The sequence below is a fragment of the Bufo gargarizans genome, chromosome 1 (genome assembly GCF_014858855.1).
Source record: "Bufo gargarizans isolate SCDJY-AF-19 chromosome 1, ASM1485885v1, whole genome shotgun sequence".
In the NCBI taxonomy this organism is placed as follows: Eukaryota; Metazoa; Chordata; class Amphibia; order Anura; family Bufonidae; genus Bufo; species Bufo gargarizans.
Genome location: NC_058080.1, coordinates 713,103,554 through 713,247,732, shown reverse-complemented (window position 1 = coordinate 713,247,732; position 144,179 = coordinate 713,103,554). Strand labels below are relative to the sequence as shown.

The 144,179-nt window shown below is 44.7% G+C and overlaps 1 long non-coding RNA gene across 1 annotated transcript; it reads right to left on the bottom strand.

Moving 5' to 3' along the window:
* Window positions 1-30,642: 30,642 nt before the first annotated feature.
* On the bottom strand, window positions 30,643-102,666 carry LOC122924828. The gene is made up of 4 exons (XR_006387439.1): window positions 102,584-102,666; window positions 99,579-99,703; window positions 43,609-43,724; window positions 30,643-30,722 (listed from the first exon to the last, which is right to left on the bottom strand). It is a non-coding gene; the product is annotated as an uncharacterized LOC122924828 (long non-coding RNA).
* Window positions 102,667-144,179: the final 41,513 nt, after the last annotated feature.

The following is a 144,179-nucleotide window of genomic DNA, read 5'->3' as shown; positions in this document are numbered from 1 at the left end:
GTCCAACAATTCCAGGCACCTTGGGAAGAAGAGGACTGTGGAGCATGCATTTCATACACTGTAAGTAATGGTGGTTATCCTCCACTCTTTTGACCAATTGTGTGCCAGGCTATGCCCCCTTACATTCTGGGCACCATAGTAGCCGCTATAGTGGTAGTTACACCGCTGATACTATGATGAACAGTATTGTTTCTTTTGAAGGCCTTGTGTGGAAGGGCAAAAGCAGACATGGTTTCATGTCTACTGAGGAAGATCAGAAGAGAAGAATGAAGCAGATGAGAGAAACCAACTGGGCTGACTATAACATCTTGTACAAGGCTCAGAAGAAGAAACACCAAAGAAACAGGTAAAATTGCCCATGCTCAGAATACCATATAACTCAGGGAACTGTGACAAAAGTCTTTACGACATAGACATCTGTTCCATCAAGTCCTCCTTTTTAAATTTTCCATCTGGAAGTATGCTAGCAAGTCATTTTGAATTAGGTGTAGCAGTCCTACAGGCTCACCTGAGTCAGAGGACAGCTGGCTGGAGGTAGGAGTGGAGCCAGTGGCAAGGACCGCAGGCAGGTAGTAGGTGCAGGAAGTCTGGCAGAGGCGTAGTCGGTAGGCAGGCGGTGGGTCAGGGCAGGCGGCAGTAAGCGTGGTCAGACAATCCGGATGGCAACGGTGGTAGCAGTTCAGTAGGTAGGGACAAAGCAGAAGAGTAGTCGGTAGGCAGGCGGTGGGTCAGGGCAGGAGGCAGTAAGCGTGGTCAGACAATCAGGATGGCAACGGTGGTAGCAGTTTAGTAGGTAGGGACAAAGCAGAAGAGTAGTCGGTAGGCAATTCCTGGTCAGAAGTGGACTTCCAGTAGTAGCAAGAGCAGCAGATGAGGAGACGCTTGATCAAGGCTCAGGAGCTCAATAATCAGCAAGCTAGAGTGCAAGGGGCTGGACTTATATAGGGAAGTACCAGGTGTGGGGAATCAAGGGTGATGAGCAAGGCTTGGCAAGACTTAGGTTACATAATAGGTTTCAGGGAGGAATGTCCAGAGAGGATGGTAGCCTAGTAAGCAGGGCTACTGCCTGGGATGTGGCTGGTCATGGGTTCGAATCCTGACAGTACTCCCCCCCCCTTCCAAGGTGACCTCCGGGCACTGCAGGGGCAGGCTTACCGGGGTGCCGTTGGTGGAACTCCTTTACCAGTCTGGGGGCGTGGACATTTTCTTCTGGCTGCCAGGAGTTATCCTCGGGAGGGTAACCCTCCCACCCAATTAGGTATTGTAGTCTTCCCCGGTGGATCCTGGAGGATCTTTGCGACAACGTATTCTTCTTCACCCTGTACATCACGGGTGGTGGAGGGGGCGAGTGGCGGCCTGTGAAGGTGTTCTCCACATATGGCTTGAGGAGGGAGCAATGGAAGACAGGGTGCACCCTAATTGAGTCCGGAATTTCGAGCCGGAACGTGACCTCGTTGATTTGTGCGGTGATCGGGAACGGACCCATGTATCTTTGGGCCAACTTTTTGGAGGGGACCTTCAATCTGAGGTTCCTGGTGGACAGCCACACCTTGTCTCCCATATGGAAGCCCGGGGTGGGTTTGCGACGTCTGTCTGCTCCCTGTTTAAAATGCCTCTGGGCGAGCTGGAGGTTGTCTATAATGTTCTTTTGTGCCTCCTGTAGGGTCGTTAGGCGTTCGGCCACTGCTGGGAGGGTGGAGGCGACGGGCAGGTGGGGAATGAACACCGGGTGCGAGCCTGTGTTAGCAAAGAAGGGGCTGTGCTTGGTTTAGCTGTGCTCAGCATTGTTGTAGGCGAAATCGACCGTGGAGAGATGGCCAAGCCAGTCATCCTGCAGGTGGGAGCTGAAACAGCGTAGGTACTGCTCTAGGGTCTGAATAGTTCTCTCAGTCTGCCCGTTTGACTGAGGGTGGAAAGCAGAGGACAGGTTCACTTTAACCCCAAGCGCCAGGCAGAAGTTCTTCCAGAACTTTGAGGCAAATTGTACGCCTCGGTCAGAGACCACGTCGTCCGGGATCCCATGCAGCCTGAAGACCTCTCTGAGAATTAGATCAGCCGTCTGTTTGGCGGTGGGTATGCCTTTGTAGGGGATAAAATGGGCCATCTTGGTGAGACGGTCGACCACGACCAGGATGGTGTTCATCCCTTTTGAAGGAGGAAGGTCTACCACAAAGTCCATGGAGCTCAAGCCCCATTGGCGGGAGGGAATAGGGAGGGGTTGTAACAGACCCATGGGAGAGGAACGAGGAGTCTTATTGCGGGCACAGACCGCGCACGAGGAGATGTACCTCTTGATGTCCTCCTTGTATGTTGGCCACCAGAAGGAGCGGGAGAGAAGCTCCTGGGTCTTTCTTGTGCCAAAATGGCCGGCCAGCTTGGAGTCATGGTTGAGTTTGAGCACCTTGAGCCGTGCGATTTCTGGTACATATAGTTGTAGGTCCTGATGAAACCAATGACCGTTCTTAAACGTAAGGCTGATATTCCCTGTGGGGTGGGCGAGGAAGGGGTCATTTTCATATCCTTCTTTGATTGTGCCCAGGAGTTCTTTAGAGTAGGTGGCCCCTACGACCCTTCTCTCAGGTAAAATGTTATTTTGGCCCTTGTTACTCTGTGAGGGCTCGGAAAACATTCTGGAGAGGGCGTCAGCCTTGCCGTTTTTTGATCCGGGGCGATAGGTGATGAGAAAGTTGAAGCGGGAAAAGAATAGGCTCCATCTGGCCTGTCTGGCTGAGAGTCTCTTAGCGCTGCGGATGAACTCAAGGTTCCTGTGGTCAGTTAGTACGATTATAGGGTTGGTGGCTCCCTCCAGCAGGTGTCTCCACTCAGAGAAGGCATCCTTGATCGCCAGTAGTTCAATAATCTCGCTCTGTTGGCTTTGGACTACGACTTGGAGCTGGGCAAATTTCTCCTGATATGTAGTACCAAATTCTTGAAGTTCAGAGACCTGCTTACGCAGAGTGGCCATTGCGGACTCCATAGTGTGGCTGATTATTCTGTAGCAGTCCTACAGGCTCACCTGAGTCAGAGGACAGCTGGCTGGAGGAAGGAGTGGAGCCAGTGGCAAGGACCGCAGGCAGGTAGTAGGTGCAGGAAGTCTGGCAGAGGCGTAGTCGGTAGGCAGGCGGTGGGTCAGGGCAGGCGGCAGTAAGCGTGGTCAGACAATCCGGATGGTAACGGTGGTAGCAGTTCAGTAGGTAGGGACAAAGCAGAAGAGTAGTCGGTAGGCAGGCGGTGGGTCAGGGCAGGCGAAAGTAAGCGTGGTCAGACAATCCGGATGGCAACGGTGGTAGCAGTTCAGTAGGTAGGGACAAAGCAGAAGAGTAGTCGGTAGGCAATTCCTGGTCAGCAGTGGACTTCCAGTAGTAGCAAGAGCAGCAGATGAGGAGAAGCTTGATCAAGGCTCAGGAGCTCAATAATCAGCAAGCTAGAGTGCAAGGGGCTGGACTTATATAGGGAAGTACCAGGTGTGGGGAATCAAGGGTGATGAGCAAGGCTTGGCAAGACTTAGGTTACATAATAGGTTTCAGGGCAGAATGTCCAGAGGGGATGGTAGCCTAGTAAGCAGGGCTACTGCCTGGCCTGTGGCTGGTCACGGGTTCGAATCCCAACATTAGGAGTTTCACATCAATGAATTGATAATATGCAGATCCTGTGATGCTGTTTTTGCACCTGTCTTCTTTTATTCCCCATTTCACTATTTTCTCCTAAATAATCTGGAAGGAGGATGAATGAAGTGAGTTATAGGATTATCATGATTTGTCATTGACCACAAGGATTCTTTTTCTGAGTAAAGTCAATGGTTGAGATCTCCTTATAGTGTTGGAAACCACTCTGCTGTTTAGTTTTAAAACGGAGATCCTCCAGAAAGTAATGGATTTGATCCAGCAGATAATGTAAAAAGCATCCAAGGCAACTTTATTCACTTGAATGAGAGCTTGTGATGGATGGAGTTGCGGTAGAGGAATCAAAAGCAGCGTTCCTGCCAGTACTTCCTTCCCTGTGATGTTATTAATGGAGTTAAAATTCTAGTGAAGTTTTTTTCCCCTCAGAACCTGAAGTTCAAGTACTTTTTCGGATATATAATAGGGTGATAGAGTAGAAGACCACCCAAAGGCTGTCTTGGCATTTTCTGCTGTGTTTATTTCATAAACTAAAATAGAGAAATATAGTGATATGAATGAGAGATTGGAAAGTAGATAAATTTCTAGACTAATTGATAGATCACAGAACCAAAACAGCCCACACACCTTAGACAGCTGTCGGGTAAATGCTTGACCCATGATTTTTCAGATATGCAGTGTTTTTTAAATCAGATAATTTTTTTTATTAAACATTTTTCTTGAAAAACAATGGAACTCAAGCAATCAGGCCCCTATCCCAACCGCCCCACCTCCCAGCCTCTCCCCATGGCCACCCATCCCCCCCCCCACTGCAGGTCTGCAACATAGAGATTGTCCATAGTAACGTTTCTGTTAAGGGTTCTCCATTAAAGTTTGTATTCCTATCCTAATGTATCTCTTGACTCCGTGTGGTTCTTCGATCCAATTAGACTTTCATCACATTCCCATGCACTCATCGTGTACTATTTCCGGCTAGCAGACCATCCCCTATCTCTCATCCAATCCTGCCTAGCTGCCACCTTTGCTTGACATTTCTACTACAAACCCATCATCTCTAGACAGGTCCTATCAGAGTCTCACTCCTTCACCTCCTCACCCTGCAGACATATCTCCTGTTACTAATTGCCCTAGTAAACTGAAAGGGTGTTAAGTAATATTGTAATGTCATCCATGAGTTCCATATTTCCTCAAACAGATATGTAGTTTTAACGGAAAGTTGTGATACTCCAAACACACTAGACAGCCAACCAATCTGGCCAAAATCAGTGAACTGACTTTCATCTAATCTGTATGGGTATCTGAAAAGTAGATATCCAAGATGTTTACTGATGCATTCAATCTGTGTACACAGTGTAAAATTATACAAGTTTTTATTTTTTAAGCTTTTCATCGAAGACACAACTAATGGATTTGTCAGGTTTGATGTGCTATACTTTAGAGTCAATATTCTCAGGAAAAATCCCATCCAAAAAATGAAAGGTTTTGAAAAAGTATAGTAGAAGAATACAAATGTGCCAGTCAATAAAGCTATTTTTACAAAAAAGCGTTGAGTCCCAGCTAACATTTTCCTCTTCCTAGTGGATGTTTCAATATATACTTTACATTCAGCCTTTTTCCTTGATATCAATAACAGAGGTGCCATGGGTGTGGCGCTTTGTTGCATCATTTTAGACTGCCCTCATGAACCTGTCCCATTTATTTTCAAGTTTCACCAAAAATGTAAGTTCAAATTTAGCTTGAATATGTTCTTTTGACTTTTCGTTTGTGTCAGAATTTTTATAATTTTTTTGTTTGGGCAGTAGGGGGCACTGGAGACAATATCACACTGTAATGTCTTCAATATTCATGGCAAGATTAGAAAAATAGAACAATGGGTTTTCAATGATTGTCCCCTCATCCCCCGATTTTCCCTAGTAGTCATCTAAACATCACCAAGGAAGGCCTGGAGCAGATGGTGAGCTGACACATGGAACTGTTTCCATTTTAGAGTTGTGGGCAGTGGTCTAGCTATGAAGGTAGACAGATTGCAGAAAACTGTGAAGCCTATCACCGAAGTGGCATGTGTTATCAGCATGAGAAAGAGTCAGGTCTGGATACTTGGGCTGTAGATGACATCATCCCGGGAAAAAGATAAGTCAGGTTGGACTCTAGACTTATACCAAGGGGAAGTTACAGTCAAGAATGGGCCATTTTGGACATCACTCTGGGAGGAACTAGGAAACAGTATTTAGAGGAGTTTGGGTTACCCTTATGCCTGTAGTACAGCTGTTAGTTCAGTGCTATGGCTTAGTGAACTAAACAGGATGGTTGACAAAGATGTAAGTTCAGGAAGGGCTCACATGCATAAGGCCAGGAGTAGCAATGACCTGCCTCCTGTTTTCATACAAAAATTTATTTTTTAAAGTTTAACTAGAAAGTATCTGTGGCAGTTCTATAAAGTAGTGGGAGGTTTACATTACCCAGATATCTATGTGAAGTCAACACAGACTTGAGAACCTGTAAAGTCAACAGTGACCTGTGAGAGGAAGTTATAGCTGTTGTACTCTAAAGAATCGTTACGTTCTGGTAGGTCAAGTAATCTCTCCATCTACAATGAACTACAACCACTAAGCTTTGTTGCCTTACATGAGAACTGTAACCATCATGCATGATGTACCACTCTCATGTGAACTAAGTAAAATTAAAACTGTTTTAACCAATACAGTCTGTGACTGCTTCTTTAAAGGGGGGCCACTTGACCAACCTTTTAAAGCCTGATTCATTGTTTTGCATTTCTATCCCGATTATAGCACATGTTAAATAAATTCCACTTTTGTGACTCTGCATTTGTGATCCTGAGGGGATTAAATCTAATGAATGTAAATAAATAATAATTTATGCATTTTGCCATAAAAATATTTCTTATTTATTTTATTTTTATTATTATTATTTTTCCCCCACATTTTCTTCCAGCTGCAGACGCTTAATAAACATTTTATATATCTCTGGTGATTGCATTAGAAGAACCCCAGACTATGTGCTGAAGATTATGTCATCTGCATGTGCATGTAAAGCAGATGTTTCAATCATAAGAGTAAATACATTGTAGGAAGTTGAGGTCCCTCCCTGCACTCCACTTTATGAGGACTCGCATGTGTTTGTGTTAGAAAGAACCGAGATCATCAATGAGCTGTGGGAAAGAGGACATTTATAGAACATCTGCTGTTACAGGCAACTAAAATTTGAAAAGCTGAGGGAATATTATGGGATCCTCCACGTGCTACTCAACGCCAGCTTCACATATACTTACATTCAACGTCCAGATAACTCAATAGCCAAAGTCTACACCAATCCTGAAAGCAAATAACTTTCTAGAATAAGATTTTTAAAAGCGAGTAAGCACACAGATCTTTAAGATTTAACAGAACTGGTCTACTCTTCATATTGTCCAGTGGTCTGATATATGTTGTATGTACCATAAAGAGTATGTTCACACAGGTTGAAATAATGGTGATGATTTCCCTTGAATCCACCCATTTAGTAGTGTATTTTCCATGCTTTTTCAATTTTGCATTTACATTTTAAAACATATTTCTGCCACCCATCAGCCAGAAAATCTGGAAATGAAGCCTCATGGAAAACACAAGAAGAAGTGACATGACACTTCTTTTTTGGCAAAATGCAATAAATCAGCAGCATAAAATGTACGCCTCATCAACCACGACTCTTTTCTCCCATTGCAATTTGTTAATGTATTTCATGCATGCAGATGCAGCCGAGCTAAACTTGATGGTTATCGCATTAAATAAAAAATGGCAAGAAAATATTAACTGACTTTTCAATGGATTTCAATGGCTTTTGTTACGAGATAACACTGTGACAGATCCATGCTACATCTGTATATTACGCTGAAATACGTATAAAAAGATGATCATACCCTAAAATGTTGCAGTTAAAAATATAACTCATTCCTAGCACAGACCCTCGACCAGACTTCCTGACCGTCACCAGCCACAGAGGCGACATTATTGTGAAATACTGTACACATCCCAATTACGCTTAGCAGTTGGCTGCCACCAGACAGCAGAAATTTTTAGGGAACCACCAAATTAAATAAGTAAATTTGAGGTGGGGGAGCCATACCCACATTAAGAAAAAATCCAATACCCTAAAATAATGAGCTGTTCCAGCACTGATGTCATTGGACAGTGCAGCTTCCTGCAAATAAGTGTGCTACAAATGTATTTTTAATGGATAATTTATTTAACGTATATGTAGCTCATTTGTATTGTATGGGGCACAGGAGCTGTCATCCTTACCCCAGTCACCATACAATAATCTAATATACTGTATACAATATTGCTTGTTCATAGCTAAGCTTAGCTGTTGTGAAGGTATCCTTCAACAAACTTACTGATTGTTCCCAAAATCAACCAGCAGAAATGACAATGCAGCTGCCGAGTAAACAAGATTCAACTCTGTAACAGTACAAAGCAAGTAATGTGATATATGTACACAGTGACCTCACCAGCAGAATTGTGAGTTCAGCTCTGGAGTATAATGCAAGATATAACTTAGGATCAGTATAGGATAAGTAATGTAATGCATGTACACAGTGACTCCACCAGCAGAATAGTGAGTGCAGCTCTGGAGTATAATACAGGATGTAACTTAGGATCAGTACAGGATAAGTAATGTAATGTATGTACACAGTGACTCCACCAGCAGAATAGTGAGTTCAGCTCTGGTGTATAATACAGGATGTAACTTAGGATCAGTACAGGATAAGTAATGTAATGTATGTACACAGTGACTCCACCAGCAGAATAGTGAGTTCAGCTCTGGAGTATAATACAGGATGTACCTCAGGATTGGTACAGGATAAATAATATAATGTATGTACATAGTGACACCACCAGCAGAATAGTGAGTGCAGCTCTGGAGTGTAATACAGGATTTAACTCAGGATCAGTACAGTATAAGTAATGTAATGTATGTAAACAGTAACTACATCAGCAGAATAGTGAGTGAAGCTCTGGAGTATAATACAGGATGTAACTCAGGTTTAATACAAGATAAGTAATGAAATGTACACAGTTACTGCACCAGCAGAATAGTGATTACAGCTCTGGCGTATAATACAGGATGTAACTCAGGATCAGTACAGGATAAGTAATGTAATGTATGTAAACAGTAACTACATCAGCAGAATAGTGAGTGAAGCTCTTGAGTATAATACAGGATGTAACTCAGGTTTAATACAAGATAAGTAATGAAATGTACACAGTGACTGCACCAGCAGAATAGTGATTACAGCTCTGGTGTATAATACAGGATGTAACTCAGGATCAGTACAGGATAAGTAATGTAATGTATGTACACAGTGACTCCACCAGCAGAATAGTGATTACAGCTCTGGAGTATAATACAGGATGTAACTCAGGATCAGTACAAGATTAGTAATAAAATGTATGTATGCACGCTAATGATCTTTATGTAGATGAATTCTAAATATGAATTGAAAGTGTGTTTAAACTGAACTTTAAAGTAGTCTTTAAAATATAAAACTACTTTAAGTGGGATATTTACAATGAATGTCCACCAATTTATTACTCAAAATAAGACCACAATTTGTCTCATTTCCTCATAGATCTTGATGTGCACTGATCTCCAAATCTCCTGCTTTCATACAGAAAATGATAACATTTGGACTTCCCAAAGCTGTCATTAGGGAAGCATGCTGCATACTGTTTATATATTGAACAAAACAGTAAAGGTGAATGCATTAAGCTCCTGAGCTCCCCCTAGGGGCGTCTGCAGGCTGGCTGAATTGTATCATTTAACTTCAAAACGATGCAGGTCTCTTGGTGCTCTGACCTCTATAAAGGTATGTTATTGAATGACTTAGTAACACAATATAGGAGCCAAACATGGCACAGTATTAAAAAGGGGACAGTCACCTTCAGCTGAATATCTATATCTTAGATAAAACATGACAGGTGTCATTAGCAGCTTCTGTGTGACCTTACAAAAAAACATATTCCAGAAATAAAAGGAATGATGGCTATTGGCGTAACATCCATATATATAACCACTGAGACATAGAGAAAATCTACTCTGACCATAAACAACATTCTGGGAATTCTGACAAGGGAAATCATTGTGGAGCCATTGCTACAGGCACGAAGCCAGGATAAAGATTTATTCTATATTTGCATTCCTCAGATTTATCTAAGACGAATGTAAGGCATACTGTACATAAAACATACTTCACGTTTTAAACAATGTTGACTTTCACCACTCTGGCTCTAATACTCTCATTATTACACTGGATAAGGTGCATCCGGCCAAGTCTCGCCAATTACCACATTGTATTACAGATTTCACCTTCAGAAAATATTCATCTAAATCACAAAGCTTACTCACTAAAGTACATGTTGTCCACCAACAAAGGCGTATTTACCCAAGACTATCCCAACCGCCTTCTCTTTCCAAATCAAATCCAAGAACTCACAAATCTGTTTTTCTAGGACGGTATCCAATATCTTGAATTTTTCATTTTATTTTGTAACTTTATTATTCTTAATATAGTATTATACTTCATGATGCCATATGCACTCTTATACTAGGGATGAGCGGCATAGGCAATATTCGAATTTGTGCTATTTTGCGAATTTGTGGCCGAATATTCGCCATAAATTTGCAAATTCGAGAATTCGTGATCTCCAGTCATTGTTTAATTGATTGCGAAAATCGGCAATGTAATATATTCGCGATAAATTAGCGATTAGAATAGTCAACACTATTCGCAAATACGAATATATAGCACTATATTCAAAAAATTTGCAAATTCTCGAAGTGGCGATATTCACGATTAAAATTCGCGATTCGAATATTCGTGCTCAACACTATCTTATACTTGTTTCTAAACTATCTTATACTTATTTATAAACATAAGAAATCCAATTTTTCACAATACAATTTGAAGCCATTAAAGTGACATGCTAGTGAAACTTTCCTCAGGCTGCAATACACCTCACAACCACTGGGTGGCCGAATATAGACACATAGTGGCACATTTAGTAAGACCGACGTTTGAGACGCCGGTCTTAATAAGCCCCTGCGCTGGCGGTGGATTGCCGAGGTAGACACATAGTGGCACATTTATTAAGACCGACGTTTGAGAGGCCGGTCTAAATAAGCCCCTGCGCTGGCGTTGGATTGCCAAAGTTATCTAGAGGCGCTGGGCTCTACATAACTTCGGAGTATCCACCATTCTAAATTTCAGACAACTTCCTAGCTGTATTACATTTAGACAATTTTCAATGCCTAAAACAGGCGTCGAAAATGATGAATGAGATGGGCCTGCGATGCCATTCCCCCATTTTTTAGACCTCACGTGAGAGGGGAAGAAGTCGCTGATTCTGCCATAACATAGAGTGCAACAGAATCTTCACCAGATATACGCCATAAAAGTGGCATATATCTGTTTGTAAATGACCCCCATATACTGTAGTATATGACTCCCAACAGAGTGATGCTAATTCATGTTTTTTTGTCATTTTTTTAAGCCTAGTCATCTAGAGTCTCTCTCCATGGCATGAATGGAGTCAGAAAGAAAGGTAAGGATGGAAACATGAGATATTAGGAAAGCCCCAACCTGTCCATTAGTAAGTAAAGAGACATTTTTTCAAACTGTTTGTTGTATACATCTCCTATTTAGGCCTGAAGGCTTCACCTTGATGCAGCTGCCACAATGTTACATGTATAATGCTCTTGCTTTAGTATAAGTTTCCGCCTCAGCATTGTAGAAGCATCTGTGCTCAGGACAGGATAGTAACTATATATCGCCGGGGAGACTACTTTTTCTCAAAAATCAACATCATGTACAATCATATTGTATGAGTAAGGTAAGTAGGAAAAGAAAACACAGTCCAGAACTTTGAGTTAAGGAAAGTGGTTTTATCAGCTTCACAGGGAATTCCCACTGAGCTCTGAACCTGTAGGTTCACAAGCAGACATATCAGAGAAAGCAGGTGTACGGATATCAACCAACAATATACTGAGAAGAAACTGGGCTGGTGTAGAGATACATATCTACACTGATTCTTCCCATGGCAAAGGTGCACATATGCTTTAAAGGGCATCTGTCACTAGGAAATTCACTGTTAAGCCACATGCAAAGTCTGCCTTTAATATTGCAGTGACCCACTGGATCACCGCTAAAGGGGTTAATGTTGTGGTTCTTGGTAAAGGGTTAATACTCAGGTTCACTACTGTAAAATGTCTACTGCTATGCTAACTGTGAACTATGCACAATTTATACTAAAAGGCTGTGTACAGGTAGCGAATAGTTAAACTGGTAGCTCTTAAGTGTAGTTGCTGGGAGACAAGTTGGCCCTACCCCGCTGTTTAGAGGATCTGCTAGTGATAAAGTTAGAGAAAAGCCTGTTTGTTTTTTTAAGAAACTATGTAGGTCTAAAGAGAATCTTTCTCCAGGAAAACACCATTCCTGAGAGTGGAAGGCTGCCAGGAAAGCACCTCTACTAAGGATTATCGTCTGAGAGAAGGAAGCATTGAATTACTGCAGAGGGTGGAGCGCTATAAAGGCCTCATTTGGACAGCGGCAGCAAAGGAAACGCATGCTTCTTGCTTTGAAATTAGCTGCATGTGGTTAGGGTTAAATGCTTCTGGCAGCTGCAACACTACTGAGATGGACTGGCCATCCGATCTAGGACTGCACCCTGCAAATTGGTCATTTCCGGAAATAAAGAATTTTATTGAGAGTTTGCATGCCGGTAGTTATTTTAGAAGATTGCTAGAACTTATAGAAAGAGACTCAAGGAGGAGCATCATTTCAGCCACCTTTTGTATGCAGCGTTTGGGAAAAGAATACCCTGTGAGATACCTCAGAACTGTGTCTACTGCTTGTATTTGCACTGCAACCTTCATCATCTGTTTAGTAAATAGAGAATTGATTTCTTATAGATCAAGATGGCCTGGTCATTGGTCTCCATGTCCAACCACCAGATCTTCCCTTGCTCTCCTGCCTTGCATCCTGCGACCCGTCAGTCTAACATCAAGGGCATCCTAGCCACCACCAGGCATCAGATCAGCCAAAGTTCAGGGTGTGCCCCGAAGGGAAGCAGGGTTCACTGCTTGCGCGGTCTGAGGGACAGTTGGAGTATAATCAGCCAACGGAAGGCAATATGGGGCAATCATCATCTACCTCACAGGGATTTTGGATTCTTCTAGATTATAACTTGAGAATTATAGGTTGGATGTGAAAGTCTTGAAATGTCTTGTCCGTGGTGTTGAGCTCGAATATTCAAATTTTAATTCGCGAATATCGGCACTTTGAGAACTCGCAAATATTTAGAATATAGCGCTATATATTTGTAAATTCAAATATATATTTTATTTTTCCCCCCCACAGTACACATGATCCCTCCCTGCTTCTAGCTTGTGGGCCAATGAGAAGGCTGCAAGAGCTTAGCAACATTCCTAGCAACCAATAAGAAAGTTGCCTACCCCTTACTATATAAGAGAACCTCCCCACAGCCATTTTGTGCTGTTTCATGCAGTTGTGAGAGAGAGAGGAGTGTGATCTTTGTGTTGTGCTGAATTCCTGTGACTTCTGATACCTCATATATATAATCCAGATAGTGTTAGATAGTGTAGGTTAGTGAGTGAATAGTGTAGCTGATAGGTCCCAGTGTAGGGTGTTAGGGAGTCGGGACATTATATAGTTAGCTCATATATATAATCCAGTTAGTGGTAGATAGTCAGTGTAGATTAGTGAGTGAATAGTGTAGCTGATAGGTTCCAGTGCAGGGTTTTAGGTACATTAGTTAGGTAGCTAATATATATTATCCAGATAGTTCGTTTTAGGGTTTTGTGTGGGTAGTGATTAGTGTCATCGTCTTTTATCTTTAAAAAAAAAAGTATTTTTCTGTGTTTTAGGGTTAGTTTTTTAGGGTTTCGTGTGGGTACTGATTAGTGTCGTCGTCTTTTGTCAGTGAAAAAAAAACAATAAACAACCCAAAACAAGTATTTTTCTGTGTTTTAGGGTTTCGTGTGGGTAGTGATTAGTGTCAGCGTCTAATTTCTGTGAAAAAAAAAGGGTTTTCGGTGTTTTAGGGTTAGTGTTTTAGGGTTTCATGTGGGTAGTGATTAGTGTCTGTGTCTTTTTTCTGTGAAAATTTTCTTTTATTTTTCTGTGTTTTAGGTTTTCTTATATATATTCTTTTACCTTTTTTGCTCCATTGTCCCCAACGCAATAAAGTTTGCCTCATTATTTTCCTTATATATATTTTTTGTATATAAAAACAGATCATAAGTGCACGTGGGCGTGCCGATAGCCGTGGTTGTGGTATAAGAGTTGGTTCCAGTACTGGACCGCTGCCAGCATGGGGCCGCTCCTCTACCAACGGAGGGGCGGGCGCAGGTGGCAGGGGCGTATGCCTCATCCGTGTTTTTTTTGGGCGCTCCTCCCCCCGGCTCTGAGCAGCAGCAGCTCTCCACCTCCTGCAGGACCAGCCCTGGAGGTGGTAATGCAGGAGAGTGAGCTAGAGCTTGGTCCGGATGCTCAGGACCTTTTGGAAGGGATGGAGGAGGAGGAGGAGGGGGTGCCGCCTGTCAGTACCCCAGTGACATCCCTTCCAACTGGTGCGGGTCGTTTCAGCCACAGAACCCCCCGCACCTAGTCAGACCCAGGCGTCAGCGAGGGGACAGCGGAGCCAGGTCAGGGTCAGTCCACATCTGCTGTTCCCCACAGTCAACTACTGGTCGACCATGGGTCTGACATTACAGGGGATGAAGAGAAGGGTGACTTAGAATGGGTGCCACCTCCCTTGACAGCAGCACTGATGAGGAAGATAGGCACCCGAGGCAAACGGTGCGCCAGGTCACTAGGGAGCCCAGTGGCAGGGGCTCCACTGGTAATGGCAGCAGGAGGCAGCAGCAGCAGCAGGTGTGGCAGCAGCAGGTGCCGCCTCCACCTGTGCGCACCGAGCCCAAACAGGCCCAAGCCAGCACCACCCCATCTGACAGATTGTTCGTGTGTAGGTCGCCTGTTTGGGCTTACTTCACCCTGGCAGCAGACAATGTGACAATTGCCATCTGTCAGCTGTGCCATGCCAGGGTGAGGAGAGGGAGGTCTGTTGCTCGGCTGGGTACCACTGCCCTTACCCAGCAACTGAGAGTCAACCAATGGTGGGAGTGGGAAGAGATGCAGGGTGGTCGCAGCTCCTGCCACTGTCCTTCAGCCACCCCACCCCCTTCCAACAATGCATTCCCACTCCCTCACTTCCTCTGCTAGAGGTACTGGTCCCGGCAGCCAGACCTCTGCCTCCTCTGAACCCTCCTCTATCACCTCCACTCCCTCCTCTATCACCTCCACTGCGTCCGGCACCAGCATTGGTTGCTGACGCATTTGAACGCACCGCGCCCAATGTCCCTGGGGACCGATGCGTGTGTTCACTCAATGGGCTCCTGGCAAGAGTTATCGCTCAACATCTGCTGCCCTTCATTATTGTGGACTACAATCCCTGGTGCCCTACACCAGCACATTGTGCAGAATGTATCCCTGTTGCTGGATCATGCTGTCAGCAACAGGGTGCATCTGACAATGGATGCCTGGACCAGCAGACATGGGCAGGGATGATACATCAGTTTTACAACCCATTGGGTGTCCCCCCGAGGCGCCGGGGAGGGATCATCAGATGTGGCAGCATCTCAGTTTGTGGTGCTGCCCCGAAGTGTCCAGGGGAGGACTGATGCTCTCCCTCAAGCAAGCGTCCCCATAGCTACGCAATAGTGGGGCACATCCGCTGCCAGGCCATGCTCCAGCTTGTTAGCTTAGAGGAACGGAGACACACTGGACCTGATGTGCTGGACCCTCAAGAAAATTAAGGAGAGGGATGATGTTTGGTTGGCCACCCTTTTAGACCCTCGCTGCAAGTGGAAACTGGAGCAGTTCATCCCAGCCAGCCGGAGGGAGTTAGTGTTGAGCGCAAATATTCAAAAAGCTTATTTTTATCGCGAATATCGGCACTTCAAGAATTCGCAAATATTTTGAATATAGTGATATATATTCGCAATGACGAATATTATTATATTTTTTTTTCACAGTACACATCAGGTGATCATCCCTGCCTTTTTCTAGCTTGTGGGCCAATGAGAAGGCTTTGTCACAGCTTAGCAACATCCCTAGCAACTAATAGAAAAGTTGCCTGGCCCTTACTATACAAGTTGCACATATTGCAAAAAAATATTCACAGGTGCAAATATATTGGAGCACTCTATCTGCTTATAAAGCTATTCTAATGTTCTGCCGTGTCAACCATTTTCTCCAGTCTCAGGAAACTTATACCAGCTTGAAAAATGTAGCATAAGTGACCCATGCCTGTATTTCACAGCATTATGCAAATATTACATTGTCGATTTTCGCCATCAAGAATATAATCTCAAATCCACAAATTCACGAATATATGATGAATATTCTACTAAATATTCACAAAATATTGCAAATTTGAATATTGCCCCTACCGCTCATCACTAATGCTTGTATGAATAACCTGCAGGCCTGTCTGATACTCCAGCTGGAGCAGTCAAACCGTCAGCCTCACACTTGAGTTCTTCCCGCCCATCTCACCCAGCAGGTGGCTGGCCCAAACAGCTCCAGCTGAGTAGATGATCTTATGGGTGAGATGAGGTTGTTCTACCAGTCTGCGCGACCCAGTAGCAGCAGCAGTCTTCACCAATAGCGGCTGGCCCGCATGGTGGCAGACTACATGGGGTCTGTCGGTGCTTCCGACAGCATGAGCACCGACGACCCCATGGAGTACTGGGTTGCCAGGCTGGACACCTGCTGTGAGCTCGCTCAGTATGCGCTGGAAGTACTGTCTTTCCCCCCATCCAGCGTACTGTATGAGCGGACATTCAGTGCGGCAGGTGGGGTGGTTACCGACAAGGGGACCCATCTGTCCACTGACTCTGTGGACAGACTGACATTTATCAGCATCTGCATTCGTTTTGTGAGGTAAGTTTACCGGCTGTTCGATGTAACTCGAGAACACATGGTGCCTTCAAAACAGACTCCAAACTCCAATCTGCTGGATGACAGTGTAGGTGCTCCCAGGAGCCTGTCAGCCCCTTCCTGGTGAAGTCTGCCCCGGGCTGTGTGACACTACCCAGTGTGTAGCCAAGCCTCGCAGCTAAAGGCTTATTCTGCAGCATGACCTGCGATCGATGATCCAGGCTGCGCACTGGAGGCAGCTACTGAGGACCTCGCAAGCAGCCAGGGACCGTGACTGAGTCATCACCGAGGGGAGGGGAACTGATCCCGGTGGCAGAGCCAGGGACACTTCCACACCCAGGCCGAGGCAAGCTGGTTCCTCACTGACTTTTGTGCTCTGACGGGCAGAGGATGGCTGGTTGCTGCCGATGGCTGGAGCACAGCGTGTGTGTGGCGCTGATCATGTATGGGTCGTGTGGTCCGTGGTAACCATGCCTCTTCACAGACAAAAGGAGGATGACAAAGCCGCTGCTAAACCACGCCAGTCCTGCTGCCCTCTGGCTTAAGGAAATCACCACACGGGGAGGCAGGCTGCATTACCGCAGTGTTCTTCTCTAGACTCGATGTGCGCAATATGGAAACTGAGAGTAGACTGGTGCGGGCAGTGTGTGGAGCTAATGTTGTACTAACTTATTGTGGGTTGTACAAACTTAACATACAATCAAAAAATAATAATTTTAAAGGAAAATATTGCTTTTTGAATGCATGGGAGCACATTCCTGCTCTAGACGACAAACCTTCTGCTGTAAGAGGTGTCTAAGTTTATTTTTGTTGTTGCCCAGGTCTGGTGGGGGCCCATTCCTGGGAACACATTCCTGCTGCAAACAAAGAACCTGCTGCTGTCTGTTGCTGCTGAGTTGGCCGAGCTATGTGTAGGCCTTAGACTCGACCATTAAGATGTACCTGCTGCTGCTGTCTGTTCTGATCATGTTAAGTTATGTGTAGGTCTTATACTCCACCGTTGCCTTTATCTGCTGCTGCTGTCTGTCCTGATCTTAATGAGTTATGTGTCGGCCTTGTCCTACGGCATTACCATTTCCCTGCTGCTGTCTGTTCTGTTACTGTTGAGTTAGGGCCAGCTATGTTTATGCCTTATACTACAGCGCTACCATTTGCCTGCTGCTGTCTGTTCTTTTCCTGCTGATTTACGCCCAAATATGTGTACGCCTGACACTACAGCGTTACCATTTTCAAGCTGCTGCTATCTATCCTGATATTACTGAGTTAGGCCTAGCTATGTGTAGCCCTATACTGTAGTGTTACCATTTCTCTGCTGCTGTCTGTTCTATTCCTGCTGATTTATGCCCAAATGTGTATGCTTTACACTATAGCATTACCATTTACCTGCTGCAGTCTGTCCTGCTCCTGCTAAGTTTGGTCTAGCTAGGTGTAGGCCATATACTATACCCTTAACAATTACCTGCTGCTGCTGTCTGTCCTGATCCTGTTGAGGACTACCATCATGGACCACTAATTTGCCCTTTGACTTTATCAACTACCGAGTATTAGAATTCTCTTAAACTGGTGTGCATGCTTCACTTTTTGCACATGTGCTATGTTCAGCATATATTGTCAATATTTACATGCATATATATATATATATATATATATTCTTTTTTATAAAATATAATTATGCGGTGTTACGCTTCATTCACCCAAAAACTTTTTTTTATTTATTTTATTTTTTCTGTTATAATTTTGCTTTACTTAGATTTTGGGTAGCCCTGGTGTGGTTCTTACTAAAACTAGGTGGGGACCGCATGTGGGCTTCCCTTTTCAAAAGGTCTTGTGCAGTTCACATTGTACAGGACTGATTGAGGACCCTAATTACATTTGAATTATTTTCTTGTTTGTTTTAATCAGGATTTAGGTTCGAACATGGTGTTGTCTGTCATCCTGAACAGCATGCCTGACTTCCATGTTGACCTCTCCACATGGTTGGGTGTGACTGGCGTTATACTCATCCGTGTGGTAATCCTTTTTTGGGAATGGAGCGTTATTGCCACATGTATAAATCTACGAATGTAGCAGGGCTAACACACATGCTTTATGAGACATGTTATCTTAACTAAATGCAACTAAATGCATTAAGCAATTGCTTTTCAATGGCTTTTGTTTCAAGATAATGCGATGAGTTAAGAAATTTGAGTTAAGAGTGTGTGTGTTACCCATACTACATCTGTATGTATGCATTTTTATTTCATTTTACTTCTTGACAACTATGAAATGATACTGTGCACATGAGATTTTTATAGAATCAAAGATTTTCATTTTTCAATATAAACTGTGGTATATACAGTGCCTTGAAAAAGTATTTACCCCCCTTGACTTTTTTCGCATTTTGTTACATTACAGCCTTAAATTCAATGTTTTGTTAACCTGAATTTTATGTGATGGATCAGAACACAATAGTCTAAGTTGGTGAAGTAAAATGAGAAAAATATGTAAATAAAACTATTGTTTAGAAATAGAAAACAGAAAACTGGCATGTGTGTATGTATTCACTCCTTTGTTAGGAAGCCCATAAAAAGATCTGGTGCAACCAATTACCTTCAGAAGTCATATAATTAGTGAAATGATGTCTACTTGTGTGCAATCTAAGTGTCACATGATCTGTCATTACATATACACACCTTTTTTTGAAAGGCCCCAGAGGCTGCAACACCTAAACAAGAGGCATCACTAACCAAACACTGCCATGAAGACTAAGGAACTCTCCAAACAATTAAGGGACAATGTTGTTGAGAAGTATAAGTCAGGGTTAGGTTATAAAAAAATATCAAAATCTTTGATGATCCCCAGCAGTACCTTCAAATCTATCATAACCAAATGGAAAGAAGGAAAGAACATGGCACAGCAGCAAACCTGCCAAGAGATGGCCGCCCACCAAAACTCATGGACTGGGCAGAGAGGCAGCACAGAGACCTAAGGTAACTCTGGAGTATCGGTACACAGGACGACAATAAGCCGTACGCTTCATAGAGTTAGGCTTTAAGGCTTTCGGACATCAAAGAAAACACTATGTCTGGTGCAAACCCAACATATCACATCACCCAAAGTGAAAAGTGAAAAAAAACATCCCCACAGTGAAACATGGTAGTGGCAGCATCATACTATGGGGATGTTTTTCAGCAGCCGGGACTGGAAAACTGGTCAGAGTTGAGGCAAAGATGGATGGTGCTAAATATATAGATAATCTTCAGCAAAACCAGTCCCACTCTGTGCGTGATTTAAGGCTAGGACGGAGGTTCTATAAACGAAAAAACAAGTGGAGATAATATATCAAAATATCAATTTATTCTCAAATATAAAGTAGGGGAAAAGACAGGATCGTAAACAGTATACAGAGAAACATAGGGCAATATACACAATTGCGTAACCATGTGTGTCCACACGAGGATAAGCATGGATAGCCTACAGGTAAAAATGATTATGGTGCATGGACAACCAATACTGCATAGCAGATAGTGGGATAAACCCAAGGAAGGGTATATGCTGTAAAGCAGAATGAATGAATCACTGATTGGCCATGGACCTCACATAAAAAAAAAATATATATATATAGACATCCAAGACTAAGACATATATGATAAAATGTCACAAATAGAATCGGTCACTGGATATCAAGATGTAATGATTCCCCACCGGATGGTATCCTGGGCCTAATATGGATGTGATATGAGACCATGTATAGATATACCATAGTACTACACGTGGAACGTACCTGAGGACATGATAAACGCAATAGGTGAGCCCAAAGCACAAGACCTCGACGCGCATTTCACCTCAGCGGCTTCGTTCGGACCTCCTGGCGAAGCCGCTTTGGTATGGTCCATGCTCTCAAAGACGTAGGGGTAGAAGGGGCGAGAGATACTCCTCGGGATTCCGGTCTGATAGGAGTGGATATTATATCCTCATCAGGCACCTCATTCATGTGAGATTTATCTTGCGACATTCTCGAAAATGAATTGAATGAGTTGGATTTAGTAGGGGCGCCTGCGAAAATAACATCAAGTGGTGGGGGGGGGTGGGATTGCTCCTGTGAACTGGACTGTAAGGCTACTGCCAAAGCGAAAAACTTAACTTAGACTAGTGACGGATGAGACCCTGCTAATGCCAAGTGGCGGTGAGAGGCTCTATCTATGATTTGGGCGAGGGAACTACGTGGCCACAGATGTGGTGGCGGGATGTTGGCATCTCGATGACAGTTAAAAGGTTCAAAACGTGTGGCCGTGGAAAGTGGGGCCCTGACTATGGCCCTATAGAAGAGCGAATGAAGCGTTTAACTATGATTTGGGCGTTGGGCCGTACCTCCGTGTTGAGGTGGGAGATGGTTTGTATATGCCTCGGTGAGCTAGGTCTGACGGCCAGACCCTGTGAGCCAGTTCACGTTCCATCTATGAGATAAATTGGCAAAATAATGTGATGGTAGGATACTAACCTTGATAGTGATTATTCCCGGGGATTTCATCTTTGAGTATGTGAAAGACAGGCCCAGCGGTTGTTGATATCGCCGAAGAAGCCTGAGGGGTTTGAGACAGATGTGGATCTGTGAGCGTGGCGTATGAGCGCCTCATAAAAATTACTGGGGGGCATAAATGAGCGATACGAGAAAGTGGCAAATGACAATGAAGGCAGGGTCTGGCTTTTATTTATTTATTTTATTTATTTTTTTAGAGAAGCAAGCTTGTTTGATGTTTATGATAGAAGAACCTAAGGGTTTTAAAACAGATGTAAATCTGAGCGAACGTGACGTATGAGCGTATTGTGTGAAGAAAAATGGAATAAATTAAACTGTACCTGGATTAAGAACCAGAATCGGGGTTTGCCATATGGGATGAGCAAACCGATTGGTGCTATTGTAGAAGTGAACCTGGATTTGGGGGAGACAAACCCCTGATTGTTTTTTTTGTTTTTTTTGATCGTATAACACAGTACGCTCTGTGGAGATAAAAGAAACCTTTTTAACAGGGTTGAGCTTAACTTAGTGCGTAAAGGCATAATATAATATTGTGTGAATAGCTATTACATGGTAACCTCCAAATTAGTATGCTAGTAGCTGCCGCTATGGTTTTGGTGCAGGGGAAATACATTTATGCAGAATAATACCATACAAACCACTAGGTGGCGATGACAGGCCAAACTGGGTATGTGATTTGGTACAATAAACCGTATGAAAAATGAAAATTTGTAGACAGTAGGTTTGCTTTGTAGTAACCTCGCTTTCCCACATGGAATGGTAGAGTTAAAAAAAAATATATATATATATATATTTTTTTTCCTTTACCTTTTTATTATAACCCGCCTGATAAAACCAGCCCCCCCCGGCGGGTACAAGAAAGAGCCGCCTAAATGCAGACATGAGGGGGACGCGGGTGCCTCCAAGAAAAGTTTTTTCCCCAACTGTGCGTTCCGGTCCCTAGATGAGACCACTGTGAGGTGTGGCGGGGACCGGAGTGTAACGTGGTAACTCACGATTAGGCCGGAAGGCCAAGACCGGACAGCCGAGACGGAGGATATCCGCGGTGCAGCTGAACGCCAGATGCCCGGACCGGAAGTGACGCAAACCTGCAGAGACACAGAGACACACGCGATGTAGAACGAGGAACGCTGGAACTCGGACGTCAGAGGTGAGCAGGGGAGCGTGTTTAAGTAGGGGACTAACTCCTCCCACAAATTCAGGCCTAATGGCCTTACTACATATATATATATATATATATATAAAAAAATGACAAAAGAGGGCAGCACTCCATCAAGTAAAAAAATGAAAAATACTTTAATTACCCATATGGGACAAGCGACGTTTCGGCTCAATGTGTGAGCCTTTCTCAAGCAATGTGTACAGATAAAGTGCCAGGCATATATACTAGTGCAAATCAATACAATCAATGTTCAACACAGGTGTGCATAATTCGTACTAAGTGAATTAATTAACTTAAAAATACAATATAGACATCATGTCCATAGATTATTTCATAAAAAATCAGTGCAGAAAATAATCGATTGAATAATCAATTAAAACATACAGACGTTATTCACCAGAGTGTACAGTAATGATCAAAAAGTTCATAATTATTCATTATCATATAATTGGTGCCAGCTGTATACATCAATAAAGTGCTGAGTGCTTACTGTGTGGGTCAGGCAAACGGGGGGTGAAGGAGGACATAGGGTATGGACGGCTAATTCACCACATGCGGTTCGGCGTGCCGGCGACATGACTGCGCATGTCATGATGACGTCTACAGGGTACTTCCTGGTTACGATGTTGATGCGATGCCGTAGCTGTGTATTAACTTCCTGATGTCTCCTACACCATCTTGGATAAGGGCATCGTGCCTATATTGCCAGATACCCAAGATGGTGGCAGCCAGTCTATAACACACACAGGTATGGGCACAATTAAGTGCTCTTTTTAACCTATATAATTGGCAAAGTGAGTCCAGATACGGGAAGCGACCGTGAAGCCGCCACCCACATCCATGAACCCAGTGCAACCGCGAACCCACAGATTAGTGCGGGATCGCAATGCATCTGCGGTCAATGCCCACATACAGCCATCCTATAGGGAGGGATCTCCTCATATAAACCTGCTATGTAGGTACGGGCTGTCACCACCAAGGCACCAATTGCATCTAGAGGCGCGGAATATACTAATAAACAAGAACCGTCATTGCATAGATGTAAATAGAAACCATTATTATGTGGATGTGCCGTCCATTGTAGCCATCTCATATCTCCTCACTCCATTCACCGTGGCCCACCCACTACAGAAAAAAAAAGAAAAAAGAAGAAGAAGAAAAAATTAATAAATATACTGATTATAACGAGAAATTAAACAAGAAAAATATATTCTTTATCTTGTACAAAAAATTGCAATACAGGCAGGTGCGGTTGACAATACACCATACGTACAGAAAGCAAACCACAGTCCTAACCCACCCCAATCTTGTAGTCCACATTTAGACCACAAGGTTTGAGGGAATTGAGGGTGTGTATCCACCTGAGTTCCCGTCTACTAAGAAGATTAGCCCTATTGCCACCTCTTCTGGGCATGGGTAGAAAATCAATGATACAGCACCTAAGATCTTTTTCAGTGTGTTTGAGGTCCGTGAAATGTTTAGCTACTGGCAAGTCAAGCCGTTTTTTTCTTATGCTCAGGCGATGATTATTAAGTCGTGATTTAAAATCGGTGGTGGTTTCGCCTACGTAAATTAAATTACATGGACATATAAGTACATAGATGATGTAACTGGAGTCACAGGTTAGATAATGTTGTATTGGATATGTTACCCCAGTTTGTGGATGTACAAAATTTCTGCCTTTCACAATGTATCTGCAGTTTACACAAGATAAGCATGGGAAACATCCTGTGCTGGTTGCTGTCAATGTTGTCTGTCTTGATTTTTTAGAGGTTCCTACATCAGCCCTGACTAGCTGATCTTTAAGGCTTTTGGACCTACGGTAGGACAACAGAGGGGGGGAATGAAATTATTTTATGTTACTGTGGCATCCACCCAGTATACCCCAGTGACGTCGGATGATGTTCCCTATCATTGTGCTTTGTTCTGAGTGCATGGAGATAAATGGAATTCTAGCTGGCTTTGTCTGGTGTACCTTACTTTTAAGCGTGTCATTCCTATTTAGTTTCTTGACCAATTCTTTTTTATCATAAAGTAATTGAGAGGGATATCCTCGTTTTCTAAATTTGTTAGTCAACACCTCGAGTGTGGTGTCCAACATATCCTGATCTGAGACTATACGTCTTGCTCTCAAAAATTGAGAATATGGCAAAGATCTAATCATCTTTTTAGGATGGTTACTGCTGTATGTCAAAAGTGTGTTCCTGTCGGTCGGTTTTGTGAAAAGTTTGGTCTGCAGCTTACCGCCCGACACGAACACACATGTGTCAAGAAACTGCATATCAGTATGGGAGTGCACTAAGGTGAATTGTAGTGCTTTATCGAACCCATTCAGAAAGATGTGAAAATCAAGTAGTTGTTCAATAGTGCCAGTCCAGATGAGGAAGATGTCGTCTATGTACCGCCACCACGCCATAGCATGCTTGAAGTGGTGGCTTCCATAGACGACATCTTCCTCAAACCGCCGCATAAATATATTGGCGTAAGTTGGGGCCACGTTGGACCCCATCGCCACGCCCTGTTCCTGTACGTAATAACAATCTTGAAAAAGAAAATAATTGGATCTCAAAACAATTTCAAGAAGAGATAATATGAAGTGTTGAGCTTGGCTGGTTAAAGAAGATTCATTCAACATGTATGCAACTGCTGTTAAACCCTTGCAGTGATCAATTGAGGTGTAGAGGGATGTGACGTCAAAAGATGCTAACGTCACACTCTCAACACCTAACAAATTGATCGACTGAAGCTTCAATAAAAAATCAGTGGTATCTTGTACATAAGAACTTCCTCCACATGCGAAGCTGTGAAGTATCTTGTCTAAAAAAATGGCAACATGGCTAAAGATTGAATCAGATCCTGATACAATAGGGCGACCAGGGGGATCGATGAGAGACTTGTGGATCTTAGGCAACACATACAGTACCGGAGTAACTGGATGCGTTACTGTAAGGTAATCCACAAGTCCCTCATCTATGATCCCCGCATCTAAAGCAGTGGTCAATACATTTTTGATTGATTCAGCAACCTTGAATTTAGGGTCAGTATCAATGGGTCTGTAGATGGTGTTGTCACTCAACTGTCTCAATACCTCCGCAATATATTTGCTGGTATCTAGTACGACCACCGCTCCGCCTTTATCGGCGGCTTTGATGGTGAGTGCGGGGTCGCATTTTAGTTCTTTAAGAGCAACAACTTCATCAACAGTTACATTGGGATGACTAAAAGGTTGTCGAGAGTGTGTCTCTCTTAATGCCTGTATATCAGACTTAACCGCAGCCATGTATGCCTCTATGGCAGGATCATGAATAACAGGGTTAAAGTTGCTTCCAAGTGAGAGATCGAACATGCCAAGAGATAACTCACTCATCTTGGCATGCCCGATCCGCTCCTTGTTCTGAAACCAGACCTTAAGTCTGATAGCCCGGAAAAAAACATGTAAATCATAGTCAAGTTCAAACCAATTAACGACAGTTTTTGGGCAAAAGGAAAGTCCTTTACTAAGAACACTCACTTGAGAGTCAGTCAAGACCTTTGATGAAAGATTTATCACAGTTGTTTCCTCCTGGGTGGAAGGTTCCTGCCTGGTGTTGGCCGTGTCTTGTTGCCGCGAAGCCTTTTGGTGCCTTCGATGTCTGTGGCCTCCACGTCTGATACGTTGTTTCCGGACGCTTCCGGTTCCTTCACAGCTAAAAAAGATTGATCTGTAGAGGGAATTTGTACATTCCTTTTCTTTTTCTTCCATGTGTCTTTATTGGATTGTATATTTTTGTCATCCGATTGAGTGACAACACCATCTACAGACCCATTGATACTGACCCTAAATTCAAGGTTGCTGAATCAATCAAAAATGTATTGACCACTGCTTTAGATGCGGGGATCATAGATGAGGGACTTGTGGATTACCTTACAGTAACGCATCCAGTTACTCCGGTACTGTATGTGTTGCCTAAGATCCACAAGTCTCTCATCGATCCCCCTGGTCGCCCTATTGTATCAGGATCTGATTCAATCTTTAGCCATGTTGCCATTTTTTTAGACAAGATACTTCACAGCTTCGCATGTGGAGGAAGTTCTTATGTACAAGATACCACTGATTTTTTATTGAAGCTTCAGTCGATCAATTTGTTAGGTGTTGAGAGTGTGACGTTAGCATCTTTTGACGTCACATCCCTCTACACCTCAATTGATCACTGCAAGGGTTTAACAGCAGTTGCATACATGTTGAATGAATCTTCTTTAACCAGCCAAGCTCAACACTTCATATTATCTCTTCTTGAAATTGTTTTGAGATCCAATTATTTTCTTTTTCAAGATTGTTATTACGTACAGGAACAGGGCGTGGCGATGGGGTCCAACGTGGCCCCAACTTACGCCAATATATTTATGCGGCGGTTTGAGGAAGATGTCGTCTATGGAAGCCACCACTTCAAGCATGCTATGGCGTGGTGGCGGTACATAGACGACATCTTCCTCATCTGGACTGGCACTATTGAACAACTACTTGATTTTCACATCTTTCTGAATGGGTTCGATAAAGCACTACAATTCACCTTAGTGCACTCCCATACTGATATGCAGTTTCTTGACACATGTGTGTTCGTGTCGGGCGGTAAGCTGCAGACCAAACTTTTCACAAAACCGACCGACAGGAACACACTTTTGACATACAGCAGTAACCATCCTAAAAAGATGATTAGATCTTTGCCATATTCTCAATTTTTGAGAGCAAGACGTATAGTCTCAGATCAGGATATGTTGGACACCACACTCGAGGTGTTGACTAACAAATTTAGAAAACGAGGATATCCCTCTCAATTACTTTATGATAAAAAAGAATTGGTCAAGAAACTAAATAGGAATGACACGCTTAAAAGTAAGGTACACCAGACAAAGCCAGCTAGAATTCCATTTATCTCCATGCACTCAGAACAAAGCACAATGATAGGGAACATCATCCAACGTCACTGGGGTATACTGGGTGGATGCCACAGTAACATAAAAGAATTTCATTCCCCCCCTCTGTTGTCCTACCGTAGGTCCAAAAGCCCTAAAGATCAGCTAGTCAGGGCTGATGTAGGAACCTCTAAAAAATCAAGACAGACAACATTGACAGCAACCAGCACAGGATGTTTCCCATGCTTATCTTGTGTAAACTGCAGATACATTGTGAAAGGCAGAAATTTTGTACATCCACAAACTGGGGTAACATATCCAATACAACATTATCTAACCTGTGACTCCAGTTACATCATCTATGTACTTATATGTCCATGTAATTTAATTTACGTAGGCGAAACCACCACCGATTTTAAATCACGACTTAATAATCATCGCCTGAGCATAAGAAAAAAACGGCTTGACTTGCCAGTAGCTAAACATTTCACGGACCTCAAACACACTGAAAAAGATCTTAGGTGCTGTATCATTGATTTTCTACCCATGCCCAGAAGAGGTGGCAATAGGGCTAATCTTCTTAGTAGACGGGAACTCAGGTGGATACACACCCTCAATTCCCTCAAACCTTGTGGTCTAAATGTGGACTACAAGATTGGGGTGGGTTAGGACTGTGGTTTGCTTTCTGTACGTATGGTGTATTGTCAACCGCACCTGCCTGTATTGCAATTTTTTGTACAAGATAAAGAATATATTTTTCTTGTTTAATTTCTCGTTATAATCAGTATATTTATAAATTTTTTCTTCTTCTTCTTTTTTCTTTTTTCTGTAGTGGGTGGGCCACGGTGAATGGAGTGAGGAGATATGAGATGGCTACAATGGACGGCACATCCACATAATAATGGTTTCTATTTACATCTATGCAATGACGGTTCTTGTTTATTAGTATATTCCGCGCCTCTAGATGCAATTGGTGCCTTGGTGGTGACAGCCCGTACCTACATAGCAGGTTTATATGAGGAGATCCCTCCCTATAGGATGGCTGTATGTGGGCATTGACCGCAGATGCATTGCGATCCCGCACTAATCTGTGGGTTCGCGGTTGCACTGGGTTCATGGATGTGGGTGGCGGCTTCACGGTCGCTTCCCGTATCTGGACTCACTTTGCCAATTATATAGGTTAAAAAGAGCACTTAATTGTGCCCATACCTGTGTGTGTTATAGACTGGCTGCCACCATCTTGGGTATCTGGCAATATAGGCACGATGCCCTTATCCAAGATGGTGTAGGAGACATCAGGAAGTTAATACACAGCTACGGCATCGCATCAACATCGTAACCAGGAAGTACCCTGTAGACGTCATCATGACATGCGCAGTCATGTCGCCGGCACGCCGAACCGCATGTGGTGAATTAGCCGTCCATACCCTATGTCCTCCTTCACCCCCCGTTTGCCTGACCCACACAGTAAGCACTCAGCACTTTATTGATGTATACAGCTGGCACCAATTATATGATAATGAATAATTATGAACTTTTTGATCATTACTGTACACTCTGGTGAATAACGTCTGTATGTTTTAATTGATTATTCAATCGATTATTTTTTGCACTGATTTTTTATGAAATAATCTATGGACATGATGTCTATATTGTATTTTTAAGTTAATTAATTCACTTAGTACGAATTATGCACACCTGTGTTGAACATTGATTGTATTGATTTGCACTAGTATATATGCCTGGCACTTTATCTGTACACATTGCTTGAGAAAGGCTCACACATTGAGCCGAAACGTCGCTTGTCCCATATGGGTAATTAAAGTATTTTTCATTTTTTTACTTGATGGAGTGCTGCCCTCTTTTGTCATTTTGTCTATTTGGATTGGCTTTTATCCGTATTTGGGCCAGCTGCACCCACATCTCTCATTGACGGTGCTGCCACTGAATCTTTTTTCTGTATATATATATATATATATATATATCTAAAAGTTTTTTCTTTATTTCTTGTAGGCTTTACAATCTTAAAAATCCTTTGAAATACAAAAATTGCAAAGGAATATATTGCAATTTGTATGCATGGGAACACATTCCTGCTGCAACAAAGAACATACTGCAGTCAGAGGTGTATATGTTTTATTTTGGGGTTGCCCTGGTCTGGCATGGGCCCATTCCTGGGAACATGTTCTTTCTACAAACAAAGAACTGGCTCCAGTCTGTTCTGACTGAGTTTGTCCCAGCTATGTGTAGGCCTTATACTACACCATTACCATTTACCTACTGATGTCTGTCCAGATACGTTTGGGCGAGCTATGTGTAGGCCTTATACTACACCTTTTACCATGTACCTGCTGCTGCTACTGTCTGTCCTGATCCTGTTGAGTTTTGTGTAGTCCGTTTACTCCACCATTACCTTTACCTGCTGCTGCTGCTGTCTGTCGTTATCCATATGAGTTTTCCCCAGGACTAAAGGGGCCTTCCTGCAACCTTATAGGTTGAAGTGATTGAAAAACATAACAATATCTAAAAATGAAAGCACACGTTAGAACGTAAAGAAATATTTATTTACAATGTTGATGAACAAATATGCCTTTAAGGCAATTTTTTTTTGTTGTTTATGGAGGTCCAGCAACTCCTGGAAGCCCTTACGGTGCAGCTCCTCCAGCTGATGCACCTTCTTATCCAGATGCCGCTGCTGCTGATGTAACCTCCTTTGCTGCTTCCGTATTATCTTTTGCTGGGTGCTGATTTCTAGCATTGCCCTTTGGGCGGCCTGCTGCAGCTGCATAATTTATTTTATTTTATTTACCGAATACTTTTAGGAGTAAACATTTTTTTTCAATTACTTTCAATTAAGATTAAGAGGCAATTAGTGCATTGTGTGTAGTTTTTGTTAAAGAACTGACGATTTACATTACAATTTGTTGTTTAATGATATTTATGATGATTATATAGTTTGTTAGATAGTGATAGTTCAGTATAGTATAATGTTATTCAGTTGGTTAGTTAGCGATAGTTCAGTACAGTATAATTGTATTTAGTTGGTTAGTTTGTGATAGTTATGTAGAGTATAATGTAATTTAGTTGTTTAGGTAATGGTTTTTATGTAGATTACATAGTTAGTGTCCAGTATTGTTGTTTTCTATTACTGTAGTGTGTGTTGTCCCCTAATTTTTGGCCCTTTGTTTCTGTACATGTTATGGATACAGAATTATATTGCTGTGTGCGCATATTTACCCTCTTGGCAGGGGCTAGTGACAACCTTCTCCTCCTCCTCTTCTTTATCATCAGGAGCTGGGGGAGGGGAATGCGGCTGCAAAGAGGGACCAGCCTCTTCGGCCTTCACCCTTACCGTTTTGACAACATCAAGTGGTGGTGGAGCATCTGCATGCTGGGAGGGTCCAGCATGCTCTCCTTCCTCCTCCTCCTCCTCCTCCTCCAATGCTGAGACCACAACCACCACCATATCCTCTGTAGAAGGCTTGCGCTGTACAGAGTGAACTACAACCCCTATAATCACACAATGTTTAGAATTTAGACAAACAACTCAGAACTCATAACAAATGCAAATTCACCCCTTAATGACCAAGCCATTTTTCTTCTTTCTGCCCAGGCCATTTTGAGCAAATCTAACATGTATCACTTTAAAACACTTTTACTTATCCAGGCCATTATGAGATTGTTTTCTTGTCACATATTGTATTTCATGACAATGGAAAAATTCTGTCACAAAATTTCATTAGTATTTTTTAATAAAATACAAAATTTGCCAAATATTTGATCACTTGGTTATACGCTTTTTCTGATGTAAGGTGTCAAATTTTTTTATTTTTTAACACAGTTTTTTTTTTTTTTACGGTGTTCATCTGAGGGGTTAGGTCATGTGTAGAGTTGAGCGAACACCTGGATGTTCGGGTTCGAGAAGTTCGGCCGAACATCCCGGAAATGTTCGGGTTCGGGATCCGAACCCGATCCGAACTTCGTCCCGAACCCGAACCCCATTGAAGTCAATGGGGACCCGAACTTTTCGGCACTAAAAAGGCTGTAAAACAGCCCAGGAAAGAGCTAGAGGGCTGCAAAAGGCAGCAACATGTAGGTAAATCCCCTGCAAACAAATGTGGATAGGGAAATGAATTAAAATAAAAATTAAATAAATAAAAATTAACCAAAATCAATTGGAGAGAGGTTCCATAGCAGAGAATCTGGCTTCCCGTCACCCACCACTGGAACAGTCCATTCTCAGATATTTAGGCCCCGGCACCCAGGCAGAGGAGAGAGGTCCCGTAACAGAGAATCTGTCTTCATGTCAGCAGAGAATTAGTCTGCATGTCATAGCAGAGAATGAGGCTTCACGTCAGCCACCACTGCAACAGTCCATTGGCATATATTTAGGCCCAGCACCCAGGCAGAGGAGAGAGGTCCCGTAACAGACAATCTGGCTTCATGTCAGCAGAGAATCAGTCTGCATGTCATAGCAGAGAATCAGGCTTCACGTCACCCACCACTGCAACAGTCCATTGTCATAAATTTAGGCCCAGCACTAGTGTTGAGCGGCATGTCCCATATTCGAATTCGCGAAATTTTGTGAATATTCGAAAGAATATTCATAAAATATTCGCGATTATTCAAATTCGTTATTATTTCGCATATGCGATAATTCGAATTTTCGCATCGCATAATACATATGCTATGCAAAATTCACATGTGCGCTAATGAAATCGCCTTACGAAGATTCGCAACTCAATTCAATCACTAATGTATGAATGCAATGCCCTTTGCCTCTGTTCTGGGACAAGTGTAGATATTCGCATGTGCGCTAATAAAATCGCCTTACGAAGATTCGCACCTCAATCACTTTCTAGGGAATGTGAGACTTTTGGGAATCAATCGAGATACAGTGGGGGGTGATGACAGTAGTTGACAGAGTACAGATCAATGTAATCTGTAAGGTGGAAAGTAAAATAAAAAATACGAATTTTCGTTAATCGAATTTTACGAAGTTCTACGTATTCGCGAATATGGTGCTATACTATATGAATGCACAGGCCTTTGCCTCTCTGTTCTGGGGACAAGTGTAGATATTTGCATTTGCGTTAATAAAATCGCCTTACGAAGATTCGCAGCTCAATTCAATCACTAATGTATGAATGCAAAGCCCTTTGCCTCTGTTCTGGGACAAGTGTAGATATTCGCATGTGCGCTAATAAAATCGCCTTACGAAGATTCGCAACTCAATTCACTAATGTATGAATGCAAAGCCCTTTGCCTCTGTTCTGGGACGTGCCGATATTCGCATGTGCGCTAATAAAATCGCCTTACGAAGATTCGCGCCTCAATCACTTTCTAGGCAATGTGAGTAAGATCTGAGCTGTTGGACCTTTGGGAAACAATCAATTATATGTGTACTGTAATTTTGTGGGGGGGGGGGAAAAAACAAAAAACGAATATTCGTTTTTACGAATATATAGCACTATATTCGAAATATTCGCGAAATCACGAAGTTGCGATATTCGCGAAAAAAATTTGCTTTTCGAATATTCGCGCTCAACACTACCCAGCACCCAGGCAGAGGAGAGAGGTCCCGTAACAGACAATCTGGCTTCATGTCAGCAGAGAATCAGTCTGCATGTCATAGCAGAGAATGAGGCTTCACGTCAGCCACCACTGCAACAGTCCATTGGCATATATTTAGGCCCAGCACCCAGGCAGAGGAGGGAGGTCCCGTAACAGAGAATCTGTCTTCATGTCAGCAGAGAATTAGTCTGCATGTCATAGCAGAGAATGAGGCTTCACGTCAGCCACCACTGCAACAGTCCATTGGCATATATTTAGGCCCAGCACACACACAGGCAGAGGAGAGAGGTCCCGTAACAGAGAATCTGGCTTCATGTCAGCAGAGAATTAGTCTGCATGTCATAGCAGAGAATGAGGCTTCACGTCAGCCACCACTGCAACAGTCCATTGGCATATATTTAGGCCCAGCACCCAGGCAGAGGAGGGAGGTCCCGTAACAGAGAATCTGTCTTCATGTCAGCAGAGAATTAGTCTGCATGTCATAGCAGAGAATGAGGCTTCACGTCAGCCACCACTGCAACAGTCCATTGGCATATATTTAGGCCCAGCACACACACAGGCAGAGGAGAGAGGTCCCGTAACAGAGAATCTGGCTTCATGTCAGCAGAGAATTAGTCTGCATGTCATAGCAGAGAATGAGGCTTCACGTCAGCCACCACTGCAACAGTCCATTGGCATATATTTAGGCCCAGCACACACACAGGCAGAGGAGAGAGGTCCCGTAACAGAGAATCTGGCTTCATGTCAGCAGAGAATCAGTCTGCATGTCATAGCAGAGAATGAGGCTTCACGTCAGCCACCACTGCCACAGTCCATTGGCATATATTTAGGCCCAGCACCCAGGCAGAGGAGGGAGGTCCCGTAACAGAGAATCTGTCTTCATGTCAGCAGAGAATTAGTCTGCATGTCATAGCAGAGAATGAGGCTTCACGTCAGCCACCACTGCAACAGTCCATTGGCATATATTTAGGCCCAGCACCCAGGCAGAGGAGGGAGGTCCCGTAACAGAGAATCTGTCTTCATGTCAGCAGAGAATTAGTCTGCATGTCATAGCAGAGAATGAGGCTTCACGTCAGCCACCACTGCAACAGTCCATTGGCATATATTTAGGCCCAGCACACACACAGGCAGAGGAGAGAGGTCCCGTAACAGAGAATCTGGCTTCATGTCAGCAGAGAATCAGTCTGCATGTCATAGCAGAGAATGAGGCTTCACGTCAGCCACCACTGCAACAGTCCATTGGCATATATTTAGGCCCAGCACACACACAGGCAGAGGAGAGAGGTCCCGTAACAGAGGATCTGGCTTCATGTCAGCAGAGAATCAGTCTGCATGTCATAGCAGAGAATCAGGCTTCACGTCAGCCACCACTGCAACAGTCCATTGTCATAAATTTAGGCCCAGCACCCAGGCAGAGGAGAGAGGTCCCGTAACAGAGAATCTGGCTTCATGTCAGCAGAGAATCAGTCTTCATATCATAGCAGAGAATCAGGCTTCACGTCACCCACCACTGTAAGAGTCAATTTTCATAAATTTAGGCCCAGAACCCAGGCAGAGGAGAAAGGTCCCGTAACAGACAATCTGGCTTCATGTCAGCAGAGAATCAGTCTTCATATCATAGCAGAGAATCAGGCTTCACGTCACCCACCACTGTAAGAGTCAATTTTCATAAATTTAGGCCCAGAACCCAGGCAGAGGAGAAAGGTCCCGTAACAGACAATCTGGCTTCATGTCAGCAGAGAATCAGTCTTCATATCATAGCAGAGAATCAGGCTTCACGTCACCCACCACTGCAACAGTCCATTGGCATATATTTAGGCCTAGCACACAGGCAGAGCAGAGAGGTCCCGTAACAGACAATCTGGCTTCATGACAGCAGAGAATCAGTCTGCATGTCATAGCAGAGAATCAGGCTTCACGTCAGCCACCACTGCAACAGTCCATTGTCATAAATTTAGGCCCAGCACCCAGGCAGAGGAGAGAGGTCCCGTAACAGAGGATCTGGCTTCATGTCAGCAGAGAATCAGTCTGCATGTCATAGCAGAGAATGAGGCTTCATGTCACCCACCACTGCAACAGTCCATTGGCATATATTTAGGCCTAGCACACAGGCAGAGCAGAGAGGTCCCGTAACAGACAATCTGGCTTCATGACAGCAGAGAATCAGTCTGCATGTCATAGCAGAGAATCAGGCTTCACGTCAGCCACCACTGCAACAGTCCATTGGCATATATTTAGGCCTAGCACACAGGCAGAGGAGAGAGGTCCCGTAACAGACAATCTGGCTTCATGTCAGCAGAGAATCAGTCTGCATGTCATAGCAGAGAATGAGGCTTCACGTCAGCCACCACTGCAACAGTCCATTGTCATAAATTTAGGCCCAGCACCCAGGCAGAGGAGAGAGGTCCCGTAACAGACAATCTGGCTTCATGTCAGCAGAGAATCAGTCTGCATGTCATAGCATAGAATCAGGCTTCATGTCAGCCACCACTGCAACAGTCCATTGGCATATATTTAGGCCTAGCACACAGGCAGAGGAGAGGTTCATTCAACTTTGGGTAGCATCGCAATATAATGGTAAAATGAAAATAAAAATAGGATTGAATGAGGAAGTGCCCTGGAGTCCAATAATATATGGTTATGGGGAGGTAGTTAATGTCTAATCTGGACAAGGGACGGACAGGTCCTGTGGGATCCATGCCTGGTTCATTTTTATGAACGTCAGCTTGTCCACATTGGCTGTAGACAGGCGGCTGCGTTTGTCTGTAATGACGCCCCCTGCCGTGCTGAATACACGTTCAGACAAAACGCTGGCTGCCGGGCAGGCCAGCACCTCCAAGGCATAAAAGGCTAGCTCTGGCCACGTGGACAATTTAGAGACCCAGAAGTTGAATGGGGCCGAACCATCAGTCAGTACGTGGAGGGGTGTGCACACGTACTGTTCCACCATGTTAGTGAAATGTTGCCTCCTGCTAACACGTTGCGTATCAGGTGGTGGTGCAGTTAGCTGTGGCGTGTTGACAAAAGTTTTCCACATCTCTGCCATGCTAACCCTGCCCTCAGAGGAGCTGGCCGTGACACAGCTGCCTTGGCGACCTCTTGCTCCTCCTCTGCCTTGGCCTTGGGCTTCCACTTGTTCCCCTGTGACATTTGGGAATGCTCTCAGTAGCGCGTCTACCAACGTGCGCTTGTACTCGCGCATCTTCCTATCACGCTCCAGTGCAGGAAGTAAGGTGGGCACATTGTCTTTGTAGCGTGGATCCAGCAGGGTGGCAACCCAGTTGTCCGCACAGGTTAAAATGTGGGCAACTCTGCTGTCGTTGCGCAGGCACTGCAGCATGTAGTCGCTCATGTGTGCCAGGCTGCCCAGGGATAAGGACAAGCTGTCCTCTGTGGGAGGCGTATCGTTATCGTCCTGCCTTTCCCCCCAGCCACGCACCAGTGATGGACCCGAGCTGCGTTGGGTGCCACCCCGCTGTGACCATGCTTCATCCTCATCCTCCTCCACCTCCTCCTCATCCTCGTCCTCCTCGTCCTCCAGTAGTGGGCCCTGGCTGGCCACATTTGTACCTGGCCTCTGCTGTTGCCAAAAACCTCCCTCTGAGTCACTTCGAAGAGACTGGCCTGAAAGTGCTAAAAATGACCCCTCTTCCTCCTCCTCCTCCTCCTCCTCCTGGGCCACCTCCTCTTCCATCATCGCCCTAAGTGTTTTCTCAAGGAGACATAGAAGTGGTATTGTAACGCTGATAACGGTGTCATCGCCACTGGCCATGTTGGTGGAGTACTCGAAACAGCGCAACAGGGCACACAGGTCTCGCATGGAGGCCCAGTCATTGGTGGTGAAGTGGTGCTGTTCTGTAGTGCGACTGACCCGTGCGTGCTGCAGCTGAAACTCCACTATGGCCTGCTGCTGCTCGCACAGTCTGTCCAGCATGTGCAAGGTGGAGTTCCACCTGGTGGGCACGTCGCATATGAGGCGGTGAGCGGGAAGGCCGAAGTTACGCTGTAGCGCAGACAGGCGAGCAGCAGCAGGATGTGAATGCCGGAAGCGCGAACAGACGGCCCGCACTTTATGCAGCAGCTCTGACATGTCGGGGTAGTTGTGAATGAACTTCTGCACCACCAAATTCAGCACATGCGCCAAGCAAGGGATGTGCGTCAAATTGGCTAGTCCCAGAGCTGCAACGAGATTTCGCCCATTATCACACACCACCAGGCCGGGCTTGAGGCTCACCGGCAGCAACCACTCGTCGGTCTGTTGTTCTATACCCCGCCACAACTCCTGTGCGGTGTGGGGCCTGTCCCCCAAACATATGAGTTTCAGAATGGCCTGCTGACGTTTACCCCGGGCTGTGCTGAAGTTGGTGGTGAAGGTGTGTGGCTGACTGGATGAGCAGGTGGAAGAAGAGGAGGAGGAAGCCGAGAAGGAGGAGGTGGCAACAGGAGGCAAAGAATGTTGCCCTGCGATCCTTGGCGGCGGAAGGACGTGCGCCAAACAGCTCTCCGCCTGGGGCCCAGCTGCCACTACATTTACCCAGTGTGCAGTTAGGGAGATATAGCGTCCCTGGCCGTGCTTACTGGTCCACGTATCTGTGGTTAGGTGGACCTTGCCACAGATGGCGTTGCGCAGTGCACACTTGATTTTATCGGATACTTGGTTGTGCAGGGAAGGCACGGCTCTCTTGGAGAAGTAGTGCCGGCTGGGAACAACATACTGTGGGACAGCAAGCGACATGAGCTGTTTGAAGCTGTCTGTGTCCACCAGCCTAAATGACAGCATTTCATAGGCCAGTAGTTTAGAAATGCTGGCATTCAGGGCCAGGGATCGAGGGTGGCTAGGTGGGAATTTACGCTTTCTATCAAATGTTTGTGAGATGGAGAGCTGAACGCTGGCGTGTGACATGGTTGAGACGCTTGGTGACGGAGGTGGTGGTGGTGGTGTTGGTGGTACATCCCCTGTTTGCTGGGCGGCAGGTGCCAACGTTCCTCCAGAGGCGGAGGAAGAGGCCGAGGCGGCAGCAGCAGAATAGGCCGAGGCGGCAGCAGCAGAAGAGGTAGCAGGGGGAGCCTGAGTGACTTCCTTGGTTTTAAGGTGTTTACTCCACTGCAGTTCATGCTTTGCATGCAGGTGCCTGGTCATGCAGGTTGTGCTCAGGTTCAGAACGTTAATGCCTCGCTTCAGGCTCTGATGGCACAGCGTGCAAACCACTCGGGTCTTGTCGTCAGCACATTGTTTGAAGAAGTGCCATGCCAGGGAACTCCTTGAAGCTGCCTTTGGGGTGCTCGGTCCCAGATGGCGGCGGTCAGTAGCAGGCGGAGTCTCTTGGCGGCGGGTGTTCTGCTTTTGCCCACTGCTCCCTCTTTTGCTACGCTGTTGGCTCGGTCTCACCACTGCCTCTTCCTCCGAACTGTGAAAGTCAGTGGCACGACCTTCATTCCATGTGGGGTCTAGGACCTCATCGTCCCCTGCATCGTCTTCCACCCAGTCTTGATCCCTGACCTCCTGTTCAGTCTGCACACTGCAGAAAGACGCAGCAGTTGGCACCTGTGTTTCGTCATCATCAGAGACATGCTGAGGTGGTATTCCCATGTCCTCATCATCAGGAAACATAAGTGGTTGTGCGTCAGTGCATTCTATGTCTTTCACCGCTGGGGAAGGGCTAGGTGGATGCCCTTGGGAAACCCTGCCAGCGGAGTCTTCAAACAGCATAAGAGACTGCTGCATAACTTGAGGCTGAGACAGTTTCCCTGGTATGCATGGGGGTGATGTGACAGACTGATGGGGTTGGTTTTCAGGCGCCATCTGTGCGCTTTCTGCAGAAGACTGGGTGGGAGATAATGTGAACGTGCTGGATCCACTGTCGGCCACCCAATTGACTAATGCCTGTACCTGCTCAGGCCTTACCATCCTTAGAACGGCATTGGGCCCCACCATATATCGCTGTAAATTCTGGCGGCTACTGGGACCTGAGGTAGTTGGTACACTAGGACGTGTGGATGTGGCAGAACGGCCACGTCCTCTCCCAGCACCAGAGGGTCCACTAACACCACCACGACCATGTCCACGTCCGCGTCCCTTACTAGATGTTTTTCTCATTGTTATGGTTCACCACAACAACAAATATATTATTTGGCCCAATGTATTGTATTCAAATTCAGCGGGATATAAATTTGAGGCCTAGTATTTAGGCGCTGGGTGACCGGTATGGATTTAGTGACAGAATTAGACTTGGAAATTCACAGAAGCGTGTGTGTGTGAAGTTATTCTGAATGACCCAATGTGCACCTTGAATATTATATACCCTTTTAGGGATAGATTTCAAATAGCTCTGATATAGCAGAAACCACTAAATTATGAAATTGCTAAATTGGGAATTGTATTTCAACCCAGAACAAGAAATGTGCTTGAACGGACACTAAATAACTCGCCCAGCTACAGCACTAAGGACAGATTTAGCTGGATATAAATTTGAGGCCTAGTATTTAGGCGCTGCGTGACAGGTATGGGTTTAGTGACAGAATTAGACTTGGAAATACACAGTAGCGGGTGTGTGTGAAGTTATTCTGAATGACCCAATGTGCACCTTGAATATTATATACCCTTTTAGGGATAGATTTCAAATAGCTCTGATATAGCAGAAACCACTAAATTATGAAATTGCTAAATTGGGAATTGTATTTCAACCCAGAACAAGAAATGTGCTTGAACGGACACTAAATAACTCGCCCAGCTACAGCACTAAGGACAGATTTAGCTGGATATAAATTTGAGGCCTAGTATTTAGGCGCTGGGTGACAGGTATGGGTTTAGTGACAGAATTAGACTTGGAAATACACAGTAGCGGGTGTGTGTGAAGTTATTCTGAATGACCCAATGTGCACCTTGAATATTATATACCCTTTTAGGGATAGATTTCAAATAGCTCTGATATAGCAGAAACCACTAAATTATGAAATTGCTAAATTGGGAATTGTATTTCAACCCAGAACAAGAAATGTGCTTGAACGGACACTAAATAACTCGCCCAGCTACAGCACTAGGGACAGATTTAGCTGGATATAAATTTGAGGCCTAGTATTTAGGCGCTGGGTGACAGGTATGGGTTTAGTGACAGAATTAGACTTGGAAATACACAGTAGCGGGTGTGTGTGAAGTTATTCTGAATGACCCAATGTGCACCTTGAATATTATATACCCTTTTAGGGATAGATTTCAAATAGCTCTGATATAGCAGAAACCACTAAATTATGAAATTGCTAAATTGGGAATTGTATTTCAACCCAGAACAAGAAATGTGCTTGAACGGACACTAAATAACTCGCCCAGCTACAGCACTAGGGACAGATTTAGCTGGATATAAATTTGAGGCCTAGTATTTAGGCGCTGCGTGACAGGTATGGGTTTAGTGACAGAATTAGACTTGGAAATACACAGTAGCGGGTGTGTGTGAAGTTATTCTGAATGACCCAATGTGCACCTTGAATATTATATACCCTTTTAGGGATAGATTTCAAATAGCTCTGATATAGCAGAAACCACTAAATTATGAAATTGCTAAATTGGGAATTGTATTTCAACCCAGAACAAGAAATGTGCTTGAACGGACACTAAATAACTCGCCCAGCTACAGCACTAGGGACAGATTTAGCTGGATATAAATTTGAGGCCTAGTATTTAGGCGCTGGGTGACAGGTATGGGTTTAGTGACAGAATTAGACTTGGAAATACACAGTAGCGGGTGTGTGTGAAGTTATTCTGAATGACCCAATGTGCACCTTGAATATTATATACCCTTTTAGGGATAGATTTCAAATAGCTCTGATATAGCAGAAACCACTAAATTATGAAATTGCTAAATTGGGAATTGTATTTCAACCCAGAACAAGAAATGTGCTTGAACGGACACTAAATAACTCGCCCAGCTACAGCACTAAGGACAGATTTAGCGGGATATAAATTTGAGGCCTAGTATTTAGGCGCTGGGTGACCGGTATGGATTTAGTGACAGAATTAGACTGGGATATGGCCAAAAAATAAACAGACTATTGCTGGTTAAATGCACTTGGTGTGACAGCTTCACCCTGATGTAGGCTTTAGCCAAAAAACAACCACACCATTGAGGGTTAAATGCACTTGGTGACAGGCGCAGCTTGCCCCTGATTTAGTATATGGCCAAAAAATGAACAGACTATTGCTGGTTAAATGCACTTGGTGTGACAGCTTCACCCTGATGTAGGCTTTAGCCAAAAAACAACCACACCATTGAGGGTTAAATGCACTTGGTCGCAGCTTGTGCTGGCGCACCACAAGACACAAAATGGCCGCCGATCACCCCAGAAAAATGTGACTGACAAACGGTCTGTGCAGCCTAAAAACAGTGAGCAATTGAGGATCAGCAGCTCAATGATCCACAGCTGCAGATCGATCAGTTAATCAAGTCCTTTGGAGGAGTTAATCTGCCTAATCTCGCCCTACTGTCGCAGCCGCAACCTCTCCCTACGCTAATCAGAGCAGAGTGACGGGCGGCGCTATGTGACTCCAGCTTAAATAGAGGCTGGGTCACATGGTGCTCTGGCCAATCACAGCCATGCCAATAGTAGGCATGGCTGTGATGGCCTCTTGGGGCAAGTAGTATGACGCTTGTTGATTGGCTGCTTTGCAGCCTTTCAAAAAGCGCCAAGAAAGCGTCACAAAAGCGCGAAGAAAGCGACGAACACCGAACCCGAACCCGGACTTTTACGAAAATGTCCGGGTTCGGGTCCGTGTCACGGACACCCCAAAATTCGGTACGAACCCGAACTATACAGTTCGAGTTCGCTCATCCCTAGTCATGTGATATTTTGATACTGCTAGTTATTACGGACGTGGCGATACCGAATATGTATATTTTTTTTGTATTTTATTATTATACTATAATAGCATTATTGAACCAAAATAAATCATGTTTTGATGTCTCCATATTCTGAGAGCCATATTGGTTTTATTTTTTTAGGTAGTGGCTCATTTTTTGCTGGATGAGGTGACGGTTAAATTGGTACTATTTTGGGGGTCATACACCATTTTAATTGCTTTGTGTTTCACTTTTAGTGATGTAAAAAAATGGTTTATTTAGCACAGTTTTTAAACCTATATATTTTTAACTTTTGGGGGTCTGATCCCCTTTACAATGCATTACAATACTTCTGTATTGTAATGCATTGTCTGTAAGTGTATTACCAGTGCAATACAGGGGGCTGGATCTCACAGGCCCTACCAGAAGGCAGCCACAATGCCTAAGGAAGGCTTAGGGCTACCTTCCCTGCCATCGGGTCCCTATCACAGCAGGGCGGGGACCCGATGGACACCCCGCACATGTCTGAAGCTGACCGCAGCCTTGCAGGGGTTAATGCCCATACAGCAGGGGTCCGGCTATCAGTGACTGCCAGACCCCTGCCCCCCATCGGGCGGCCACAGCTCCTGCAACCGCCCGGTCACCATGCAGTACATTTACATCATTGGGCTTTAAGTCACGTCCAGATCTGACGTACATGTATGTCATCGGGAGTTATGGAGTTAAGTGGGGGATGTATCAAATGTAATGATGTACTGGGCCTTTTACTGGAATACAGTATGATGATTGCAATTTATGTATATACTGTATATACACACACACATATATATATATATATATTTCTGTGTATGTAAAACGCACAAAATCAGCCGGTTACATCATACATCTGTACCTCGCTGTGTGTATAAATATATATATATATATATATATATATATACACTCATGGCGAGGTAGAGATGTATGATGTAACCGGCTGATTTTCTACATGTCACACCAGTTAATAAGTAATCATTTGTAAAGGGATAAAATACTTATTTTCATAACTGTATATATACATTACAAAGTGTTGGCGAGAGATACAAAAGTAATGTAAGCATTGCACCTGGGCATTTTCGGTCACGGATATCTCTGATCTGCTCCGAATTCCTCCTATTCAAATCCGACTATTTTTTTATATGGCCATCCTAGGGTGATTGCCCTTAAACTTCCTTAGGAGCTCAGAATGGATCTCCCTCACAATGGCCTGCTTCTCAGCGTGAACCCGGGTTTGGTCATAGCCCCGCTCCAACATGCACTTCAGGATAAAGATGCAAGCATATAATCCCAATTTATTTATTTTTTATACAAGTATTGTAAATAATGTCCTCAGCAAAACATCAAAAAGTATGTCTTTAAAGGGGAAATATTAGATTTAATGTTACCGTTATTAGATGGGATTGTATTGTGATTGTATGTGTGTGGGGTCTGAGCAATTGGATATTGGCCAGCTGAGCAGAGATGTACTTGTCTAGTGAAGTGACAGTACGGTATGGGGTGTATAGCTGGTTCGCCTCCCCATGGTGCATCCTGGGTAACTCTAAATGAACCAGTAAATACTGGGGGTAAGACAAAGAAAGCTTCTCCTGAGTCCTTAGCAACAGGACACAAACTCTAATCTATAGACTGTGTTTGTGTGTGTGTGTGGGGTATATAGTGTGCGGCAGGAAAATGGATGTGCAATGTGCATGTAAGAGATATTTCTATGCTGTCAATTTGTACATTCTACAGACATAGTGCCGTGATGTTACAACAATACTTAGTGCACCAATCAGTAATATCTACTTTAATATCTAAAAAGTAAAGTTATATGTATTGCGGAAAAAAATTGGATCGTATGTGGCAATTTTCGCAATCAAGAATATTTTATAACACTCTATCTGCATATAAAGCGATTGGTCTGACATGCATGTGAAATGTAATCAAAAACACTGGTGTAATGTAAAATTACTTACAGTGATCAGGAGTTCTTCCTCACTGTCTCGAAAACTGCTTTAAACCATCTTTTCCAATCGCCTTAAACTTCGGGTAGTTCGAAAACAGTTCCTAGGCCACGCCCCTTTTCCGCATGCTTTTAAGTAAATTTTACATTGCGATTTTATTAAGGAAAAAAAAAAGTGAACTAAGATAGCGAATTCGCGAATTCACGAATATATGACGAATATAGCATTTCAGTAGCATTTTTTATTGCAATTCAGCATGTTCTAGGTATGATATTTTATCTTTTTTTCCATAATTGTTTAGAATTTCAAAAAGGGACTTTTAAAAATTGTCACCAAAAATCATGTGAAAGAACTCAATAAATACCCTTGAGATGCATGCCAAGTCAGTCACGCATATCTAAAACAAAAGGTGGCGCAGAGTGAAGCAGCAGGAAACCCAGAGCAAAACGATGGAACACCCAAGTGAAGACAAAGAGCTGACATGGAATTCAGGAAATAAACTTCTGGTCCCTTCTGATGAAGGCATACCTACCAACATTTACATACCAAATCATGGGGCAATTTAAAAGGATTTTCCAGGTTCTTCAGGATATCATATCAGTGGGGATCCATGACCCATATTCCTGCCGATCAGCTGTTTTGAGCAGCTGCTGGTGCCAGAAACGATACAGTGGATGTAGCAGGAAGCAGATGGCTTCATCCACTGTAGGGGCTATGCTGGGGTACTGCACCTCAACTCCAATTCAAGTGCAGCTGCTGTATGCCAATACCCGAAATCTAGACAAAGCATTCTACTTTCAGCTCTATGAACTGGTGCCAGTGGATGCCCAAAACAGCTGATCGTGGGGATGCTGGGTGTCAGTACCCTACTTATCAGATATTGATGATCCATCATGAAGATAGGTCATCAGTATCTAAGTCCCAGAAACCATTTAAGCTCTACCTCGAATTCAATCATAAAAACCTAAAAAATTCTGTATTTACCCATTTTACAGTAATAAAGATACAACGTTTTATAGAGAGAATACACTGCTGGACACTCTGCATTGTAACTACATTGTAACTCTCATTGTGCATATTATTTTTTTAATCAATGTTTCCTATCTGTCATGCCAGCTTATATAACTTTTCCCCTCTTTGATCCATTTAAGAACAGCTCTCCGCTCTTTGCAGGCATGTTTAACGTTGTTTCAAATACTTGCAAAGATTGATTTTCCAGATGTGCATCAGCACAGGAAATAATTACACTCCTGATCACTTCCAGCTGCCCAAAAGCCTTGCCAGCGTATTCCCAGGAATGAGAGATTGTTTTGTGTTGCAAGAGCGCGGAGAACACTGTAAACCAATAAAGTGTGACTATACATGCTGTAGAAGGTCCGAAAAAATAAAATTTACTCATTAACTAAAATGAAGCGACGATGAAGCCAATGGCTGTGGTCAAAACTGTGCCAAAAGTCTTTAATGGAAAAAAATATAAAAATATATATATATATATATATATATATATATATATATATATATATAACAAATTTCAAACAATGTTTCTATTTTTTATTAATTATTTTAAATAAATTAAATAATAGTATTTTCCCACACTATGGCAATAATAGCTTTTATAAAATATGTAAATAAATCACTAAATATAATATATAATATAACAAATATAAATAATTTACAATTAATTATTTTGTTACTTTTTGTATTTTTTTTCATTTTCTACCCATAATAGTTTTAATAAAACAAGTAAAATAAAGTTAAATAAAATTACAGTTTTTCTAAAGAAACTGACCTGAGAAATGCATTTTGAGATATAACAGCATAAATTATTTCTCAAGATGTAAAACATCTGGTGCTTCGTTCTAAGTTTCCATTCCACTCGCCCTCAAACTCTAATTCTCACCTAGTCTATGTGTACTAAATTATGGACAGCCAGCTAGACAGATACTACACAAGCATGACAGGTTTTCAATTTCTGTAGCTAATGGCTTTTGTCCAAGGAAAATTATTAAATGTAAATGTAGAAAAGTTTACCCCCAGACAATCAGTCTTAGGAAAAATCTATAACATTTTTTTTGTATGAATTGTAAACATTAACATGAAAATTGGCCTGAATATAATTAAATTCATATGTCCATTAAGTTGTCTTGGCCTGCTCTTAACATCTGTATTTGCTTGAATAAACCTGGGGATTTAAAAGTATTTTGGAATTGAGTCAAGCTGAGGCCTTTATGTGAGAACATAGTAGATTTTAGAGATAGGCAATTATACATGGAATGAATTTTGTCTAGAATGGTTATTTGTTTAGCTGCCAATAGCAACCAATGATGCACTATAGCCAAAAGCATTTACTGCTAAATACCAATACAAAAAAATAGATATAAATAAAAGTTTTATAAAACATTCTCAATTACGCAAAGGCTATCATTACCTCTTCTACTCCTTTACATCAGTTGTTCCATTTTAATGTTTCATTGGTGGCCCATTCTAGTGATAGTGGCATGTAGAGCTCTGTATGCCGTGTCCATGACCAGATTATCCACACAGTCATCATCTGGTATACTGGACATGTCTCTCTTCTGATCCTGTAGAGAAGATTATCTACTTCCACCATTCCTGATGAAAACCACTCAACCACTGCAAAGTTAGGGTTTGTACTAAACTTTGCGAGTTTGGGTACATGCACTCGCACCCAGACTTTTTCACTGAAGTCCGGGTTCGCGTTCAGTGTTTCAGGTGATTTTATTATTTTTTGTTATAATGTAATATTAAGACAGAATGCAAAACAAGTTGGATATTTAGGGGTTAAAAAAAAAAAACTCAGCTCATCCACTTGATTGCGCTGCAGCAGCTTCTTCTATCTTCCCTGAACAGGACCTGCCAAAGGACCTGCGATGTGCGCGATGATGTCCTCGCCTTCTCCCACATGGTGACGTCATTGCGCATATCGCAGGTCCTTTGGCAGGTCCTGTTCAGTGAAGATAGAAGAAGCTGCTGCAGCGCGATCAAGTGGATGAGCTGAGTTTTTTTTTTAACCCCTAAATGGCCATATTGTTTTGCAGTCTTAAGAATCCTATTATTTTCGGATATAAACATGCTATAATAAAAAATAATAAAGTGAAGATCGGGCCCACGATTGGTTCAGTTCAGAGTCAAGTTCGGGTCCCAAACCCAAACTTTGACCGAATCCGGCAAACCCGAACTTCCACGGGTTCACTCATCCCTAGGTTCTGCTTTTCCAAGGCATTGCCTCAGTTATCTATTAGTGAGGTAATAAATGTTCCTCCTTGTAGTCTGTCAAGTAGCAAGCGCAGTAATTTTATGACTTATGAGTGAAGGAATTCTGTTAATTTTACTTTATACTTTGTTAGAAACAGGCAGACAAGTCAATCCTCTCATGGGACTAGAAAGGCAGCTGCAATTCCCAACATCAAGAGGAATCTGAGAAACTTGTTGGAAATGTACATTAATGCAATCATTTATTCAACATATTGAGGATAATATTTACAATGTTTGCTCTCGGTTCTAGTAAATGAACTCAATATTAAGCCATCGTCAACATGCAGGAAAAAAATAAATACCATTTTGTGCCGGGTCTGCACCAGTTTCCCACCGTGGGACTGCATCAGAAAATGTCATTGAACTGTTTTTGGTTTTTATACAAGTAAAAATAATTCTATGTTCAGGAAGATAGGGTTCTAGGGGGTACTGGTTCTCTTTGCAGACTCAGTGGGTGTATGGAAACTTATTGTCAAGGCAATACTCTATGGGGAAAAAAACCAAAGACCCCTCCGAGTAAAGGGCCTTCCATCCGTAGATGTGGTTTTAGGCTTTTTTCCTATAGTTGTAGTGTCGCTCTTCCTTTTCCAAGAGATAATTTGCAGAGGGGAAAGAATGAAGATGGATTTACTGTTGCCATACATCTGTATCATAAAGCATACTTCACACAGAGATACATACAAATATGATTCTTAACAAATATATGTCTCCAGTGTTGCAGTGGGGTTTAGGAATAATGGAAATGGTCCAGCCTCCATCTATACAGCAATACATTTTCACTTTTAATTAGATCTGAATCTTTATTGCTATCATGGTGAACACAGGATATATCATTAGTAAAAATCTTATAGGCTATTTGTGAATTCTATAGAAAGCAGTCGCTGGTCACAAGTGATAGCTTCCAAAGTCAGCTTCAAATTGGGCCCGTTACAGTTTAAAACTCTGGGTATCCTCTTGTACTCTGCTAGGCTAGGTTAACCCTTCAGGTCTAATCATGGCAAATAGCCTGAATGCTTCATACCATGGCATAAATAAATATTTACCTTAACCCCTTAGTGACCAGCCTGTTTGAGCCTTACTGACCAAGCGATTTAACATAGTAACATAGTACATAAGGCCGAAAAAAGACATTTGTCCATCCAGTTCGCCCTGTCATCCTGCAAGTTGATCCAGAGGAAGGCAAAAAAAAACTAAAACTGTGAGGTAGAAGCCAATTTTCCCCACTTTAGGGGAATAAAAAATTCCTTCCCGACTCTAATCAGGCAATCAGAATAACTCCCTGGATCAACGATTCCTCTCTAGTAGCTATAGCCTGTAATATTATTACACTCCAAAAATACATCCAGGCCCCTCTTGAATTCCTTTATTGTACTCACCACCAACACCTCCTCAGGCAGAGAGTTCCATAGACTCACTGCTCTTACCGTAAAGAATCCTCTTATATGTTTGTGTACAAACCTTCTTTCCTCCAGATGCAGAGGATGTCCCCTCGTCACAGTCACAGTCCTGGGAATAAATAGATGATGGGATAGATCTCTGTACTGACCCCTGATATATTTATACATATTAATTAGATCTCCCCTCAGTCGTCTTTTTTCTAAAGTGAATAACCCTAATTTTGATAATCTTTCAGGGTACTGTAGTTGAACCATTCCAGTTATTACTTTAGTTGCCCTCCTCTGGACCCTCTCCAGCTCTGCTATGTCTGCCTTGTTCACAGGAGCCCAGAACTGTACACAGTACTCCATGTGTGGTCTGACTAGCGATTTGTAAAGTAGTAGGACTATGTTCTTATCACGGGCATCTATGCCCCTTTTGATGCAACCCATTATCTTATTGGCCTTGGCAGCAGCTGCCTGACACTGGTTTTTGCAGCTTAGTTTGCTGTTTATTAAAATTCCTAGATCCTTTTCCATGTCAGTGTTACAGAATGTTTCACCATTTAGTATGTACGGGTGACTTGCATTATTCCTTCCCATGTGCATAACTTTACATTTGTCAGTGTTAAACCTCATATGCCACTTATCTGCCCAAGCCTCCGATCTATCCAGTGTAGTAGTATACTGTCCTCTTCAATGTTAATTACTTTACACAGTTTAGTGTCATCTGCGAAAATTGATATTTTACTATGCAGCAAGCCTTCTACAAGATCATCAATAAATATATTGAAGAGAATAGGGCCCAATACTGACCCCTGAGGTACCCGACTGGTGACAGTGACCCAATCTGAGTGTATACCATTAATAACCACCCTCTGTTTTCTATCATTTAGCCAGTTACTTACCCACATACAGACGTTTTCTCCCAGTCCGAGCATTCTCATTTTATATACTAACCTTTATGTGGTACGGTGTCAAATGCTTTGGAGAAGTCCAGATATACGACATCCATTGATTCACCACTGTCAAGTCTAGAACTTACCTCTTCATAGAAACTGATTAAATTAGTTTGCCATGCATACCATGCGGATATGGCATAATTTTCCTATTTCCGTTGAGATGCTCTAAGATAGCATCTCTTAGAAAACCTTCAAACAGTTTACCGACAACAGATGTTAAACTTACCGACCTATAGTTTCCAAGCTCTGTTTTTGGACCCTTTTTGAATAATGGCACCACATTTGCAATCCTGTGGGACATTCCCTGTCAGTATAGAGTCTGCAAATATCAGAAATAAGGGTCTAGCTATGACATTACTCAATCCCCTTAGCATACGGGGGTGTATCCGGTCCCGGCGATTTGTCTATTTTAATCTTTTTAAGTCGCTGTTGTACTTCTTCCTGGGTCAGACAGAACACTTTTAATGGGGAATTCATTTTTACATTCAGCATTTCATCTGACGGTTTATTTTCCTCAGTGAATACATTGTAGAAAAAAATATTTAACAGCTTTGCTTTCTCCTCATTGAAGAACATATAATTGAAGAACATTTTAGGGTTAGTTTTACTCTCTTTGGCAATTAATCTCTGGGTCTCTAGTTTGCCCGCTTTATTAGTTTTACATGTTCTATTTTTTCCTTATAGTTTTTCAGTGCTTCCGTGCTACCCTCCTGTTTTAGTGATTTTTTTCTTTACAGTTCTATTTATCCACATATTATTTTTTTTGTTCCTTAACCTTTTATTCCCATACGGTATGTACCTCTCACAATGAGATTTTATGATGCTTTTAAACATATCCCATTCTGTGCCTGTATTTTTATTTTTGAGGACTTTGTCCCAGTTAGTTAAGCCTATGGCCTCTTTTAGTTGGCTAAATTTAGCTTTTTTGAAGTTTGGTATTTTTGTTCCTCCCTGTAGAAACGCTCTTTTGAATCATAATTGGAAGGTTATTACTTTATGGTCACTATTTCCCAGGTGTCCCCCATCCTGCACATCTGAACTGTTCTAGTCCCTCCTTCCATTCCTCCCCCAGTCCCACTACCTTGCCCCCGGTCTCTATCTGCACTATCTTCCCCTCCCAGTCCCTAGTTTAAACATTCCTCCAACCTTCTAGCCATCTTTTTCCCCAACACAGCTGCCCCTTCCCCATTGAGGTGCAGCCCGTCCCTATGATAGAGCCGCTAGCCGATAGAGAAGTTGGCCCAGTTCTCCAGGAACCCAAACCCCTCCTTCCTACACCAGTTCTTGAGCCACTTGTTAATCTCCCGCTGCCTTTCTTGTGTGGTACAGGCAGCATTTCGGAAAATACTACCTTTGAGGTCCTTGCCCTAAGCTTTTGGCCTAAATCCCTGAAATCATTTTTAAGGACTCTCCACCTACCTCTAACTTTGTTATTGGTTCCGATATGGACCATGACCGCTGGATCTTCTCCAGCCCCTCCCAGTAATCCATCAACCCGATCCGCGATGTGTCGAACTCTAGCACCAGGAAGACAGCACACTATTCGGCAATCACGGTCTTTGTGACAGATTGCCCTATCTGTTTATCTGTTCCCCTAATAATGGAGTCTCCCACTACCAGCACCTGTCTGCATTGCCCTGCTCTACTGGTTCCCTGCTTACTGGAGCTGACATTCCCCTGACTGGCAGAGGAAGTGTTCTGTACCTGGACTGACATCCCCCTCATCTGCCAAATGTGCAAATTTGTTGGGGTGTGTCAGATCAGGGCTAGCCTCCCTGGCACTCTTCCCTCTACCCTCTTTCTAACTGTTACCCAGCTAGCTATCTGACTTTCCTCAGCCTCCTCTCTGTCCCCCTCCCCCTTATCTACCCCAAAGAGTGCTTGCTCGGTGAGAAGCAAACTATTTTGCAAATTGTCAATGCCTCTCAGTGTTGCAACTTGCCAATTCCAAACAGGTAATTTGCTCACATCTTGAACAAAGATATACACCCTTGAACGGCCTTTCCAGGACTGCATACATCATGCAAGATGTACACTGGACTGCATTGTCAATTGTGCAACACATACTAAATGGGGATTACACCACAAAAGCGAAAAATACTATATAATGTAGTAATAAGAAACTCGCTAATTGCAGTCCCCCACTGAAGTCCCTGAATCTAAAGTCGCTTAATCTTAAGTCACACACTTACACAACCACACACCTAATCAACCACACGTCGCGATCAAACTCGCGTTATATATCTGCTTATATAAATATAAATTAAGCTCACTACACCAGCCTGTTTTGTTTTCCCTCTGGATTCCCTCTTTAAAGGTTCCATTTTGGGGTACACATAACTTACTGATTAATTTTTATTAACTCTTTCTGGGAGGGGGATAGGAAAAAAACAGCAATACTGCTACTAAGCTTTTACATTATAAATTTTGCAAAGTTCATTTTTCGGCTTAATGAAAGAAAATTTTTTTTTTGCTCTACAAAAAACTAGAACCCTTTAAATTTATTTTTCACCTTCCTCCAGTTACTACTAAAGCTCTTTTTATTTTATTTTAGTGAATAGAAAGAGGAAATTCTAAATAAACACAGCTGGTGAAAGGCAAAGGTGAAAAAGTTTATGGTCAATAAGACAAGAAAACCACAAGCCTTCAAACAAAATGAGTAAAATGCCATATTTACATTTGCTATATACAAGTCAATGACTTGAAATCCAACAGGCGTAATTACGTGTGAATGGCAAACCAGCAGAAAATTTAATTTCTTAGGTCTCATGCACATGACCGTTGTTTTGTGGTCTGCTTTTCACGGATCCGTTGTTCCGCATCTGAGTTTTTTTTCTCTCTGATTTAAGTCCTCTTTCCGTTCCGTTATTCCACAAATCATATCTGTATGGTTTCCGTATGCGATCCATTTTTTTGCGGATTGGAAACGGAAACAGTAAATTATTAATCACCAAACACATGAGCAATATGGGCTGGGCATAGCATTTCTACAGTATGGATCCACAAAATACAGATGAAATACGGATGACATACGGATGTGTTCCGTGTGCGTTTTGTCTTTTTTGCGGACCCATTGACTTGAATAGGGCCTCGGACCATGATTTGCGGACAATAATAGGACATGTACTACTTTTTTGCGGAATGGAAATTTGGAAACGGAATGCACACGGAGTACCTTTCGTTGTTTTTGCGGACCCATTAAAGTGAATGGTTCCGCATACGGTCCGCAGAAAAAATGGAACGGAGCGGATATAAAATACGTTTGTGTGCATGAGCCCTTATAGTAATTTCAGTAACATTTTGTATATTTCACAATAAAAACACTGTGATGTTTTTGTTTTCATTTTGATATTTAGGTTTAATTTTTCAATCTTTGAAAAATAGGATACAGTATATTCGAAAAATTTATTTTGTGAAATAGCTTATTTGTTATTGTAAAAAAGTTAAGATTCCTCTTATTTAATATTCCAAATATTTTTTAAAGTTTTAGAATAACTGAGTATTTCATAATTACGATTTCAAAAACATAAGGGAATTTCAAAGATGAAAATTGCAAATTTAGATCATATAGACTAAGGAATTTAGATCATATAGATTACCCGTAGTATTTGACATTTATCAAATATGTAGATATCATTAATAGGGATGAGTGGACCGGTAGATGTTCAGATTCAACAGCTTTGGCCGAACTTTGGTTCAAAGTTCTGTTCGGGTCCCGAACTGGACTCAAGCTTGATCCGGAACACCGAACCCCATTGAAGTCAATGGGAACCCGAACTTTGGTGCTGTAAAATGGCTGTAAAATAGTCATAGAAAGGTCTAGAGGGCTGCAAAAGGAAGCAAAATGGGGGTAGGAACAGTACAATTTCTCTGCACACAAATGTGGATAGGGGAATTACTTAAAATAACATAGAGTACATCAAAATAAAAAATAATATTGAACCAGGAGGTGGAGGTCCAAGTGGAGAAGGAAGTTGAGGAGGCTGTGGACGTTGCAATGTAGGTGGAATAAGCGGAGGAGGCTGAAGCAGTAGCCAACACTGCTTTTGTTTGTTTTTTAGTTTTTTTCTTTAATTCTTTTTTTATTTGTCTGTTAATTCCGTGTGTGACCTATAGCCATTTTTTGGGATGTAGCTGGTATTCTTCTCTACTCTGCCAATATAACAAAAAATGATCTTGAATCACGAGGTGGAGGTCCGAATGTAGAAGAAGGTGGACATGGCGGTGTAGGTAGAAGAGGCGGAGGAGGTAGCCAACACTGTTTTTGTGTTAGTTTTTTAAATAATTTTATTTTTTATTTTTTTTATTTGGGAGGCCCCAAAACATTGGGAAATGGCAAACAGAACAAACTGCTCTGGAGTATAACAATGGCTGAGTGCGACCAGTGTACTTTTCTATAAAATTTAACAGTTTGAAGGTAATCAATATTTCTGAGCATGTATTGTCACCGACTGATATATCAGTCTTGGAAAAGGGTTTGATATTCTCTCCATGTGCCTCCTTTGATCACTTCACAGCAATAAAAGATTTGCACATCTTCGCCTGCTCACTACTTTTAAAAATATGGCATCACAGGGAGAAGGACCTGGGTACTTTTGCCACTATAGAGGAACAGCAGGCGGTGCAGACTCTGGAGGATTTGTAAGATAGTGAACAGTCCAATTTTGAGGAGACACCATGGTCTATTAAATGGATTATGGCCCTGATTCTGGATAAAAATCCTTGACAAATTATGTAATATCTAAGACCCTCCACGATTCTTTTTATCGTAAAAGAACCTCCAATACCGACACTTTACCTTCTACCGAAGTTTCACAAGAACTCCAAAGTACCTCCAGATAATCAATTCAATTCCGATCGGACAGTTTCTATGCACTCATAGGATATGCTCCACAGATCAGATGTTTGAGCGACAGGCAGATGACTTAAAGCAGCAGTACACAAGTCGTGGGTATGGCCAACGCTTTATCAAGAAAGCACATAGTAGAGCACACTTCTTTTCTACGAGGAAGCTGGACTGCGCCCTCGATACGCGTTGGGTGTTTCTCATTTCTTCAGGTCCACTGCACCAGCTGTTCATACAGGTTTTGGCTCTTGTTATTTGACTCCATTTTGGTCTGTTTTTATTCATTAGTGGCCTTACCTTATCCGATATTTTCCTTATGTTGTTTACAGGTACATATTGCATATAGCTGGTTTATATTGCATGTCCCCATTTAGTGGATGTTCAGTGGACTCTGTATGTGTCGGTTACACATATTTAGTTGTATATCGACATGCTGTTTATTTTGTATACAATTTTAAATGTGTTTTTGTTGGTGTGTCTAATAGTCTTTATACATTTTATCATTTGGTTATTGTTGCAAGTGCATTGATAGGGTGGTTCTTGTGACTCTCTCTTGGGTCAGGCAGTATCTCGTATCATTTTTTCACCACCCTTTTGCACTCTAAGGATTATTGCTGTGCCCCCTGTTCCTTTAAATTATGATATTCTTTTCTCTGATAAACAAAAGTCAAGTGATAATAAAGTGAGATTTATCATTACGGATATATCGCTTCAGTGCGTTCGGTGGTGGCTAAGAGGTCGAAAAATCTAAAAGATCATTTGGTTCGGAGCTGTTACATCATACAGACCCCTCCTATTTTTCCAGGACTTGGAAAACCAAAATGGGGTTTTGTACCTTGTGGAGGATGCATGGAGTGTTCTAACATGGAAAGGGACAGTTTTTTCCATGACTTGACTGGTAAGAAGACCTCCCAAATAACGCATCACTTGGCATGCTCTAGTACAGCAGTTGTTTATTACGCTACATGCCCTTGCTCAAAAATCTATGTGGGCCTTACTACCAGAGAGCTGAAAGTCAGAGTACGTGAACATGTTCGGGATATATTATCCGCTGCTGAGGAAAGAGATATGGCAAATTTGAAGACTGTTGCTAGACATTTTAAACTCCATCATGCTTGTGATTCTAAAGCTTTGAAGGTTCGAGGTATAGGCTGTGTCTTGAAAAACATTCATGGTGGAGATACTTCCAAAAAATTAGCACAGTTGTAGTGCAAATGGGTCTGGAAGCTAAACACCTTACATCCACAGTTTTTTTTAATCTTTCTTGTAGACCACCTCTGTATTTTGACTTTTCCCGGGTCAACACATGTCAGGTGGTTTTTATTATGGTTTTATTTTTATCATTCTCTTTCATTTTATTTTTATCGCACAACCACATTTGTTATTATTTTTTAGGCTATCACTTTAGACTTTTCACTATTTACACACTTTATTGTGTAATTTAATTAGATTTATGCTCCGTTGATATCATCATGAACTTTTTCTTATATCAATAGCAAGTAAAGGAAGGGAAAGGAGAAAAATAAAAAGGAAAAGAAGTAGGAAAAGGGGAAGGGCGAAGGAGGGTAAGGGAAAAGAGAAAAAGGGAGAAAGAATAATAGCACAGTAATAAGATATAAGTCTTTCACATTTATGGTTTTATTATGCAATTTTTTAATTCATTAGGTTATTTTCACATTTGTTTTCACTTCGCATTAGGTTATGATTTTTCAACTTTCATTTACTTAGTGATGGTGTCTAGTATAATTTATTTTTTACACTTCTATTCACTTAGATGTTACTGCACACCCACTAAATATATATATATATATATATATATATATATATATATATTAAATTAAAAAAATATATATATATTTTACACACATTTTTACATAATTATCATGTTTTGATTGTATTTTATCAATTTGCACAAAAACATGTCACTATTGTTAGTTTTTATCACTGGCTCTATAATTATGCCCTCCTCTCCCCCTCCCCCCTCCTCTCCACCCCTTTCCTTTCAATCATGTAATTGTATCTGTTAATATGATTTGTACAATTAATTTTCCTTATTGGTCTGAATTATTTGTGGTTTTTGCTGTTTGCTATTCTTCTATGTAAAATCATGCAATTTATCATAATTTATTATTATTTACTCGTATTCTCTTTTCCAGACTATATATTTTTTAATAATGTATTTAATAATCATGAATTTACTGTTATTATCATTATTATTCCAATTGGTTACAATACAACGGGTATTCGCCAGGCCTGCACATGCGCATATTTATCTGATGCGGCCGGCATATCATGTGACACGTAATGTGGTCACGTGACAGATGTCACGTAAAGCCTTCCATCACATTCGTGCGGCCCAGAAGAACCTAAATCAGGTGCTAATAATATATTTATAATTTGGTTGGAGTCACAGGATTGGAGTTTGTGGGTGTATAGTGTGTGTCCTCCAGTGATGACGCCACCCCCAGACAAAAGTTCGCTGAAACGTGCGTCAGGTTTTAGCGCAATCCTGGAGGAGACACAGTATGGGTAACTGCTTCTTGTCCTATATAATTTACTGCTGACTGGCTTTTTGCACTTGCACTTTAGTTTTCTCCTTGTTTTTGTGGACATATATGAACTGTTTCCACTGTGTTTCTCCTCCAATAGATGTCGCCTTTTTCCCTGTACCTTACCTGTTTTTAATTATGTATTGGTCTAATTGATTAATAAAACTTGTATTGATTATAAGCGGTCTGGCATCCATTTTCTAGGTAGTTTATGCTATTATATCTATGCCATAGGATTTAACCCATTAGTCCATATGTGATTAGTGATTAATTATAATTTAATTTTCTTTGGTTGATATTTGTCTCATTTTTGGTTTTTACTTTTCTACTCTGCCCAAGGTACGGACAAGTCCTGTGGGATCCAAGCCTGGTTCATTTTAATGAATGTAAGCTTGTCTACGTTGGCTGTGGACAGGTGGATGCACCTGTCCGTGATCACTCCCCCTGTCATGCTAAACACACGTTTAGACACATACACTTGCTGCAGGACAGGCCAGCAACTCATAAAGGGCAAGCTCAGGCCATGTGTCCAATTTGGAAACCCAGAAGTTAAATTCGGCAGACCCATCAGTCAGTACGTGCAGAAGTGTGCAAACGTACTGTTCCACCATGTTGCTAAAACATTGGCTCCTGCTAAGACGGTCTGTATCATCTGGTGGTGCTGGATGTTGTGGCGTGCTGACAAAGCTTTTATACATTTCAGCAATGCTAACCCTCCTTTCTGAGGAGGTGCCGTTGCCTCAGCTGCCGTTGGCGACTTCCTCCTCCTCGTTTGCCTCGTGCTTTCACAAAGCCCCCACTGTCAGGTGGGAATGCCCTCAGTAGCGCATCTACCAGCGCCTCACGTATCTTCCGATCATGTTCCAGTGCCGGAAGTAAGATAGGCATGTTGTCCTTGTAGCGGGAATCCAGAAGAGTGGCCACCGAGTAATCACCATTGGTAAGAATAAGGGCAATGTAATCACTCATGTGGGCTGCCCATAGAGGCAACGACAAGCTGTCCTCAGTGGGAGAACAGTTGCTCATAGGCTGCCTAGAGGCAACGACAAGCTGTCCTCTGTGAGAGGTGTATTGTCTGTGTCCTCTGTATCCCCCCAGCAACACTCCATTGTTGCCCATGAGCTGATATGGGTGCCACCCTGCTGTGAACACAGTTCCTAATCATCATCATCCTCCTCATCTTCCAAAACTGTGCCTTGGTTGGAAAGTTGTGTACCTGGCCACTGTTGGTGCAGGAACCCACCTTCCGAGCCACGTGTGGATGACTGGCCTGGTAATAATGGGAATGATCCTTGTTCCTTCTCCTTTTTCTTCAGTACCACATCCTCATCCATCAGCGCCTTAAGCGTTTTTTCAAGAATGGGATAGTAACGCTGACAGCATCATCAGCGCTGACCATGTTGGTGGAGTACTCTAAACAGCGCAACACGGCACACATGTCCCGCATGGAGGCTCACTTGTTGGTGATGAAGTGTTGCTGTTCTGCAGAGCGACTCATTTGTGCGTGCTGCAGCTGAAACTCCACTATCGCTTGCTGCTTCTCACACAGTCTTTCCAGAATGTGCAAGGTGGAGTTCCACCTTCTTGGTACTTAACATATGAGGCGGTGAGTGAGAAGGCAGACAAGGGAGCAGCAGCAGGGTGAGAATGCCAAAATGTGCACAGACGGCCCGCACTATCTGCAGCACCATTTTGCACATGTGCCACGCAAGGAATATACGTCAAATGCTACTTTCACACTGGCTTTTTGGCTTTCCGTTTGTGAGATCTGTTCAGGGCTCTCACAAGCGGTCCAAAACGGATCAGTTTTGCTCTAATGCATTCTAAATGGAAAAGAATGCATCAGTTTGCCTCTGTTTCGTCTCCATTCTGCTTTGGAGGCGGACACCAAAACTATGCTTGCAGCGTTTTTTGTGTCCGTCTGACGAAACTGAGCCAAACGAATCCGTTCTGACACACATTGTAAGTCAATGGTTCATGGACGGGCATCATCTGTCTCTTTTTGATGCCCGTCCATGGCTCCTGCTCGTTGTGGGTTTTTTCCCCCAAACAGAGGAGTTTCAGTACACCCTGCTGGTGTTTCCCCCTGGCTGTGCTGTTGGTGGTGCAGGTGTTGTGCTAACAAGATGAGGAGACGGTAGACTAGGAACAGGAGGAGGAAGCTGAGGAGGAGGCAACAGGAGGCATCGAGAAATGTCTAGCAATTTTTGGTGGCGGTAGGACATGCGCCATACTGCAATCCGCCTCAGGCCCAGCCGCCACTGCATTTACTCGGTGTGCAGTTAGGGAGATATAACGTCCCTGCCCGTGCTTGTCCACATATTGGTGGTTATGTGGACCTTGCACAGTGCACACCTGATTTTGTCTGCCACTTGGTTGTGCAGGGCAGGGATGGCTGGAAAAGTAGTGGCAGCTGGGAACCACGTACTGTCTCCACCAGACAGAATGACAGCATTTCAAAGGCCAGGAATTTTGAAATGCTGGCATTCAGGACCAGGGATCGCAGGTGGGTAGGGGGGTACTTCCTCTCTCTCAAGTGTTTGTGGGATGAACAGCTAAATGCTTCCATAGGACAGTGTGGACATGCTGGGTGACGGTGGTGGAGGTGGTGGTGTTGCTGGCACATCCTCTGTTTCTGGGTGGCAGGTGCCACTGTCACTCCATAGGGGGAGGAAGAGGCCGAGACCGCAGCAGAAGAGGGAGCAAAAGGAGCCTGAGACTTTTTGTAGTTTATTCAGGTGTATACTCCACTGCAGCTCGTGCTTTGCATTTAGATGCCTGGTCAGGCAGGTGGTGCTCAGGTTTAGAACATTTATGCCTCATCCACTCTTCCACTTCTGGGTCAGTGCCAGGTGGATGGCCCAAGGAACCACCCCTCTACCCCCAGCAAAGTCATCAAAAAGCATAAGTGATTGCTGCATGACTTGGTAAGACAGATGCTCATGGTCTGCCGGTGCCAACTCTGCACTTTCAGCAGGGGACCAGGTGGTAAACAATATGCAGAAACTGGAGGCACTGTCAGCCATCCAATCTAATACGCCTCTACTTGTTCTGGCCTCACCATTTGTATATATATCGGTATTCGTGCCTACAAAGTGACGCAGAACATCCTGTTGCCTGCATGCACCAGAGGAAGGTGTTTCATTTGGGTGCGTAGCTGGCACAGATCAACAACGAGCTCTCCCTGCAGCAGGAGTTTCACCACCACCAACACCAGCAGCACCACGACCTCGGCCACATCCCTTATTTGATGCTCTCCTCATTCTTTGAGGGCACCAACAAAATTAACAGACTGATTACCTATTCTATTACAGTGTCATGGATGCAAAAATAGCCGCTGGGGAGTTTCTTATATAGTAAGGGGTAGACAACTTTCCTATTGGTTGCTAGGGATGCTGCTAAGCCCTGACAAAGATATTGAAGCCTTCTCATTAGCCCACAAGCAAGAAGCAGTAGTACTGATAGAAAAAAAAAACTTGAAAATTCGCAATTACGAATATATAGAAGTATATTCTAGATTTTCGCGAAATCTCGAAGTGCCGATATTCGCAATAAAAATTCTTAATCAACACTAATTTACTATACTATTACAGTGTTACGGATGCAATGGAGGTGCTTTGTGCCCAAAAAATGGGTTTATGTCACCCACAAAATTAACAGAATGATTAACTATTCTATTTCTGTGTGATGGATTCAAAGAAGGTGTTTTGCACCCCAAAAAATGCTTTTATGGCAGCCACAATATTAAAGGGCGGCTTTTTAAACTTAGACAAAGCTGATCTACTTTTCTCCTCATGCTCCATAACATACTGGCAATAAATAGGTCTCATATTTTATTGCTATACATTTTTATTAAATATACATACAGTTGGCTAAGTGAAGATTTTTTTTAGGTTTTTAAAATTTGGCAAACATGATGTGATTAAAAACATTAGTAGTGAAGTAGACAAAATTTCACTCGAAGATCTATTAGTCAGAAAAGAAAAAAAGGCCAAGGATAATCGCTGCATGTATATAGGGACCTATGATAGACATGCGACTGAAAATATGGCAATTTATTTAAAGAAAAACCTTGTTTTTCATATCGGAGAGGTAGAACTATAGAGAATACAGTTATCAGAGGTGACATCAGAACAAAAAAGAAAAACAAACAGACTTTTTTAGCTGCAAGGAAGAAAGGAACCTTCCTATGTTTATCCTGTATTAACTGCAATGCCATTTTAAAAGGAGATTCAATACATCACCCAAGACAGGGATATAAGATCCCAATGCGCTATTTTTCTACATGTATGACAAAAAATTTCGTTTGCGGCATTCGATGTCCATGTAGTTTATGGTACATGAATTGGAAGTAAGACGGCACTACTCACTGACTTGTAGCAGTCATTCCATTCGGTGGCGGTGCCTGCAGTGATGAGTTCTGGCCTTGAACCCCTTGGTAGCTAGGACAATAGAAGAGAACTGCGGCACTCCAATTCCTTAGTAATATTCTTTCTTTATTTCACCGAAATCACGACGATGGGGATTCGGATAATTAGAGATAAGATGTTGTATATGAAGGGAAGGCACTAATTGTAATAGGAGGAGCTAAGTTGAACCAATAGTAGCACCTTGAACACTATATATGTTCACAAATGCTGTATAAGATTGAGCTTGATAAAGACCAGAAGGTTGAAACATCTTGATTTTGGTGAAATAAAGAAAGAATATTACTAAGGAATTGGAGTGCCGCAGTTCTCTTCTATTGTCCTATCGTCACAAAGCACATTTTTTTGTAAGTAGTGGGTGCAATGACAGGGAGCTGCGATAGCGGTGCCCCCCGTCATTGTACCCCTCAGATGCCACGTTCATACAGGATTGCGGCATCTGAGTGTAAAATTAGCAAGCAAGCTGGCCGCTGCCATCTTGCTTGAAGATCTCAGCCGACAGTCGGTGGATTCAGACACAACCCTTAGTTGGCATGGCTCAGGAGCAGGTCCTGTGTCCTCACCTGTCTTCAACCTGCTTCTGTCCTTTTCTGTTCCCTCACAGCGAGAAGTACTATATGCTGTGGGCATAGCTGGGAGTCAGCAGGGTGGCAACATTTACAGGTGCAGGATTTCATGGAGGCAGCAGAGGTAGCAGTAAGTCAGTGCGGACTGTTACGGGGAAAATCACCTACTTTGCGATGTGGAAGTTTTTTATTAAGCTGCCAGAGGAGGTTAACGTGGCCATATGTAGAATCTGTGGTCAGAAGGTGAAGCGCGGCCAGGGTGCCAATGTTGGCATTACGGCCCTGCGTCAACATATGCAGCGTCAACAAAGTGGCCTGGGAGAACCGTGGCTCCGATGTGGTGGTCCAGCCTGCTACAGCTACTGCTGCATCACCCAGTGGCATGCACACGGTTTCAGCCATTCAAGGCTCCACCACCTCAGCTGAAGGGAGCTGTCTGTCATTCCCATCTTCTGCTGGTCAAGATGCTCCTGCTCCTACTCCTCGTCAGTCATTCCATCAGCAATCGATCACTGAAGTGATTGCCAAGAGACAGCAGTATGCGTGCACGCATCCAACGGCGCAGAAGCTGAATGTGCTCCTGTCCAAGTTGCTGGTGCTGCAGTCCCTCCCTTTACAAGTGGTGCTTATGCCGAGCCGAGGTGGAGAGTCACAAGTCGTCATTTCTTTGCCAAAAAGGCAGTACCAGCCCTGCACAAATATGTAGAACAGAAGGTGGCCCAGTCCTTGAGCCTGTCAGTGTCTGCCAAACTGTACGGCAGCACCAACATGTTGAGCTGTAACTACAGTCAGGGACAGTAAATGTCCTTTACGGCCCACTGGGTGAATGTGGTTCCTGCACAGCCACACCAGCAACTTGGCCAGGTCACGCCGCTTCCGCCTCCACGTTGTCACGCCATTGGTCCTGCGACAATGTCCGCCTCTGCCTTCTCATCCTCCACCATGTCCTCAGCCTCCACTGCAGGCACAAGTCACGGTGCCCCTCCAGCATACCACATGTGCAGGGCATGGCGGTGTCACGCTGTTCTGCACCTCGTTTCCCTGGACGAACAGAGTCACACAGGAGAGGAACTGCTCCGTCTCCTTTGTCAAGAAATCAAATCCTGGCTTTCTCCGCTACAAATGAAAATTGGAACCATGGTGAACGGCAACAGGAAGAACATAGTGTTGGTGCTGCGTCAAGGAAGGCTGAGCCATGAGCCCTGCATGGCACACATGTTCAATCTGGTTGTCAAGCGGTTCCTGAAGTCTTCCACTGATCTGCAAGACATCCTAAAAATGGCCAGGAAACTTTGCATGCACTTCAGCCACTCGTACACCGCAAAGCACACCCTCTTTGAGCTGCGGCGGCAGAACGGCATCCCCAAACATAGGCAGATATGCGACGTTTCCACTTGTTGGACCGACTATACGAACAGAGAAAGGCCATCAACGATTTCTTGATGATGCAAGCGGATAGGAGTACGCCTCTGTGTAACTTCGATGTAAGCCAGTGGCAGCTCATGCGTGACACCTGTCATTTGCTCAGGCGCTTTGAGGAGGTCACGTTATTTGTCAGTCGCCAGGACTATGGGTTGAATGACATCATTCCACTGCTTTATGTCCTGGAACAGATGCTGGTAGCAATGGCTGGTCAGGGAACTGGAGATGTGGAGCCTAGATCCCACGTTCACATGAGCCCTGTGGGGGCTGTACTGGAAGAGGAGGAGGAGGGGGAGGAGGACATTGTGCAATGAGCAGGACACTGGTACAGTGGGTCAGCTATGCAGTGGGTCAGGATATATGTGTAGTAGTTCGTGACGCCAATTGCAGCTTGCGTGGGTACTGTTGCAGGGCCCTTTAAGATGTTATAACTCACGTACCAGGTGAGGAATGCCAGAGGGGGATAGTGTCTCTGTGTAGTAGATATGGTAGTGTCAACGGTGTCTCCTACCTTGGTACGGCTGAACTCCTGGATCCTGGCTCACTTGCAATAAAATGAGCGTTGTTAATAGGAGTAATTGAGGAATGAATGAGATCCAGACTTGAAGTATAATGCAACTTGTCCTTACTGGATGGCAACAGAAATCCATACGAGTTACAGCAGTAGTCTTTAGGTCCCAGCAGATATTGGCAATGTATGGCAGGAATCAATATATCTTCTGCTTCTTATCATATGCTTAGTGAATCTGGCAGGTATCTATCTTTTGCTCTGTCTGTCTTCTGCTTGGTATAGGCCTGACTAGCTGAGGAGGAATTTGACTTCTCCTGGAGTCTGGATAAGTACTCACAGGACTGCTCGCAGGGAATGATTCTTCGTGGAGATCTGTAGTTCTGGAGGTGTTGCTTGATTGTCCACAGTAGAGGCTGAAGGGCTCAGACTGGGAGGATTGATCCTTGGCCTCAGCCGAGGCTGGATCCTAGGTTGGGATCCCTGTTTCTGGTAGCTCCTACTAACACAGCCTTCCCCAAGCAGGGGTGGCTGGTACACTACCTTAACTTCCTTCTCCTCCTCATGAGACAGGACATGGGAACAGCCCACTTTTGCTCACACAGGGGAGACTAGACTGGAATGAACTATTCCAGTCTAGATATACTAAACTGGCTAAGGTCTGCTGAATACATTGCTGCCACCTGCTGGTGTACATGGAAATTGCAGCAAAATACATAAAAGAGGAAAATGCTAAGTTAGATTACACAAGATGACAATACATATACACCTGACATGTTGTAGCAGGGAAAAAGAGTTTAGTAACATACTCTGGGGTGTTACAATTGGAGCACAGGCAATGTGTAGCCAAATGGTTGGTTTTTCTACTCAGGTGACAGGAGAGGAGGAGCAGGAGCAGCCAGAGTAGCTCTATGGCGATCAGGAAGACGAGACAGAGGACCCAGACACACCGTGGCAGTATGCAGTAGAGATGGAGGCAGGGAGTCTCTTTGAGTTACTTGCGCAAATGGTAGTGGCAGTCGAATTGTCACCATTCGGCAGAGGGATGACTTCTGGCTCTCTACCTTGTTGGACCCTTGCTACCGGTCCAGAATGGGGTCCTTTTATACACCCACTGAGATGGAGGACAAACTGAACTACTACAGAGACATCCTATGTAGTTGGCCGCTGCCTATCTGCGCCATCGTCCATCCTCTCGCAGGTCTGACCGGGGGGGGGGCCCTCTTTGCTCACGTTCCACTGCCATGGCTGCTGGGGAGGGGTGGGGTGGCAAGAGCAATACCAGCTCCATCAGCAGCAGCCTGAGCCTACAGTCGCTGATGAGTAGCTTTCTTCACCCGCATAGTGAAGAAACTAGTCACCAGAAGTAGGTAGACCTGGAGCAGGACCTGAACCAGCAGGTGATGGCATACTTGGACAGCACCCTACCAACCCACATTGAAGATCTGCTGGACTACTGGGCAGCCAAACTGGATTTGTGGCCGCAACTAGCAGAGTTTGTCCTGGAACAGCTGTCCTGCCCGGCCAGTAAGTGTGGCATCGGAGCGGGTGTTTAGTGTGGCAGGGGCCATAGTTACCCCAAGGAGAACTCGCCTGTCCACCCAAAATGTGGAGAGACTGACCTTTGTCAAGATGAATCAGGCGTGGATCAGCCAGGATTTCGAGTTATTTTTGTGAATAGGGATTGTTAATACATAACGTAAACTGGATCAATTAAAAAATAGATACCACTGGGTGAGAGACAACAAATTACATGTACCTCCACTGATATATATCTCACGTTTAGGTAGATAAACGGGTGGGTCTTACCACGTCTTGTGGATTCCATGGCCTGTGGAAGGCGGTCCTGGTAATTGGTGGTGACCGGAACCTGCGTGACCAAGGGGCTGGTGTCTGATGGCAGTGTTGGCACTCCTATTAAACCCTATTGTGTCTTTCCTACCTATAAGAGGGCTGGGGACTACTCTGAACACCTGCCTAGCACACATGGAGCACCCACCCCGACAGGGGCGACCCCATACCGAACCTTTCTCTCAGTATGGGCCTAGTACTGTACTTAACCCTAATTACAAAGCCCTACATGCCATGTTTCAGTGCCCGCCGCTGATTCCCCTGTCTGTTATGCTGCCGCCACCCGCCGCACTGTAAATTAATTTACAATACCTGGCTGTGGGCGGGCGATGGCTAGTATTCACATAGGGGGTGGAGTCCTGGACCCAGCGGAGGCAGAGAGAGAGCCGTACAGTGCGTGCTGTGCGGCGCAGGCTGAGTTGACGTGACGTGACGTAACGTCACGTCACGCTGCTGCATCTGTGTGTACCTAGCGCGCCGGTAAGTGGCTGAGGGCTGATTTGTAACCCACAGTGCTACGCCTCCTCTGTTGTCCCCTGATACCCCTCAGTTATATAATATATCTGAGGGGTAATATAACTGAGGAGGGATAGGCTACTATCATACATTATACAGGGGTAATATAACTTATCTTACCCCTCACCCCTGTATTATGTCCCTGATAGCACTCCTCAGTTATATTACCCCTGTATAATGTACCCTGATACCCCTCAGTTATATAATATAACTGAGGGGTATCAGGTTAAATTATACAGGGCAGGGTAATATGACTAAGGGGTATCAGTGTACATTATTATACAGGGTAATATAACTTAGGGGTATCAGGGGACATTATTATACAGGGGTAACATAACTGAGGAGGGCTATCAGGGGACATTATTATACAGGGGTAATATAACTTATATTACCCCTGTATAATGTCCTTGATAGCCCTCCTCAGTTATATTACCCCATGTATAATTTACCCTGATACCCCTCAGTTATATTACCCCCTGTATAATATCCACTGATAGCCCTCCTAAGTCATATGTAATCCACAGGTCCCCCATAACAGTGTGTCATCCACAGATCCCCCATAACAGTGTGTCATCCACAGATCCCCCATAACAGTGTGTCATCCACAGATCCCCCATAACAGTGCACCCGCGCACTGAGGAGAGACTGAAAGCAGGGGAAGATCCACGGAAGCAAGCAGAGGACGGCACAGCAGACGACTGAACAGCTTCTTTTGTAAGTAAATTATTTTATTATAGTGCTGAAACTGCTTTAAACTCTAATGAAAAGTTTTGGAGAGTGTTTCTCTCTTTCTCAGGTCTGAAGCAAAACCGAGGAAGAAAGGAAAACTCTTGCAAGCTTTTTAAGTATTAGGATAGTACAATAAAAAGATATCCCTGCATACCGCTATACTCTCGTATTTTGTAATCTTATTTATATATACTTATTTAGTTTTTTTTCAGTAGTATGATTAAGTGGTGAAAATTATTAGTGACCCCTTCATTTTTGACTGTGGTATCTTATGTGCCCCCCTATATATTGTTCCTAGGCGCAGAGGCAGAGTCACGACAACGCAAGGGTGAGACCCGGCCTGTGTGTGTATGTATATAATATATATTTATACATACACACACACACGTGCGCGGGGCATGTGTGTTTGTGCTTTAGGGTGCACACCCTAATGCAATAGGCTGCGCACGCCTATGGACTTCACAGAAGTATTCAGGGATAATGAAAGAAGAAGGTCATTTTTAGCACCTTGGTCACGCAGGTTCCGGTCACCACCAATTACCAGGACCGCCCTCCACAGGCCGTGGAATCCACAAGACGTGGTAAGACCCACCCATTTATCTCCCTAAACGTGAGATATATATCAGTGGAGGTACATGTAATTTGTTGTCTCTCACCCAGTGGTATCTATATTTTAATTGATCCAGTAAACGTTATGTTTTAACAATCCCTATTCACAAAAATAACTCTGCTTCAATTTGGGTGTGACTATATACCGCTATTAATCCAGCACCTACTCATGTACCTAATACTTAACTTTTATTAATATGCTTCTAATAGTATTCATTGTAACTTAACTACATATTAAAATTCCAGTGCATCGCAGTCCTTACTCATCTGTTCAATTTACTATTGGGTTTTACACCACCACATTCGTAATGCAGGGAACAGATCACTACTACTTAGCTGGCTGCGCGCTGCCAGTATAGTGTGAGTTCAGTGTTGCAATTCCCCTTGTACTGATTAGGGCTGCAACATGCACTGTATTAAAATTGAAGCTTCATGCTGCCGCCCGACATGTTTCGCCGTGAACCGGCGTCTTCAGGGGTTAGGGCAGAGTGTGAACGTGTCTCCTCCCGACTGGCTTATAAGACCTTAGTTTGTGATGTCATCAGTATGTGTTCCGCCTGTGGGCGTGATTGAGATCCTCTGATGGGGACTGATAGGCGGCGTGCCACAACTACTCCCTCCCACTGGCTCTGCCCACCTACATTCAAACTGCCACTTCTCATGACATCATAGAGTCGCGCCGCGCATGTACTGTGGACTCCGGTTTTTTCCAAAGTCCATCCTACTGCGCATGCCTGTGGACTTTGTTCCCAGCGCTTGGATTCATGGTGCAGTGCTTCACATAGCGCATGCTCTGGAACTTAGACGTTTTCCGGTCAAGTCCATCTTCCTGCGCATGCTTCTCGACTCTGTTACCAGCACTCCGATTCCCGATGCTGCGCTTCTAGCAGCGCATGCGCTGGGACTTAGTTTCTGGCACTGCCGATCCAATACTTCACGCATGTGTCCTGGTTAGGGATGAGTGAACCCGAACTGTATAGTTCGTACCGAATTTTGGGGTGTCCGTGACACGGACCCGAACCCGGACATTTTCGTAAAAGTCCGGGTTCGGGTTCGGTGTTCGTCGCTTTCTTGGCGCTTTTTGAAAGGCTGCAAAGCAGCCAATCAACAAGAGTCATACTACTTGCCCCAAGAGGCCATCACAGCCATGCCTACTATTGGCATAGCTGTGATTGGCCAGTGCAGCATGTGACCCAGCCTCTATTTAAGCTGGAGTCACATAGCGCCGCCCGTCACTCTGCTCTGATCAGTGTAGGGAGAGGTTGCAGCTGCGACGTTAGGGCGAGATTAGGCAGTGATTAACTCCTCCAAAAGACTTCATTCAGAGATCGATCTGCAGCTGTGGATGATTGAACTGCTGCTATTGAATTGCTCACTGTTTTTAGGCTGCCCAGAGCGTTTTTCAGTCACTTTTTTCTGGGGTGATCGGCGGCCATTTCGTGTCTTGTGGTGCGCCAGCACAAGCTGCCACCAAGTGCATTTAACCCTCAATAGTGTGGTTGTTTTTTGGCTAAATCCTACATCAGGGTCAAGCTGTCACACAAAGTGCATTTAACCATTAATAGTGTGGTTATTTTTTGGCCATATACTACATCAGGGGCAAGCTGCGCCTGTCACCAAGTGCATTTAACCCTCAATAGTGTGGTTGGTCAAGCTGTCACACCAAGTGCATTTAACCATCAATAGTGTGGTTATTTTTTGGCCATATACTACATCAGGGGCAAGCTGAGCCTGTCACCAAGTGCATTTAACCCTCAATAGTGTGGTTGGTCAAGCTGTCACACCAAGTGCATTTAACCATCAATAGTGTGGTTATTTTTTGGCCATATCCCAGTCTAATTCTGTCTGTAAACGTATACCTGTCAACAAGAGCCTAAATAATAGGCCTCAAATTTACATCCATCTAAATCTGCGGTTATTGCTGTGGCTGGTCAAGTTATTTAGTGTCCGTCAAAGCACAGTTTTTGTTCTGGGTTGAAATACAATTCCCAATTTAGCAATTTCCTAATTTAGTGGTTTCTGCTGTATCAGAGCTACTTTAAATCTATCCCTAAAAGGGTATATAAGATTCAAGGTGCACATAGGGTCATTCTGAATAACTTCACACACACGCTACTGTGCATTTTCAAGTCCAATTCTGTCAGTAAACCTATACCTGTCACCCAGCGCCTAAATACTAGGCCTCAAATTTATATTCAGCTAAATCTGTAGTTACTGCTGTGCCTGTATTAGTGTAATACGGTACCTAAATAGATAGCCAGATAGTGTTAGTTGTCTTAAAAAAAAGGCCTGAATTTGAATTTAATACATTGGGCCAAATAATATTTTTCTTATTGTGGTGAACGGTAACAATGAGGAAAACATCTAGTAAGGGACGCGGACATGGTCGTGGTGGTGTTAGTGGACCCTCTGGTGCTGGGAGAGGACATGGCCGTTCTGCCACAGCCACACGTCCTAGTGTACCAACTACCTCAGGTCCCAGTAGCCGCCATAATTTACAGCGATATTTGGTGGGGCCCAATGCCGTTCTAAGGATGGTAAGGCCTGAGCAGGTACAGGCATTAGTCAATTGGGTGGCCGACAGTGGATCCAGCACGTTCACATTATCTCCCACCCAGTCTTCTGCAGAAAGCGCACAGATGGCGCCTGAAAACCAAGCCCATCAGTCTGTCACATCACCCCCATGCATACCAGGGAAACTGTCTGAGCCTCAAGTTATGCAGCAGTCTCTTATGCTGTTTGAAGACTCCGCTGCATGACCAGGCACCTGCATGCAAAGCATAAACTGCAGTGGAGTAAACACCTTAAAACCAAGGAAGTCACTCAGGCTCCCCCTGCTAACTCTTCTGCTGCTGCCGCCTCGGCCTCTTCTGCTGCTGCCGCCTCGGCCTCTTCCTCCGCCTCTGGAGGAACGTTGGCACCTGCCGCCCAGCAAACAGGGGATGCACCACCAACACCACCACCACCTCCGTCACCAAGCATCTCAACCATGTCACACGGCAGCGTTCAGCTCTCCATCTCATAAACATTTGAGAGAAAGCGTAAATTCCCACCTAGCCACCCTCGATCCCTGGCCCTGAATGCCAGCATTTCTAAACTACTGGCCTATGAAATGCTGTCATTTAGGCTGGTGGACACAGACAGCTTCAAACAGCTCATGTCGCTTGCTGTCCCACAGTATGTTGTTCCCAGCCGGCACTACTTCTCCAAGAGAGCCGTGCCTTCCCTGCACAACCAAGTATCCGATACAATCAAGTGTGCACTGCGCAACGCCATCTGTGGCAAGGTCCACCTAACCACAGATACGTGGACCAGTAAGCACGGCCAGGGACGCTATATCTCCCTAACTGCACACTGGGTAAATGTAGTGGCAGCTGGGCCCCAGGCGGAGAGCTGTTTGGCGCACGTCCTTCCGCCGCCAAGGATCGCAGGGCAACATTCTTTGCCTCCTGTTGCCACCTCCTCCTTCTCGGCTTCCTCCTCCTCTTCTTCCACCTGCTCATCCAGTCAGCCACACACCTTCACCACCAACTTCAGCACAGCCCGGGGTAAACGTCAGCAGGCCATTCTGAAACTCATATGTTTGGGGGACAGGCCCCACACCGCACAGGAGTTGTGGCGTGGTATAGAACAACAGCCCGGCCTGGTGGTGTGCGATAATGGGCGAAATCTCGTTGCAGCTCTGGGACTAGCCGGTTTGACGCACATCCCTTGCTTGGCGCATTTTCTTGAATTTGGACATGTCAGAGCTGCTGCATAAAGTGCGGGCCGTCTGTTCACACTTCCGGCGTTCACATCCTGCCGCTGCTCGCCTGTCTGCGCTACAGCGTAACTTTGGCCTTCCCCTTCACCGCCTCATATGCGACGTGCCCACCAGGTGGAACTCCACCTTGCACAGACTGTGCAAGCAGCAGCAGGCCATAGTGGAGTTTCAGCTGCAGCACGCACGGGTCAGTCGCACTGCGGAACAGCACCACTTCACCACCAATGACTGGGCCTCCATGCGAGACCTGTGTGCCCTGTTGTGCTGTTTCGAGTACTCCACCAACATGGCCAGTGGCGATGACGCCGTTATCAGCGTTACAATACCACTTCTATGTCTCCTTGAGAAAACACTTAGGGCAATGATGGAAGAGGAGGTGGCCCAGAAGGAGGAGGAGGAGGAGGAAGAGGGGTCATTTTTAGCACTTTCAGGCCAGTCTCTTCGAAGTGACTCAGAGGAAGGTTTTTTTGCAACAGCAGAGGCCAGGTACAAGTGTGGCCAGCCAGGGCCCACTACTGGAGGACGAGGAGGACGAGGATGAGGAGGAGGTGGAGGAGGATGAGGATGAAGCATGGTCACAGCGGGGTGGCACCCAACGCAGCTCGGGCCCATCACTGGTGCGTGGCTGGGGGGAAAGGCAGGACGATGACGATACGCCTCCCACAGAGGACAGCTTGTCCTTACCCCTGGGCAGCCTGGCACACATGAGCGACTACATGCTGCAGTGCCTGCGCAACGACAGCAGAGTTGCCCACATTTTAACCTGTGCGGACTACTGGGTTGCCACCCTGCTGGATCCACGCTACAAAGACAATGTGCCCACCTTACTTCCTGCACTGGAGCGTGATAGGAAGATGCACGAGTACAAGCGCACGTTGGTAGACGCGCTACTGAGAGCATTCCCAAATGTCACAGGGAAACAAGTGGAAGCCCATGGCCAAGGCAGAGGAGGAGCAAGAGGTCGCCAAGGCAGCTGTGTCACGGCCAGCTCCTCTGAGGGCAGGGTTAGCATGGCAGAGATGTGGAAAAGTTTTGTCAACACGCCACAGCTAACTGCACCACCACCTGATACGCAACGTGTTAGCAGGAGGCAACATTTCACTAACATGGTGGAACAGTACGTGTGCACACCCCTCTACGTACTGACTGATGGTTCGGCCCCATTCAACTTCTGGGTCTCTAAATTGTCCACGTGGCCAGAGCTAGCCTTTTATGCCTTGGAGGTGCTGGCCTGCCCGGCGGCCAGCGTTTTGTCTGAACGTGTATTCAGCACGGCAGGGGGCGTCATTACAGACAAACGCAGCCGCCTGTCTACAGCCAATGTGAACAAGCTGACGTTCATAAAAATGAACCAGGCATGGATCCCACAGGACCTGTCCGTCCCTTGTGCAGATTAGACATTAACTACCTCCCCTTAACCATATATTATTGTACTCCAGGGCACTTCCTCATTCAATCCTATTTTTATTTTCATTTTACCATTATATTGCGAGGCTACCCAAAGTTGAATGAACCTCTCCTCTGTCTGGGTGCTGGGCCTAAATATATGCCAATGGACTGTTGCAGTGGTGGCTAAAGTGAAGCCTGATTCTCTGCTATGACATGCAGACTAATTCTCTGCTGACATGAAGCCAGATCCTCTGTTACGGGACCTCTCTCCTCTGCCTGTGTGCTGGGCCTAAATATATGACAATGGACTGTTGCAGTGGTGGCTGACGTGAAGCCTGATTCTCTGCTATGACATGCAGACTGATTCTCTACTGACATGAAGCCAGATCCTCTGTTACGGGACCTCTCTCCTCTGCCTGTGTGCTGGGCCTAAATATATGCCAATGGACTGTTGCAGTGGTGGCTGACGTGAAGCCTGATTCTCTGCTATGACATGCAGACTAATTCTCTGCTGACATGAAGACAGATTCTCTGTTACGGGACCTCTCTCCTCTGCCTGTGTGCTGGGCCTAAATATATGAAAATGGACTGTTGCAGTGGTGGCTGACGTGAAGCCTGATTCTCTGCTATGACATGCAGACTGATTCTCTGCTGACATGAAGCCAGATCCTCTGTTACGGGACCTCTCTCCTCTGCCTGGGTGCTGGGCCTAAATATATGACAATGGACTGTTGCAGTGGTGGCTGACGTGAAGCCTGATTCTCTGCTATGACATGAAGACTGATTCTCTGGTGACATGAAGCCAGATTCTGTGTTATGGGACCTCTCTCCTCTGCCTGGGTGCCGGGGCCTACATTTATGACAATGGACTGTTACAGTGGTGGGTGACGTGAAGCCTGATTCTCTGCTATGATATGAAGACTGATTCTCTGCTGACATGAAGCCAGATTCTGTGTTATGGGACCTCTCTCCTCTGCCTTGGTGCCAGGGCCTACATTTATGACAATGGACTGTTACAGTGGTGGGTGACGTGAAGCCTGATTCTCTGCTATGATATGAAGACTGATTCTCTGCTGACATGAAGCCAGATTCTGTGTTATGGGACCTCTCTCCTCTGACTGGGTGCTGGGCCTAAATTTATGACAATGGACTGTTACAGTGGTGGGTGACGTGAAGCCTGATTCTCTGCTATGACATGCAGATTGATTCTCTGCTGACATGAAGCCAGATCCTCTGTTACGGGACCTCTCTCCTCTGCCTGGGTGCTGGGCCTAAATATCTGACAATGGACTGTTGCAGTGGTGGGTGACGTGAAGCCTGATTCTCTGCTATGACATGCAGACTGATTCTCTGGTGACATGAAGCCAGATTCTGTGTTATGGGACCTCTCTCCTCTGCCTGGGTGCCGGGGCCTAAATATATGCCAATGGACTGTTGCAGTGGTGGCTGACGTGAAGCCTGATTCTCTGCTATGACATGCAGACTGATTCTCTGGTGACATGAAGCCAGATTCTGTGTTATGGGACCTCTCTCCTCTGCCTGGGTGCCGGGGCCTAAATTTATGATAATGGACTGTTACAGTGGTGGGTGACGTGAAGCCTGATTCTCTGCTATGATATGAAGACTGATTATCTGCTGACATGAAGCAAGATTCTGTGTTATGGGACCTCTCTCCTCTGCCTGGGTGCCGGGGCCTAAATTTATGATAATGGACTGTTACAGTGGTGGGTGACGTGAAGCCTGATTCTCTGCTATGATATGAAGACTGATTATCTGCTGACATGAAGCCAGATTCTGTGTTATGGGACCTCTCTCCTCTGCCTGGGTGCCGGGGCCTAAATTTATGATAATGGACTGCTACAGTGGTGGGTGACGTGAAGCCTTATTCTGTGTTATGGGACCTCTCTCCTCTGCCTGGGTGCTGGGCCTAAATATCTGACAATGGACTGTTGCAGTGGTGGCTGACGTGAAGCCTGATTCTCTGCTATGACATGCAGACTGATTCTCTGCTGACATGAAGCCAGATTCTGTGTTATGGGACCTCTCTCCTCTGACTGGGTGCCCGGGCCTAAATTTATGCCAATGGACTGTTATAGTGGTGGGTGACGTGAAGCCTGATTCTCTGCTATGATATGAAGACTGATTATCTGCTGACATGAAGCCAGATTCTGTGTTATGGGACCTCTCTCCTCTGCCTGGGTTCCAGGGCCTAAATTTATGACAATGGACTGTTACAGTGGTGGGTGACGTGAAGCCTGATTCTCTGCTATGACATGCAGACTGATTCTCTGCTGACATGAAGACAGATTCTCTGTTACGGGACCCCTCTCCTCTGCCTGGCTGCCGGGGCCTAAATATCTGAGAATGGACTGTTCCAGTGGTGGGTGACGTGAAGCCAGATTCTCTGCTATGGGACCTCTCTCCAATTGATATTGGCTAATTTTTATTTATTTTATTTTTATTTTTATTCATTTCCCTATCCACATTTGTTTGCAGGGGATTTACCTACATGTTGCTTCCTTTTGCAGCCCTCTAGCCCTTTCCTAGGCTGTTTTACAGCCTTTTTAGTGCCGAAAAGTTCGGGTCCCCATTGACTTCAATGGGGTTCGGGTTCAGGACGAAGTTCGGATCGGGTTCGGATCCCGAACACGAACATTTCCGGGAAGTTCGGCCGAACTTCTCGAACCCGAACATCCAGGTGTCCGCTCAACTCTAATTATGACCTTTCCTCAGGATGGGGGATAGCGATGGCGTACAAAGTTCGGGTAATCTAAGAATCCCGTTATGGATTATGCTACAACGGACCATAACTTATTACAGTATTATAGTAGTTATTCTTTTACATAGGGGGCAGTATTATAGTAGTTGTATTCTTGTATATAGGAGACAGTATTATAGAAGTTATATTCTTGTACATAGAAGCAGTATTATAGTAGTTATATTCTTTTACATAGGGGGCAGTATTATAGTAGTTGTATTCTTGTACATAGGAGACAGTATTATAGAAGTTATATTCTTGTACTTAGAAGCAGTATTATAGTAGTTATATTCTTGTACATAGGAGGCAGTATTATAGTAGTTATATTCTTGTACATAGGATCAGTATTATAGTAGTTATATTCTTGTACAGAGGAGCAGTATTATAGTAGTTATATTCTTGTACATAGTATAAGTATTATAGTAGTTATATTCTTGTACATAAGAGGCAGTATTATAGTAGTTATATTCTTGTACATAGGAGGTAGTATTGTAGTAGTTATATTCTTGCACATAGGAGGCAGTATTATAGTAATTATAATATTTTACATAGGGCAGTATTATAGTAGTTATATCTTTGTACATAGGAGCAGTATTATAGCAGTTATATTCTTGTACATAGGAGGCAGTATTATAGTAGTTATATTCTTGTGCATAGGAGCAGTATTATAGTAGTTATATTCTTCTACATAGGAGCAGTATTATAGTAGTTATATTCTTGTACATAGAAGCAGTATTATAGTATATTCTCATACAAATGAGACGGTATGATTGTAGTTATATTCTTGTACATAGGAGGCAGTATTATCATAGTTATATTCATATACATAGTAGGCAGTATTATAGTAATTATATTCTTATGCATAGGTGGCAGTATTATAATAGTTATATTCTTGTACATAGGAGCAGTATTATTGTAGTTATATTCTTGTACATAGGAACAGCATTATAGTAGTTATATTCGTGTACATAGGAGCAGTATTATAGTAGTTATATTCGTGTACATAGGAGCAGTATTATAGTGGTTATATTCTTGTACATACTGTAGGTGCAGTATTATAGTAGTTATATTCTTAAAACGCTGCAAAAGGTTCTTTATATGTATGGAATGTGTCATTGCGCAATGCTGGTAAAATTCTAGTGCACCTGGTAGCCTGTGTCACATGGCCTGTTATAGGTGGGGCTTGCAGCCCGATTCCTTCTTCCACTGCATGAGTTATCTGACTTTGGAGGTATGTGGGAGCTTGGCTGTGAGTTAGATCTTAGCACCAATCAGACCGTGTTCACACACCATAGGTAGTCTAGTGGTAGGACCCATGCCACACTGAGAAACCTTGACAGTGGTGCAATACGGCTCTGCTGTGTTCCTGACTGGAAAACATTGGCTAAAGTCTCAGTTCTTAACATCATCCTGAGGGATTAGCCAGTATTGTCAGTTGCATATTATTGTGGTGCACCTTTTGCAGTGATTTATGTATTTGTATATTTTCATCCACACACTACTCCATCTTGTGTAGGATGCCTTTGTGGTGCATGTGGTCCGTGGTCTACATCCTCCATTGTATGCATTTTTTGCTGGGGATTGCCGCTAGCAACGGATCACATGCGGAGGAATTTCTCCCCCTGTTATAAACACGCTACATTGTTTGCTGTTTTTGAGCATTTCCTCCCATATAGGCCACTTTATTTCAGTGATTTGTAGTTATATTCTTATACATAAGAGGCAGTATTATAGTGGTTATATTTTTCTTTATCGAAGGCAGTGTTATAGCTTTATTTTGTACATAGGAGGTAATTGTAAAGTAGTTCATGTAACTAGTAGGCACTATGGTAACAGTTATGTTCTTTTACATAACAGCAGTTTTATAGAAGTTATACTCTCGTACATATGAACAATAACTCAGTACTTAAATTTTATTACATATGGACAGTATTATAGTAGTTATATATAGAGTTGAGCGAACACCTGGATGTTCGGGTTCGAGAAGTTCGGCCGAACTTCCCGAAAATGTTCGGGTTCGGGATCCGAACCCGATCCGAACTTCGTCCCGAACCCGAACCCCATTGAAGTCAATGGGGACCCGAACTTTTCGGCACTAAAACGGCTGTAAAACAGCCCGGGAAAGGGCTAGAGGGCTGCAAAAGGCAGCAACATGTAGGTAAATCCCCTGCAAACAAATGTGGATAGGGAAATGAATTAAAATAAAAATTAAATAAATAAAATTTAACCAAAATCAATTGGAGAGAGGTCCCATAGCAGAGAATCTGGCTTCCCGTCACCCACCACTGGAACAGTCCATTCTCAGATATTTAGTCCCCGGCACCCAGGCAGAGGAGAGAGGTCCCGTAACAGAGGATCTGGCTTCATGTCAGCAGAGAATCAGTCTTCATATCATAGCAGAGAATCAGGCTTCACGTCAGCCACCACTGCAACAGTCCATTGGCATATATTTAGGTCCAGCACCCAGGCAGAGGAGAGAGGTCCCGTAACAGAGAATCTGGCTTCATGTCAGCAGAGAATTAGTCTGCATGTCATAGCAGAGAATCAGGCTTCACGTCACCCAACATTGGAACAGTCCATTGGCATATATTTAGGCCCCGGCACCCAGACAGAGGAGAGGTTCATTCAACTTTGGGTAGCCTCGCAATATAATGGTAAAATGAAAATAAAAATAGGATTGAATGAGGAAGTGCCCTGGAGTCCAATAATATATGGTTAAGGGGAGGTAGTTAATGTCTAATCTGGACAAGGGACGGACAGGTCCTGTGGGATCCATGCCTGGTTCATTTTTATGAACGTCAGCTTGTCCACATTGGCTGTAGACAGGCGGCTGCGTTTGTCTGTAATGACGCCCCCTGCCGTGCTGAATACACGTTCAGACAAAACGCTGGCCGCCGGGCAGGCCAGCACCTCCAAGGCATAAAAGGCTAGCTCTGGCCACGTGGACAATTTAGAGACCCAGAAGTTGAATGGGGCCGAACCATCAGTCAGTACGTGGAGGGGTGTGCACACCTACTGTTCCACCATGTTAGTGAAATGTTGCCTCCTGCTAACACGTTGCGTATCAGGTGGTGGTGCAGTTAGCTGTGGCGTGTTGACAAAAGTTTTCCACATCTCTGCCATGCTAACCCTGCCCTCAGAGGAGCTGGCTGTGACACAGCTGCCTTGGCGACCTCTTGCTCCTCCTCTGCCTTGGCCTTGGACTTCCACTTGTTTCCCTGTGACATTTGGGAATGCTCTCAGTAGCGCGTCTACCAATGTGCGTTTGTACTCGCGCATCTTCCTATCACGCTCCAGTGCAGGAAGTAAGGTGGGCACATTGTCTTTGTAGCGTGGATCCAGCAGGGTGGCAACCCAGTAGTCCGCACAGGTTAAAATGTGGGCAACTCTGCTGTCGTTGCGCAGGCACTGCAGCATGTAGTCGCTCATGTGTGCCAGGCTGCCCAGGGGTAAGGACAAGCTGTCCTCTGTGGGAGGCGTATCGTCATTGTCCTGCCTTTCCCCCCAGCCACGCACCAGTGATGGACCCGAGCTGCGTTGGGTGCCACCCCGCTGTGACCATGCTTCATCCTCATCCTCCTCCACCTCCTCCTCATCCTCGTCCTCCTCGTCCTCCAGTAGTGGGCCCTGGCTGGCCACATTTGTACCTGGCCTCTGCTGTTGCCAAAAACCTCCCTCTGAGTCACTTCGAAGAGACTGGCCTGAAAGTGCTAAAAATGACCCCTCTTCCTCCTCCTCCTCCTCCTCCTCCTGGGCCACCTCCTCTTGCATCATCGCCCTAAGTGTTTTCTCAAGGAGACATAGAAGTGGTATTGTAACGCTGATAACGGCGTCATCGCCACTGGCCATGTTGGTGGAGTACTCGAAACAGCGCAACAGGGCACACAGGTCTCGCATGGAGGCCCAGTCATTGGTGGTGAAGTGGTGCTGTTCTGTAGTGCGACTGACCCGTGCGTGCTGCAGCTGAAACTCCACTATGGACTGCTGCTGCTCGCACAGTCTGTCCAGCATGTGCAAGGTGGAGTTCCACCTGGTGGGCACGTCGCATATGAGGCGGTGAGCGGGAAGGCCGAAGTTACGCTGTAGCTCAGACAGGCGAGCAGCAGCAGGATGTGAACGCCGGAAGCGCGAACAGACGGCCCGCACTTTATGCAGCAGCTCTGACATGTTGGGGTAGTTGTGAATGAACTTCTGCACCACCAAATTCAGCACATGCGCCAAGCAAGGGATGTGCGTCAAATTGGCTAGTCCCAGAGCTGCAACGAGATTTCGCCCATTATCACACACCACCAGGCCGGGCTTAAGGCTCACCGGCAGCAACCACTCGTCGGTCTGTTGTTCTATACCACGCCACAACTCCTGTGCGGTGTGGGGCCTGTCCCCCAAACATATGAGTTTAAGAATGGCCTGCTGACGTTTACCCCGGGCTGTGCTGAAGTTGGTGGTGAAGGTGTGTGGCTGACTGGATGAGCAGGTGGAAGAAGAGGAGGAGGAAGCCGAGAAGGAGGAGGTGGCAACAGTAGGCAAAGAATGTTGCCCTGCGATCCTTGGCGGCGGAAGGACGTGCGCTAAACAGCTCTCCGCCTGGGGCCAAGCTGCCACTACATTTACCCAGTGTGCAGTTAGGGAGATATAGCGTCCCTGGCCGTGCTTACTGGTCCACGTATCTGTGGTTAGGTGGACCTTGCTACAGATGGCGTTGCGCAGTGCACACTTGATTTTATCGGATACTTGGTTGTGCAGGGAAGGCACGGCTCTCTTGGAGAAGTAGTGGCGGCTGGGAACAACATACTGTGGGACAGCAAGCGACATGAGCTGTTTGAAGCTGTCTGTGTCCACCAGCCTAAATGACAGCATTTCATAGGCCAGTAGTTTAGAAATGCTGGCATTCAGGGCCAGGTATTGAGGTTGGCTAGGTGGGAATTTACGCTTTCTCTCAAATGTTTGTGAGATGGAGAGCTGAACGCTGCCGTGTGACATGGTTGAGACGCTTGGTGACGGAGGTGGTGGTGGTGTTGGTGGTACATCCCCTGTTTGCTGGGCGGCAGGTGCCAACGTTCCTCCAGAGGCAGAGGAAGAGGCCGAGGCGGCAGCAGCAGAAGAGGTAGCAGGGGGAGCCTGAGTGACTTCCTTGGTTTTAAGGTGTTTACTCCACTGCAGTTCATGCTTTGCATGCAGGTGCCTGGTCATGCAGGTTGTGCTAAGGTTCAGTACGTTAATGCCTCGCTTCAGGCTCTGATGGCACAGCGTGCAAACCACTCGGGTCTTGTCGTCAGCACATTGTTTGAAGAAGTGCCATGCCAGGGAACTCCTTGAAGCTGCCTTTGGGGTGCTCGGTCCCAGATGGCGGCGGTCAGTAGCAGGCGGAGTCTCTTGGCGGCGGGTGTTCTGCTTTTGCCCACTGCTCCCTCTTTTGCTACGCTGTTGGCTCGGTCTCACCACTGCCTCTTCCTCCGAACTGTGAAAGTCAGTGGCACGACCTTCATTCCATGTGGGGTCTAGGACCTCATCGTCCCCTGCATCGTCTTCCACCCAGTCTTGATCCCTGACCTCCTGTTCAGTCTGCACACTGCAGAAAGACGCAGCAGTTGGCACCTGTGTTTCGTCATCATCAGAGACATGCTGAGGTGGTATTCCCATGTCCTCATCATCAGGAAACATAAGTGGTTGTGCGTCAGTGCATTCTATGTCTTTCACCGCTGGGGAAGGGCTAGGTGGATGCCCTTGGGAAACCCTGCCAGCGGAGTCTTCAAACAGCATAAGAGACTGCTGCATAACTTGAGGCTGAGACAGTTTCCCTGGTATGCATGGGGGTGATGTGACAGACTGATGGGGTTGGTTTTCAGGCGCCATCTGTGCGCTTTCTGCAGAAGACTGGGTGGGAGATAATGTGAACGTGCTGGATCCACTGTCGGCCACCCAATTGACTAATGCCTGTACCTGCTCAGGCCTTACCATCCTTAGAACGGCATTGGGCCCCACCATATATCGCTGTAAATTCTGGCGGCTACTGGGACCTGAGGTAGTTGGTACACTAGGACGTGTGGATGTGGCAGAACGGCCACGTCCTCTCCCAGCACCAGAGGGTCCACTAACACCACCACGACCATGTCCACGTCCGCGTCCCTTACTAGATGTTTTTCTCATTGTTATGGTTCACCACAACAACAAATATATTATTTGGCCCAATGTATTGTATTCAAATTCAGCGGGATATAAATTTGAGGCCTAGTATTTAGGCGCTGGGTGACCGGTATGGATTTAGTGACAGAATTAGACTGGGATATGCACAGTAGTGTGTGTGTGTGAAGTTATTCTGAATGACCCTATGTGCACCTTGAATATTATATACCCTTTTAGGGATAGATTTCAAATAGCTCTGATATAGCAGAAACCACTAAATTATGAAATTGCTAAATTGGGAATTGTATTTCAACCCAGAACAAAAAATGTGCTTTGGCGGACACTAAATAACTTTCCCAGCCACAACAGTACAGCGGTTACGAGAGATTTAGCGGGATATAAATTTGAGGCCTAGTATTTAGGCGCTGGGTGACCGGTATGGATTTACTAACAGAATTGGACTTGGAAATGCACAGTAGCGGGTGTGTGTGAAGTTATTCTGAATGACCCTATGTGCACCTTGAATATTATATACCCTTTTAGGGATAGATTTCAAATAGCTCTGATATAGCAGGAACCACTAAATTATGAAATTGCTAAATTGGGAATTGTATTTCAACCCAGAACAAAAAATGTGCTTTGACGGACACTAAATAACTTTCCCAGCCACAACAGGACAGCGGTAACGAGAGATTTAGCGGGATATAAATTTGAGGCCTAGTATTTAGGCGCTGGGTGACCGGTATGGATTTAGTGACAGAATTAGACTGGGATATGGCCAAAAAATAACCACACTATTGCTGGTTAAATGCACTTGGTGACGGGCGCAGCTTGCCCCTGATGTAGTATATGGCCAAAAAATGAACAGACTATTGCTGGTTAAATGCACTTGGTGTCACAGCTTGACCAACCACACTACTGAGGGTTAAATGCACTTGGTGACGGGCGCAGCTTGCCCCTGATCAGGGCCGGCCTTTGGGCTGTGCGGCCGCACAGGGCGCCATAGCAACAGGGGCGCCGGGCGGCCGACAGCCCGCAATGTAATATGGGCAGGCGAGGCGGCACTTATGTTTTCCCACGGGGCGGGCCCCCGCCCCCTCCATCTCCCCCTCCCCTGTATTCAGCAGGGGGCGCACGTTGCGGTTTAAAAAAAAAAAAACTTGCTTATATAAGTTCGGGCGGCTGGCGGCGCCCCTCATTCTGCGCCGCCTGAGTGGCTGAGGCTGAGCGCCTGCCTGCGCCTGCTGTGTGCTGTTAATGTAGCGTGGCCGAGCTCTGTTCGATCCGCGGTACAGGAGCTTTTGTTTCCTGTACCCGGCCGGACTGACAGGAAGTGCTCACTTAGTGTGCACTTCCTGTCAGTCCGGCCGGGTACAGGAAACAAATGCTCCTGTACCGCGGATCGAACAGAGCTCGGCCACGCTACACTAGAGGTGGAAAAGAGAGTGAAAAGGGGGAGGGGGGGAGGAAATAATGAGAGTGATGGGGGGGGGAAATAATAATGAGAGTGATGGGGGGGAGAATAATGAGAGTGATGGGGGGGGAGAGAATAATGAGAGTGATGGGGGGGAGAATAATGAGAGTGATGGGGGGGAGAATAATGAGAGTGATGGGGGGGGAGAATAATGAGAGTGATGGGGGGGGAAATAATGAGAGTGATGGCGGGGGGGGAAATAATGAGAGTGATGGCGGGGGGGGGAAATAATGAGAGTGATTGGGGGGGGGAAATAATGAGAGTGATTGGGGGGGGGGGAATAATGAGAGTGATTGGGGGGGGGAAATAATGAGAGTGACGGGGGGAGAGAGAGTGACAATGGAGTCCCCAGAGCCAGAGTCCAGATCATCTTATTGTCCTGGTGGTAAGTAGACAATGCAATATGTTTATTATTTAATTGTTTAGTTATTAATACTACATTGGAAACTAATTTTCTCAGCTGGACACCGGCCGACATGCGCTGGGGGCCTCACCAGCGGTTAGGGTAGGGAAAAAGCACTGGCCCGTACGTAAATTTTTCCCTTCCCTAACCGCTGGTGAGGCTCCCGATGCATGCGCAGTGTCGGCCGGTGTTCAGCTGAAAACATCCATCCGATCACTGCGCATTGGCCCATAGTTTTTCCCTACCCTAACCGCCGGCGAGGCTCCTGGCGCATGCGCATTCTGCTGTGAAATTTCCCTAACCTGTCGTTGTGCGCCTGCGCGATGCTTCACACCTCCTCACGTCATGTCCGGTGCGACTGGAAGTGACGAGGGTAGGGAAATCTCACGAACTAGGGAAGTATAACATTACACCGGCCTTTGGGGTGTGAGGGCTGGTAACTACTTGGTTGGATAGTCAGCCAGCCTATGCCATGATGCCAGCAACAAGGTTAGCTCGCAAGGGGGGCGCCACAAGGTTAGCTCGCACAGGGCGCCTGAACACCTAAGGCCGGCCCTGCCCCTGATGTAGTATATGGCCAAAAAATGAACAGACTATTGCTGGTTAAATGCACTTGGTGTCACAGCTTGACCAACCACACTACTGAGGGTTAAATGCACTTGGTGACGGGCGCAGCTTGCCCCTGATGTAGTATATGGCCAAAAAATGAACAGACTATTGCTGGTTAAATGCACTTGGTGACGGGCGCAGCTTGCCCCTGATTTAGTATATGGCCAAAAAATGAACAGACTATTGCTGGTTAAATGCACTTGGTGTGATAGCTTGACCAACCACACTACTGAGGGTTAAATGCACTTGGTGACGGGCGCAGCTTGCCCCTGATGTAGTATATGGCCAAAAAATAAACAGACTATTGCTGGTTAAATGCACTTGGTGTGACAGCTTCACCCTGATGTAGGCTTTAGCCAAAAAACAACCACACCATTGAGGGTTAAATGCACTTGGTCGCAGCTTGTGCTGGCGCACCACAAGACACAAAATGGCCGCCGATCACCCCAGAAAAATGTGACTGACAAACGGTCTGGGCAGCCTAAAAACAGTGAGCAATTGAGGATCAGCAGCTCAATGATCCACAGCTGCAGATCGATCAGTTAATCAAGTCCTTTGGAGGAGTTAATCTGCCTAATCTCGCCCTACTGTCGCAGCCGCAACCTCTCCCTACGCTATGTGACTCCAGCTTAAATAGAGGCTGGGTCACATGGTGCTCTGGCCAATCACAGCCATGCCAATAGTAGGCATGGCTGTGATGGCCTCTTGGGGCAAGTAGTATGACGCTTGTTGATTGGCTGCTTTGCAGCCTTTCAAAAAGCGCCAAGAAAGCGTCACAAAAGCGCCAAGAAAGCGACGAACACCGAACCCGGACATTTACGAAAATGTCCGGGTTCGGGTCCGTGTCACGGACACCCCAAAATTCGGTACGAACCCGAACTATACAGTTCGAGTTCGCTCATCCCTAGTTGTGATGTGTATTATGAAAGTCATGTCCCTTTATATTATTTTTCTTTTCTATGATTTTATTGTAAGTGTATTGTAATATTTTGTTGCCTGTTTTTAAATAAAAAGATCATTATAGTAGTTATATTCTTGTACATAGGAGGCAGTATTATAGTAGTTATATTCTTGTACATAGGAGGCAGTATTATAGTAGTTATATTCTTGTACATAGGAGCAGTATTATAGTAGTTATATTCTTGTACATAAGGAGCGGTATTATTTGGAAACTATATTTCATTGGCTTAGTTTTAAGTAAAAACATCTTGGCAAGAATTTGTAATTTTTTAAATATCCTCCAAGTTGCCACCTTTTACTAGTGAATGATTATCTAGATGTAGCTTGTTCTACTCTGTATCACTGATAAAATCATTTTACAACAAATTGCAAATTTTATCTCAAGACACGGAGGCTCATATTGCTTAACCCTTTCTTTACTACACACAAATAGCAGCAAAGAATTCAACAACAAAATCCACCAATGGGCATACAGCCCTCCTCCTTAGTCACAGTATAAAGGGAGCACCCCTCAAGTTCTTCCTCCTCTTTCTTTGCTGCTGCAGCGCAAGTTAACTATTCCACCCTCCTGCTTGCAGGGGTTGGTGGTATTTGTATTTTATATTATATTGCTGTTCTTCCATCATAATAGGATTCTCGTTTCCCCTGGTTATTATAGTCCGTGTGAACTGTTCGGACTGCTCTCTATACGTTTGTTTTTTTTCCTCTTTTCTTACAGGTATCCTGTCGGTTCCCCCCCTCGCCGCCCCCGCTTCTTATATCCTACTTTTCTGTGGATCGGGGGTTTATATGGTGGTTTTTCTCTTAGTTGGTGCGGCCCTCTTACCTTATGCTCCGCCGCGCCGTTGCGCCCTAGATCTCACGATTTTAAGCGGGATCTCGGGCGCCATCTCTCTTTCCCCTGCCGCTCGTTCCCGCCATCCCTGCTGGTACGTCCGAGATCTCGCGTTGCTTCGCGGGATTTCGGACGTCATCTTAGTGAGCCGCATCGCTGTACCCACTCGGTGAGCGGTCTTCCCAGCAGCACTTCGGAACGGCGGCTCCTCTTACTGCAGGGTGACTAACTCTGCTTGGCTCCGATTCAGCATTAGGGTTAATTGCATTTGGGGTTAGCCTAGTGTCAGGTAGCTTCCCGGCCATTATTATTTTTCACTCGGACAATCCTGCCTATATATTCAGCAGGATCATGTCCGCTCAGAAGGCTCCTCCTGCAGCTCATGGGACCCCCTCTCTTGGGGACTCTCCCTGTCCCCCACATAATATGGGGATTATCCCATCTACAAGGGGGGCTTCTCCTGTACGGGCTGATCCTCAAGCCCTGACCCTGCAGAGGTCTATTTCTGAGGCCATTATCTCTGCCATGGGGTCCATGTCCTCAGTGTTAACGCAATCCATATCCCAGGTGATAGTTGCTAACACTTCATCTATGGTGGCCCCTAACCCCAGTCCTATACCAGCCCCTATTGCCTCCAGAAATGATATGAATGATGGCCTTGTTCCATCCAATGACGGCGCGCTTCGGCCGCGCAAAAGAGCCTGTCCGCGCCAGGCAGAAAGAGCACGGCATTGGAAATCTGCTCGGTCCCATCCCGAGCTAGATTCTGATTCTAATGGCGAATCTGAGGAGGAGGCTTTGATTGAATCCTATAATGATTCAGTGGAATTGGACGATGATGTGTCACCTGCCCAGGGGACTTCTGTCTCCTTTTCATCGTTTCCACGGCGACCGATAGAGGTCGACCCGGCGGACCCGGGACCGTCTGCTTCCCTTATGGATCCAGCAGGGGAGGCACTTTTTGATCCGGACTCTCTGCATCACCCTAGGTCCGCGGAGTGGCTTCCGGCACCCCACATTGCCAATTATCTGGAGTCCATGGTCCGTAAGCCCCTTAGCAAGGAGGCACGGAACAAACTCCTGGCAGAATGCCCTCGCCGGGCAGTACCTAATAAGGTATGCGAGACACCGGTCGTGGACCCAAAGATGGCCCAGTTCCTGTCCAAAACAGGATTTAGCCCAAAGAGAGGCCTAGACTCGGCCCTTAAAGCTTGTCAGGACAAGTTGCTGGATATTTTAGGGCCCCTAACAAAGATTTTTGATTTGGCGGAATCCGCCAAGGCTGAAGGCCAAATGGTCGACCCGGTGGAGCTCCGTGGTTGGGCCCAAAAAGCCATTTGCATGGCAGGTAATGCAAACACCTCCCTGAGTATTGAACGGCGCAAAGCCATTTTGTTAAAAATCGAGCCTAAACTGACTAATATGGCTCTGTCAGAATCCGGTAAGGATGCCCAAGGTTTCCTCTTCGGGGATCCCTTCATTAAAGAGCTGGGGAAGTTTGTAGGGACCTTTACCGCATTGGATAAAGCCCAAACGTTGATGCGTAAGGTGTTAAGTAGTAGGGTTTCCACTAGGACCGGCAGTACCAGGGGCCGTCTGTCCGGCCGCTCCTCTTTCCAGACCCGAGGTTCGGGTCGAGGCTCCTTCTCATCTTACCGCCCGCCTACCCACGATCAGAGACACCAACCGTCCTTCTTCCCTACCCGTGGCGCTTCCGGACGGGGAAGACCTTACAGAGGAAACCCGAACCTTAGACGCCCATTTGGTAAGTCTACCTCCTCTTCTCCCTTTTTCGGAAAGCTATGTAGGGGGCAGACTCCAACATTTTATTCATGCTTGGGAGCTCATTACCAACGACCCCTGGGTGTTATCCACGGTTCGGGGTTTCCACATTGAGCTAGTCGCCCCTCCAGTGATTCCCTCCCCACTTCCGACCACGTTCCGTTCTCTGGAATCTCAGAACCTCATAGACGTGGAATTACGAGCCTTGTATCTCAAGGGAGCTGTAGAACCGGCCCCTCTCGACCACGAAGGGGTGATCAGCAGTATTTTCCTGGTGGAGAAGAAGGGAGGCCAGTTCCGTCCCGTCATCAATCTCAGGGCTCTTAATGCATTCGTCAGGTACAGGCATTTCAAGATGGAGGGCATCCATCTTCTAAGGGACATGCTACTGCCCGGGGACTGGCTGGCCAAGTTAGACCTCAAGGATGCATACTTGACTGTTCCGATAGCACCTCCTTCCAGTGATCTTCTGCGCTTCCGTTTGCAGGGGACGGTTTGGCGCTTCTCGTGTCTCCCCTTCGGTCTCTCGTCGGCCCCCTGGTGCTTCACCAAACTGATGCGTCCGGTGGTGGCATGGCTCTGCTATTGGGGGGTGAGACTCATAATCTATCTAGACGATATTCTGATTATGGCGGAGGACCGTGCCTCTCTGTTGTCCCACCTGCAGATGTCGATTCATCTTCTTTCAGCTCTGGGCTTCATAATCAACCGCGAGAAGTCTTGTCTAGTTCCTTCTCAGTCCATGGAGTTTCTCGGATTCCAGTTGGACTCTCTGTCCTTGACACTCAGTCTCCCTCCTATGAAGGTGCGGTCGTTCCGCAAGGAGTTACGTCGCACTCTATCTCTACCGCAGATTTCCCTGCGTCATTTGGCCAGAGTGATAGGTCTCTTGTCATCTTCCATTCAGGCCATCTTTCCGGCTCCCCTACATTATCGGGCCCTTCAGCGTCTCAAAATCGCACACCTGCATGCCGGTGCTTCTTATGCGGACCTTATCTCCCTAGATCCGGAGACGAGAGACGAGTTGGAGTGGTGGATTGCCAACCTCTCTGCCTGGAATGGCAGGGCTCTGTTCGGCCCACGCCCGGATATAGTGATAGAGTCGGACGCCAGCCTTCACAGTTGGGGCGCCCATTGCGAGGGTGTTTCCACGGGAGGGCCTTGGTCCTCGGTAGAGTCCCACTTACACATCAATGCTCTGGAGCTTCTGGCGGGTTCCTTTGCTATCCGCAGCTTCACCAGCGGGAGGGCCCAGGCTTGTATTCGCCTTCGGATGGACAATGTCTCAGCCGTCCGCTACATCAATTCCATGGGAGGTACCCGTTCGAGGATGTTGACACACCTGGCCAAAGATTTCTGGGATTATTGCCTGGCCAATGGCGTATCGGTAGTGGCGGAATACCTACCAGGATTACACAACACGCTGGCCGATTGAAACTCTCGCTACATCTCGGACGCCAGCGACTGGAGGTTAGACGTGGAGGTATTTGCTACCATCGAATCTCGGTGGGGCCCGTTCTTGATCGACCTTTTCGCCTCACGCTGGAACGCCCAACTTCCCAGGTACTTCAGTTGGAGGCCGGACCCAGCTGCGGAGGCGGTGGATGCTTTTCTCCAACATTGGTCGGAGGACGTGATGTATGCCTTCCCACCGTTCTCGATAATTCCTCGGATTTTGGCCAAGATACGCCTGCAAGTTTCATAGCTGGTGCTGATACTTCCCTTTTGGAGCGCTCAGTCGTGGTTTCCTCAACTGTTGGAGCTTCTGGTGGAGACCCCCCTTTTGCTTCCTCTCCGGACATCGCTACTTCTGGATCCGCTGAACCATCCTCATCCGATGGTGCTGGAGGGGTCCCTACGCCTTCTGGCCTGCAGAGTGTCGGGTTGTCCTGGCAGACCGAGGGACTTTCGGAGACGGCTATCTTCCTACTGGAGAGCGCGTGGCCCCCGGGGACCAGAAGAGCCTATAGGGCGGCTTGGCGATCTTGGGCTGGCTGGTGCAGCCTTCGGGACCTGGATCCCACTACGGCCGCTGTAGGCAACGTGGTTCAGTTTCTCAGTTCTCTTTATGAAGAAGGTAAAGCCTATCGTACCATAAATGTTTTTCGATCGGCAATTTCCTCTGGACATAGGGGATTTGATGGCTGTTCTGCTGGACGTCATCTGCTGGTGTGCCGGTTGCTTAAAGGCTCCCGCTTTGCGCGACCTCCCAGACCTCGGTTTTCTAGCTCTTGGGACGTTTCATCCGTTTTATCTTTCCTGCTAGCTTGGCATTCTAATGAAGAATTATCCCTTCGCCAGTTATCGGCCAAGTTGGTTACCCTCTTTTGCCTAATCTCTTGTAAGAGGGTCTCCGACGTCCGGGCGTTAGATCATGACGCCCGGTCATTTACTCCAGAGGGTGTGACATTCAATATTTCCCGGCGTACCAAGACTAATATCACGTCGGTGTCTTATCCCTCTTTTCCTTCTGCCGTGGCGCTCTGTCCTGTCGCATGTCTGAGGGAGTACGAGTCCAGAACTCGGTCCTTGAGGTCCTCCTCTGCGTCTCAGTTGTTAATTTCTTTCCGTCGGCCTTTTGCTCCGGTTGCCGCTGTAACTCTGTCGCGTTAGGTGAAGTGGGTCTTGTCTCTCTCTGGTATCGACACTTCAATTTTTACGGCACATTCTGTTCGCGGCGCTTCTGCGACTTCCTTGACCCTGTCTGGTGCGCGCCTGGAGGACGTCATGAAATTGGCTGACTGGTCGCGTGCCTCCACGTTTAGGGAGTTTTACTTTAGGCCGGATCCACATATTTTCTCCTCTATTGTGAATCGACTTTGAACTAGCAATATGAGCCTCCGTGTCTTGAGATAAAATTGAATGATTTTCCTAAAATATGACGCCCACTATTTATCCCTCCCTGATTTTGTATGATCGATTTATTGTATTTTGTATGTTTCTTTTGTCATTATTGTTATTTATGACTATTGTGTATATGGTTAACTTATCTAACTTATTGCTGTTTTCTTGCCTTCTCTGGTACGGCCTGTCGTGCATTGGTTTCTACGCTTTTGCGTTGCTGGAAGTTATCTGTTTGTTTCTTTTTAAGGTTGACCTCATCGACTTCGGTGATGTGTGGAGAGGATCTTCTGCAGTTCCGTTTGCTGTTTTTCCTTCGAGTCGGTGTTTCAGGACGCGTTGGACTTTCCGTTGGAGTTCTCCTGGTTCCGGTTGTTCCAGTTGGGTTTCGTTGGTGGACTTATGAAGACAAAGAAAGAGGAGGAAGGACTTGAGGGGTGCTCCCTTTATACTGTGACTAAGGGGGAGGGCTGTATGCCCATTGGTGGATTTTGTTGTTGAATTCTTTGCTGCTATATTTTAGGAAAATCATTCAATTGTACCATAGAGCTAGTTCATGGAGACCAGCAGACCATGCAGTTTCTTTAACCATCTGCCGTCACACTAACGCCTATTTGCGTCAATGCGGCGGCTCTGCCAGGTCACACTAACGCCGATAGGCGTCATCTCGCGAGACGCGAGATTTCCTGTGAACGCGTGCACACAGGAGCGTGCGTTCACAGGATTGGAAGGAAAACGAGTGGATCTACAGCCTGCCAGCGGCGATCATTCGCTGGCAGACTGTAGATGTGATTTTATTTAACCCTTGAAAGGTATATCAGACGCTGTTTTGTTAACAGCGTCTAATATACCTGCTACCTGGTCCTCTGGTGGTCCCTTTTGCTTGGATCGACCACCAGAGGACACAGGCAGCTCTGTAAGTAGCACCAAACACCACTACACTACACATCACTTATTAACCTTTTATTAACCCCTGATCACCCCATATAGACTTCCTGATCACCCCCCTGTCATTGATCACCCCCCTTTAAGGCTCCATTCAGACGTCCGTATGTGTTTTGCGGATCCGCAAAACGCGGACACCACGGATCCGCAAAACACGGACACTGGCAATGTGCTTTTCGCATTTTGCGGATCCGCACATTGCCAGAACTATATAGAAAATGCCTTTTCTTGTCCGCAATTGCGGACAAGAATAGGACATGTTCTATAGGCTCTACAAAAAAACGCAGTGTTCGCCCGATCAGGCCTGATCTTGTGCGCACACTTGCGTTCAGTCGGCCCCACCGCAGTGACAGAATATTTTTTTCTGATCACTGCAAAAACACCGTAAAATCGCTGCGGCGCTATAAAGATCACTTTTGAGGGGCATGGCAAGTTCATAGAAGATTTTTATTTTTTTGGCACAAGTTAGCGGAAATTGATTTTGTTAGGTATTTTTGTTTTTTCTTACAAAGTCTCATATTCCACTAACTTGTGACAAAAAATAAAATCTCACATGAACTCACCATACCCCTCACGGAATCCAAATGCGTAAAAATCTTTAGACATTTATATTCCAGACTTCTTCTCACGCTTTAGGACCCCTAAAATGCCAGGGCAGTATTAATACCCCACAAGTGACCCCATTTTGAAAAGAATACACCCCAAAGTATTCCGTGAGGGGTATGGGGAGTTCATGTAAAATGTTATTTTTTGTCACAAGTTAGTGAAATATGAGACTTTGTAAGAAAAAATAAAGAAAAAAGAAAATAATCATTTTCCGCTAACTTATGCCAAAAAACAAAATATTCTAAGAACTCGCCATGCCCCTCACGGAATACCTTGGGACGTCTTCTTTCCAAAATGGGATCACATGTGGGGTATTTATACTGCCCTGGCATTTTAGGCGCCCTAAAGCGTGAGAAGAAGTCTGGAATCCAAATGTCTAAAAATGGCCTCCTAAAAGGTACTCATTGGAATTTGGGCCCCTTTGCGCACCTAGGCTGCAAAAAAGTTTCACACATGTGGTATCGCCGTACTCAGGAGATGTAGGGCAATGTGTTTTGGGGTGTATTTTTACATATACCCATGCTGGGTGAGAGAAATATCTCTCTATAATGACAACTTTGTATCAAAAAATGGGAAAAGTTGTCTTTTACAGAGATATTTATCTCACCCAGCATGGGTATATGTAAAAATACACCCCAAAACACATTGCCCTACTTCTCCTGAGTACGGCAATACCACATTTGTGACACTTTTTTGCAGCCTAGGTGCGCAAAGGCTTTATTTACAATTGACCCACTAACACGTGTTGAGACATATTAATGTGATTATTTACAATTGGTCAGTGAGACCAGTAATTGTCTCTAGGTTGACACGTATTATTAAGTACTAACATTTAACATTTATTGCTTGTCCTTAAAATTACTAACTTAGAACTAACGTGATTTAAAATTATCAGCCATATATGCAGGGGCGTTGCTAGGGTCTCAAAAGATCCGGGGCACAAGCCCCAATAAATATGTTGCCCCCCGCACTTTGCTGTACTTGCTATACAGCAGCACTTACCTGTCACATCCAGGGCCTCCAGGTGACGTCTCCTTTCTGTCAACATCTTCTCTGTAGATCTTCTCCACTCGGTCCGGACACTTCTCTCAGCCGCCTCGTCTCTGCAGAGTGTGACACACAGACATCTTAGCTTCCTCACATTCTATCATTATCCCCCAACTGGAGTCCCCACAGTCTTATCCTGCTGCTTGCTGTGCCCCCCCCCCCAGGGGTGTAGCTATAGGGGGTGCCGAGCTAGCAGTCGCTACAGGGGCCAGGAGCCTGAGGGGGCCCAAAGACACTTGTGCCGCATAAGAAGACACACAAAGCACTCATGGAAGGGGAGCCCAAGCTGAACTCTTGCACCGGGGCCCATGAGCCTTTAGTTACGCCCCTGCCCCCCCCAATACCCCCAAATACTATCCTGAAGAAACATTACTGCCCCCCATAGTAATAGTGCTCCTCATAGTCCCACCAATAGTAATTCCCTTCTACAATGTCCTCATTAGTAACACTGCCCCAACCGTGATAATGCTCCTTAACAATTCCCCCATTATTCGACGACCCCTCCCATATTAATAATACCCTCACAGAGTCCCCAGTAGAAATAAGGCCCCCTATTGTTCCCCCAGTGGTAATAAAGCTCCCTACAGACCCCTCAGTAGTAATAAGACCCCCATAGTGCACTTAGTAGAAATAAGGCGGATCTATAAGACCCTCCTATAGAGCCCCCAGTAGTAATAAGACCGCCTATAATGTCCCCTGGATCTGCAGTGCCCCCTGCAGTTATAATCCTCCCTCTACCATACAGTCCCATGTAAATAACATCACGTCCTCCCCAGCCGCCTCCAACGCACAATCCCTTGTAAACATCCCCCCCCAAGGCTACTTTTACACTTGCGTTCGTGCGGATCTGTCCTGTACTTGTACAGGACGGATCTGCACCGATAATACAAACAAATGCATCCGTTCAGGACCGATTCGTTTGTATTAGATTTGAATTTACAAGTCTCAATACGGATCCGTCCTGACTTACATTGAAAGTCAATGGGGGATGGATCTGCTTACAATAGCACAATTTTGTGTCAATGCAAAGGGATCCGTCACCATTGACTTGCATTGTAAGTCTGGACGGATCCGTTTGGCTCCGCAAGGCCATGCGGACACAAAAACGCTGCGTGCAGCATTGCCCATACCCCTGAAGACGCCAAGTGTTTGGCGAAACATGTCGGGGGGCAGAGAGTGATAGAAGTTATATTTTAGCCAGCCAAGTCATGATAGTGTTGATATACTAACAAGCAGCAAGTGAACACTAGGAGGGCATTCGGTATCAGTGGGTAGCACACTGTGCAACAAACAGTGTGTACTAAACCAAGCACGGCAGGAGCTGTGTGGAGATAGCGCAGATAGCTAGGCAGCCACTAGTGACGACTGCCCCCTAGTGGTTTAACAATAACACTCAGATCACTATGAGTAATAAGACATATATGGCTGATAATTTTAAATCACGTTAGTTCTAAGTTAGTAATTTTAAGGACAAGCAATAGGTGCGCAAAGGGGCCCAAATTCCAAAGAGTATCTTTACGATTTCACAGGGCATTTTTTACGCATTTGGATTCCAGACTTCTTCTCACGCTTTAGGTCCCCTAAAATGCCAGGGCAGTATAAATACCCCACAAGTGACCCCATTTTGGAAAGAAGACACCCCAAGGTATTCCGTGAGGGGTATGGTGAGTTCATGTAAAATTATATTTTTGTTACAAGTTAGTGGAATATGAGACTTTGTAAGAAAAAAAAAAGAAATCATTTTCCGCTAACTTGTGACAAAAAATAAAAACTTCCATGAACTCACTATGCCCATCAGCGAATACCTTAGGGTGTCTACTTTCTGAAATGGGGTAATTTGTGGGGTGTTTCTACTGTCTGGGCATTGTAGAACCTCAGGAAACATGACAGGTGCTCAGAAAGTCAGAGCTGCTTCAAAATGCGGAAATTCACATCTTTGTACCATAGTTTGTAAACGCTATAACTTTTACGCAAACCAATAAATATACACTTATTGCATTTTTTTATCAAAGACATGTAGAACAATACATTTAGAGAAAAATTTATATAGAAATTTAGTTTTATTTGAAAAATGTTACAACTGAAAATGAAAAATGTCATTTTTTTGCAAAAATTTCGGTCAATTTCGATTAATAACAAAAAAAGTAAAAATATCAGCAGCAATAAAATACCACCAAATGAAAGCTCTATTAGTAAGAAGAAAAGGAGGTAAAATTTATTTGGGTGCCAAGTTGCATGACCGAGCAATAAACCGTTAAAGTTGTGAAGTGCCGATTTGTAAAAAAGGGCCTGGTCACTAGGGGGGTATAAACTTGTGGTCCTTAAGTGGTTGAAGCAACTACCTCGGTTGATTCTGTCCCTTTACTACTGACAACAATCTGTACAGTAAAAGCTTTATTACTATCAAACAATAAGGGAAACTAGCTCATTGTTATGTTGGTGGTCCTCTGCACCATGTCTCTGAATCCTGTCTGGTGGAGAGCTGATGGGACTTCTGCCTGAGTCTCCTCTAGACCAGTGTGACTTGTATGTTCTGCTTGCAACCTTTTCTCTCCCTAGGGCATGCTCACACACTTTAAGATGCCCCCAACCTATGGAAGCCTTCCTATTGGTGCCTGAGCAATATATTTAAGTTGCTAGTTTCCTACAAAAGTGCACGATTCTTCTGTTTGTTCAATTCCGCTAAGTGGTTTTGACCCCAGGTAAAAAATTTTCATTTGTACAGCAGATTCATATCTTCTTCTGTAACAGTCATGAGGGGAAAAAACACCAAAACTATTCTAGGTTGCAAATTCAGCCGGGCCCATTTTTATCTTAACTATGAGGCCCCTTCACTTCTATGTACACCACTGTATTATTATAACATTTTCCCAATATTATGTCATTTCCTAAGAATATGATAATCTACCTTTCTTAATTCTTCTTTTTATGTAATTTTAGCCACATTAGAAATGTTTTACACATGACATGGATAAGAATGTGTTTTGCAACCACCATCCAAAAATTCCATCCTTCCAAGAATACATATGTTTTCATTTTGTGCTTGTCCCGTGTTGTTGGGTTACGAACAACCTTGGTTACATTATATGTTGCATAAAATCTACAGTCACAAAAACATTTTAATACAAATTGTCTTAAGATCATTCAATATGGATTTTGAGCCGTAAATATTTGCATATGTACCAATCGATATTTTATGAACATAAACTTAATGTTCTATGTCTAATAAAGCTTTATAACACAAAGTATATACAGTATTATTGGAAAATTGTCATTTACAGTTACAATTATGTCATTTTTTAATTACAATTCATGAGGTGGAATTTTTTAAGTTGGATTATCATTTACTATAGCCCACAATGAATGCATGCAACCTGGTCCTTACACATATTATATTGAGAAAATGCAAATGAAAATATTTAGGATGGTATTATTACCATTCTCCATGGCTTTATTTAGTGTTAGATGTTACTTTAAGCAGTCTTGTTTCACACAACTATACATACTTTACAAGTCAATAGTACAGGTGAATTATAAGAAATTTTGTAATATATCTTATCAAAGAAAAACTTCTTCTTTTCCAGTTATTAGCTTTCCCTCTTTCCTAAATTTTCATTCAGTATGAATTCTGTCATAAATTTTATTTGTGAAAAACAAGACAGGCTGCCTTCTAACTGAAGGATCAGATTACAGTGTAGGGAGAAGGGAGGGGAGGAACAGTAAGCTTTAGAGTGAGACACACAACAGAGACATGTTTTAACAACAAATACAAAGAGTCCCCCCAAAGCGTAATTCACATCTATACTGCTCTGTATTTCTTTATAATGTCCTACATGCTGCTTTTGAGTGAGAGGGAGTTACAGAATGGAATCTCCTGTTTTGATGTGTGATCTATGGGGAGGCATCATAGCAGCTCAGAATCAACTTAAATTTATAGATTCAGGTAAAAAATGCATCACATATAATAGTCAGATAACAATTATCAGGGGGAGAAAAACAGAACTGGATCGCACATCCACAGTGCTATGCTTTGATCTAAACTCGCTTCTCAGCGCCATTTTAAAGTGTACAGCCCCCCATACTGCATGCTGTACCAGAGGCATTAGTGTATATTTTGATCAAAAGGCATAATCCCACTCACCACGCCAAGGTCGCCTCTTTGAGTGGGACCAACTCTGACAAAAAGGCGCAGCACAATGCGGTGACAAAGCAGCACTGTCCTAGTAGGCGGCGGGACCCAGGAGTCAAACAGCACCCCTGCTGTCCGACATGCCAGCCATGGCACTGGGTCCCACCAACCCACCAGCACAGCACAACATAAAAAAAGGCCGCACCGTGTGAACAGTTGTCTAACACAACATGTCCACTCCTCTCATTCGGCACAGGTGGTTTTAATCACAGAAGTCTACATATAGTGGTCATTGACCTGTAGCTTCTGATAGCTATGGACATGTTGTGTTAGACAACTGTTCACATGGTGCAGTACTGCGTGGTGGCCTTTGTTTACGTGGTGCTGCACTGGTGGGTTGGTAGGACCCAGTGCCAAGGGTGGCATTGTCAGACAGCAGGGTTGCTGTTTGACTCCTGGGTCCTGCCACCTACTAGGGCAGTGCCACTTTGTCACCACATTGCGCTGTGCCTTTTTGTCAGAGTAGGTCCCACTCAAAGAGGCGACCTTGGCGAGGTGAGTGGGCTTATGCCTTTTGATCAAAATGTACACTAATGCCTCTTGTACAGCATGCAGTATGGGGGGCTGTACACTTCAACATGGCGCTGAGAAGCGAGTTTGATTAGATCAAAGCATAGCATTGTGGATGTGCGATCCAGTTCTGTTTTCTCCCCCTGGCATATAATAGTCCGATATAGTGCTGCCTATCACTCATGTATACACACTTCGAAGTATGTTTTTAAAAGTTATCTGAAACAGATATTTTTTTTGCATCATTTTTTTATGCAGCATGCTCTTGTCATGTTTTTCACCGTTTCATATATCTAAATCGTTAAAGAAAAAAATGCATTCAAAATGAAAAAAATGTGTGAAAAAGCCTTATACCAGTCCTGGGTATTTTACTATATATTTATATATTTATGTACATAGATATTTTAGAATTTCTTTATGTTAAAAAAGAACACAGTCCAGAATGTCTGGCATGTTCAACCATGGAAGGGAAAAGCATGTGGATGAAAAAATATAGTGCATTTAGAGCCATATTCCCTTCCATAGTTGTGCATTTTAAGCCAGGCTTCTTTCCCAAGTGGTGCATCTTAAACTGTTCCCCCTTCCCTGGTTGTGCATCTTAAGCTATTTGTTGAGAGAGAAACCAAAAGTTTCTAAAACCCTTACTAAACACATAAGCCAACTACATTTACCCCTACCCTTCCTCCCTTTATTTCTTCCTATTGATCCAGAGGAAGAAAATAAACTCCACCATAACAGATGAGCGTATCTGCCCTAAAAAATAATAAATTACTTCTTAATCCCTGGATCAACATTCAAACAAAAATTCTATACATATGTGATGATGTAATTTTTTTCTCTAACACTGGCCTTCTGAAGTGGACCCTCTTAGTCACCAATGGATTTAACTAAGGGCTAAAACAGGGAGCAGAGGCTTGTGTATTCTTCACCCATAACCTTTGTAAAGTGTTATGACATTTCCCACAAGGAATACTCAGGCTACAAGGATGATTTGAAGAGTCTCAGTAGTGATACCAGAAAAGAGTGCATGAATTAAAGTTTGGCGGAATATAGGTCAAGGCAGATTTGGGTCAATTATTAGTGGAGAACAGAACATTGTCAAGCTTTGGATCACTTGCACAAAACGGCACCCAACATTTTACTGTTAAAATGTGAGGGGAACAGGGCAGGGAGGATGAAGACTAAGGATCGCATGACCCTGGCAGGGGCCCTGGCTGGCGGATTGCCCACAATGCTTAGCAGAATATAGTACAGCCTACCCCTTTGCAAAAATATCTGCGACAAAAATATGCCAAAAAGTGGCGTAAAAACAATTATAAATGACCCCCTAAGTATTTCTGGGCAGAAAGGGGTATTATAGAGAGAATGGCAATCAGGGAGTCGTAGTCAATCAGATATACTGTACGCTTAAATGTACAGTATATCTAATATACAAAGCTGAGTATGTCTGTGTGTGTGTGTGCATGTCCACTAAAGGAATCCGCACCGTCGCATTTACAATCACGAAATTTGGCACACAAGTACATCAGGTGTCCGGGTTTTAAGGAGACGTCCCATTTTAAGGAGACGTGAAACTGTGGGGGGGTCAGTGTTAAGGGGTGGGAGGCTGTGGAGGTTACTGTTAAGGGGGTGGACTGTCCTGCTTAAAACCGGACCTCTGGCCACCCTAGGGGTAGGCTGCTGTGGAGATCACAATTAAGAGGACGGTCCGCTATGGAGGTCACTGTTAAGGGGGTAGGGTACTGAAGATGTCACAGTTATAGTGGATACTGTCGATATTTTTTAACGGCACAAACATACATTTAATAGATGAAATATACCCGTGCGAAGCCGGGTCCTTCAGCAGGTACTAATATATCATTCATACAAGTAGTACTATATACAGTACAGTGTATATATATATATATATATATATATATATATATATGTATATATACTGTACCTGTGGGCACATCCACTGGTAATAAGAATCAGCTGCACTGAAAAAATTAACTGGCAGATGCTGCACATGGCGGCAATGACCTTTTTCATTGATGTGCCTGATGAACTGTAGCGTCTCACATGATTAACCTTCAGTGACGAGCATAACAAATGTAAATCCAGTGACTCACAGGTGATGTCTCCACTGAGTTGTTCACTTTCCTTTTCTTCATCATTTAGTCCAGACCATCATGACAATTTCTCCTGAAGACTGCCAAGTTAACTGTTGTCTTGAGTCAGTGGTATGCAGCCCCCTCTGTCATATAAAAAGACACTAGTATTAATGAATGGTAGATGGGACCTGTACCAGATTTTGCATTAGGGACCAGTAGATTCAGGTTACCCCTCTGACTTTAACTCATTGCTTCTGCAGTATATCTTTAGTACTCCAGAGCAAGCACTACTATTCCTACAACCTGCTACTGTCTCTAATGACTAACTAATGTATGACACCACTATGCTTTTTTTTTCCAGGTCTGTTCAGAAGGTGTTTTTTAACAGTTTTTATTACATTGCATGCACTGTGACTGGTTTACCAGCAGGAGGCAGTGTGTCTGGCACTAAGCTATGGGTAGAATGGAACTAACTATTCCATTCCCTCACCCTCCTTGGAGAAGTGGGCTTGCCCAGATCTTACAACTGGAAGGTTGTCTTGCCTGTTCAGAGTTAGTTGGAGAGTTGGAAGGAGATGAGACAACATGGCGCAGTGAGGGGAGAGTTCTCCCCTCTTGCAGCAGGAGCCTTCCAGGGGAAGCAGCTTGCAGAGCACCTTAGCTCCAGGCAGTTCACAGATGGAGTATTACGAGGGGGGTCAGCTGCCAAAGGAACCCTACTCAAAGCCACCAGAACTGTCAGAAATTCCAGTAATCAGACTGAAGCCAGACATTACTTTAGTAAAGCAGAGAAAGCAATGTATCCAAGTTCACTTGCAAGTGCACCCTAAAACCTGCTGGAGCCAAGATGCAAGTTTATTCAAGTAAAACTGTTGAACTTTACCAAGTCTGGACTCGACTTATTCCTCCAACTACAGCTCCTTTGAATCCTATGGAGCCTAACCTTGGGGAGCGATGGTATCCAGGTAGGAGCACCATGACACACAAAACTATTCCTAAAAACCTGTGACACGATCGGCCTTGGGGGACAGCGCGTTTCACATCCCCACCCTTTGCAGTATAGAAACCTCATATTTAGCTGCCCCCTTTAACACTGCTATCCTATAGCTTCCACCAATACTGTGCCTGCTGCTCCCTCATGTACTCATATTACTTTACTGACAGTACTGTCGACCCCAAATACTGTGCTGCCAAAATAAAAGTACCAAAGGAGCATATACAGAAATAGAAAATGATGGGCACCAAAGCAAACGTTAGACACCAAACTCCAGACCAGACCCCAAAATAGAGTCAAACCTGTTAGAGCACAATGTTATTGGGGATGTCCAGTCATGTAGTGTTTTATAAACTGCTTAAAATGTTATAAAATAATAAAAATAGTGATAATTTAGTGATCCCCTGCTGCCCTTTTCCCAATAACAGGCTGCAGCGTCATATGACCTACTCAAGAGGGACTTGGAAGTACAGACACCAGCGAGGACATGGTGAGCAGTGGAGGGATCAGAAAGGTACCACCTCTTTTATTATTTTATTACATTCTAATCACTTTTCAAAAATAATTTTTTTATGGCTGGACAACCCCTTCTTAACACAGGGCCTAGATGACCCCAAAATTAATACAGACCTCCAGACAGACCCCACAATTAACAAACACCCAAACTAGACCCAAACATTATTACAGACCTCCAGATAGACCCAAAAATTAACACAGACCCCTTGACCCCAAAATTAATAAAGACCTCCAGATCGAACCCCAAAATAAATACAAATTCATACAGACCCCAAATAAGTCCTTAGATCAGATCCCAAATTTAAACAGATCTGAAATACATACAGACCCAGATCAGCCCCCCAAATGTATACATAATAGTATGTAGTGGATGGCACTCCTTATATAACCGTCGGTGCTCAGTGGTAGTGATCAATATGAAATAGGAAAAGACCACGGCACTTGTATTTAAAGTGATCAGAAATGGTTCATTTATTGTCCATCCAAAAATTTAATCTTATAACACTGGCCAGTGTTATAAGATTCAATTTTTGGATGGACAATACATGAACCATTTCTGATCACTTTAAATATGAGTGCCGTGGTTTTTTCCTACCCCAAATTTATACAGACCCCAGTTGATCCTCCTCCAAATTCATACAGAATGCAGATTAGCTCCCAACATTTTACAGACCCAAGATTAGCCTTCCCAATTCATAAAGACCCCAGAGATGCCACCCACTAATTTATACAGACCCCATAGCCAACCCTCTAATTCGTACAGACAGCAAATAAGCCCCTCTAATTCATACAGACCTTAGATCAGCCCCCCCCAATTCATACAGATCCCAGATCCAACCTCAAATTCATTTAAACCCCTGATATGACCCCAAATTTAGGACCCTCAGTTCCCCCTATAACCCCCACCCTACCATCCACTAAATGCAGACCTCAGACCAGACTAAAAATGAAATATCTCTCGCCCTGTTCTCAAGGTGCCGCCACTCATGGTCCACTGCACGCTTACTCCAGGTGCGTCAGGACACAGTGCAGCATCAGCACCTGGAGAAGAGGACCACGGGGCGGAGAGGAACGCCAATGCAGTGCTATACTCACTTCTCTGCAGTGCTATACTCCTAGGCCTCCTGTACTAGCTCTTCCATTTTTTTTCACTAAACTAAGTGCACCTCATTATCCTAGCCCTGGTCTGGGGCCCCTTTAGGGTTGGGTACCCCAGGCAATTGTCCAGTTGTTTCTCATCCACCCCTTAACGTTGGCCCTCAGTCAAGGTACATGTGGTGAGAACATAGAGGTATTCTTTAAGAAATAAATTATTTGATGCATAAATACATACAATACTGTACCTAGACCAGTAGTCTTCAATAGTTTTCCTGGTGTTGTGGAACGGCAGTATAATTTGCAGCATGCCCTGACACCTGCTGTGGATTGTACTTATGGAACTCCCAAAAAGCCACACGTTGGAGACATTCATCAATACCATATGGAACAGACAGAGTAGCCATAGTTCTCCTACCTGAAGTTATAGCATGATGTATGTATTTCAATTTCAGCTGCCGAGTTTAGATCTGTCTTCGCTCTTCACCTTTTAAAAAAAAAAATACTAGCTAGAAACAACAGGATCCTTATCATATGAGTGGAGATGGCTCTGATCATGTGCTACCAGTGCTTTCAGTATTGTTCCACCACGAGAATCAAACATGATAATTACCCCTGCAGGCAAGGTAGATATATAGATGGAACCTTATACCAGTTTGCGAGCAAACAAACAATGTTTTGTTTCACATAAATTAAAGGAGTTCTCCAAGCTTTTGACAAAATTTTATTTTTCAGACAACCTGTGGAAGGAAAAATTGTTTCACCACTACACACCATTCTGGCTCTGGCTGTGGTTTCTTCCACTGATTTCATAACCAGACATGCTCCAGAGTAAATCTGACATGTTAGAGACCAGACTTAGGCAGTCATGTGAGCACAGCCCAGATTATAGAATCGGTGGTGTCACGCAATGATAAGTAGTGGTGGAGAAACAATCAATTTCCACAGGTTGTCTGAAAGTTAGGATTTAGTGAAAGCCCCGAAGGACCCCTTTAAGGCTTATGCAACTGTATGAAATTCATGTTTTTCACACCCATTCCTGCCATCTACATTACCTCCCACCCCCTGGTTGAACTGAATGGACATATGTTTATTTTCTATGAGATTATGTAACTATGGTTTAGTACGGGTTAAATCATCTGTCTGTATGTATAACAATATACATAACTAAAATTTTTAGAAAAAGCAGGCAAATTTCAGATGACAAAACTTTACAGTGAATTTGTATACACTAAAGGGGAGGTTTATCAAACTGGTGTAAAGTAGAACTGACTTAGTTCCCCATAGCAACCATTCAGATTCCACCTTTTCAACGGATGACAACTGAGTCCGTTTTATTTTACACAAGTTTGATAAATCCCCCTTTATAGCTATGCCCTGAATTAAAATAAATATAAACCCCATGAATTTCGACCTTTGAAGACTTTTTTCTTCAGGTCCAAAGGCAGTGCACATCAGTTTTATAGTACATTAGGGTACTTTCACACTTGCGTTTTTCTTTTCCGGGTATAGAGTTCCGTCACAGGGGCTCTATACCGGAAAATAACTGATCAGGCATATCCCCATGCATTCTGAATGGAGAGTAATCCGTTCAGTTTGCATCAGGATGTCTTCAGTTCAGTCGTTTTGACTGATCAGGCAAAAGAGAAAACCGTAGCATGCTACGGTTTTATCTCCGGCGAAAAAAACGGAAGACTTGCCTGAATGCCGGATCCGGCATTTTTTTCCATAGGAATGTATTAGTGCCGGATCCGGCATTCAAAATACCGAATGCCGGATCCGTCCTTCCGGTCTGCGCATGCGCAGACCTTTAAAAATGAAAAAAAAAAACGGATCCGTTTTGCCTGATTACACCGGAAAAACGGATCCGGTATTGCAATGCATTTTTCTGACTGATCAGGCATTTTTCTGACTGATCAGGATCCTGATCAGTCAGAAAAATGCCTGATCAGTCAGAAAAAATGACATCCGTTTGCATACAGTTTGCCTGATCAGGCAGTCAGTTCAGGCAACGGAACTGCCTGCCGGAATCAAACAACGCAAGTGTGAAAGTACACTTAGATATAAAGCCTGATTCTCAGCCACCACTAGAGGGAGCTCAATGTAGAGGATTTTTATTTATTTTTTTACATTGAAACTACTGTCTTCAGTAAACTGTTATGCCACCCTCTAGTGGTGGCTGCAGGTAGACAGAATTTGACTGCAGTTATGTAAAGGGATTCAGAGGACTTTGAAAAAGCCAACAACATGGTGCTCGTTTAAGGGTTAACATTAAAAGTATTTTTTCCATCACAGAAATTAAACGTGATTGTGAAGGATCCTAAAAAATGAAATTTAATTGCATAAACCTCATCTATCACCTACAGAGGATAATAGTGTACCTGTACCAGCCTTCACATCAACCATGCTCCTGCTGCGCTCAATTGTTATGACAAGCAGTGGACTACCCTGCTTGTAGATTGAGGGTATTGACCAGCCCATTCCAAGATCACATGGGTCTGACATCACAACCATTTGAGCAGGGATCCTGGCAGAGGGGAACATGGGAGTCCTGGTCATGATGTCAGAGGAAATAAAGTCTCCACAGAGGATGCAGTCATGTGACCGCTCTCCCAGTCTCCGAAGTGAGATAGAAAAAGTAGCTCAAGGATATTAATAAGTTCCAGAGGAAGCACAAGGAAAAGGAAAGATTCATACATGGTTAACCCCTTTAATGTAGAAAGTAGGGATGAGGGTATTAATTCTAAATGAATCAGACTTGTTACCAAGTTCCCAAAAATTGATCCACCAAATGTATCAAAAACTTTAGCAATTTGTTTTGGACAAATCGCATAAAAATGGCACCTAACACCATTTTACTGCAAATATTGTCAGGAAAAAAACATATCTTGTAGATTTGCCATAAATGAGTGCTTACATCATTCATTTATTTTTTGAGTTTGAACAGAACTTTGCTATAAGCTACATTCATTATATTCTATTAATATCGTTTCTATTTTCAGTCAACCTGAATGTTTCAAAAATTTCTGATTATCCCGAATTCAAATTTGGAAGAATGTGAGAGAGAGAAGTAAACCACCTTATGGCGCCTGATTTCTCCATCACTCAAGAAAATGCAGAGTAACCACCATATTTAATGGCTACAACCTGCTTTATAAAGGAATAGGAAAATAAACAAAATCATAATTACAATCATTTGTAAAAAAAAAATCACTAAAATTATATTGTTCATGGAACTTTTTGACTCCAAGAAATGTCAAATTAGCCAAATCCAGTGTTTGGCACTATGTTGTTAACTTCAGGCATAGTGTATAGAATTATACCTGGATAACCCATTTCATTTAGAGAGTAGGAATGAGGGAATCAATACTAAATCAAATTTGTTCCGAAGTTCACAAAAATTCGTCCAACAAACGTATTCAAAGCTTTTGCGATTCATTTTGGGCGAATCATATAAAAAGCTGCTTGCTGCTGGCAGTTCTGTATATGAACATAGAGACAGATATTTTTTTAAAACCTCTAATTTCTACATATTGTAGGCTTATTGTCAGCACCCCAATAGCATTCTGCTGCAAACAATGAACAATTGCATATTTTTTACAGTGGATTATACCTGTGTTATTAAAGGTGTTTTCCCAAAAATTTTAACTGATGACCTATCTTTTGGATAGGTCAACAGTAGTGTTGAGCGAATCAAAGTCAAACAAATTGACTTCAATATCCAAAGTTCAGGAAAAATTAGATTCGCCATGAAAGCGAATTTCCTTCCACTTCATGGTAACAAATCTATCTTTCCCTAAATGGCGGTAAAAAAAAAAAAAAAACATACCTCCATTTGCTCTCGGAGAGGCCGTCGTGGCCATCGTGACTGAAGAAACCGTGCAAAATCTCATGCAGGGTGACATCCCTCATCAGCACACTGGCTGGGCACCGTGACATCATCAGTGATGACGTAATCTTGCCTAGCCAGCGTGATGACATGATGATGTAATCATGTCACTGCGTGAGAATTTGTGTGGTTTTGTGAATCAAGATGGCCATGACTTCCTCTCCACGAGCAAATGTATAAGTTGAGTCGGGCCCCTCACCAATCAAATGCTGGTGACCTATCCAGAGGATAAGTTATCAGTTGAAAAATCTCAGAAAACCCCTTTAAACAGGGTTCTCTATAGAAAAAAATTTTTACACAGTAACACCATTTTTATACCCATGTTATTGAATGTACAGTTCAAAGATATTTCACTGCAAACAATGTTGTCATATCCGTGTTAGCGGATGAATTAGTGCATCAGACAGTGTGTTTAAAAAAAAATGTACTACTAAAATTTTATTGTGGAACCAGTCATATTAACTGCTTAGTACAAAAGCATTTTACTGCAAACACCACATTATTCCCAAAGTAAATTGTCAATACCAGTGTGCAGAGTGTGAAATACAAGTCACTAAAATTTGATTTATTCGTGGAACTTTTTGACTTCAAGAAATATTAATTTGGCCAAATCTAGTGTTTGGCAATATGATGGTTTTATATATATATATATATATATAGTGCATTTTTTCCCATTATGTTCATTTTTGACTACATGAGAAATGCCTAAAGAGAATTAAAAAGGAATCTTAAAATCCACTTATAAAGAAACCTCTCTCTCTGTTAAATAATTTATTGCTTAAGTCAAAGAAACCTGGCAAACATCTCGGAGTATATTAAAACTTGGCAGAACCCTTACATTAAATGGGGACATCAAAAGGAACATGTTTTTGGTGTTTTTCCCATGTGTCCCCCATCATAACAAAAATATTTTATGGATGAAGAAGTAAACTATATGCAGCTGGATTAGAGACAAACAATGACTTACATTATCTACGTGGAAGCATAAACCAGAAATCAGTTAAATTGCTTTTGTCATTTTGTTAGGCAGAAAGAAAATCTCAGCTGTGTTTTCCAAAGTAGGTGTTGCCACATGGAGTCAATGACCGCTCAAAAAATGGCACAGCAGCTTTTTCCATTTCATAAAAAAACGATTTTACAAAATAAATATCAGACAAGCTCAGTTTTTGTGTCTGAAAAATTTTGTTTGCAAAATGAATACGACCAAAAGCCAAAAAGTTAAAACATTTGCTTAATGGAAATTTCCTGGATTGTGTTTCTGTTAACCAGGCTTCTCTGTGCCATATGCCGTGGTGTTACAACAAGCGTATTGATGAGCCCCGGGTTTTTTTTTTGTTTTTCTTTAATGTTTCATTAAGCTGGATTTTCGGGGATAGGCTTTCAGCCTTCATCAGCACAGCAGTACTGTGAGTTGTGTTACATGGCATAGGCTGGAGTTGAGTAAACTGAACTATATAAGTTGGCTCCGTGCCTGTAGACCTCCACTGACCTAGACAATAGTCACGTTTTGTTTAGCATTTTGTATGTCTTGATTATAAATGCTGCCAAGAAATGTATCCCCAGAAGTAGACAAGTTTAACCAGAACCAGTTATTGAAAAGAATAATATTGCAGATTAAATATTTTTTGTAGGCATTTACTGTAGTAATCATACTTTGCTCTGAGACAATTAAAGGGAGCCTGTCACCAGGAAATTTACTGAAAAACCGGGCACAATGCCTTGTAGGGCTAGCTTAGTTGAATATAATAATACTAGTAGAGATGAATAGATTTTTTGAAATTTGTCCGATTTGGTGAAAATTCAAGTTGCGTCCAAATCAATTTTACCGGACTCAAATATACTCCAACTGTCCTAAAAATTGGTATATAATAGTCCCTGGTCTAGGAAAAGAATCTACACTGCGTTATTACCCAGCTTTTCCAGTGTCAGATATTATCACTGACTTACTACATATGTATTATTAAATATAATTCGCTATATTGCTATATATTCATTTTTTTGAATATTCGTAATATTCAAAAAAACTAATATATAGCAAAATAGCGAATATTATGTAATAATTATGTAGTAAGTCAGTGATAATAGCTGACACTGGAAAAGCTGGGTAATTGCTACATCAGGAGAGCAAGTGCCATGGTTGTGTGTCATGGACTGTGCAGAAATCCTATTATTTCTTCCCCTATGCAGAATGAGGGCTGTAACTGTGTCCACCATCCCCTGCGGAGACTCTGCCCGGCAACAACAGATTAACGTGATAATGTCATGTGACCTTCCATGAGAGAGGGGGGATTCGAAACTGTTGTTATCCCTCACATCTTGGGGAGGGGGATATGAAAACTGTTGTTTTACCTCAATAAATCAGTTTATGTTCTGAGTTCACATGAACCAGAGGGTGTGGTGTCTTCTCTGAGGAAAAAGGGACATTATGATCGCGAGTGCAGGATCTCAGTGTAGGATTAGGAACTCGGTGTAGATCACAAGTTATTATCCAGCTTTCCTAGTATCAGATATCATCCTAGTGTAGATAGCGAATATTCTAATAGCGAATATTCTAATCACAAATTTTTCATGCAAAAGGCTACACTATTAAGCTTGTCATAAGAATCAGTCTAATATTCTTGTCAGAAGACTATGAAACCAATAGGGGGTGCTATTAAGTTATGAACAGCGCCCTCTACTGGTTTAATAGTCTTCTGACAAGAATATTTGTCTTGTCATAAGACTGTGAAACCAATAGAGGGCGCTGTTCATAACTTAATAGCACCCCCTATTGGTTTCATAGTCTTCTGACAAGAATATTTGTCTTGTCATAACACTGTGAAACCAAAAGAGGGCGCTATTCATAACTCAATAGCGCCATCTATTGGTTTTCATGGTCTTATGACAGCTGAAAAACAGATTCTGCTCATTTGCATGTCTTTCCCATATATCCATGTTTATGCACATGAGTTTTTACATGACAAAACTGTATAGAAAGGTTATTTAATATTATATTAGGACAATCTGAAAACTTTTTGTCGCCCTAATGATATTGATCTAGGTGTGCAGGTCCACCCAAGCTATCCAACAGATGCAAAATAACTTTGAGATTTACTGGTTCTTAGTCAAATGAGAGCTGGTTTGGAATATCTCATAGTGCACAAGGCTGCCATTGTAAGGTATGCTGGCTTTTATCTGTCTCATGGAGAGATGGATGGCTTGTACATACTTGGCTTTTGGCATATAGCTTTTGTGTGGTTGTCTATTGTATGTTGTACATAATAGGAGTCTAAGACACATCCAGCCATCCTCTTAATGCTGTTGCCAAACCATTTTGATGGGGTTTCCATCAATTTCTAACAGTTTTTTATGAACCAGACACCCTCTTCTCTTCCGAGCAAGGTGTGCCTGGGGTTCTCCCATTGACTTCCATTGTATTTGAGCACCCAAATTATTCGACCGAGCACTCGGATCTGCCAAGCATAGCGATGCTCAAGTCGAACAGGTTTTCGGCTGAGCATGCTCGCTCATCACTAATGTTAATACATTGATGTCCAAATGCTAGATCTTAGATGTATATTAACCTCTTGATTGCCGGAGGATTTCTCATTTTTGCGTTTTCATTTTTGTTGCCTGTCTTCACAGAGCCATAAAATTTTTACTTTTCTGTTCACATAGCTGTATGAGGGCTTGTTTTTTGTGGGACAAGTTGTACTTTGTAATGCCATCATTTAGTATGGCATGAAATGTAGTGGGAAATAAATTCCAAATAGAGTGGAATTGGAAAAAAATGCAATTCTGCCACAGCTTTACGGGTTTTGTCTCTACAGCATTCACTATGTGGCGAAACTGACCTGTGCTCATCATTCTCTGGGTCAATATAATTACAAAGATACTACATTTGCATTTTTTTGCATCCTCATATTCTGAGCCCCATAATTTTTTTTATAGTTATGTCTACCAAGCTGTGTGGGGGCTCATTTTTGGGGGGACAATCTTTATTTTTTATTGATACCATTCAGCTGTGTATGTAATTTTTTTAAATCACATTCAATTTATTTTTAGGGGGTAAGTGAAGGAATGAAAAATGGCAGATTGGCCATTTAGATTTTTTATTTCCATTCCCCCCACTCACCGTATTTTTATATGTTGATAGTATAGGTGTTTTTTAACATTGTGATGTGCCCCACAGCAAATTATGTGACTGGCCCCCTTTTACCCAAACAACTTCCTCCTCGCGTGAAACCCTGTTCAGGTCCTAAAAGAGTTGGCATGGCTGTAGAGTTCAAATTTGATGCTGTAGCACTGTTTTCTTGGCTTCCCATTTTTGCAGCAAGAAACTCAGCTAATACAGTAGGTTGGTAGTGTGCTGTGGATCAACTCCATAAAGCGCCATGTCTGCGTAGAAGTAGTGTGGTCTAATTTGAATGCTTTTTATAGGTACAGAGTGGGAAAGTCTCAGGTCTATATTTCCAACAAATTTATCAATAAGGTGCGACTTTTGGTAAATCTAACACAAAATAGTCCATCTGCTCCAAATTAGACATGTCTTAAATCCTGTCTTAAATGATAAATGTGCCCCTGTGTAGAGATGGCCTTGCGGTTCGCCCGGCGGTCGTTTCGCGGCAAACTTTGCATGTTCGCAGTTGAACATGTGAACATATGGCGATATTCGCGCCCGACATATTCTTTTACATTGTGAAGAACTTTGACCCATGACACATCCATCAGGTGGTACAGGACAGCTAATTGAGACGTCTCAGCACATGGACATACCCCTTGCCTTATGAATAAACCTGATCTGGCCGCCATTTTACATTCAGTCTTTTGCCAGTGTAGGGAAAGTTTGTTGTGTGGAGCAGGGACAGGCTGTTAGGGACACCAAACGCTAGCTAATAAGGGCCACAAAAGTCCTTTTAAGGACTGGTATAGGTGTGCTATCTATAGGTGTGATACAAAGAGGGGTGCGATATACTTATAATATACTTTTATAATGAGTCAAAAACACATAGATCTATATAGTGATCAACTAGAAGTCGGGGCCTAGGGGCTAGGGGCTTACTACTGCCATTATTATATAGGGTAAGGTTCCGGACGGGGTCGCTCTTTTCAGGGCGGGTGGTCTGTGGTTAGGCTATCAGGGCCAAAATAGCACCCCCTGTAGGGCAATATCAGAGACAGTTCTTTGCCCACCCTGTCCTTCAATACCACATCATCATCTAGCCCAGGGATAGATGTTTTTTTGCTTTCCCTCCGGGATTTATGGATGTGAACTGGAACCCCCCGGATTGTGGTAGGACATCTGGTTTCTGATTTGGTGCCGCCGAGCACTTGTTATTGCCTACCACATCTATGCTTTTTGCTTAACTTTAATAATTACATTTATTTTCATTTTGAGGGATATCCTTTAGGGTCCATTCACACATCCGCAAAATGGGTCCACATCCGTTCCGCAATTTAGCGGAACGGGTGCAGACCCATTTGTTTTCAATTGGGCCAGAATGTGCTGTCCACATTCTTGCGGATCAGCACTTTCATATCCGTGCTTTCGTTTCCACACCAAAAAATTGAACATGTCCTATTCTTGTCTGCAATTGCGGACAAGATTAGGCATTTTCTATTATAGTGCCGGCGATGTGCGGTCCGCAAATTGCGGAATGCACATTGCCAGTGTCCATGTTTTGCGGATCCGCAATTTGCAGATCTGCAGAACACTTACAGACGTGTGAATGGACCCTTAGGCCTCATTCAAACGGCCGATTGCTGTCCACAAAAATGCGGATCAGTTTTTTTGCGGACAGTTCAGCAAGTCCATAAAAAAACTGATAGCATTTAGTATTTTTGCGGACCCATAGACTTCAATGGGGCCATGTCCTGATTTTCACAGACACGTATAAGACATGTTTAATTTGTTTTGCGGAACCGTGGAATTGAAAAGGGCCCCATAGAAGTGAATGGGTCACTATCTAATCCGCAAAAAAACAGATCTGCATTTTTGCGGATAGCCTACGGCCGTCTGAATGAGCCCTTAAGTCAAATGGACTTCTATTACTATAACTAATAAGCATCTATATCTATAGAGCCTCCATATATAATAAGCCTCTACTTTATATTTAATGAACCTCTAGATCTAATGGACCTCTATATCTAATGGCCTCTATATCTAAAGGGTCTCCATAAATGATGCCTATATTTAAAGGGGTTATCCAATTTCTCAAAACCCCCCACATGTGCTGGGCCACATACCGGTAATATACTTACTCCACTCCCCGCTCCCAGTGCCACTCATGGTCCCCGCACCGCTGCTGCTGCTTCTCCTTGCACACGGATGAAAACATCCGGTGTCGGGTGACAGGTGGGGACGGGGACGAGCCTCTGTAGCATTGCGGGTGATGGCCGGGAGCGGGGTAAGTATATTACCGGTGAGGGGCCGGGCACATGTGGGGTTTTTGATAAATTGGATAACCCCTTTAATGGACTTTTATATTTATTAAACCTTTATTGTATATTTAACAGACCTCTAAATTCACTAAGTCTCTATATCTAATGGGCCTCTGTATCTAGTTAGACTGTGGTCCACCAAGGGTTATTTATGCTGCCATTTATACCTGATCTTCCAAGTCTTCCTAATCTGGTGGCTTGTTATAGTAAAAAGTAACACAGTATTTTTCTCTACTCCCTCCAGCTTCTTTGGATTTTGTGATAAGGGCGAATGTCACCTCATCTCGGCCACACATACCGCCTGTTACGAAGCAAAGAGTAAATCTCATCCTTTTGTAGAAAGTTGTAATGAAGGTGATGTATATGGGAGCGCATGTTTGATCTCTGTCTCTTCGGGAGGTCTTATCACACGACATGAATGCTCTGTGATCTGTCTATGTAGGTAGGAGAAAAATAGCATTTTAGAAATCTGTTACTGGCTGCAAGGAAATCCTTTCATCTCTTCAGCTAAGGTGATACCGGCATCATTCCTTAGAAGTAAGACCGGAAAAAAGACTTTATAAAGTTTCTTCTGTTATAGTTTACGTCTGGATCTCTCGTCTACTCACCCAAAATGTCCTGAAGAGATAAAAATCTGAAGAGAGGGAAGGGAAGCATTTGGCAGAACTGGAAATCTGCCCAGCCAGGGCACACTGTTATAGACTGATGGCCATCTTCTGGTGGTGGTCTCATCTTATAGAATTTACATAGTTATTGAATGTTATATATATTATATCCATGGACCCGTTATAATAATTTAATGTACCTTAGTACCTTACAGCTAGGACCTGTTTCAGCTCTTGATACAAGCAGTTAGATACTGGGGCCCACTAGACTCCAGAGGCCCACTGCTGCCCTACTCATTAAACAGTCCATATAGTAGCTCCACAAGTGCTAGCAGCTGAATACACTGAATGTTTTGGGCTTCCCACTACATTACCACATTCACTACTGTATCCCACCCTCCTCTTAGTGTTAGTCTGAAGCTTCCACCTTCTCTAGACATGAGGAGGTGGCAACACTGACTACTTGCTCCCTGCTGGCTCAGTAGCTGCCCCTGCCAACCCCAACCCTGGCCATTGCAGACCTGGCACAGAAGCAAAGAGGGTCATAAAAAAGTGTGTGTGTGTGGGGGGGCTGCGCAAACATAGTCTCACATGCCGGGGACTCTGGGTATGCCTCCGGGACATCTGGAAAACAGGCACAGGTGAAGCAGACCAAGGTACAACAGGACTTTAATATACAAGTAATAAAGGCAAAAGACGAACCACAAGTACCACAACAGACATCCTACACAAGATAGCAATTGGATGTGATAATCAATATAACAATATAACAAAATAATAGCAAATACTGATTTTAAAATTGAGAGATTAGCCAACATGTCCTACGGTGTAGGACATGTCTGAGCCCGGGCACCGCGCCAAGGTTTCTCAAGTAGCCCGGGACCTAACACTCTCCTACCTGAGCCGTATGGGCAATACCAGGAGCCAGTGGGCAAATTACAGGAGTATGAGGCCGACTCACAAACAACTCACCAGTTACCTCCAGCATGTAACCATACTAGCAATGGGAGGAGGGAGGAGTCTGCGATTTTAAAATCAGTTTGAGGGTTTAGTAAGACCGCAGAGTGCACCTGTCTTTGCTATTATTTTGTTATATTGTTATATTGATTATCACATCCACATAATTTCTATCTTGTGTAGGATGTCTATTGTGGTACTTGTGGTTCGCTGCGGGCATCCTCCACCGTATGTATTTTTGCTGGGGATAGTCATTAGCAAGGGGCCACAAGTGCAGGATTTGTTCCCCTATATATATGCACGACTGCATGTGGGTCTGAGCACCTCCTGCTAATACCACGCCATTCTTTTCAGTTTGTATATATAGAGATTCCTGGAGGTGTATAAACTCCAATTTAAATGTGCCAGTTTTCCATCTACAGGCCACATTTAGGTGCCCGAGCTCTGACATGTCCTACACCGTAGGACATGTTGGCTAATCTCTCAATTTTAAAATCAGTTTGAGGGTTTAGTAAGACCGCAGAGTGCACCTGTCTCTGCTATTATTTTGTTATATTGTTCACTAAAATTCCTATGTCCTTTTCCATGTCAGTGTTACCCAGTGTTTTGCCATTTAGTATGTATTGGTGACTTGCATTATTCCTTCCCATGTGCATAATTTTACATTTGTCAGTGTTAGGCCTCATGCACATGACCGTATGCCCTCCGAGACATACAGTCCATGAGCGGGCCATATGTCCCGGAGTGGCATACATCGTGCGCACGGGAGTGCCCAGCATCCCGCCCACGGGACTATTCAGTGCGGGACAATAGCCTCGTGGGCGGCCCAATGCGCACAGCATCATAGAAACCTACGATGCTGTGCGCTCCCGTGCGCATGATGTATGCCGCTCTGGGACATATGGCCCGCTCACAGACCGTATGTCTCAGAGGGCATACGGTTGTGTGCATGAGCCCGTAAACCTCATGTGCCACTTCTCTGCCCAAGCCTCCAATCTATACAGATCCATCTGTAGCAGTATACTGTATGCTGTAGTATATACAGTTGCAAGAAAAAGTATATGAACCCTTTGAAAAGATATGGATTTCTGCACAAATTGATCATAAAATATGATCTGATCTTCATCTAAGTCACAACAATAGACAATCACAGTCTGCTTAAACTAATAACACACAAAGAATAAAATGGTACCATGTTTTATTGAACACACCATGTAAACATTCACAGTGCAGGTGGAAAAAGTATGTGAACCCCTAGACTAATGACTAGGGATGAGCGAACCCGAACTGTATAGTTCGGGTTCGTACCGAATTTTGGGGTGTCCGTGACACGGACCTGAACCCGAACATTTTCGTAAAAGTCCGGGTTCGGGTTCAGTGTTCGGCGCTTTCTTGGCGCTTTTTGAAAGGCTGCAAAGCAGCCAATCAACAAGCGTCATACTACTTGCCTCAAGAGGCCATCACAGCCATGCCTACTATTGGCATGGCTGTGATTGGCCAGTGCAGCATGTGACCCAGCCTCTATTTAAGCTGGAGTCACGTAGCGCCGCACGTCACTCTGCTCTGATCAGTGTAGGGAGAGGTTGCAGCTGCTGTTAGGGCGAGATTAGGCACTAGACAGGGATTTACTCAGCAAAAGCACTTAATGAAGTGATCCATCTACAGCTGTGAATCATTAATCTTCTGCTATTCAATTGCTCACTGTTTTTAGGCTGCCCAGTGCGTTTTTCAGTCACTTTTTTCTGGGGTGATCGGCGGCCATTTTGTGTCTTGTGTTGTGCGCCATCACAAGCTGCCACCAAGTCCATTTAACCATCAATAGTGTGTTGTTTTTTTGCTATATCCTACATCAGGGGCTTGGCTGTGCTTGCTATTTTATTGAGGGGTGAAATACAATTGCCAAAATAGCAGTACCCTAAGTCTGGTGTTTCAGCTGTGGCTAGCCAATTGTAATACTGTCTGCTGTCTGGCAAAGGATATATTTTTGTTCTGGGTTGAAATACAATTCCCAACTTAGCAATTCCCTAAATCAGTGGTTTCTGCTATATCAGGCCAACTTTAAATCTATCCATAAAAGGGTATATTAGATTGAACACTTATTTACAAATGCCTATGAAGGCAATAGAAACCTATCTTGGCCCAAGTTGAACTAATACTTCACTTTTATTAAACAAATCATTAAAAAGTGTCACTAATAATTGTGATTCACATCTGAAGGGACACAGACAGACAACCAAAATAACCTGCTAAGGTATTAAAAACACAGTTTATGGCCCATTGTGAGAGATGGTATATGTCATCAATTGGAGGCGATATATGTGATCACTCACTTCAACAAGAATGAGAACAGCAAAAAAGCTGCCGCATGCCCGCAAGTGTTATGCTAGCTAGGTGCCGGCTAGAATTGATTGATGTTACCAAATGTCAATAGTGGGAGACTGATGCCATCATCCCACTATATGAATAGAAGGACTGTTTGACAGCCTACTATTTGCCAACACACAGGGCACTTATCATATGTGCCGTAGACTAGGATGTATGAGCTACTGCTAGTGCCAATGAGATGCCAGTGAACGAACCCTGCCACTATTTTTTACTGACTGGGTGCGTTATCACGTCTCTGAAAGCTGTTACCAACACAGACTGGTTGGCAACAAGAGGCAACAGATCATGCAAATTGTTGCCCTTTATTTGTGTGGGGGGATTTATGGCATCCACCCTCTACACAATTAGACGTGCTCTAGAGCAACTGACCCTTAGATGATGGCAATGGCTACACTGTTAGTAACCTGAGTGTGCGAGCTGCTGGTAAATACCAGACAGTTCATGTCAGCACAATCAGGACTAGCTACTAATGCCAGTGAGATGCCAGTGAGCGAGCCCAGCCACTATTTGTTACTGACTGGGTGCGTTATCACTAGAGTTGAGCGAACACCTGGATGTTCGGGTTCGAGAAGTTCGGCCGAACATCCCGGAAATGTTCGGGTTCGGGATCCGAACCCGATCCGAACTTCGTCCCGAACCCGAACCCCATTGAAGTCAATGGGGACCCGAACTTTTCGGCACTAAAAAGGCTGTAAAACAGCCCAGGAAAGAGCTAGAGGGCTGCAAAAGGCAGCAACATGTAGGTAAATCCCCTGCAAACAAATGTGGATAGGGAAATGAATTAAAATAAAAATTAAATAAATAAAAATTAACCAAAATCAATTGGAGAGAGGTTCCATAGCAGAGAATCTGGCTTCCCGTCACCCACCACTGGAACAGTCCATTCTCAGATATTTAGGCCCCGGCACCCAGGCAGAGGAGAGAGGTCCCGTAACAGAGAATCTGTCTTCATGTCAGCAGAGAATTAGTCTGCATGTCATAGCAGAGAATGAGGCTTCACGTCAGCCACCACTGCAACAGTCCATTGGCATATATTTAGGCCGAGCACCCAGGCAGAGGAGAGAGGTCCCGTAACAGACAATCTGGCTTCATGTCAGCAGAGAATCAGTCTGCATGTCATAGCAGAGAATGAGGCTTCACGTCAGCCACCACTGCAACAGTCCATTGGCATATATTTAGGCCCAGCACCCAGGCAGAGGAGAGAGGTCCCGTAACAGACAATCTGGCTTCATGTCAGCAGAGAATCAGTCTGCATGTCATAGCAGAGAATCAGGCTTCACGTCACCCACCACTGCAACAGTCCATTGTCATAAATTTAGGCCCAGCACTAGTGTTGAGCGGCATGTCCCATATTCGAATTCGCGAAATTTTGTGAATATTCGAAAGAATATTCGTAAAATATTCGCGATTATTCAAATTCGTTATTATTTCGCATATGCGATAATTCGAATTTTCGCATCGCATAATACATATGCTATGCAAAATTCACATGTGCGCTAATGAAATCGCCTTACGAAGATTCGCAACTCAATTCAATCACTAATGTATGAATGCAATGCCCTTTGCCTCTGTTCTGGGACAAGTGTAGATATTCGCATGTGCGCTAATAAAATCGCCTTACGAAGATTCGCACCTCAATCACTTTCTAGGGAATGTGAGACTTTTGGGAATCAATCGAGATACAGTGGGGGGTGATGACAGTAGTTGACAGAGTACAGATCAATGTAATCTGTAAGGTGGAAAGTAAAATAAAAAATACGAATTTTCGTTAATCGAATTTTACGAAGTTCTACGTATTCGCGAATATGGTGCTATACTATATGAATGCACAGGCCTTTGCCTCTCTGTTCTAGGGACAAGTGTAGATATTTGCATTTGCGTTAATAAAATCGCCTTACGAAGATTCGCAGCTCAATTCAATCACTAATGTATGAATGCAAAGCCCTTTGCCTCTGTTCTGGGACAAGTGTAGATATTCGCATGTGCGCTAATAAAATCGCCTTACGAAGATTCGCAACTCAATTCACTAATGTATGAATGCAAAGCCCTTTGCCTCTGTTCTGGGACGTGCCGATATTCGCATGTGCGCTAATAAAATCGCCTTACGAAGATTCGCGCCTCAATCACTTTCTAGGCAATGTGAGTAAGATCTGAGCTGTTGGACCTTTGGGAAACAATCAATTATATGTGTACTGTAATTTTGTGGGGGGGGGGAAAAAAACAAAAAACGAATATTCGTTTTTACGAATATATAGCACTATATTCGAAATATTCGCGAAATCGCGAAGTTGCGATATTCGCAAAAAAAATTTGCTTTTCGAATATTCGCGCTCAACACTACCCAGCACCCAGGCAGAGGAGAGAGGTCCCGTAACAGACAATCTGGCTTCATGTCAGCAGAGAATCAGTCTGCATGTCATAGCAGAGAATGAGGCTTCACGTCAGCCACCACTGCAACAGTCCATTGGCATATATTTAGGCCCAGCACCCAGGCAGAGGAGGGAGGTCCCGTAACAGAGAATCTGTCTTCATGTCAGCAGAGAATTAGTCTGCATGTCATAGCAGAGAATGAGGCTTCACGTCAGCCACCACTGCAACAGTCCATTGGCATATATTTAGGCCCAGCACCCAGGCAGAGGAGGGAGGTCCCGTAACAGAGAATCTGTCTTCATGTCAGCAGAGAATTAGTCTGCATGTCATAGCAGAGAATGAGGCTTCACGTCAGCCACCACTGCAACAGTCCATTGGCATATATTTAGGCCCAGCACACACACAGGCAGAGGAGAGAGGTCCCGTAACAGAGAATCTGGCTTCATGTCAGCAGAGAATCAGTCTGCATGTCATAGCAGAGAATGAGGCTTCACGTCAGCCACCACTGCAACAGTCCATTGTCATAAATTTAGGCCCAGCACCCAGGCAGAGGAGAGAGGTCCCGTAACAGAGGATCTGGCTTCATGTCAGCAGAGAATCAGTCTGCATGTCATAGCAGAGAATGAGGCTTCACGTCAGCCACCACTGCAACAGTCCATTGTCATAAATTTAGGCCCAGCACCCAGGCAGAGGAGAGAGGTCCCGTAAAAGAGGATCTGGCTTCATGTCAGCAGAGAATCAGTCTGCATGTCATAGCAGAGAATGAGGCTTCACGTCACCCACCACTGCAACAGTCCATTGGCATATATTTAGGCCTAGCACACAGGCAGAGCAGAGAGGTCCCGTAACAGACAATCTGGCTTCATGTCAGCAGAGAATCAGTCTGCATGTCATAGCAGAGAATGAGGCTTCACGTCAGCCACCACTGCAACAGTCCATTGTCATAAATTTAGGCCCAGCACCCAGGCAGAGGAGAGAGGTCCCGTAACAGACAATCTGGCTTCATGTCAGCAGAGAATTAGTCTGCATGTCATAGCAGAGAATCAGGCTTCATGTCAGCCACCACTGCAACAGTCCATTGGCATATATTTAGGCCTAGCACACAGGCAGAGGAGAGGTTCATTCAACTTTGGGTAGCATCGCAATATAATGGTAAAATGAAAATAAAAATAGGATTGAATGAGGAAGTGCCCTGGAGTCCAATAATATATGGTTATGGGGAGGTAGTTAATGTCTAATCTGGACAAGGGACGGACAGGTCCTGTGGGATCCATGCCTGGTTCATTTTTATGAACGTCAGCTTGTCCACATTGGCTGTAGACAGGCGGCTGCGTTTGTCTGTAATGACGCCCCCTGCCGTGCTGAATACACGTTCAGACAAAACGCTGGCTGCCGGGCAGGCCAGCACCTCCAAGGCATAAAAGGCTAGCTCTGGCCACGTGGACAATTTAGAGACCCAGAAGTTGAATGGGGCCGAACCATCAGTCAGTACGTGGAGGGGTGTGCACACGTACTGTTCCACCATGTTAGTGAAATGTTGCCTCCTGCTAACACGTTGCGTATCAGGTGGTGGTGCAGTTAGCTGTGGCGTGTTGACAAAAGTTTTCCACATCTCTGCCATGCTAACCCTGCCCTCAGAGGAGCTGGCCGTGACACAGCTGCCTTGGCGACCTCTTGCTCCTCCTCTGCCTTGGCCTTGGGCTTCCACTTGTTCCCCTGTGACATTTGGGAATGCTCTCAGTAGCGCGTCTACCAACGTGCGCTTGTACTCGCGCATCTTCCTATCACGCTCCAGTGCAGGAAGTAAGGTGGGCACATTGTCTTTGTAGCGTGGATCCAGCAGGGTGGCAACCCAGTAGTCCGCACAGGTTAAAATGTGGGCAACTCTGCTGTCGTTGCGCAGGCACTGCAGCATGTAGTCGCTCATGTGTGCCAGGCTGCCCAGGGATAAGGACAAGCTGTCCTCTGTGGGAGGCGTATCGTCATCGTCCTGCCTTTCCCCCCAGCCACGCACCAGTGATGGACCCGAGCTGCGTTGGGTGCCACCCCGCTGTGACCATGCTTCATCCTCATCCTCCTCCACCTCCTCCTCATCCTCGTCCTCCTCGTCCTCCAGTAGTGGGCCCTGGCTGGCCACATTTGTACCTGGCCTCTGCTGTTGCCAAAAACCTCCCTCTGAGTCACTTCGAAGAGACTGGCCTGAAAGTGCTAAAAATGACCCCTCTTCCTCCTCCTCCTCCTCCTCCTCCTGGGCCACCTCCTCTTCCATCATCGCCCTAAGTGTTTTCTCAAGGAGACATAGAAGTGGTATTGTAACGCTGATAACGGTGTCATCGCCACTGGCCATGTTGGTGGAGTACTCGAAACAGCGCAACAGGGCACACAGGTCTCGCATGGAGGCCCAGTCATTGGTGGTGAAGTGGTGCTGTTCTGTAGTGCGACTGACCCGTGCGTGCTGCAGCTGAAACTCCACTATGGCCTGCTGCTGCTCGCACAGTCTGTCCAGCATGTGCAAGGTGGAGTTCCACCTGGTGGGCACGTCGCATATGAGGCGGTGAGCGGGAAGGCCGAAGTTACGCTGTAGCGCAGACAGGCGAGCAGCAGCAGGATGTGAACGCCGGAAGCGCGAACAGACGGCCCGCACTTTATGCAGCAGCTCTGACATGTCGGGGTAGTTGTGAATGAACTTCTGCACCACCAAATTCAGCACATGCGCCAAGCAAGGGATGTGCGTCAAATTGGCTAGTCCCAGAGCTGCAACGAGATTTCGCCCATTATCACACACCACCAGGCCGGGCTTGAGGCTCACCGGCAGCAACCACTCGTCGGTCTGTTGTTCTATACCCCGCCACAACTCCTGTGCGGTGTGGGGCCTGTCCCCCAAACATATGAGTTTCAGAATGGCCTGCTGACGTTTACCCCGGGCTGTGCTGAAGTTGGTGGTGAAGGTGTGTGGCTGACTGGATGAGCAGGTGGAAGAAGAGGAGGAGGAAGCCGAGAAGGAGGAGGTGGCAACAGGAGGCAAAGAATGTTGCCCTGCGATCCTTGGCGGCGGAAGGACGTGCGCCAAACAGCTCTCCGCCTGGGGCCCAGCTGCCACTACATTTACCCAGTGTGCAGTTAGGGAGATATAGCGTCCCTGGCCGTGCTTACTGGTCCACGTATCTGTGGTTAGGTGGACCTTGCCACAGATGGCGTTGCGCAGTGCACACTTGATTTTATCGGATACTTGGTTGTGCAGGGAAGGCACGGCTCTCTTGGAGAAGTAGTGCCGGCTGGGAACAACATACTGTGGGACAGCAAGCGACATGAGCTGTTTGAAGCTGTCTGTGTCCACCAGCCTAAATGACAGCATTTCATAGGCCAGTAGTTTAGAAATGCTGGCATTCAGGGCCAGGGATCGAGGGTGGCTAGGTGGGAATTTACGCTTTCTATCAAATGTTTGTGAGATGGAGAGCTGAACGCTGGCGTGTGACATGGTTGAGACGCTTGGTGATGGAGGTGGTGGTGGTGGTGTTGGTGGTACATCCCCTGTTTGCTGGGCGGCAGGTGCCAACGTTCCTCCAGAGGCGGAGGAAGAGGCCGAGGCGGCAGCAGCAGAATAGGCCGAGGCGGCAGCAGCAGAAGAGGTAGCAGGGGGAGCCTGAGTGACTTCCTTGTTTTTAAGGTGTTTACTCCACTGCAGTTCATGCTTTGCATGCAGGTGCCTGGTCATGCAGGTTGTGCTCAGGTTCAGAACGTTAATGCCTCGCTTCAGGCTCTGATGGCACAGCGTGCAAACCACTCGGGTCTTGTCGTCAGCACATTGTTTGAAGAAGTGCCATGCCAGGGAACTCCTTGAAGCTGCCTTTGGGGTGCTCGGTCCCAGATGGCGGCGGTCAGTAGCAGGCGGAGTCTCTTGGCGGCGGGTGTTCTGCTTTTGCCCACTGCTCCCTCTTTTGCTACGCTGTTGGCTCGGTCTCACCACTGCCTCTTCCTCCGAACTGTGAAAGTCAGTGGCACGACCTTCATTCCATGTGGGGTCTAGGACCTCATCGTCCCCTGCATCGTCTTCCACCCAGTCTTGATCCCTGACCTCCTGTTCAGTCTGCACACTGCAGAAAGACGCAGCAGTTGGCACCTGTGTTTCGTCATCATCAGAGACATGCTGAGGTGGTATTCCCATGTCCTCATCATCAGGAAACATAAGTGGTTGTGCGTCAGTGCATTCTATGTCTTTCACCGCTGGGGAAGGGCTAGGTGGATGCCCTTGGGAAACCCTGCCAGCGGAGTCTTCAAACAGCATAAGAGACTGCTGCATAACTTGAGGCTGAGACAGTTTCCCTGGTATGCATGGGGGTGATGTGACAGACTGATGGGGTTGGTTTTCAGGCGCCATCTGTGCGCTTTCTGCAGAAGACTGGGTGGGAGATAATGTGAACGTGCTGGATCCACTGTCGGCCACCCAATTGACTAATGCCTGTACCTGCTCAGGCCTTACCATCCTTAGAACGGCATTGGGCCCCACCATATATCGCTGTAAATTCTGGCGGCTACTGGGACCTGAGGTAGTTGGTACACTAGGACGTGTGGATGTGGCAGAACGGCCACGTCCTCTCCCAGCACCAGAGGGTCCACTAACACCACCACGACCATGTCCACGTCCGCGTCCCTTACTAGATGTTTTTCTCATTGTTATGGTTCACCACAACAACAAATATATTATTTGGCCCAATGTATTGTATTCAAATTCAGCGGGATATAAATTTGAGGCCTAGTATTTAGGCGCTGGGTGACCGGTATGGATTTAGTGACAGAATTAGACTTGGAAATGCACAGAAGCGTGTGTGTGAAGTTATTCTGAATGACCCTATGTGCACCTTCAATATGATCTACCCTTTTAGGGATAGATTTCAAATAGCTCTGATATAGCAGAAACGACTAAATTATGAAATTGCTAAATTGGGAATTGTATTTCAACCCAGAACAAAAAATGTGCTTTGACGGACACTAAATAACTTTCCCAGCCACAACAGGACAGCGGTAACGAGAGATTTAGCGGGATATAAATTTGAGGCCTAGTATTTAGGCGCTGGGTGACAGGTATGGGTTTAGTGACAGAATTAGATTTGGAAATGCACAGTAGCGGGTGTGTGAAGTTATTCTGAATGACCCTATGTGCACCTTGAATATTATATACCCTTTTAGGGATAGATTTCAAATAGCTCTGATATAGCAGAAACCACTAAATTATGAAATTGCTAAATTGGGAATTGTATTTCAACCCAGAACAAGAAATGTGCTTGAACGGACACTAAATAACTCGCCCAGCTACAGCACTAAGGACAGATTTAGCGGGATATAAATTTGAGGCCTAGTATTTAGGCGCTGGGTGACAGGTATGGGTTTAGTGCCAGAATTAGACTTGGAAATACACAGTAGCGGGTGTGTGTGAAGTTATTCTGAATGACCCAATGTGCACCTTGAATATTATATACCCTTTTAGGGATAGATTTCAAATAGCTCTGATATAGCAGAAACCACTAAATTATGAAATTGCTAAATTGGGAATTGTATTTCAACCCAGAACAAGAAATGTGCTTGAACGGACACTAAATAACTCGCCCAGCTACAGCACTAGGGACAGATTTAGCGGGATATAAATTTGAGGCCTAGTATTTAGGCGCTGGGTGACAGGTATGGGTTTAGTGCCAGAATTAGACTTGGAAATACACAGTAGCGGGTGTGTGTGAAGTTATTCTGAATGACCCAATGTGCACCTTGAATATTATATACCCTTTTAGGGATAGATTTCAAATAGCTCTGATATAGCAGAAACCACTAAATTATGAAATTGCTAAATTGGGAATTGTATTTCAACCCAGAACAAGAAATGTGCTTGAACGGACACTAAATAACTCGCCCAGCTACAGCACTAAGGACAGATTTAGCGGGATATAAATTTGAGGCCTAGTATTTAGGCGCTGGGTGACAGGTATGGGTTTAGTGCCAGAATTAGACTTGGAAATACACAGTAGCGGGTGTGTGTGAAGTTATTCTGAATGACCCAATGTGCACCTTGAATATTATATACCCTTTTAGGGATAGATTTCAAATAGCTCTGATATAGCAGAAACCACTAAATTATGAAATTGCTAAATTGGGAATTGTATTTCAACCCAGAACAAGAAATGTGCTTGAACGGACACTAAATAACTCGCCCAGCTACAGCACTAAGGACAGATTTAGCGGGATATAAATTTGAGGCCTAGTATTTAGGCGCTGGGTGACAGGTATGGGTTTAGTGCCAGAATTAGACTTGGAAATACACAGTAGCGGGTGTGTGTGAAGTTATTCTGAATGACCCAATGTGCACCTTGAATATTATATACCCTTTTAGGGATAGATTTCAAATAGCTCTGATATAGCAGAAACCACTAAATTATGAAATTGCTAAATTGGGAATTGTATTTCAACCCAGAACAAGAAATGTGCTTGAACGGACACTAAATAACTCGCCCAGCTACAGCACTAAGGACAGATTTAGCGGGATATAAATTTGAGGCCTAGTATTTAGGCGCTGGGTGACAGGTATGGGTTTAGTGCCAGAATTAGACTTGGAAATACACAGTAGCGGGTGTGTGTGAAGTTATTCTGAATGACCCAATGTGCACCTTGAATATTATATACCCTTTTAGGGATAGATTTCAAATAGCTCTGATATAGCAGAAACCACTAAATTATGAAATTGCTAAATTGGGAATTGTATTTCAACCCAGAACAAGAAATGTGCTTGAACGGACACTAAATAACTCGCCCAGCTACAGCACTAGGGACAGATTTAGCGGGATATAAATTTGAGGCCTAGTATTTAGGCGCTGGGTGACAGGTATGGGTTTAGTGCCAGAATTAGACTTGGAAATACACAGTAGCGGGTGTGTGTGAAGTTATTCTGAATGACCCAATGTGCACCTTGAATATTATATACCCTTTTAGGGATAGATTTCAAATAGCTCTGATATAGCAGAAACCACTAAATTATGAAATTGCTAAATTGGGAATTGTATTTCAACCCAGAACAAGAAATGTGCTTGAACGGACACTAAATAACTCGCCCAGCTACAGCACTAAGGACAGATTTAGCGGGATATAAATTTGAGGCCTAGTATTTAGGCGCTGGGTGACAGGTATGGGTTTAGTGCCAGAATTAGACTTGGAAATACACAGTAGCGGGTGTGTGTGAAGTTATTCTGAATGACCCAATGTGCACCTTGAATATTATATACCCTTTTAGGGATAGATTTCAAATAGCTCTGATATAGCAGAAACCACTAAATTATGAAATTGCTAAATTGGGAATTGTATTTCAACCCAGAACAAGAAATGTGCTTGAACGGACACTAAATAACTCGCCCAGCTACAGCACTAGGGACAGATTTAGCGGGATATAAATTTGAGGCCTAGTATTTAGGCGCTGGGTGACAGGTATGGGTTTAGTGCCAGAATTAGACTTGGAAATACACAGTAGCGGGTGTGTGTGAAGTTATTCTGAATGACCCAATGTGCACCTTGAATATTATATACCCTTTTAGGGATAGATTTCAAATAGCTCTGATATAGCAGAAACCACTAAATTATGAAATTGCTAAATTGGGAATTGTATTTCAACCCAGAACAAGAAATGTGCTTGAACGGACACTAAATAACTCGCCCAGCTACAGCACTAAGGACAGATTTAGCGGGATATAAATTTGAGGCCTAGTATTTAGGCGCTGGGTGACAGGTATGGGTTTAGTGCCAGAATTAGACTTGGAAATACACAGTAGCGGGTGTGTGTGAAGTTATTCTGAATGACCCAATGTGCACCTTGAATATTATATACCCTTTTAGGGATAGATTTCAAATAGCTCTGATATAGCAGAAACCACTAAATTATGAAATTGCTAAATTGGGAATTGTATTTTAACCCAGAACAAGAAATGTGCTTGAACGGACACTAAATAACTCGCCCAGCTACAGCACTAGGGACAGATTTAGCTGGATATAAATTTGAGGCCTAGTATTTAGGCGCTGGGTGACAGGTATGGGTTTAGTGCCAGAATTAGACTTGGAAATACACAGTAGCGGGTGTGTGTGAAGTTATTCTGAATGACCCAATGTGCACCTTGAATATTATATACCCTTTTAGGGATAGATTTCAAATAGCTCTGATATAGCAGAAACCACTAAATTATGAAATTGCTAAATTGGGAATTGTATTTCAACCCAGAACAAGAAATGTGCTTGAACGGACACTAAATAACTCGCCCAGCTACAGCACTAAGGACAGATTTAGCGGGATATAAATTTGAGGCCTAGTATTTAGGCGCTGGGTGACCGGTATGGATTTAGTGACAGAATTAGACTGGGATATGGCCAAAAAATAAACAGACTATTGCTGGTTAAATGCACTTGGTGTGACAGCTTCACCCTGATGTAGGCTTTAGCCAAAAAACAACCACACCATTGAGGGTTAAATGCACTTGGTGACAGGCGCAGCTTGCCCCTGATTTTAGTATATGGCCAAAAAATGAACAGACTATTGCTGGTTAAATGCACTTGGTGTGACAGCTTCACCCTGATGTAGGCTTTAGCCAAAAAACAACCACACCATTGAGGGTTAAATGCACTTGGTGACAGGCGCAGCTTGCCCCTGATTTTGTATATGGCCAAAAAATGAACAGACTATTGCTGGTTAAATGCACTTGGTGTGACAGCTTCACCCTGATGTAGGCTTTAGCCAAAAAACAACCACACCATTGAGGGTTAAATGCACTTGGTCGCAGCTTGTGCTGGCGCACCACAAGACACAAAATGGCCGCCGATCACCCCAGAAAAATGTGACTGACAAACGGTCTGGGCAGCCTAAAAACAGTGAGCAATTGAGGATCAGCAGCTCAATGATCCACAGCTGCAGATCGATCAGTTAATCAAGTCCTTTGGAGGAGTTAATCTGCCTAATCTCGCCCTACTGTCGCAGCCGCAACCTCTCCCTACGCTAATCAGAGCAGAGTGACGGGCGGCGCTATGTGACTCCAGCTTAAATAGAGGCTGGGTCACATGGTGCTCTGGCCAATCACAGCCATGCCAATAGTAGGCATGGCTGTGATGGCCTCTTGGGGCAAGTAGTATGACGCTTGTTGATTGGCTGCTTTGCAGCCTTTCAAAAAGCGCCAAGAAAGCGTCACAAAAGCGCGAAGAAAGCGACGAACACCGAACCCGGACTTTTACGAAAATGTCCGGGTTCGGGTCCGTGTCACGGACACCCCAAAATTCGGTACGAACCCGAACTATACAGTTCGAGTTCGCTCATCCCTAGTTATCACGTCTCTGAATGCTATTACCAACACAAGCTGGTTAGCAACAAAAGGCAACAAATCATGCAAATTGTTGCCCTTTATTTGTGAGGGGGGATTTGTGGCATCCACCCTCTACACAACTAAACGTGCACTAGGGCAACTAACCCTTAAATAAAGGCGATGGCTACACTGTTGGTAACCTGAATGTGCGGGCTGCTGGTGGATACCAGACAGTTCATGTCAGCACAATCATTGCTCTGACGAACTTAGCTTTGAAAGAGAAAGTAAGATCCTATATGATCGATTCCGAGCCAGGGGCTATCCAAAAAAAGTCCTACACCATGCCTATGCTCGGGCAAGTAGGACCAGTAGAACGGAACTTTTGACCAACTCATCTGAGGTTTCAAAGATGCCTACGGTCAGATGTATTGGTACTTTCGATGCACAAAATAATAAAGTGTTTGGGATCCTTAGGAAGCACTGGCATGTTCTATGGGCTGATAATGATTTGAGGACAGTCATCACATCCAATCCCAGTGTGACCTACCGCCGTGGAAGAAATTTAAAGGACGTATTAGTCCATAGTTTATTTTGCCCAGAACCACCGAAGACAACCTGGTTGAAATCAAATGTTATGGGCACTTACCCTTGTGGGAACTGTGTATACTGTCCACTTGTGAGAAAATGTCGGTCCTTTGTAAACCCTGTTGATAAAAAAGAATACCAGATTAGACAATATATCAATTGTAAGACCAAAGGTATAGTTTACGCCATCCAATGCCCCTGTCTCAAGATTTATGTTGGGAAGACATCTCAAGAATTCAGGAGAAGGATTTGTCAACATATTAGTAGCATCAACACTCTTGCAGACACATCCATCTCGAAACATGTCAGAAGTCATCATGGGGGAGACCATAGGGTTTTGAAGTTTTGGGGCATCTGTAAAAAAACTTTAGGAGCAAGAAAAGGCGACCTGGATGTCATCCTTTTAACCAGGTGGATTTATCGCCTTGACAGTCTGAACCCAAAGGGACTCAATGAAGGGTTCGCTTTCACCGCTTTTTTTTATAAATACTGGAAAATAATTTTGGGAAATTGATCAGATATTCAAATATTTCATCCATCCACTATAATAGTGTTTGGATTGTCAGTAGAATCTACATTTATGCACAGACACAGTGTCAGAATAATAGGCTTTGGAGTCTTCGTACCGGATTTAAGTATTCGTATCAAAATGAGCACTTGACAATCCCAATAACTATGTGGATTATCACTCCACATTTTTAGAATGTTCTATTGTCAAATAATAAATCATACTGTGTTCAGGACTGACAAGATGCATCTATTGTCCCATTATAAGTGATCGTTGCTATGCTGGTTGATAAATATATAGATACTCCTGTGAGCGGACGTCAGGCAATATGGGGGTTTGTTCTGCTATGTTCCCCCCCCCCCCCAAAAGGATGTCTTTTGATTAAAAAGGGGTGACATTGATACAAATCACCAGCATGGTTTCAGGCTAACATATAATAGTTGCAATATCACCTGTCATCTTATTCTTCCCACAATGAATGTCAAAATTACCTCCCCTTCTTGCGATGTGAGATGTGATGTGTTGGGTCTTGCGGGGTTATTCGGTCCGCCCAGAGTCTGTGCGCAGCCATCTATTGCGCAGCGCATGCGCATTGAGCCGCTTTGCCGAAGAGCTCATGCCGGAGTGCCGGCGCATGCTCTTTGAGGTATTTTGACGCCGCGATGACGTCAAGTGGGAGGTAACGGAGAGGGCTGGCACAGGGAGATGATGTCAGCCACCTCCGATTACGGTGATTGGGTGATGGCAGGTTCCGCCTCCATCACTGATGGGCTAGATGCATCTGCCAATCACGGGGACACTATGTAGTCTTCCGGTACAGGCTTTCATTCATTGCTGCCCGTTACCCCTGAGGAAGCCAGTGAGACTGGCGAAACATGTCGGGGGGCAGTTTTAGGTTTTAATTAGCAGATATGTGGCCCTTTGTTGAAGAACATCAGTAGCGACCCGTCTAGCATTCACGACTGGTCACACATTCAGGAGGACAGCAGTCTGCTAGCCCTGCACATGTCATCAGTACCTGCCTAACATTATCAACAGGCTGCCTTTCTAGGTAGACATAGATCTTGCTAGCCCTGATTGTGCTGACATGAACTGTCTGGTATCCACCAGCAGCCCGCATATTCAGGTTACCAACAGTGTAGCCATCGCCTTTATTTAAGGGTTAGTTTCCCTAGTGCACGTTTAGTTGTGTAGAGGGTGGATGCCACAAATCCCCCCTCACAAATAAAGGGCAACAATTTGCATGATTTGTTGCCTTTTGTTGCTAACCAGCTTGTGTTGCTAATAGCATTCAGAGACGTGATAACGCACCCAGTCAGTAACAAATAGTGGCTGGGCTCGCTTACTGGCATCTCACTGGCATTAGTAGCTAGTCCTGATTGTGCTGACATGAACTGTCTGGTATTTACCAGCAGCTCGCACACTCAGGTTACTAACAGTGTAGCCATTGCCATCATCTAAGGGTCAGTTGCTCTAGAGCACGTCTAATTGTGTAGAGGGTGGATGCCATAAATCCCCCCACACAAATAAAGGGCAACAATTTGCATGATCTGTTGCCTCTTGTTGCCAACCAGTCTGTGTTGGTAACAGCTTTCAGAGACGTGATAATGCACCCAGTCAGTAAAAAATAGTGGCAGGGTTCATTCACTGGCATCTCATTGGCACTAGCAGTAGCTCATACATCCTAGTCTACGGCACATATGATAAGTGCCCTGTGTGTTGGCAAATAGTAGGCTGTCAAACAGTCCTTCTATTCATATAGTGGGATGATGGCATCAGTCTCCCACTATTGACATTTCGTAACATCAATCAATTCTAGCCGGCACCTAGCTAGCATAACACTTGCGGGCATGCGGCAGCTTTTTTGCTGTTCTCATTCTTGTTGAAGTGAGTGATCACATATATCGCCTCCAATTGATGACATATACCATCTCTCACAATGGGCCATAAACTGTGTTTTTAATACCTTAGCAGGTTATTTTGGTTGTCTGTCTGTGTCCCTTCAGATGTGAATCACAATTATTAGTGACACTTTTTAATGATTTGTTTAATAAAAGTGAAGTATTAGTTCAACTTGGGCCAAGATTGGTTTCTATTGCCTTCATAGACATTTGTAAATACGTGTGTGATTAACCTTGCCCGGGTTTTGTCCTGTATTTATGGATTATATTAGATTGAAGGTGCGGATAGGGTCATCCTCAATAACTTCACACGCTACCGTGCATTTCCAAGTCTAATTCTGTCCGTAAACGTATACCTGTCATCCAGCGCCTAAATACTAGGCCTAAAATTTATATTCAGCTAAATCTGTCGTTACTGCTGTGCCTGTATTAGTGTAATACGGTACCTAAATAGATAGCCAGATAGTGTTAGGTGTCTGTAATAAAAGGCCTGAATTTGAATTCAATACATTGGGCCAAATATTTTTTTTCTTATTGTGGTGAACGGTAACAATGAGGAAAACATCTAGTAAGGGACGCGGACATGGTCGTGGTGGTGTTAGTGGACCCTCTGGTGCTGGGAGAGGACGTGGCCGTTCTGCCACATCCACACGTCCTAGTGAACCAACTACCTCAGGTCCCAGTAGCCTCCAGAATTTACAGCGATATTTGGTGGGGCCCAATGGCGTTCTAAGGATAGTAAGGCCTGAGCAGGTACAGGCATTAGTCAATTGGGAGGCCGACAGTGGATCCAGCAGGCACTGACGCACAACCATTTATGTTTCCTGATGATGAGGACATGGGAATACCACCTCAGCACGTCTCTGATGATGACGAAACACAGGTGTCAACTGCTGCGTCTTTCTGCAGTGTGCAGACTGAACAGGAGGTCAGGGAGGAAGACTGGGTGGAAGACGATGCAGGGGACGATGAGGTCCTAGACCCCACATGGAATGAAGGTCGTGCCACTGACTTTCACAGTTCGGAGGAAGAGGCAGTGGTGAGACCGAGCCAACAGCGTAGCAAAAGAGGGAGCAGTGGGCAAAAGCAGAACACCCGCCGCCAAGAGACTCCGCCTGCTACTGACCGCCGCCATCTGGGACCGAGCACCCCAAAGGCAGCTTCAAGGAGTTCCCTGGCATGGCACTTCTTCAAACAATGTGCTGATGACAAGACCCGAGTGGTTTGCACGCTTTGCCATCAGAGCCTGAAGCGAGGCATTAACGTTCTGAACCTTAGCACAACCTGCATGACCAGGCACCTGCATGCAAAGCATGAACTGCAGTGGAGTAAACACCTTATAAACAAGGAACTCACTCAGGCTCCCCCTGCTACCTCTTCTGCTGCTGCCGCCTCAACCTCTTCTGCTGCTGCCGCCTCGGCCTCTTCCTCCGCCTCTGGAGGAACGTTGGCACCTGCTGCCCAGCAAACAGGGGATGTACCACCAACACCACCACCTCCGTCACCAAGCATCTCAACCATGTCACACAGCAGCGTTCAGCTCTCCATCTCACAAACATTTGAGAGAAAGCGTAAATTCCCACCTAGCCTCGATCCCTGGCCCTGAATGCCAGCATTTTTAAACTACTGGCCTATGAAATGCTGTCATTCAGGCTGATGAACACAGACAGCTTCAAACAGCTCATGTTGCTTGCTGTCCCACAGTATGTTGTTCCCAGCCGCCACTACTTCTCCAAGAGAGCCGTGCCTTTCCTGCACAACCAAGTATCTGATAAAATCAAGTGTGCACTGCGCAACGCCATCTGTGGAAAGGTCCAACTAACCACAGATACGTGGACCAGTAAGCACGGCCAGGGACGCTATATCTCCCTAACTGCACACTGGGTAAATGTAGTGGCGGCTGGGCCCCAGGCGGAGAGCTGTTTGGCGCACGTCCTTCCGCCGCCAAGGATCGCAGGGCAACATTCTTTGCCTCCTGTTGCCACCTCCTTCTTCTCGGCTTCCTCCTCCTCTTCTTCCACCTGCTCATCCAGTCAGCCACACATCTTCACCACCAACTTCAGCACAGCCCAGGGTAAACGTCAGCAGGCCATTCTGAAACTCATATATTTGGGGGACAGGCCCCACACCGCACAGGAGTTGTGGCGGGGTATAGAACAACAGACCGACGAGTGGTTGCTGCCGGTGAGCCTCAAGCCCGGCCTGGTGGTGTGCAATAATGGGCAAAATCTCATTGCAGCTCTGGGAGTAGCCGGTTTGACGCACATCCCTTGCCTGGCACATGTGCTGAATTTGGTGGTGCAGAAGTTCATTCACAACTACCCCGACATGTCAGAGCTGCTGCATAAAGTGCGGGGCGTCTGTTCGCGCTTCCGGCGTTCGCATCCTGCCGTTGCTCGCCTGTCTGCGCTACAGCGTAACTTCGGCCTTCCCGCTCACCGCCTCATATGCGACGTGCCCACCAGGTGGAACTCCACCTTGCACATGCTGGACAGACTGTGCGAGCAGCAGCAGGCCATAGTGGAGTTTCAGCTGCAGCACGCACGGGTCAGTCGCACTGCGGAACAGCACCACTTCACCACCAATGACTGGGCCTCCATGCGAGACCTGTGTGCCCTGTTGCGCTGTTTCGAGTACTCCACCAACATGGCCAGCGTTTTGTCTGAATGTGTATTCAGCACGGCAGGGGGCGTCATTACAGACAAACGCAGCCGCCTGTCTACAGCCAATGTGGACAAGCTGACATTCATAAAAATGAACCAGGCATGGATCCCACAGGACCTGTCCATCCCTTGTGCAGATTAGACATTTATAACTACCTCCCCTTAACCATATATTATTGTACTCCAGGGCACTTTCTCATTCAATCCTATTTTTATTTTCATTTTACCATTATATTGCGGGGCAACCCAAAGTTGAATGAACCTCTCCTCTGTCTGGGTGCCAGGGCCTAAAAATATCTGACAGTGGCCTGTTCCAGTGTTGGGTGACATGAAGCCTGATTCTCTGCTATGGGACCTCTCTCCTCTGTCTGGGTGCCGGGGCCTAAAAATATCTGACAGTGGCCTGTTCCAATGTTGGGTGACATGAAGCATGATTCTCTGCTATGACATGAAGCCTGATTCTCTGCAATGGGACCTCTCTCCTCTGTCTGGCTGCCGGGGCCTAAATATCTGACAATGGCCTGTTGCAGTGGTGGGTGACGTGAAGCCTGATTCTCTGCTATGACATGAAGCCTGATTCTCTGCTATGACATGAAGCCTGATTCTCTGCTATGACATGAAGCCTGAATCTCTGCTGTGACATGAAGCCTGAATCTCTGCTATGGGACCTCTCTCCTCTGTCTGGGTGCCGGGGCCTAAAAATATCTGACAGTGGCCTGTTCCAGTGTTGGGTGACATGAAGCCTGATTCTCTGCTATGACATGAAGCCTTATTCTCTGCAATGGGACCTCTCTCCTCTGTCTGGGTGCCGGGGCCTAAAAATATCTGACAGTGGCCTGTTCCAGTGTTGGGTGACATGAAGCATGATTCTCTGCTATGACATGCAGCCTGATTCTCTGCAATGGGACCTCTCTCCTCTGTCTGGGTGCCGGGGCCTAAAAATATCTGACAGTGGCCTGTTCCAGTGTTGGGTGACATGAAGCATGATTCTCTGCTATGACATGAAGCCTGATTCTCTGCAATGGGACCTCTCTCCTCTGTCTGGGTGCCGGGGCCTAAAAATATCTTACAGTGGCCTGTTCCAGTATTGGGTGACATGAAGCATGATTCTCTGCTATGACATGAAGCCTGAATCTCTGCTATGGGACCTCTCTCCTCTGTCTTGTTGCCGGGGCCTAAATATCTGACAATGGCCTGTTCCAGTGGTGGGTGACATGAAGCCTGATTCTCTGCTATGACATGAAGCCTGATTCTCTGCTATGACATGAAGCCTGATGCTCTGCTATGACATGAAGCCTGATTCTCTGCTATGACATGAAGCCTGAATCTCTGCTATGACATGAAGCCTGAATCTCTGCTATGGGACCTCTCTCCTCTGTCTGTGTGCCGGGGCCTAAAAATATCTGACAGTGGCCTGTTCCAATGGTGGGTGACATGAAGCCTGATTCTCTGCTATGACATGAAGCCTGATGCTCTGCTATGACATGAAGCCTGATTCTCTGCTATGACATGAAGCCTGAATCTCTGCTATGACATGAAGCCTGAATCTCTGCTATGGGACCTCTCTCCTCTGTCTGTGTGCCGGGGCCTAAATATCTGACAATGGCCTGTTCCAATGGTGGGTGACGTGAAGCCTGATTCTCTGCTATGACATGAAGCCTGATTCTCTGCTATGACATGAAGCCTGATTCTCTGCTATGATATGAAGCCTGAATCTCTGCTATGACATGAAGCTTGAATCTCTGCTATGGGACCTCTCTCCTTTGTCTGGGTGCCGGGACCTAAAAATATCTGACAGTGGCCTGTTCCAGTGTTAGGTGACATGAAGCCTGATTCTCTGCTATGACATGAAGCCTGATTCTGTCACGGACGGTGTACAGGAAACAAGGCAAAGCAACATGTATAAACGACTCGCTGGATCCAAAAACTAAGGAACCAAGGGAGACCCCTGCAGAAGACCTGGCACTTTCCCTGGCTGCTCAGCCTATGCAAAGATCCGAATGGTGGAGGTTTGCATATCCACGAACCTTGACTATAAAGCCCTGAGCACCCTACAATAGTGAGGGGACACGACCACCGGCTCCCTACACAAGATACGGAGGGAGTCAGGGTCACCTGGGATCCAGCAAACAGAAAATAACAGATAAAGGTACAACACTTAGCTTTGAAGCAAACAGGAGGACAGAGTCAGCGTGCACACACACTCCAGGAAGTAGTATAAGCCGCCCAGAAAAGCCTTCTGGGGAAGAATTTAAAGGGAAGCAATTAGTCCAACACATGACAGCTGAGAGAGGCTAACGAGAGGAGGGGCTGAATACCACAACACAGAAACTCAAGGAGGAGGTTCTGAAAGGCCTCTGTCAGAGCTTCTCAGCTGTCTGGTTGTGACAGATTCTCTGCTATGACATGAAGCCAGAATCTCTGCTATGACATGAAGCCTGAATCTCTGCTATGACATGAAGCCTGAATCTCTGCTATGGGACCTCTCTCCTCTGTCTGGGTGCCGGGACCTAAAAATATCTGACAGTGGCCTGTTCCAGTGTTGGGTGACATGAAGCATGATTCTCTGCTATGACATGAAGCCTGATTCTCTGCTATGGGACCTCTCTCCTCTGTCTGGGTGCCGGGGCCTAAAAATATCTGGCAGTGGCCTGTTCCAGTGTTGGGTGACATGAAGCCTGATTCTCTGCAATGGGACCTCTCTCCTCTGTCTGGGTGTCGGGGCCTAAAAATATCTGACAGTGGCCTGTTCCAGTGGTGGATGACATGAAGCCTGATTCTCTGCCATGAGACCTCTCTCCAATTTATATTGGTTAATTTTAATTTATTTTATTTTTATTTTTATTAATTCCCCTATCCACCTTTGTTTGCAGGGGATTTACCTACATGTTGCTGCCTTTTGCAGCCCTCTAGCCCTTTCCTGGGCTATTTTACAGCCTTTTTAGTTCCGAAAAGTTTGGGTCCCCATTGACTTCAATGGGGTTCGGGTTCGGGTCAAAGTTCGGGTCGAGTTCGGATCCTGAACCCGAACATTTCCGGGAAGTTCGGCCGAACTTCTCGAACCCGAACATCCAGGTGTTCGCTCAACTCTACTTGTGGATTATAGATTAAATTACAGCATACAATGTCAATCAGCTGCTTCTAAGGCCTCCAGGATATTGTCATGCAATAAACGAGGCATGGACTCGCGGGGCAGGGATGTAATATTACCACTTTCCAAAGCGTTGGTGCGGCCTTATCTGGAATATGCAGTTCAGTTCTGGGCACCAGTACATAGAAAGGATGCACTACAGCTGGAAAAAGTACAGAGGAGAGCGACTAAAATTATAAGGGGAATAAAGGTTCTTAGTTATGAAGAAAGATTAAAAGAATTTAATTTATTTAGTCTTGAGAAGAGACGTCTGAGGGGGGACATGATTAACCTATACAAATATAAAAATGGGCCATACAAAAAATGCGGTGAAAAACTGTTTCATGTAAAATGCGCTCAAAAGACAAGGGGCTACTGCCTCCAATTGGAGAGGAAAAAGTTCAGTCTCCAGAAGCGTCAAAGCTTCTTTACTGTAAGAATGGTGAAGCTGTGGAATAGACTTCCTCAGGACGTGGTCACAGCAGGAACAGTTGATGGTTTTAAAAAGGGTTTAGAGGAATTCTTAAAAGTAAACATGAATGCTTATGAAAATGTGTAGAAATCTGAGTCTCAATTCCTTCTGGGATTCGCGTCCCCACCTATCCCTTGGTTGAACTTGATGAACTTTTGTCTTTTTTCAATCGTATTAACTATGTAACTATGTAAGAGTGCCTCCATTAGTAGAAGAGCCTTCCAGTATTAGTAATGCCCTCACAGAGTCCCCAGTAGAAATAAGGCTACTTTCACACTAGCGTTTATATTTTCCAGTATTGAGATCCGTCATAGGGTCTCAATACTGGAAAAAAAAAACGCTATCGTTTAGTCCCCATTCATTGTAAATGGGGACAAAACTGAACTGAGCAGAACGGAATGCTCCAAAATGCATTCCGTACCGTTTGGTTGCTTTCTCATATCGGAGAGCAAACCGCAGCATGCTGTGGTTTTCTTTCTGTCATGGGATGCGGAGCAAGACGGATCCGTCATGACCCACAATTCAAGTCAATCGGGATGGATCCATTTTCTCTGACACAATCTGACACAATAGAAATCCATCCTCCATTGACTTTCAATGGAGTTCATGATGGATCAGTCTTGACTATGTTAAAGATAAAACAACCGGATACGTTTATAACAGATGCAGACAGTTGTATTATCTGTAACCCTGCCGGATCCAGAAAAAACGCTAGTGTGAAAGTAGTCTAAGGCCCCCTATTGTTCCCCCAGTGGTAATAAAGATGGATTTTTTTTGACTGTTGTGTCACAGTCACAGCATGTCACATGTCGCAATAGACCAGGGGTAGGCAACCTCCGGCACTCCAGCTGTTGTGAAACTACAACTCCCAGCATGAATACTTGCTCTGCTCTTCTAAGAACTTACATAGAAATGAATGGAGCATGCTGGGAATTGTAGTTTCACAACAGCTGGAGTGCCGAAGGTTGCTGATCCCTGCCATAGACTATCATTATAAAAATTGTTGAGAAAAAATATTGTGCGACACATGTCGTCGTGTAGCCCTAGCATTAAAGGGCCGGGGCGCTGTGGAGGTCACTGTTAAAGGGACGGGCACTGTGGAGGTCACTGTTAAAGAGGCGTTCACTGTGGATGTTACTGTTGAGGGGCAGGGGCCACTATTAAAGGGGAAACTGCTGAGGAGGTCACTATTAAGGCAGCAGGGTACTGTGAGGTCACTGTTAAGGGAGCAGGGTACTGAGGAGGTCATTGTCAAGGGAGTGGGGTGCTGTGAAACCCACTGTTAAAGGGGCGGGCTGCTGTGAAGGTCAAAGTTAATGGAATGGGCTGCTGTGGAGGTCCCATTTTAAAGCGACGGCACTGTGGAGAGGTCAGTGTTAAGGAGTGAGTGCCTGTGGAGTTCACTGTTAAAGGGGCGGGGTGCTGTAGAGGTCACTGTTAAAGGGGATACTGTCGATATCTTGTAACGACACACAAGAATTAAATGAAATAGATGAGATATACCCTTGCAAATCCGGGTCCTTCTGCTAGACCTCTATAATATATAGAGCTGTTTCACTACTGTGACCTACCTTTATCCTCCAAGTCTTTTATTATTATTATTATAATTTATTTTATTATAATTATATGTATTTTCAATTTCGCACCAAATCTTTTTTATTTGGGTCCTAAATTTTCCAGTTTAGGAGCCAATGGCTCCTGGGTAATTTTGCAGTCCTATGTAACACTACAGATAACATAAGGTAAAAGGGTTCTCTGTGATTTACATATCGATGGCCTATCCTCAGGATAGGTCATCAATATGAGATTGGTGGGGGTCCGACTCCTGGCACCCCCATCAATCAGCTGTTTGTGGAGACCGCGATCTTCCAGTGAGCGCCACAGCCCCTCCATTTGATAGCACTGTGCTTGGTATTGCAGCTCGGCCCCAATCACTCGGATGGGACTGAGCTGCATCTTGGCCACGTGAACGATGAATGTGACTTCATATGGCCTAGGAAGAGACTGTGGCGCTCACGAAGCACCGCAGCCTCTTCATACAGAAAAAAAAACTAAACTAAAATTGATAGACAGCCCCAAGCCTATCCTGCACTTAATCCGCCCCTGCCACAATTGCAAAAATAATATTGGGGCTTACGTCACACTGAAGCTCTTATTTGCATGAAAAATAAACTTATTTTTTTCTTGGGAATGCTGCAACCTATTTTCAGGTATCGTTTAAAGCAGCAGGATCAACTCTACCACGGAGTATGGCTGGTTTCATAGGGTTGGTCCTGCTGACAGGTGCTCTTTAAGGTGGCTCTTTAAAGTTTGAATTTAAGTGCAATTACATATAATATACTGTAAATTGATCTTAAATGGAATCTACAATGTAACTTATATAAAATTCCTTTTAAAAAAAAAAGAAAAAAAAAGACAAGTGCGGAATCATGACACGAGTACAAAGGTTCCACCACTGGACTAATTTAAAGCTATTCATCTTGTGTGACGAAATATTATCGTTTTTTCTATTAGTTGAGCTTTGAGAGCACTAATTGTTAATGACTCCCGGTGACACGGCGATATTTTTATCATGAATAATTGACTGAATTTGCCTTTGAAGCTTTGGAAATGAAATGTAATATTAGTAAACATCGGTTAATGGCCTCGTCTAATGTCGCTACATAATTCTGTCTTTGTTAATAACCAAGGGAGATGATATTAATTGACAAGGTTAATAAGTGGTACACTGTGAAATAAGATGAAAATCCAGCGTGACTGAGCTACGTCGCGTTCCAGCTCTGTGCTTACAACATGCAAGGATTATAACGTGGGAAATCATTTTCTGAACTTTTTGGGATTGTCTACAGCTGGTAATCTTTTCAGTAAGACTTCAGGAACATGTTGCAGAACTGATATGGACATTTCCTGCAGCAATTCCGCAAAAATACACAAAAGAATCAGTGTCGTGTAAATTTGTCTGCGGATTTTACCTTTCGACAAAAGGTAAAGCGATCATTGCTCTCCATACTGTGGAGGAGATCATTGCATACAAAGCGATTGTCAGGAAGGAACTCTTCCGCCCAGTTTTAGCTTCAGTGATCCATTGCTTCATTCTGAAGATAAATGTAGTGTCCCACTCCTTGATGGTTGTGAACATTTCAAACTTTTGTATATGCTTATTAACTGTATTCCTGTATGTAGTTGTAATTCCATTAAACAGGCTGTTAGAGGTCATTACATCTATTCACCCCTAGGTGGTGCTGGTGCCACTCCTATATATATATATATATATATATATATATATATATATATATATATACATATATATACACTCACCTAAAGAATTATTAAGAACACCATACTAATACAGTGTTGGACCCCCTTTTGCCTTCAGAACTGCCTTAATTCTACGTGGCATTGATTCAACAAGGTGCTGATAGCATTCTTTAGAAATGTTGGCCCATATTGATAGGATAGCATCTTGCAGTTGATGGAGATTTGAGGGATGCACATCCAGGGCACGAAGCTCCCGTTCCACCACATCCCAAAGATGCTCTATTGGGTTGAGATCTGGTGACTGTGGGGGCCATTTTAGTACAATGAACTCATTGTCATGTTCAAGAAACCAATTTGAAATGATTTGAGCTTTGTGACATGGTGCATTATCCTGCTGGAAGTAGCCATGAGAGGATGGGTACATGGTGGTCATGAAGGAATGGACATGGTCAGAAACAATGCTCAGGTAGCCCGTGGCATTTAAACGATGGCCAATTGGCACTAAGGGACCTAAAGTGTGCCCAGAAAACATCCCCCACACCATTACACCACCACCACCAGCCTGCACAGTGGTAACAAGGCATGATGGATACATGTTCTCATTCTGTTTATGCCAAATTCGGACTCTACCATTTGAATGTCCAGAAATCGAGACTCATCAGACCAGGCAACATTTTTCCAGTCTTCAATAGTCCAATTTTGGTGAGCTCATGCAAATTGTAGCCTCTTTTTCCTATTTGTAGTGGAGATGAGTGGTACCCGGTGGGGTCTTCTGCTGTTGTAGCCCACCTTTCCTTCCCATTCTGACATTCAGTTAGGAGTTCAGGAGATTGTCTTGACCAGGACCACAACCCAACATGCATTGAAGCAACTGCCATGTGATTGGTTGAGTAGATAATCGCATTAATGAGAAATAGAACAGGTGTTCCTAATAATTCTTTAGGTGATTGTATATATATTCTGGGGTTTTGTTAGAAAAGGGTGTGAAGAGTTGAGAGAAGAGAGTTGGTTGTGAGAGGAGCAGAACAGGCCTAGTCCACCATGTAGCTGCCATATTAGCCTCTTGGCTCTGGCCAGGGCAAGGGAGCACATAGAACAAGAACAGTATTTCAGCAGCACAGCACGGACCAGTGAGGCACAGCACGGACCACGGACGTCTGGCATAGAGAAAGTCTAGTGGAGGTTGGAGCTAAATTAGCCAATGGATTTCACAAGGACCAGTGACCAGGAGGAACCTAAAAGTACCTGGACACAGCCGGATGATTAATGCGCAAAATTATCCTTTACCACATGCCTCTATGGACATAGTGGACCGTAATTCTTCAGTGAGCATCCTTTCCAAAGAATGGAGCAGAAGACTGATGCCTGCCATTAGGGAACTGCCCCGTGGATTACTGCTGACCAGTAAGAGATTTTATATCCAGTACCTGAGTGCTAGAGTGTGGACAAAGTATAGACAGATGTAGAAGTAAGAAAAACTCCTTAACTGACAACTGTCCAGCCTGTTACAAGGATTACAACTAAACCAATATCTGAGTCATCTCTTTATGCCATATAAATGAACTGTACTGACTACCTGAAGACAAGTAACCTAAGTAAAAGTTCAACTGTTTTATTACAACCGACTCCTCATCTTTTCCACCACCAACCTTTGCACCTAACGGAGCTGGCGTCTCGAACACCGGGGTCCTAGCCTCCAAAGCACCCTAAACACCTAATCCATCAAGGGCACCTCAACCACCGTCTGGCTGGAGAGCCCTGGAGGCAGGGCCGGACTGGGGATAAAAACCAGCCCTGGAAAAAGTTGCACACCAGCCCCACAGCATTGCGTCATTATTTACTTGTTTATAATAGGAGAAAGCATTCATTTTAAAACACGTGTGTAAACACGAATATGAACTTTGCCCCACGATAGCTCTTTTGTAGAACCCCCATAAAAACTTACAGTTACTTGACTTGGCCCTTGGGGATCTCGGACGCCACTTCAACACTTTGGCCGGGGGCTCGGCGGAGCTGATGTTGTGCTTTAACCTAATGAGAAAGATTTCATAATAAGGATTTGGAGAAAGGGCAGAGGGATAGCAGAGCAGGGAGAGGCTGGTGCTGCTACTAGGGGGTCATACCATGGGGGAGTAATAAAGCCCACCATAATGCCCCCCCAGTAGTAATAATTCTCCTTATAATATGCAAAACATTTGTAATGCCCCCAGTTGAGCTAATGTTCCCATAATGTGCCAATATAAAATACCCCTTCTCAGTGCCCCCGTAGATGACCCCCATAGTCCCCCCCCCTTCCCCATAGTACCCACCATAATGTGTCCCAGTATAAAATGCCCCTATACAGAGCCCCCATATAAAATATCTTCTTTTTTAGCCTCAGTAGATGCCCCTATAGTGCCCCCCAATAATCTGCAGTAAGATGTGCCCCCATAGATGCCCCCAATCATGTGCCAGTAATAAGAGCCCCCCCACCATCATGTGCCAGTAGCCAGAGCCCCCCCATATCATGTCAGTAGCCAGAGCCCCCCCATATCATGTGTCAGTAGCCAGAGCCCCCCATATCATGTGCCAGTAGCCAGAGTGCCCCCAATCATGTGCCAGAAATAAGAGCCCCCCCACCATCATGTGCCAGTAGCCAGAGCCCCCCATATCATATGCCAGTAGCCAGAGCCCCCCCATATCATGTGCCAGTAGCCAGAGTGCCCCCATATCATGTGCCAGTAGCCCCCCATATCATGTGCCAGTAGCCCCCCATATCATGTGCCAGCCCAGTAGTCCCCCCTTATCATGTGCCAGCCCAGTAGTCCCCCCTTATCATGTGCCAGCCCAGTAGCCCCCCTTATCATGTGCCAGCCCAGCCCAGTAGTCCCCCCTTATGTGCCAGCCCAGTAGCCCCCCTTATGTGCCAGCCCAGTAGCCCCCCTTATGTGCCAGCCCAGTAGCCCCCCTTATGTGCCAGCCCAGTAGCCCCCCTTATCATGTGCCAGCCCAGTAGTCCCCCCTTATCATGTGCCAGCCCAGTAGTCCCCCCTTATCATGTGCCAGCCCAGTAGCCCCCCTTATCATGTGCCAGCCCAGCCCAGTAGTCCCCCCTTATGTGCCAGCCCAGTAGCCCCCCTTATGTGCCAGCCCAGTAGCCCCCCTTATCATGTGCCAGCCCAGTATTGTACCTATATAAAAAAATAATACACTTATACTTACCTCCAGCAATGCGATGCGATGCAGGCCGCCTCTTCCGTCTGTGTCCCTCGCTATACGGCTGAGGCGACGCGATGACGTCATCGCGCCGCCTGCACCGGCCTGAGCTCTGATAGGCTGCCAGCACTAAGCCGGCAGCCTATCAGAGAAACAGGAGGGGACACACCTCTCCCTCCTCTGCCGCAGCACAGGCATCTGCATTGCCGTCCTGAGGACGGCAATACAGATGACTATGGAGATGAGCGCTTCCGCAATGGAGGCGCTCATCTCCTGCTCTGCCCTGCCGCCGGCCGCGGCCGCCCCCACTTGTCACCAGGGCCGCGGCCTTGCGGCACTCAGGCTTGCCGGCCCACCGG